This window comes from Chaetodon auriga, chromosome 20 (genome assembly GCF_051107435.1).
Source record: "Chaetodon auriga isolate fChaAug3 chromosome 20, fChaAug3.hap1, whole genome shotgun sequence".
NCBI classification, from domain to species: Eukaryota; Metazoa; Chordata; class Actinopteri; order Chaetodontiformes; family Chaetodontidae; genus Chaetodon; species Chaetodon auriga.
The window spans coordinates 9,553,771-9,662,116 of NC_135093.1; the positions used below are offsets into that span (position 1 = coordinate 9,553,771).

General features: G+C 41.7%; 2 protein-coding genes across 2 annotated transcripts; one reads left to right on the top strand and one right to left on the bottom strand.

Annotated features, from left to right (window-relative positions):
• Positions 1-1,474: 1,474 nt before the first annotated feature.
• On the top strand, positions 1,475-63,193 carry atrnl1b (attractin-like 1b). The gene is made up of 29 exons (XM_076759739.1): positions 1,475-2,634; positions 5,469-5,552; positions 6,905-7,018; positions 7,158-7,286; positions 7,755-7,963; positions 9,388-9,562; positions 10,205-10,292; positions 10,742-11,003; positions 11,604-11,787; positions 11,903-12,057; positions 12,246-12,330; positions 12,640-12,854; positions 13,228-13,346; positions 13,684-13,816; positions 15,551-15,738; positions 17,002-17,215; positions 17,332-17,523; positions 21,074-21,307; positions 22,393-22,530; positions 25,043-25,136; positions 31,662-31,714; positions 33,433-33,527; positions 33,865-33,943; positions 35,815-35,972; positions 39,202-39,263; positions 43,424-43,502; positions 52,485-52,592; positions 60,154-60,268; positions 61,102-63,193. Exons 1-29 carry the CDS (start codon positions 2,384-2,386, stop codon positions 61,224-61,226), a joined length of 4,137 nt encoding a protein of 1,378 aa, XP_076615854.1. The 5' UTR covers positions 1,475-2,383; the 3' UTR covers positions 61,227-63,193.
• An 11,114-nt stretch (positions 63,194-74,307) lies between these two features.
• gfra1b (gdnf family receptor alpha 1b) lies at positions 74,308-94,104 on the bottom strand. Its single transcript, XM_076760830.1, has 10 exons — positions 93,484-94,104; positions 92,831-93,139; positions 91,957-92,040; positions 82,843-83,021; positions 82,300-82,472; positions 81,195-81,304; positions 79,739-79,873; positions 78,596-78,795; positions 76,162-76,209; positions 74,308-75,847 (listed from the first exon to the last, which is right to left on the bottom strand). The coding sequence occupies exons 1-10, from the start codon at positions 93,521-93,523 to the stop codon at positions 75,695-75,697; spliced, it is 1,431 nt and encodes a 476-aa protein (XP_076616945.1). The 5' UTR covers positions 93,524-94,104; the 3' UTR covers positions 74,308-75,694.
• Between the last annotated feature and the right edge of the window lie 14,242 nt (positions 94,105-108,346).

A 108,346-nucleotide genomic window follows, 5' to 3' on the forward strand; every position in this document is an offset into this window, starting at 1 on the left:
AAGCATGCACCAGAATATTAAATTGGGATTGCTTGCAAGTATTTTTCACGATGAACATGTTGTCATTTCATAACCACTGCTGAACCTCTTCAGTTTGCCCGCACACTACAAAAGACAAAAATGTGGACTTTTACTATATTGCCATTCAATCACCATCTGTATGAAACAGAAGCACATCTCAGATTTCTCTCAGCTCTGCTGTGTCACATAACTGCATACTCCACCAAAGTCCTGATCTGTCAGACTCCTCAGCTTGGCAGCTGGCACCACCCTGACAAGCCTCATCTAAAACAAAGATAAGTGCTCTCTCAGAGAAACCTATTGCATCTGATGTTAGGGGAGAGCCAGAATAGAGTCTCTTCAAACACATGAATGATAAGAGATTTTATTAAAAAGTACCAGTCACTTCTTGCCCTTGTCACTGAATTTTCCCTCCAACCATTACTGACAGTTATCTGAAATTTCCTGAGATGTGTCAGGACCTTGAGTAGGATTAGAACATAATTTTCATAGCCACCCTCATCCAGCAGGTTCAGCCTCTCTGCTTTTGCTCAGTTCATCAGGGCAATTGGAGCTGTGAAAATTACCACTTTAGATCGCAAACAGGAGCTGCCCTGCAAAGAGCATCACTGACTATTACGTGACAATTTTGTTGACAGGTCTTACCGTCTACACTGTCACCTCACTGGTTACAGTGTTCAATTATGTGTCATTACGACCCAAGAATACAAAACGTATGAATATATGATAGAAACAAATTTCCACTGACGCATCATATCAACTTATTTCACTAAAAAGCACAATTTGTGCTATTCTTATTAAACTGCTCTGACACAGTGTTTGGCTGGATTGAACTTATGCAAAATAAATACTGCAGATTTGCAACATAGTGAGATCTAATATATACAGATACATACAGCACATACATACCGTTTATTTGCAATGTTAATATTTTGAATATTTGTAATATACCACCCACTGCTACTCTTCATACATTATTAAACCCTAAATTCCCATGCACTTGCCTTAAACAGTATGGTGACATAAGAAAAATATGACATAAGAAAAACATACAAAGGACAACATGTTTTATTTTTTCAATTTTCAGTTTTCTTTAGTTGCACCGGTTAAAATAGCCCAAAATTTACAATGGAAATCAATGTGCAAGGAGAGGAAGACGTAATGTTAATCAAATCAGAAAACGAGTTCCATGAGTTCCTACCCATGTGACCATTTGAAAATTGTGTTTTTACTTAAGAAATAATATGTATTTGAAGGTCAAAGGTCAATGCCAACAAGGACAAAATGTCATCAAATATGGCTCCGTGGTATTATGGGTGTATTTTTGGAAGTCTTTGACCTGAAAAACTTCAGACCCATGCGTTTTAAATGCCGCATAGGTTAGTTCGGTGGGTTTTTGACACTGTACCTTTAAATAGAAGCCGCTGCCAGTGCGCATGCGCAGCCTGTGTTTAGTTTTCTCCAACCTGAGGAGCTGTCTAGTGTCGCTGCGCTAGCAAATCCATCGCTGCCAGTTCTTGTCATGTTTTCAGAGCAACAGCGGCGCTTTTTTCCCCACTGGAACACCAGACGACATCGCCTCACAGTGCTGTCAACGAAGTCTACGTCTGAAGGTGCTCAAATTGCCGTGGGAACAGACCAGTAAGATCAACAACAGTTCAAAGTATTCGCTCAATGCCCCCCAGTCGGCAAGAATAGCTTTCCAGTTCCCACATCCCACCACATCCATGTTGACTGCGGCAGCCTTCGCATTGGGTCCAGGGCAACAACCACCACATCCCCTTTGTTCTTCTGTGGACAAGATCCGGCTAAATTGTCGCGGCTTGTGGAAGGACCATTGTATGTTCCTGTGTACATCCCCGTTTGAGTCTGAAGGATTGTTTACGCGTTAAAATGGCTGCTGAAATGGCAGTTGGAAGAGAGTGGTCTTGAATCAATGCAGTAACGTTACGTTACCCAGCAGAGGCCAAACTGTAAATAAGCTACACAGGCTAACGAGTTATGCGTTAGCTAGTTACAGTAGTCAACGAGTTTAGTGCTTAAATAGCTTTAAATCGATGGTCGGCTTTTTTGGCAGGTTCTTCCAACAAGAGGTAGGGTGAAGGGAATTCCTCCCACTCCAAGTCTATGCATGCGGTTAAACAAGCAGCTTTTAAAAACACTTAAACTGCTTCCTCTTAGCCATATTGTCCAAAGCTTCGTAAGCAGGCTAAGCTAAGCCTTAGTTTGAGTATGCACAACACTCAACGAATATGCAGGACTTCTTTGTTACGATAGAAACAGCTTGAGTAGCGGAAGCTTTCTCCCAAAGCAGACCTAAAGGCCCCGGTCTCTGCTCGGCTTGGTCGACCTGGGGGGAAAAATGGATCCTGGGGGGAAATGTAAGACCAAACTGTTTCTCTTTGGACCAAGCCCAGCCACCCACCGCGATCTGCGGGGCATCAGCAGATACTTGGTGGTCTATGTTTTGTTTTACTTTGTGCTGTTCACTCACGCCTCCCCGGCCAAACCGTGTGACAAGAACTGTCTCTCTGGAAAATGCATCAACGGATCCTGCATCTGCGATCGAGGATGGGTTGGAGACCAGTGCCAGCACTGCCAGGGGAGGTTCAGGTAGGTGGCCATGCACGACACCTCTTTGCCTTAGTATTTCATCAGGGGCCAACATCTGATTACTTGGAGTGTCATTTTTGTCAGAAATCTGGTGATATTCAGCTTTAAAATGGCCTGAGTCACACAAAGTAGGTTGATCTCGTAGTTACTTGCTGTTTTCCATCAAACGCCAGTGTCAAACAGACCTGTGTGCACCCAGCTTTTTGGGAAATGGATTGCAGTTGTGATGAAAGAAATGACTCGAATGATGAGGTCAGAACCCCTTTAAACATTTTGATTTCATGCTCGGTAAACAAGCTGAAAACTTGGTGATATTTTTGAATGAGCGGATTTGAAATATGAGAGCAGCATTCTGCATGAAAGTGCTTGAATGGAAATCGAGCATCAGGAACAGCTCTGGTAATAGGGAACAAAATGATAGGAAACCCAGTTATTTTCATCATCATTTAAGCTTCTGATTATTTCACTGATTCATCGTTTTGTCCATAATATGTCAGAAAAAGGCCCATCTGAAAACGTCAGAGGGGCTCATTCAAATTTCTTGTTGCGTTCAACTATCAGTCCGAAACTGAAAGAGATTCAGTTTAGTATTGCACAAGGCAAAGGAAAGCAGCAGATCTTTCAGCCAGGACACTGGAAATAAGTAATGTTTGCTATTTCTGTTTGAAAATTGACTTCAACAATGAATCCCCAAAAATTGCAGATCAAATTTTGGCCCTTTGAGTAATTGATTACCCCTCCAGGCCCTCAGTTAGCTGTTTGTAATTTATCTGTTTTCACTGGAGTGTTGAAATAATTTCATTTTACTTCATTTCATTTAGTGTGGGTCTCCGTGAGACAAGCAAATAAACAATAATGCCATCATCTTGCACAATCCCGTCTGCACAAATGTGCATGAACGACAAAACTGAGACTCCAACATGCGCTGTTCTATTGACTTGAATAAATTCCTTTTGCTTTTAAAAAAGAAAGGAGCGTACGGTGCCTTTAATTAATTAAACATCTGCAAGTAATTGATTTTGCATATGCCTTGCAGCTTATGTGGTGATATAATAAATGCCCATTGTTCCTAAATTGGAAGAATATGCCTGTTGATAAGCGCAGATACATTCCGTGACCTCCCAGTAGGTGCAATGAGTTAAGGATTGTGTGGAAATACTGCAAGTAGTAGTTATGAAAAGGCAGGGAAACAATGTTAAGTGACCAAAGAATAAACCCCAAACTATATAATAATAATGTTTGTATAATATAATAATAATGTTCATCTTGACAGGAACATCTAATGGCTTTTCAGTACACCTGAGGTGCACTCTGTGGTACAGAGGTGCTTTGATCACAGTAATTACCATCGCTCCTGATGTGTCTGAGGTTTTGTATGGGTTGTCATCAGACATGTTGTCAGGGAATAACCTCCCATCACCTAGATACAATCTACTGAAATGTGAGAATTGAACTCTGAGCGTCTCTCGTCAGTGGAAAAGAGACATGCAGCCTGCTTGATACAAGATCAGTTACCAGTAGCTTCCCTCATAACAAGTGTGAAATCATGTCTTGGTGGTTTAAAGCAGCATCACAGATTCATTTCTTGTTTATGATGTGTTTTAGTGTATGATTTTAAATCTAGAGGGACCGAACATGAGAGTGGCGTGGACAGCAGGTCTTGATGAGTTCAGGGACAAACTCTTGCACGGGATAGTATTTCCCTGGGAAGCCCAACGTACAGCATGAAAAATTCATCATTCTTGGATGTCTGCACGGCCCTAACTCATTTCTGGCTGCATGCTGCTGGGTGTTAAATGTGTCCACCTCGATCAATCAGCAAAGCATGAGTGTAACTGTAGTAGCTGTAAATAATGTGAGTAGTAAACAAAGAAAAAACAATGTTTGGGTAAGTGTTTTAAGGCGCATGTCAAGATGTAATCTCATCATGTGTATGCCATTGCGTTTTTGTGGAGATTATAACCCATGCTTGGTCCATTATCCTGTCAAAACTGCTTTATCGAAAGTAATTCTGTATCATGTCGTGCATCTAAAACAACTGTCAGGGAAGAAAATACAGTTCAGTTCCTGTGTTACTCAGACCACCCATGAGAGCCTAGTATGTGTTTGTGATGCTTCCAAAGCCAGAAATAAAAGAACCAGGGCTGCAGTGTTTGTGTGATGCCGTGAGAAAGTAAGGCCTGAACATTATCAATTGACAGACACTCATTTGTCAACTTTATTGTCTCAACTCTGACACCGAAATGAGCCTAATGAAAGCACAATCTGTCGCAAACCAGAAAATGTATCACTGTGTCAAGAAAATATTTTGAGGTGATCTGTCTCCACATCATTTTCAATTCGCTCTTGAGTGTGACCGCACAGTTTTGCGGGTGGGATGCGTACAGCTCTAATTTCTTGTGATCCGAGACAGTGATGGACGTCCGTTTAAAAGTCGTCGATCATTGTGACACACGACTGGGGTCTTTTCCTGGGAGGATTACTTTGTTGAAAATTGTTTCCACTATCAGGCTTGAGACAGGGGCAGCAAGGAGCAGAGGAGCCCTTTTAAGAGACAGCTGATTGAATCTTTTGCTTTGCAGGGATTGACCTTGGGCTGACTGCCAGCTTTTTGGCTTCTTATCTTGAATCTTGGGAAGTGAATGCAGTGTGTGACACTTTGATGTCGCAGAGAGGGCCCTCTGTCTTGTAGGCAAGGCAGAGAATTTGATTTCTTGTGACCAAAGATGCCCTTGTTTTCTAAATTTTTATGGTTTTAAATGCGAATAACACTTTCCTTGGTGCTTTTTTGTTTCTTTTTTTATTAAATGTAATGGTTTCTCTCTTCCTTTCAGGTTGACGGAGCCCTCAGGATACCTCACTGATGGTCCAATCAACTACAAGTACAAAACAAAGTGCACCTGGCTCATTGAGGGCTAGTAAGTACTTTGATAAATCAGTCTGTTCTACTGAGGCTGAGCACGCACGGCCAAATTTAATTATGCAGCATAAACTGATTAATGCAACCAGATCAAGCTGATCAGCACCCCCGCTGAAGGATGCGTACTTTTGTTGCTTGCACAGTATAATGCAAAGCGTGGTCAAGCATTTGGAGGGGTCAGACTCTTTTCAGCGGCGGCTTCAGCGCTACATTTTAATCAGCAATCATTTAGAGAGAGCAAGCAGCTTTTTACCTGTTGATGCTTTTAACTGCCAGGTAGGGCTGTACCGAATGTGTGTGTTTTCTTTTTTTTTTTTTTGTACATTAAAAGCTGCTGTTGACATTTTCAAATGAAGCCTGGAATGTCTGGTCATATGTCATGACATCATCATCCTAAAAGAATTATTAAATCAGCTTTTTTTGATGCGGGTAACTTAGCAGCAGGCTAATCTAATATAAGATTCTTCTTCATTTTGTCCCGACTTCACTAATTTACCATAATAGTGTTAAAGCCAAAGCAGATTTTTTTTTGCTATTCTGGTTATATAAATGTAATTTATGGTGCTGTTTGCATCTAGACCACCTTGTTAACACAGTTGCGTGCCTCCCTCCGTGTGTGGCAAGTGGAACAGCAAATAGCTTGTGACCGCAGTGAACATGTTGTTTTTGAAAGGCTAAATGCCAACAAATATGAACTGAAGCAGAATATTTCATTCGTTAAAAAACATGCTGTGATTTCTGGAAATGATTACATCTCTCTGTTTTTCAATGAATTTTGACTTTTGGACTTTGGACGCTCTGGAGTTAGTGGAAATTGGATCACATGAGTTGGAAACAATCCTATGCAGCCAATTCTGCAAATGGTAGCATACTAATAATATTAGTGTAGCCTAATTTTTATCCACAGCTGTGCAGAAACACCAGGTTTAAACAGAATGAATCGACATGCAAAGGAAAGAAAGCTGCACACATTCGAATGTTAATTTAGAATTCGGACCTCAACGTTATGAATGAAGCTTTGAATTTATTATGTGCTGCTTTGTTACCAGGATGAAAAGGAAAAGGATATTTATTTATCTCTTTGCCCATTTGCTGAGCAGCACACTTCAAAGTAAACTGATTTCTTTGTATCCTTGTCTTTTGGTTAATGTGCACCAAGTGTGGTTAATGCTGTGGTAACACATGATCAGTACATCTGAATACATATTGTTACTACCTATGAATGCTACTACAGTTAGAAATGAACCACGTTTGTCTGAATCCTGCAGGGAAAACAAAATGTGTACGTTGTTCAGATGTTCATTCAGGAAACCTAAACAGTAAAAAATGTTTTCATTGTTTCCCCTGCAGTCCAAATGCGGTTCTTCGGTTAAGATTTAACCACTTTGCCACAGAATGCAGTTGGGACCATATGTACATCTATGATGGAGACTCAATATACGCTCCTCTGGTTGCTGTTTTCAGGTGAGAATTACACTGATATCAAATATATATTGGTTGATTTCATTGTTTCATTTACTCTTTATTGGATAGCAGAGTTCTGGGTTTACTACAATTACTTGTGAGTAACAAATGATGCCGAATTTTCTGCATTTCTCTGCAGCGGCCTCATCGTGCCAGAGATTCGAGGAAATGAGACGGTTCCTGAGGTTGAGACAACTTCAGGCTATGCACTACTACACTTTTTCAGCGACGCTGCCTATAACTTGACAGGATTTGAAATATTCTACTCGTAAGTGTCCAGGCCCTCCATTTGAAACTCGAAGCGAGACATAATGCAAAGCCTTACATTGTTTTATGCTCGGGCTCCTCAGCAGGAATCAGTTCCATTGAGGCTGTGTTTTAGGCCTTCACCTGAAGGCATTTTTCAGGTTTTCAGGGACGTGTCTTAATTTATTACAAAGTACATTGGACTGGTTTCCAGGTCCATTAATTTCTCTTAGCTTTTGATGGATGGGAACATGTTTCTTCATCCCACATTTCAGCATCAAAAAGTGTTTTTCTGCTGGACTAAAACCCACAGCAACAATCACTGTTAATGGCCAGTAACCTGCTCAATTGTTTTTCATCTATTAGCAATCTTATTATTCCCCTCACCTTTGCCAAATGCTGATGATACTCATTAATCTTCCTCAGTCTCCAGCTGAAGACCCTAAATAGTGCATGCAGTGTTAGCTAAATGAAACACCTTTCTATCCAGGATCAACTCCTGTCCCAATAACTGCTCTGGCCATGGGAAGTGCACGCCTGGTAACTCGGCCGCCAGCAGAGTGTACTGTGAATGTGACAAGTACTGGAAAGGCGAGGCCTGTGACATCCCTTACTGCAGGAACAACTGCGGCAGCCCCGACCACGGCTACTGCGACCTCACGGGGGAGAAGCTGTGCGTCTGCAACGACAGCTGGCAAGGTAAGAATGAGCTAAACCCAGCAGGTGTTTGCAGACCAAAAGAACCAAAAGAATGGCTTAATGTGTCCAAACCGAGCAGAAATAGAGCATTGGCAGCAAGTAGTAACAACTTAGTGAAGTGTTTTTGTTTTTTGTTTTTTTTAATGTCACCACATTTAAAACGCTGAGCAATGAACATGTGTAACACACTTCGGCAATCAGGCCTTGTAAAATGCTGTCACCCCTCCCATGTCTGCTGTGGCGATTATGTAGGAAGATGTAATGAAGAATTTGCGAGCAGACAAGTGTGAACAGCTGTGTTGTGTTGTCATAATGCTCATCAGAAACACGTCGATAAGCCCCGTGACAGTGCGTTATTATGTGCCTCCAGCTGAAGGGAACCAAATGCTTCCACGTGATGAAACTTGACAGAATCATTAGCAGTGGCATGCGCTTTTTCAACATGGTCATCGTTCACACAGCTTAACATATTCACGCTTCCCTGTCTGTCACGTCCGTTTATGCTGTGGTCATGCTTTGCTTGAGGTTTGAGAGCAGCGCATCTGCTCCCTCGAAAGCATGTTATTTCTGTGTGTCTGTTGTCAGAAATTGTGGATAGCACCAATTTAACAACCCCATTCTGTCCTGTTATGTCATTACCCCTCTGCTGAGGTACCTGGCACACTGATCTGGTACTTAAAGGTGGACCTAAAAACACTGTCGTCTGTTGATTGGTCAGAGAGAATCAGAACAACCAGAGGCATCAGGCATCTGTGCCCTGATTTCCCAACTCCTGTTTTTTTTTTTTTTCAGCAGTCATTTCTTCTTGCTGCCTGCAGCCTTTTCTCAAACAAAGCTTGTCTCCTTGTTGTAATAAACAACCTCATACGGAGAAGAACATGAAACATGCAATGGCCTCCTTTGTGCTTTCGTTATCGTAAGAGTAGCGGGGCTCAGTGCTTGATGTGTGTGCATAGCGAGTATATGGTTATCCAATGATAGAGAGAGCGAGAGCAGAGCAGAGGAAATGGTTAGCAGTAATTTGACCGTCTGGCAGGAAATGTACAGTACAGGTACAGCGTGTCAGTTAATACAGGCTGCAGCTTTTCAAGGCCAACGAAAGTCTTGTCTATTGTTTGTTTCCCAACTGTTTGAACTGCATTTAAGAGTACTGTCCGCTTTGGAAACCCAAAACAGATCTAGGGCTAGGTACGGGTTTCAAGGATATTATACTGAAAGTGTTTGGAGGAAATGTGGCTGAAGCTTCACTGAGTAATTCTGAAAATACGTGTCAGATGCTGCTGACAAATTCTATCCTGGAGAGGTTCAGCATCAGATAAATGTCGTTCTTTGTCTTAAAGTCGTGCTGCTACGAAGAGAATTTTAATAATATTGTTGTTTGTTTTCAACATGAGCTGTCAGTTCTGTCTCATCCTCTCTTGTAGGCCCAGACTGCTCTCTAACTGTACCTTCAACGGAGTCCTTCTGGGTCCTGCCGAGCGTCAAGCCCTTCGGCACGTCACTCGCCAGAGCTTCCCATAAGGCCGTGGTGCAGGAGAAGGTCATGTGGGTGGTGGGCGGGCACACTTTTAACTACAGCTCCTTCCAGATGATCCTCAAGTAAGTCAAAGCGTAGCGTGCCCCAAAGTTCAGATTTTTCCATGAGCAAAATGTTTGCTCACGCGTTTGTTCATTCATTTCCATTTACATATACAATGCCTGAGTTGATTCTTCTTATCTCCATTACAAGCCCAGATTAAGTTAATTTGAATGCTCACCTACATATCTAAGCAGAAAAAGCGGAAGGAGAAAGTGTGGAAGTCACTTGAGAAAACCCACCCCAGTGCTCGACCAACCTGTTTCTCTGTCAAAACCGACAAACATTAGCATTTAGTGTACTCTGCAGATAAAATGCAGAACTGACCTCTGTGCCGAGTCATGTCCGGCCTCCGAGTTAACTGAGGGCCTCTCTCCATCAGCTCAGCATTTGAAGTCAGTTGGAAAATTGGATGCTGGGCTCCAAAAGTATTTAATCCTGTTTTATTGTGAAGGCCTACAAACATTCATTTTCTTGTGTTCATCAGTGTGCAAAAACCAAGCTAAACTCTTTGATTGGGAGAGTAAAATTGAGCCTTTGGCGTTTTCATGTGAGGTCACAGAAGCTGCACAAACTACGTGTGTGCAGCATTTTTAGCATGCAGGTAAAAGACACATTTTGCTCATGTGTACTTAAGTGTAATGTTCTTTTGCTTTGCTTTGCAGCTACAACCTGGAGAGTGGCATCTGGAACACAGTTCCCATCAACAGCGGCCCTGTGCCAAGATACGGCCACTCACTTGCTGCCTACCAGGTAAACACACACAGATATCCATCAGCCTCTCTGGGGTAGGGATTTTAGAAAACCACAGCTGTTAGCAGGAGGGAGGATTAGACGGGGTGAAGAAGCAATAAAAGTTTGCTCGCACAGAAAAGAAACCACAACCGGCACTTTCAGAGGGAAATCGCTCATTTTCAGTATTAACAAATGTCATCTTTAGATAACTGCATGCTGGCACTGCATCTTCAAACACAAAGTAGAGAGACATGCTTTCTCTCTCATGACCATATATGCTTGATTACTGGAAAAAGTAATGACAGAGAGTAACACTATAAACTGAGTATTAAGTGGATGAAGGAATTTCCACACAGGCCTGTTTGAAAAGGTGCGTTATATATTACTCTCTTCTGACACACTTTCACTTTTATTACAGCGCGCATCATCTTCTCTGCACGCTTGTTTAAACATCCTCCTCTTTTCAGGATGATATCTTTATGTTTGGTGGGAAACTCGAGGCCGGCTGGGGGAACGTGACGGACGAGCTGTGGGTGTTCAACATACCCAGTCGGACGTGGCAGCGGAGAAACCCCGTGGTTGGCCCGCCGGCCCAGGCTCAGATTTACGCCGTGGAGGGTCACTCGGCCCACTGCGTCCTGCAGGATGGGGGCGAGGCCATTATGCTGGTCATCTTTGGCTACTCCCCCATCTACAGCTACATCAGCAACGTTCAGGAGTACAACCTCAGTGAGTCACAGCTTTGAGAGCCAGCATTTTAGACTTAAGACTGTGCATCTGCTCAGGAATAGCAGCGTAAAAGTTAAAAAGGTGCATTTAAAAGTTGAGATTTTACTGATCAGTCAAAACCTTTGTGCTTCACTCGGATGTCACCCGATTACCCTTCTGGCTTCTGCCAGATGAAAACGAGGGATTTATTCATCCCCACTTGAATTTTGTCCAACAGTGGATCATAACACACTGGGTATGAGGTTCATCTGCAGCTCTCAGCTTCAAGATGAGACCATACCTTTCTATGGATGTCAGTTTTTGAGCTGCGACAACATCCAAATTAGACGCTAAAAGAGGAGGCTAAAAAGCATTGTGGCCTGTATTTCTGTTGTCAGTCAGATGCAACAATAAGACAAATTGAAACAGAACAAAGCAAAGCCAACCATTCCCGCCAGTCTGTTGTTGGTTTCTGCCAAAGAATATCAGGATGTTCATGGTGAAGAGACCAGCTGTCATTTGATCCTTATCATTTGTTAATAAAATATAGCTTTTTTTTTTTTATTTGAAGGACATTTTATCTTCTGTATTTAACGCTTCCTCCATATGTGTCCGTGTCAGGGTCCAACTCATGGTTGGTGCCTGAGACCAAAGGCGCCGTTCCTCAGGGAGGTTACGGCCACAGCAGCACGTACGACACTGCCAGCGGTAGTGTGTATGTCCATGGAGGCTATAAGGCACTGCCTGCCAATAAGTACGGCCTTGTTGATGACCTCTACCGCTATGACGTTAACACTCGGACATGGTAAGTCAACACATACACACGCGTACATATGCTGCTTTCTGTATTCATTATGTAAATGTCACTGGGTGTTACATGTTTTCTTGTCACACTCTCCCTTGTCTTGCATACGTTCCAGGTTCATTCTGAGAGAGAGCGGCTTCCCGCGGTACCTGCACTCAGCTGCGCTCCTCAGCGGCACCCTGCTCATATTTGGCGGCAACACACACAACGACACATCGCTCAGCAACGGGGCCAAGTGTTTCTCTGCAGACTTCCTTGCCTATGACATTGGTAGGACTCATATTATTCTTGACATCATTCCCCAGTTTGAATGGTGACCTCTCCAGGCTTGAATAATATTTGTTAAAAACCCTCTATTGTCACTACATCATCCCATTTATAATAGTGAAACTAAATAACATGCAAGCACACAGACAAACCAAATGCTGCCTTACATAATGGGCTCATGTTTTCCTCAGCCTGTGATGAGTGGAGGCTCCTGCCTAAACCAGACCTGCACAGGGACGTCAACCGCTTTGGTCACTCTGCTGTGGTCAGCAATGGGTGAGTCTCTCCGATGGGCTGAAACACACCAATAACTGACAAAATGTAGTCTGTTATTAGTTGCGACTAGTTGGTTTCCAACACAATATTTTGGCTCTGAATTTGAAATAGAAACTGTGAAGAAACAGCCATGATTATCAAAGCAATGATGATAGAATCAAAATCTGGTAAAAGATTCAGTATGTTTATCTACAACTCATTTTACTGCCTTTTAATTATTACTTTGTTGCCCTTTTGCTGAGAGATTTTTAGTTTGTCTTCATTCTGTCCCTTGCTGTTCACACTCTGTTCTCATGTTTTATTTGCCAGGTCCATGTATGTGTTTGGGGGCTTCTCCGGTGTGCTGCTCAACGATGTGCTTGTTTACCGACCCCCCAGCTGCCAGGCCTTCTTGGCAGAGGAGGGCTGTGTGAAGGCCGGGCCAGGGGTCCGCTGCATCTGGAGCAGAGGCCGTTGTCTCCCCTGGGAACCCCGCATGGCTAATGGAAGCCTCTTTCCTGCCCCATTCTGCCCCCCTAAAGCTGGTGAGAAAGACATCCAAACAAATTATTATCGTCCACACTTTTCTGCAGGCTGAGAGTTGCAAAGTTACTGACTTTCCTGTTCCTCAGGAGTTGTATCTACTTAGAAATGAATACCTCTGTAATACTTAATAGTAAGGTACACATGTTCACCAATAACTTGTTGCTTATTGGCATGCATATTAGTCGCATATTGGAACTTTATTAGTCATGATAAAGCACTTATTATTACCATTATGCAACTAATATGCATGCTAATAAGCAACTAGTAATATATGTACCTTAATACAAAGTGTGACCAATACTTTTTATACCCATAAATACACTCATCAGCTCATGCCTGTGCCCTGTTGTCCCTCTCCTGACATCTTTTTAGTCACAGTGGATGAGCGGTGCTTCCGGTTCTCAGACTGTGCCAGCTGTACGGCCAACACCAACGGGTGCCAGTGGTGTGATGACAAGAAATGCATCTCTGCAACCAGCAACTGCACCTCTGTGAGTGGTCCAACAGGGGGCACCAGAGCGCTTCTGGTCTTGTGTTCAGCTCACACTTTTCTCTGAGATTTTGAGCTGTTGATATTGGGGCATCACTGCTGATGAAATCAAGTAATAATTCAGGTTTTGCTCTGTGATTTTGGTGCCTCTGTTTAGGAGGAGTACAAACTGCTCCCCTAGTTTATTATCTCAGTACAAACAGGACCGTGTTTTAGAGGTGGAAGATATTTACTCACATGAGTTTTCTCAGCATTTCAGCACTCCCTGATCTGTCTTAGATTTAACGCTCATGTTAACCGCCGTCCTGTCTTCTCTATTCTCTCCTCTCTCCCCGCAGAGCGTGAAGAACTTCACTGAGTGTCCAGTGCGGAACGAGCAGGTGTGCAGCAAGCTTGCCAACTGCAAGAGCTGCTCGCTGAATCTCAACTGTCAGTGGGACCAGAATCAGTCAGAGTGCCACGCTTTGCCCGGTGAGATAGACGTTGGCAATGGAGCACGTTTCCATACACACACTCGCTTATTGAATGATTCAGTCGTCACACGTGCATGAGACAGACGGTCAGGTTTTCTGTATGTTGCAGTCAAGGACTTTTTTTTTTGTTGTTGTTCATTTTGTTTGTGCAAAATGCTGCACTGTAGCATTCATCAAATTTTATCCATGAGATCAAGAATAAGGCACAGGCATGAGAGTGAACACTTCATAACACAAAACAGCCATTTAGGTTTTTGTCAGGATAATGAATGACTCCACTGACATTCACACCTGAAGGGAATTTTTAAACATTCACAGATGTATTTTGATCAGGACATGTACACTCAACATTGCACTGCACATCTGATTGAAACACAGCATCTGGTATTTGCAGAGATGTACTTTCAAGATGTCATCCCGCTGTTGTTTATCAGGTGTGGCAGTATATTTAGTTTGCCTCTCACCCTCTACCCCTCTTTCCCATATGTTGACTGGCTGAATTTAAAGAATTGGTGCTGTCACTACATCCATAATTTTCAGTTTGTGATGTCTTGTCGCCCAAGGGCTTGGTGCAACAGTGAGAGCTGCAAATTGCGCGTGTGTGTGTGTGTGTGTGTGTGTGTGTGTGTGTGTGTGTGTGTGTGTGTGTGTGTGTGTCTGATGCCTGAAAGGGAGTCTCGCCCCACTTCACTCACAGAAAATAGACACACCTGTCTACATGCACTTGCACACATACATCTAAATAAGCACCCACCATTTTTTTTACGAGATGCAGCTATTAGGCAATTTGGACTCCAAAAATCACTCCATCTCTCTGAGGCAAATAAGCGCTGATCACACTCCCGCTGAATCTGTGGCATCCACACACACACACACAGCCCTAAATCTTTAGTCTCCTGTGGTTTGGAAGAGAGCAGACTTTCTACAATCTGTTCTCTACTTGCCATCTTTTTTTCATGGAGTATGGCGCCCCTTGTTGAGCAGTATTCAACTAATTTTCTGATTTTAAAGTGACTATATATATATGTATATGTGTGTGTGTGTGTGTGTGTGTGTGTGTGTGTGTGTGTGTGTGTATATATATATATATATATATATATATATATATATATATATATATATATATATATATATATATATATATATATATATATATATATATATATATATATATAGAGTTACAACAGTGTGTCAGATGATAGTGTCAAAACAGTGTGAAAGGCATTGCTTGGAGTGATGAAGCTTCAGAGAATCACCTGAACCTGAAGCTCTGCTCAGCTTTATGGAGTTTTATGAAGTTTCAGCTCAGCGGTTAGCTGTCCGGGACCAAACTTAACTCTTTTAGTTTACTTTAACCGCTCTCATGGTGTTGTTTTGGCCCACAGCGTGTAGCTGTTGTCAGCAAAAAAAGCTCTAAAACCCCACTGTATACTCCTGGCTCAGCACCAAACAGCAGACAGACACAGTTAGAGACTAGCTGGTGAACACAGTGGAGCACTTAGCTCCTAAAGAGCCAGATATTTCCCACAGGAGCTGCTAAAGACCACAACTTGAGTCTGCTGCCCTCAAGTGGTCCAAAAATCTATCTGTTACTGGTTAATATGTTTTCATTTCTGACTTTGGGGGAATAAATGTGTTGTCAAAGTAGTTTCACATGTTAGAGGAGAACATATTTATGATTTTACTGACATCTAACATGTCTTGGCCCACACATCTTCTCACCACACTCCAGCCCAGCAGTGCAGTGAGGGATGGAGCCAGGTGGGGGAGGCCTGCCTGAGGATCAACTCCAGCCGCGAGAGTTACGACAACGCCCAACACTACTGCAAGAACCTCAACGGAAACATCGCCTCACTCACCACCTCCAAACAAGTGGACTTTGTGCTTGAGGAGCTGAAGAAGCTCCAGCAACAAGACAAGGTAAACGGAATGAGAATAGAAATTCAACAAAAACTGTTGGAATTGCAAGGTTTTCAGAATGAAGTGTGGACTTGTTGTGGGTCATGCCTGCAGTAAATGCTACATACCAAGTATTTAACAGCATCCTCAGAGGCTGAGTGATCAGGTTTGCAGCTTGCAACCTGCTGTTTGACTAACAAAAGAGAGCAGGGAGCGGTAATATGTTCGCCAAGCCTGTCAGTAGCTGATGAGTTATGCATTCAGAGATGATTGTCTCCTGATCAGTTTTGTGTTTGTGTGCCGCTCTGTTTTCTGCCTGATTGCAGCCCTCCTTTTAGCTTCTGGAATTAGTGTCTCTCAACCATTTTTCATCAAATTGGTTTCCACTTGGCAGTGCCACAAACTGTACGGTTTGTTTTTGACTATGATGCAATTTCAAGTAGACAACAATGCCAGGCTTTGTGCAGACACTGCACCTGATGAATCAGACTGTGATAATCACACTTCACTTTTGTTTTGCCTTGTTTTGTCCTTTGTAGGACAGTCACACAGTTTATTCTCTCTGCTTTAACATAACAAACCAAGGCCACATGACTTGCTCTCAATAAAAAGCACTAGTAGTATCGAAGACATTGACTGCTGTTATTAAGGGAAAGTTGTGATGATGCAAATTCAAAATGTGTCATTTTAAGTTCAAGTTTTCAGAGCTGCTAGACTCCAAATTCTTCAGTTCAGTCTGCCCAGGAATACAGTTGAGAACAGCTCCTAAAATCTTTTTTGATTTGTTCATAGTCCGACCAGCATCGTAATTCAAGCCTCTTCATCTTTAATGGGAATGATGAAATGCGCTTTTGGGCAAACACTCACCTTCTCATCTTCGCCACAGCTACATATCCCCGACGTGCTGGAAGAAAATTGTGGAGCCTGCTGATGGATTCAGCGTAGTCATGCCTGTTGTATTCATTAGGATATCATTTGTTGCATGTGTTGTCTGTCTCCTGGGTTGAAACTCGCCTGTTTGTTCCAAACACAACCTTGACAATACTATTCCCCATCATTTTCCCCACTACATTAAAAGTTGAATCCTGAAGGCAAATAAGTAATTATATCTGTGAAATTATTTTCAGTCGACTTTTAATAGCATTCTTGGTTCCCAGGTGTAAATGCAGGAGCCATTCATTTCTTAAATAGCATGATGGAGCAGAAAAAGAAGCAGTTTTATCTTACATTTGAATACCCAGTGGCTCTCCAGGCCTTTGTAAGCCCTTTGCCTTGTCTCCACAGCGGCTGTCTCCCTGGGTGGGCCTGAGGAAAATCAATGTGTCATACTGGGGCTGGGAGGACATGTCCCCCTTCACCAACAGCAGCCTGCGCTGGCTTCCCGGAGAGCCCAGTGACTCTGGTTTCTGCGCCTACCTGGAGGAGCCTCAGGTGTCCGGTCTTCGGGCCAATCCATGCACTGCCACTGCCCATGGCCTCATCTGTGAAAAAGCTACAGGTGAGACACACACACAAGCATGCTATATACTTCACCTGTCTGGCAAAAATGTTAACATTACACAACAATTACAGTCTGATTTGAAAAACACTCGTTATCCTTCCCCTCCTGTCCAGGAAACCCCAATCAGAGTTCCCGTCCATCCTGTAAGAAGCCTTGCTCGCTGCACAGCAACTGTGCCAACTGCACCAGCCAAGCCATGGAGTGCATGTGGTGCGGCAGTGCGCAGCGCTGTGTGGACTCCACTGCCTATGTCATCTCTTTCCCCTACGGCCAGTGTCTGGAGTGGCAGACTGGAGATTGCGTGGGTAAGTGCCTTAATCTAGATGAGGCTTCTTTGGAGTGTATAGTCTGGCATTAAGGCGACCGGCAATAAGCTTTCCCAGATTGCCTTCTGTAAGCAGTCAATATTCATCACTGAGAGAAAGGAGGTAAAGGGAAGAAAACCGCTTAAAGTGGAAGGTGTTTGTGTCTGTGGGAAAATGGTATTAGTTTCCTGTGATTGGCTTTGGAAGCTGTTTTTAGGTTGTAATGGCCAATTACTCTTGCATATATTTGTCCCAACTGGGAGATTTCCCTGTTGACTGTGCTGCAGATGGACTCTTTACCATTAGCTGGCTTTAAGTGGTTCAAAGGCAGTCACACAGTATCAAGGAACAGTTTCAGAGATGCCTACCAATAACCTCACTCTGTGAATGAGAAGAGAGCATGATGGGAATGGCTGCACATACAGTAGGGGTTGGATAGATGGAGTAAAAGGCTAAGATTCAAACATGAAACAATATCTGACAACACCAAAACACAACTGCTTTCTTTGTTATTACTTTTTATTACCGTGTCCACAAGTAGATTAAAGAAATAGCAGACAGAGGTAAACCTGTTTGGTGTCAGAGCTCCTTCACCTGAAGGTCAGTGGAGTTGCTCAGGTTGGCGCCATTGTGCCGCGTGATGTATGGATTATACCCTCAGATGTGTCAGATCGTAAAAACATCTCAGATCAGTCTGGCAAGTAACAAATTTAGCAAGCTGAAGGGTACAGTCTCAAATTCATTTGTGTCAGCTGGTTTTAGGCAACCCAGAGACATTTCTGTGCTCTGTGGATATTTGTCTTGAGGAATTAGGCTCCTTTTCGACGTGAAGGACAGAGAAGGGCGTCTCATAAATTCTCCCCGAGTTTTCTTCTCTTTCTGTTTGTTCTGCTCCTTCACTCTCAAAAGTTCCAGTGACCACTTAAGTATCGAATTATCTCACCTACTTGGCTTCTTTCCTCCTCATTTTCAGTGCAGAGAGGAGCGTGCTTTATGCTGAGCACACTGCATAAATGCACTTAAAGCCATAGACCTAGGATAAAATATTCAGGAGTAGAGTGTCATTGCCTGCAGGGGGACTTTGAAAAGACAGACTGGGTTGTATTTGTTGCTCTCCATGGAGTAGTTACTCGATCTCGCAATGTTAACAGAAGTGAAGAATAATTTGTGTAACTCTTGATTTGGGTCCCACTCCAACTCTGAGTGGATACTTTCTTGGTCCATGCTACACCCTTCCACTAACTTTCATGAAAGTTGGACCAGCTGTTTTTCTGTAATCCTGCTGACAAACAAACAAACAACAAACCAGACCAAATATGAATGAATTGGGAGAAAAAATCAATTAATTGAGAATATAATCTGCAGATTAACTGATTATGAAAATATCAATTAGCTGCAACCCCCGACTAGAAGCAGCTGTTAAACGGAGAGCAGCTGCTTGTTATTAATCGATTAATTGTTTTTTATGGTGTTTTCATAGCAAATGAAGCCATTAACATGTACTGGAAAATAATCAATCTGCGTTTTTGCCCGTTTTGGTATTTAAAAACTAGATTCCGTCATATTTTGAGAGGTCCTGGCTGATTGCATCCTCTGCAGAAACATTAGTTATTAGTTATTATGACAGCAGTAAAGCAGCAAAGCTGCATCTGATATTAAGATGTTAAATTCTTTGCATACGTATCAACAAGTCCACATACTCGCAGGGACACTTTGTGATATTAAAGCAGCATGTGTCATCGGCTGATTGCAGGGGTGCACGAGAAGACATGTCAAGACACAGAAAAATCTGATTTTGCTGACATTTCTCACAGATATTGAAGTGGCGAGGTTGTTTGTAGTGTCTGTGAGCGAAACCACCTGCAGAAACAGATTTAAGCAAAGGGGATGCACACAACAAAGTGATTGTATAACATCTGATTGCTGGAGTGCAGGTTACGTTTGCTCAGCTGATGACAGCGCTGGATGAGTCAAGGCTTGTTTTGCTGTAGAGAACCGCTCATAATCACCATCCAATTCGTGCAACAGCTCCAGGCATCCGATTTAGTTGTTCATGTTCACACATATTGATTTATCTGTGAAAATCCAACACAAAATATGCAGATTTTGTATTTATGGTGGATTTTGTGTTTCAACGTGCTTTGTTGTGTTGCTGCAAGACAAAAGGCTTCATCCAGCTGCTTCAGAACGTGATGTTCCTGAGAAATGTGCCGTTTATGTCCTGTCGTCAAAACAGACTTAAATGGCCTTGCTTGCTGATTGCCCTTGCGTTGTCATGGTTTCACATCCATTAGCAGAATGGCTGGAGATTTGTTTGACATAAACTGAGGTAAAAGCACTCAGTGTTTGTCTCCTTAAAATAGTAGTGGCATTTCCCACCCTCCAAGTGTCTGCCTGGCAGACAAGTGGCGGCGCTGAGTCTTGTCAAGCAATTTAGTGGCCTGAAAGTTCGTCCCCCAGCTGACAAAACTGCATCGCTCCCTTGGGTTTCTGAGTTTAGAGCGAGCTGCCACTTCACACATCACATTAAAGCCTTTCATTGAACTTTGCTCAAATCACAAACTTTTCACTGGCCTTGGCTTGCAGACGCATTTTCTGTCTCATTCGATGGCTTTTTTCCCCTCTCAATCAACTGTTTAGTGCTCAACACTTTCCTCTCATCTGCTCTCACATCTGTTGCCCTCGCAACTCACCAGATAACCAGTTATGGCCACATTATTGCTCTTTAACCCTCTGAACTCCCAAGCAGCTTCTGGATGTTTTTGCCCCGGTCACATTTTGAGTCACTGTGAGCTCGTGTGTCATTGCAATATCTAAGTCCTGCACGTCTACGGAAACAGTACAATCACAGCTGGAACTCAAAAATATTTTTTTATGAAGTGTAACACAGTTATGATGGCATAAATCATAAGAAATGGTAAAAAAAAATTGCAAGTATATTTTTTTTCTAATTTATTTTGCAAAAAATGTAATAAAAAGGATATGTTCTTCCTGATAGAAGCGTTCGTCACGCATGATTGGTTCAATGACCGCCAGAAAAGTGAAAATCGTACAATCATTTCAATTTTTACAGTTCCTGGCTATGATAAATGGTGTGATTTTGGCAAGTTTCTTTTTAAGGAAAACATTCCTTTCAAACCTACAGCTGGCTCGTGGGGTGCTGAGGGTTAATCTGCAGGTCCTGTTAAAGGCTAACAAATGAAGTTGTCTGTTAAAGAGGCTGATTTCCTACAAGATGAAATCCTGAAAGCAGCATCCTTCAGGATCTTTGTTTGCCGCCACACTGGGCCTTGTTGTCTGTAATGTTTTGTGTTGATCACATTTTTGTTCCAAGGTGACAGTCTTGGTAAATACATGCTCAAATTAAAAGACATGGACAAATGTGGCTAACAAAGAAATATAAACAAAGTAGTAAAGGTAGTGTCTGAGTTTAAATCACTTTGAAATGGGACAGAGGAGTGCAGCAGCGTGGAAAGCTTCCGATATGGCACAGGTGAGAAATCCAACACAAGTCTCTCAACCTTCTTCTCTCCTTTTTTTTTTTTTTTAGCCCAGAACTGCTCAGGCCTGCGGACGTGTTCCCAGTGTTTGGAGCAGCCTGAGTGCGGCTGGTGTGGAGATCCCAGCAGCACAGGGAAGGGCCTGTGCATGGAAGGCTCTTACCGGGGGCCAATGAAGAGGCCGGCCAAGCAGGGCCAGCAGGGCCCGTCCCAGGACATGAGCCTGGAGCCGGGCAGCTGCCCCAAAGACAAAGGCTACGAGTGGGCCTTTGTGCACTGCCCTGGTAAGAGATCCACTTCCTGTCCGGCTTACTGAAATTACAAGCTTGTCCGTCAAAAGTGAGGTTGTTACTCCCGATCGACTGTCACGTTGTCTTAAGTTTAAAAGGATGTTCTTATCAAGGATTCCTGTTACAGCTTCCCTATGCAACCAATCCCTCCCTGCTGACTCTATGCAACCTTATTCTGCCGTTGAATGCTTTCACCAAGCCCGAGTCCATACAACCACATTATGTGAGGTGATGATATACTCAGTGCTACAGTAGAGGCTTGATCAGTGGTATCAGCATATCAGTATTATTACGGGTTTAAACCTTCATGTTTCACAGCTTCGGATACATCGTAGCACTGAATTGAAGCGGCGGTCTTACCATCATGCAAATTTCACTGATAGAAAGTAACCTCAAAGGTGGAATTAACTGTAGCAGTCCAACAAAACAAAATCAACACAAACAGGGTTAACTTGTGCATCTTATATGAAATAAACACTTCTTATTTTTAGTTCTGCTTGCATCTAATGCCTGATTTGTTTTTCTAATAAGACACTTAGACGTACAGTTGGCTCATTAAAAGTTGCAGCCTTTAAAAGTGTTTAAAAGGCGAGTCTGAGTAAATAATTAATTTGACATGGCAAACACAAGCTGCTGACAGCTCCAGTGGCTCTGTTTCTTTTCAAGGAAGCAATTATATAACAACCCAAGGTGTAACTATTGTTGGGCTGGTGTCAGAAAACCTTGTTGTTTACCGGCTACAGGCAGGATGATTGTGTGACTTAGATAGAAACTATTTAGAAATGACTCTGTAGAACTGACTTGCTGACAGATGGAAGTCGTGACTGTGAGCATGTTTGCAGAAATTCACCCTTCTTTTTCCAAGTCATTGAAAATATAAACCCATGTTAGTCCTCTCTTGTTTTAGCGTGCTCTGACCCCCCAAAGTGTAACTCGCGATAAGGATAAAGCACCTGTCATAGCCATGATTTGCTCAATGTGTCCAGATCTGAAATGTCTTTTTTGACTATATTTCGAGAGGCAGTCGCAGAGAGTGAGAAAAGCTGTATTTATCCATAACATCTCTCTGTTTCTCTCAGCATGCCAGTGCAACGGCCACAGCACTTGTGTGAACGGCAGCGTGTGCGAACAGTGCCGTAACCTCACCACCGGTCCCCACTGCCAAACCTGCATGCCTGGTTACCACGGAGACCCGACCAATGGCGGCAAATGCCAGGGTGAGTGCCACACCTCCTCAGAAATGAGTTCTTCTGCGCACATGAGACTTAACGGCTTTGCTTGTTATCATTGCGATGAAGCAGTCGGCTGATGTAAGTTAACCCTAACCCCCCTTTAATCTCCTCTAAATCATCTGTACACATTTCATTTCAGTTAACAACAGATCAACATGGAGTTTAAACAAATGCAACGCAAGTGACATTCTCTATTTATTTGGACTAGACTGTGTGTAAATGACAATTACAATTTTAGAGGAGTCCACGCTGCATCCTAATTAGTGTGTCGTGTGACAAACATTCAGTAATACAGCATCAGAACCAACAGAGGGCACTATTGTGCATTGATTAGAGTTGATGACAATTTGTCTGCCCTGTCTGATTAATGGAAATATTCCATATGTTGGTTTCATGACGTGTTGACAGAACAAAAACTAAAGGCAGAGCAGACGTCTGGTCTCTGCTGGTTTATTTTTGCTCCGGCAGCGCAGTGGAAATGCCACTCTCACTAAAGAGAGTGAAACGTCAAGATTAACTGTGTTTTCCTGACGCTGGAGTGAGTGTAGAGCAGAGGTGGTGCACGGTGGGAACTGCAGGCGAAGCTGAAGGTCAAATACTGACTTCTTATTACTGTGGTTTCTCCACACGTTAAAGCACGGCTTTGTTGAAAGCAGAAAGGCGTATACATCATGTATTTTGATGAGTGACGGGATGTATACACAGATGCATACATACAGGACTGTTTGGCCTTGTGAAACACTGATGTGCAATGATTGCATCATTTTACTAACTTTAAGGTGTGGTATCCAGGTCTTCCTCCCTGAATATAAAACAGCTTTGAGTCCTTTTGAACAGCACATGATGCAGATTTAATTTCTGTGTCTCCTGCTCAATACAGAATAAGTCTTCTTGACTGACTGCAACCCATAATTTATACAGCGTACTTGTTTTCAGAGGAAAAGCCCATAATGCTTGTTGAATTTAATGTTGAGAATGGCTGCAAACGTTAGATTGTTTGCATAGGAATGGGCATTTAACCAAAGACAAAGGGACTGTATGTGTGTTTGATAACTTATTGGCTGAAAGCTTACAGTACAGCTTCCTTGTCAAGAGGAGATTTACCCGAGCTCGTCCCTCATGAGACATCAATAGCATTCCTGAGAAACTACATGGAAGCTATTGTTTGAATACACACACTTACACACACACACACACACACACACACACACACACACACCTGGGAGCTTTACGGTCTCAGATACCATCTGTTAATGCATAGGCTATAACTGTAACCTGTAAAGTGAAACTACACAGGTGAGCATATGTGAAGGGAATAGTCTTCTTATTCTTTTGCTCCCTGAGGACCAAGTGGCTCAAAATCATTATCTGTTGTTACTACATGCAGATACATCCACGCTTTAATGTGAAGACAGGGGAGCCATTGCATATTCAGTGTTTGTTTTATGAGCAGTTAGGCACACCCCCAACCACAACCCACTATTCCAAAAAAAGAGCTGGAACGCTGTATGTAACAAAGATAAAATCAGAACAAAAATCAATGAAGCGGATGAGGTAAACATTAAATATATTGTCTTTGTGCTGTTTTCAATGGAGTGTATGTAAAAAAGGATCAGCAAATTATCATGTTCTGTTTTTTTTATGTTTTACTCAACAGTGTTGGGATCGGGGTTGTACAATTAAACGCCTGTGTCAGTGGCTGTCAATAACAAGAAGTGTAGGAGCTAAAGAGCTAAGTGTAGTGCTGAAAGCAGCCCTGTCTCCTGAAATATTCATGTGTGCCATCATGGGAAATGTGCTAAGAAGAAGGTTTAACACTGGAAGGGGAAACTGTGTCCACTGACCCCTCTGTTACACCCCTTCTCAGTGTTTTAAAGCTTAGTCAACTGAAAGGAATATATATGTATATTTTTGTCTAGCAAACGCAAACCAGAAAGACTGCCACACTAGAAGCACTTCAGCAGCCAATTCACTCATCTTTCACACTTCTGTTGCTGCACTGTTAGTATTCCACGCACACATGTCTAGCAGGTATTGTCATGTCCCATCTAAAGCTAAAGGGAGGGTGGGGTGGGCATATTTTTCTCCGTCGTGTATCAGATCTATGAAGTTCAGCCAATCTTTTGGGAAATACGCTTGTTTACCATCTTACCTGGATCGATAGCAATTTCATCTCTGAGTGTTCAGTACAGCAGGAGAGATGTTGGTAGCCTAGCTTAGCGCAAACACCGCGAGCAGTGGGGAACTGTTAGCCGAGCGCTTAAAAGTGGAGAAAAACAACTGTTATGGCGCAGAGATGTCAGCTTTATTGTGCCCTCAGGAGACCCCAAACTCCAAGATTTAAACCGAGTTTGGAAATCTCTAACTACACAAAGCACATACAAGCCAAACCTTGACTTTGTCCACATTTCCAGCTTTGTTTAATCAATAATGTCTCCTGTTACTCTCCCCCTCTGCCCCATCTTCTTCTCCATCTGTGTTTTGTTGCTCCTTCCAGCCTGTAAGTGTAATGGTCATGCGAGCGTGTGCCAGGTGTTAACTGGCAAGTGCTTCTGCACCACCAAGGGGATCAAAGGAGACCAGTGCCAGCTGTGAGTACTCCGACCACACGCTTACACACAAACACACACACGCCGACAATCATGAGAACACAGAACTACCCTGCAGGCTTGTAGTGTTTTTAAATTATTGCATTTTGCAGCATTTCCTGGTTTAGCTTTTCCTTAGGAAACATGAGGTTATAGTCCGTTCAGCATCTCTAGACCCTGTTTCCAAAAGTTCACATCTGTGACAGAGGTCAAATGAGAGGAACTCTCTCAATGCTTCCACCGAAATTCACTGACTTAAGGTAATGTCAATCAAAAGTGAGTCTGTGGGCTGCCTGTCACCAGGCCAGTAATCACTTGGGATGGAGCCCCGATGAAACGCTTGGGGCTATTTTAAGGGAAACCCATTTTGACAAGTGAGACAGATACATAAGGGAGGGTGTTATTTACTGTTTATGATATTTTGCCTGAAAAAAAAAAAAAGAATATTGGTTCTATGATTCCAGCAGATTTATGATCTGTCTTAAGGGACACAAAAACAGATCTTCTGTTATAAGTTAGAAACTCAACCCTGGAGAGCCCCCCTTGCTTTTGATTTAATATAATAAGACAAAAGTGATTGATAAGATGACGTTGAAACAAATGACAATACCTATCCTCATAATGGATGGTAGGAGACCCAGAGAAATGTAGTAACTTTCACAAAATGACCCTTGATATTGTACAAATATTGGATTATGTTTTTTTCCTCCAAGTGGATCAGCGCTGTTTTATTTCTGTCTGTCATGTTGGAGCAAATTCATTTCTTGGTATTGATTTTGAATCATGACTCAGTCTGACTTTCAGTAACCCTTTTTTAAAATTCTGTATGTCATCATCATATTCAAAGACTGTGAGGGCACAGTTCACTTAGCAGAGTGCAGCCCTGCTCCTTCTCGTGTGGAGGCTTGGATGTTGTAATGATTCGGTGGTGTGAAAGCAGAGAGCCATCAGTCGGCATTATACTGGCCAGAAACTCCACCTCCAGCACGATTTCTGCTGACGTGCTGGATTCCCCCGGTGTAGGAGGACCATCTCCACTTAACTGTCTGCTTTCACAGTTGTAAGCAGAAAGGACACTGGTGTTTTTAATACCGTAATGCAGCAAGAGTTATGGAAGGGTCACTGGCAAACATGAGCGCACACACACACACACACACACACACACACACACCCACACGCGTGTTTGCCGCCCCTCTCTAAAAATCACACGTCCTCCAAATATCTCTGACGCCGTGTGCTCGCATCAGAATCACGTAGCCACTCTCCCTGTGTTCAGGTTTTGTCACGTCGACACATTTCACACCGTGTTCGTCACGCTGATACAACTGAGACATCTTCTCACTGAATACAATGACAAGATTTTAGTCAGCAGAAGTCACACACAGTTATCATTACACCCTTAAAGGTGCCCTGTGGAGTTTTCTTACAAACAAACAGAAGTTCCCTGTGGTCATAAAAAATGCCTTGAATGCATTTGTCAAGGTGATTTTTTTTTTTTTTTTTAAATCATGGATCATTTACATCCAATGTCCTGAGATCCAATGTTAGGCTTTATTGTCCAAGGGGGATGTTTGTTTTCACCGCCTGCACGTCATACACGTCACATGTGAACAGACATGTCAGAGGCCCTGTGCCCCGTGTGTCAACCATGTGTTCGGATTAGCTGGCTGAAGAAAATTGTCTGCGATCAGAAAATGTTAAGTTGTCTTTAAATACATTTGACATAATCTGTGTCATTTTCATAGAATTAGATGAAGAATGATATAAGCTGTAGTCAGCCAGCTTCTGTCACTGTTATGTGTTAGGAGCAGTGGTTTCATAAAGGCTGGAAGAGCAAAAAGTGTGGTGTCGTGGGCACTGACAAATCACCATGTTGGAACAGGAAAAGAAAGTTTATGAAGTTCGTCTTGTGGAAATTACGAGGGAAATGACATCAATATGCAGGAAAAACGAGTGCGAGAACACATGAACGTGATGAGAGCACAAGAGAAAGTGAGTGAGGACGCGGAGAGAAAACGAAGGGAAGCGCTCAGAAGGAAGAGAGGCAGGAGGGGAGCGAGACCTGCCAACCCCTCCACGCTCTCTGTTGACTTTGACACTAAATAAATGACACTTTGCACAAATGACAAAATGTCACTTTAATTTGTGCTACCAGATGGAAAGCAGTGCAGTATAATGCAGAGCAACGCTGGGATAGCAGGTGGCTAACAGTTGCTACAAACGACTGTGTTTCTACCCCACAAAACCAGAGTGAAGTATCAGAACAGGCCAGGCAGCAGCAGGCCAATCATCATCAGCCATTTACAGGGAGGATGTGCCCATACAGGTTTGGAGCCAGCTATGGGGAAGGTTCCTGCAGCCCGTTACTGATTATCAGCTTAGAATTTAGCCAGCAACATAAACCACAGGAATATGTTGTTAATTCAGTCCCATTTACAGACTGTAATTAGATCAGCGTTGTCATTATCAACAACCGCTATTTCAGTGGTGACTTTAATCTCGAAATCAAAACGCGTTTTCACATTCAAACATGTTCGCATAATCAAGAAAGCAATCACTTTTTTTTTTTTTTTTTGTTTTTGAAGCATGATCTAATTAGCGTGTGTATGTACTGACTAGCGGTTGGGGTGGGGTGTTTGCTGTTCCCTTTTTGTAATGTAATTTCTGGTATCTCATTACATGTAATCAGTCTCCCCCCCAGCCCCGCTCGCTCGCACCGTCCCCAGCACCACCCTGAAACAAAGACCTCTACACAAGGGCGCCCTTGTCTTTTCAGCGATGTGCGCGAAAGTACACACGTGGATGCTTTCACAGATGCGTGCACCGCAACCACCGATGCCATTAGGACCTCCGAATACTAGCTGCAGTAATGAAGTGAAGGGCGCATCAGTGCAGAGTAGAATTGTTTTTGAGAACAAACTGCGTTACAGTGATGAGTCAAACAAGAGCTGTTAGGAGAAATATTTCTTATTATAGTGCTCATTTGGATGCATCCATTATTCAGGATTCTTCTTGTGCTGGAGGTAACCGGGGGTAGCTCTGAGTGTGTGTACATGTGGGCCTGCTCCAGCCCGAATATGTGTGAAGGGCATTGCATAGGTTCATGGCACATTTCCTGTTGGTGTTGGTGTGTGTGTGTGCGCGTGTATTTTTGTCCGTTAAATCACAGCGCGTGCACAGGCACAGACAAAGGTCCATGTGTAGATCAAATTAAGATACAGCGGAGGGGGATCGCCTCCAGTTCAGATGTGTGCACGCATGCATGCAGGTGTAGATTAAATTAAGATACAGCGTGGAGGAGTTGCATTATACACTTCACGATGAGTGGTGCATGTGTGTGTGTGTGTGTGTGTTTTGCCATCTGCAAATGCCAGACAACTGAAGCGCCTCAGGAGTGATGTTCTGGAAGGTTCAAAAGCCTGTGGCGGCATTTGTCCTCCGTTCTTTGTACCGTGGTGAAAGAGCACTCCACCCCGTCCTTGCTGGGGCTGGTTCCTCCCTGGCTCAGTGTCCTGCCCCCATTATATCATTCAGAGCACTGATGCTTGTCCTTCAGGACTTGCTGGTTAGATCCAGAGTCAGAATGTGTCTTGATCAGGTCAGGTATTATTGTTAAAGCACGCATGCACCTCTGAGTGTCTGGGACAGCATGAGAAATGTATAAGCATCATCAATGTGAACACTGTCTGCTTCACTTTCTCAAACAAAATCAGAGCTGAAATATAAGCTCAAGTTTTTTTTCCTCTATATTCTGGCCATTTGTCCCCGGTGATATTTAAGGTGTTAGAACACGTCAGACGTGTTACCTCCACCCGCATCGGACTGACATTTTTTTTTTTCATGTGGCACCTTTGATGGTGACACCGCCTGTCTCGTGAATCCAAAATGCTACCAAACAACCGATGTTGCATTATTTTTAGAGGCAGAGTCATCCCCATTCACTGTAACATCACCAACAGCCACCTCCTCCTCCTCCTCCTCAGTGACATTCGTGTGTCTCTCAGTGGGTCTGCTCCCTCTTTCTTCTCTCCAGCTGCCTATGATATCCACATCTCAACCACTTTAACTGTCTATAAGATAAAGTAACCACGGAACAAAATCGGTGCGATAACAGATATCTTGTACATGTCAATTTCACTTTATTAGTGCAGATCTTGTGCTCGTGTGCGCTCTTGCAGCGGAGGGGTGACGTAGTCGTTCACGGTGAATTGTAGACAGTTAAAGATTGAGAGTGGAGAGATTATTCAGGAGGGAAAGAACGCTGTAACCCAGTGAACACCGCCATATGTTCCTCCTCGCTGCATGCCTTTGGAAAGCCGTGAGCCATGATGAAACACGCTCATGCACACACCTAACAGTCGATGGCACTCCGCGGATGTTAGGAAATTATTTTGCTCGGCAGCACTTGATTTAAAAGTCAGAAAAGTCAGTTGCGTGAAAATTGTGTATAGTCCTAAACTGCACTGGTTCGAGCAAACTGCGTGACCTTACATAATCTAAGAAACACCCTCACATCCACCTATTTAAGAAATGCACAGAAAGAAGACCTGTGTGATCTCCAGAGTACCAAGTTCATGCAGTATGTGCAGAAGTGAGCGGCGGCGAGGTTTTAAGCTGTGCGTCTATTCGCTGTCCAGAATCAGTTAGTGTTTGTATTTGCCATTGACGAGGATAGTGGCCATGTCCGAGGCTTTAGAATTAGAGTGTTTGTCGAGTAACGACAATGGATTGGAGGCAAATGGAACCCAGTAATTGTCCAATTTTCACACCATGTTTCGCCCTGGGTCAGGACCCTCATTAGCTGGAGTTATGGATTTACTGGCCCTAGGCTTACAGTCATTTCACACTTGCAGCAAACACAGAACATGGGTTAACCACAGGGTAATTATAGCGTATATATATGTATTTATGTGGATCTTGTATTCAAATTACAGATTGGTTTTTATTTAAACTACATTTACAGCTTTCGTTTTCTGGAAATCACTACTTTTTGTTTACTTCTTATTTGTTATAGTTTTATCGTCATAAGAATTGAAAAAAATATGTTTGTTTCACCCCTTTTCTCCCCTCATAAAGACCTTTAGTCCCCTTTCTCACTGTGTGCTTCATGTATAAATGAACACATGTAACAGTGGAAAGCGCTTTTCAAAATGCGATTGAAGTACTTTCGTGTTTGAAAGAAGTGCATAACTCTCTAACACACTGAATAGCATGATTAAAAATGCAAGGGTACATACATTCGATGTGCTTACTGAAAGAAAGCCATGACCATAATTGTACTGAAAGTACTACAAAGTGGGCTTCCTCAAGCTGCTCTAGCTGCTGTGCAAGGTTTCTTTGAAGAGCTTTGGTTTTTCAAGAGGTTTTAAAGCAGCTCACATTCTTGCTTAAGTGGTTTCGCTTTTCTTCCTTTGCAACATAACACTGCCATTTTTATTTCAATAGCTTTAGGTTTTGTTTTCCTACTAATTGCTGTTTTGTAACTGGTTAATGGATACTCTGCGCTTTAGTCCAGTGGACACTAAACCCCACTCCAGATCAGGGTTATAACACTTATTAAGGCATGCATATTCACCATTAACTAGTTGCTTATTAGCATACATGATACTTACATATTGGCTCTTTATTAGTCATCATGAAGCACTTATTAATGCCTGTTTCTGCACGACCATATTCTGCAACTACGAGGCCACTAACTAAGAGTTCTATAACCTCCTAAGTGCTGCTTATTGATAGTAAGTAATGAAGTTGCTAACCCTAACTTTTAATAATCCTTTATAAGTGTTTTCTAATGACTAATAAAGAGCCAGTATGCTAATATCATTCATTAATGAATCATTAATATTAATATACTTAGCACAATTATCCTCCATCTTTTTGGATTTTCCCCAAAACACTGCAATGAATCAAGGGCAGAATCAGAGCTAATGGGGCAATCATCTTGCAGTCAAAGGTAAACGAGTCGTGCAAGGTGAGCTTTGAGCTCTGTTTTCGTGAAACAAAGATAAACTCGCCCTTTGTTTCGCCTGTTTTGAAGTTTACCTCCACACTAACTCGAACGAGCACGGTCTCATCGAATCCATTGGCTGAAAAGGCTTCACCTGCTCGGTGGTAGTCCTCGATTTGGCTGTCATATCTACATTTAGGATTATGGTTTTCAAATAATCAAGTCAGAATTCATTTACATAAATTGTGTCATTTGCTCCAGGGATTTTTTAAGGATTACACTGACTTATCCATTACTTCTAGATGCCGCACTCTGCGCTCTGTGATCAGGTGGTACATAAAATGTGTGGCGTGTCACTGTGTTGCTTTGATAAACAAAAGTTTGAAAAAATCTAATTAACTTTTGCAAACTATCAGATTCTTCCCTCGTTGTCAGAAGTAAGAGACTTGAGGAGGCGCCAACAGCAGGAGCTAATGCGCTGGCACTTGGCGTACACTGCTCCTGATAAGAGGCATTCTTGCTCTCAATCTGTTAGCGCTCTTCTTCATCTTGCTCTCTCCTCTGTGTTTTCTTCACTGCAGATGTGACTCAGAAAACCGTTACCTTGGCAATCCACTCAGAGGAACCTGTTACTGTGAGTAATTCTCCACTGGACAGCTACTTGCTGGAGAGACAGCTCATGCACTCACACACACACACACACACACACACACACACGCACCACTTTGATTATTCTTGGTTATTCTGTCTCTGCTTCTCTCTCTCTCTCTCTCTCTCTCTCTCTCTCTCTCTCTCTCTCTCTCTCTCTCTCTCTCTCTCTGCTTCTACACTTGCACTCTTCCGCTCGGGGCAGATGGAGCATTTTAGCACTTTGGCACCAGGGGCGCTTGTTCGGTGACAGAATGACTTGTCGTGAAAATGTCAAGTGCATCAGAAGGAGTGAGTGATTGAGCTAATCAAGGAGACGGAGGAGTAAAAATTCTCCACTTGTCTACTCACTCAATCAATCACCCACCTACTCATTCATTCATTTAGAAAGTTGGCTAAATGTTAGTTTGACTTGAGTGTGAAGTACAAGGAAAATACATCAAGGTGATTGATCCAAAAAAGCCGCATTATGAAAATAAAACCCAAAACGAAACATAAAGTTGACACCTGTGCCGACGAGCGATAGCAGCCGCGTGCCTGTGTATTCCTGTGTGTGCTACATGTTGGTGTTTGTGCTTTGTGTGTTTGTTTGCATGATGCGGTGTCCTTCACGGTGCAGCAGCATGTCTCTCTTTCAACACCGTGCTACCGACAACAGAGCCTTTGCCAAGGTTTTGTCCCTTTTTTTCAAATGCCATAGCCTGACATGGGGCTCAGTGAGGAGAAGGCAGGAGCTGAAAGCCCGGAGCTGGCTTTAACCTCTGCACACCACTGGGACTTTTTCTGGGACTCAGTATTGTAAACACGACACTCCTGACTGAAAAGCCATCGAGCATCAATTAACATGCCGCACTCATTGTTAGCCAGCTACTTCACTGCGTTTATCAGCTGACTTCTCAATGTAACCAGTAATTTGGAGCTCACTTCTCTTATCTCCCAAACCGTTTGTGCGATTAAAGCCCTTTGACTGTCACATGCATATATAACTACTCATGAAATCAAACAGAAAACCCTCAGGTGACAAGTTTGGTTTTGATACTGGAAAAATCACAGAAACACAGTTGATACATGACAGGCTTGTTTGGGGATGTTGCACCTGCCAACACAGAAAAATATCCATTGTAACATTGACCGTCTAGATCAGGGCTGTCCAATCTGGGGCTTGCGGGCCAAAGTTGATTGGCCCACCAGGTGTTTCTAGGGAAAAAAATTCTTTAAAAGATTACAATATAAGCTGCTGTTTGTGCGGTTTTATTTTCTGTGAGGGGAAAAATGCTCTTTAAATCTGTAAGATCCAGGACCGGGACCGACCCGGTGGTAGATGAAATAGCAATTCATATGTGACCGCTATTAATTAATCATTTGATACGTTATTCTCGCTGCAGGGGGATTTTCAGAGCTTGCTGTCAGGGTCAGGTATCCCTACTTCTCCGCTTGATGAGAAAATTGTGCCGCCTGATTGCAGTCATTGGAATTGATTGCAGATATTTTATTTCAGTTGTCTCCATCAGTCAGTCTGTTTCTTAGAAGTTTCTTTTGATCACATCACAAAGCACGCATGTCTGTATATTTATGCTGTCATCGTAGTCTCCACACCACAGCTGGAAGCTTAGACTGTGTGGATTCTGGAGGAAGTTGCCTTATTACACTGTCTTGTTAGGAAAGGATGTGACACCTCTCTTTCCTCTCTCATTGTCCACATAGACAATCTCCTCATCGACTACCAGTTCACCTTCAGCCTCATCCAAGAGGATGATAATCACTACACCGCCATCAACTTTATGGCCTCACCTGAGCAGGTAACAGTTTCAGAAAAACCGTCAGCAACAGGACGAGTGCAACCATAAATTGGTCCTTTTCTTCCCTGTCAAATGTCAAGTCACATGAAACTTTGATGAACATTGATTGGTGCTTTTTCTATGAAGACGCCAGAGAGTTGCACTAGGAGTCTTGAGTTGCTCACAAATTGTTCAAAGCTGCCCGAATCCTTGATGGATTTTAGAACCTATCTATAATATATCTGCTTGTATTCTGTGTTTTATTGTAATGAGAGTCTTGTGTGTTCTCTTGTGATGTCAGTTTATCTCATATTTAACTTCATTGATGTTGTGCTATATTTATTTTCTCCATCTGAAGGCGAACAAGAACTTGGACATGTCCATTAATGCTTCCAACAACTTCAACCTTAACATCACCTGGTCAGTGGGATCAACAGGTGCGTTCACACGATTATGCAGTGTTTTTATCGAGTAGTAAAAATGACCGATTGAACAATCAGTCCGTTCCTAGACAAGTTTGGTTTTGAATTTGTTTTTTTTATTATTTTATTTTCCTTTCCCATTGTGGTGTAAATCCACCCAGTAGTCTGTGGAAATACACATTCCCAGTTCAAACACTGTCTTCTGCATGAATTTGAGGAGCAGAGCAAAACAGCTCTGCTATAAACATGTTTTTTATTGCAGGTAACAAATGGCTGAGATCACAAAATGCTATTCTTAAAAGTGAAGTCATATTTGGATGGTCTAGAAATGTATACAAAAACATTAATTATTGTTTTTTAGCATTGGAACATCAGAATATGTCCAGAGCTGCCCAAATCTGCATAATTTGCCACTACTGCACAAAATAATACATCCTGAGCATCAGTAAGAATCCATTTTCATCCACACAGGGATTTATTTGAATAAGTAAAAGATATTCTCATGCTGATAAGATATGCTGTCTTTGTTTATTGTCATTTCAATGCCAAAAGAGGTCCTGTTACAAATTTAATCACCTGCCTCCTCATCAACACTGAAATGATGAAATACACTATTCAGATATAAATATTTCATTATCAAGGGGGCAACCCCCCCCCCCCCCATTTAATAATTTGCACTCATCTCACTCTTAAGCAGCAGATTTCTGAGGCTTTAGATTTTTCTAGTTTCAAACGTCGAGGATTTGTTTTAGCTTCAAAATCATTAAGTCAGTTGGTGCAACAGGAACAATAATGTCCCCTCTCTTGTTAGTGTGTACTGTGTCACTGTTGAGTGGATATTATAGGTCCCCTGAGGAAAGACACCCAAGGACACTGCAGTCGTCCAGTGTCACCGTTTATCTGCTGCCCTCCCCTCCTCTCAAGTCGTCTGCCACTTTCTCCCTCCCCACAACACTGACATTTTCCAACCACTAAAACACGTTAACCCCCTGCGCTCCCCTGCACCACCTCAACCTTTTCGGAGCGCCGTCATTAATATTTGAAGTTGGGTCCCCTTTCCCCCACAAAGATATTGTGTCTCAGAAGGAACGGGAGCCTCTTCACAATCGACAAGAGCGTGAAGCGCCTTTGGGTGGGAGGAGGAGGGTGATTTCAATTAAGATAAACATGCTCACGTAGCCACACTCAAGCTGTCATTTTCAGTTCTTTTGTTTCAGAGCTGTGGGTTGGAATGTCAATGTTGAGGACCCACTGACATGAGAAAGAATAAGAAATGACTTGAAACGTTTAGATAGATGGAAAATAGACTTATTTTTTTGGTTGGAAATGCATTAGTTTTTATATTACGATGAGCGTATATAAACAAGACTCTGCTCATCAATGCTGAACACAAATGGACACAAACAAGTTTTTATAGGAAACAGTGTACAGATTTTTGTTGTCCTCATCCAGACTGCATCCTCCCCAAAGGCAGAAAATGCTCGATTCTTTGTCTCAGGTGTAGTAAATGCATTAGCTGACATTACTGATGTGGACTCAAATGATACGTATGTGCCAATGTGCCTCAGTTATGAGCTATGGGCGGCATCATTTCAGCCCCTCTTTCAAGCTGCGCTTTTCTCCCACGTCCATTCAACAATAAAATATAGATGACGTGTAATTACACAATAAAGCTCTGTGTTAGGTCGGCCAAATGAAGTTTAATGCACCTAAGACAGAATAATAACTGCTCGTGAGAGCTTTGCTGTTGTCCCAAATGGCTTGATAAACTCATTAATGGATTCATAATCATATGTTTCAGCCAGTCCAGCTCTATCTCTGCATGTAGGTGAGCTGTCTTAGTGCCAAATGACAGTGTGCTGAACATGAACTCTTTGCCCCAACAGCTGGAACCATCTCTGGAGAGGAGGTGCCCATTGTGTCCAAAACGAACATCAAGGAATACAGAGACAGTTTCTCCTGTGAGAAGTTCACCTTCAGAAGCAACCCCAATATTACTTTTTACGTCTACGTCAGTAACTTCTCATGGCCCATCAAGATCCAGGTAAGGGCTGTGTCCGTGACCTTGGACTGACTCATATGAAGCAGATAACATCAGTGATCTAATCCTTATTGACAGTTCTTAATTGGGATTTGTGTTAGTGTTTCCTCATACTTCCACACAGTGTGTGATGTATGCAGCTCTGTATGCAGCTCAGTTCTCTTTCAGTATCTGTGTAGTCATGTAAAAACATGTAATTGGTGAACAATTGGTCCTAGTCCTACATACATAGGAAGAGCAGCCATCTTTGCTGATGCAGAGCTCCACTGTTGCTCAGGGTGATTTCAAGTGCACTTTATTCTAATTACCGATTTAATGAGCAATGGTTAGCGTGCATAGGTGCACAGCTGTTTTTCAAAGCAAAGCACCGTTTAACCTTTCCCAGCCCTCTTTCTAAATGGAGGAGATTGAGGCTTTCATGTGGTGAAAGGGGCGAAAATACAACACTGTGAAAAATAAATACCATTTGCCGTCAGTTATTTGGGGGTTTGGAGGAAAACAACAATTAAGCTTTTGTCAAAAATATTCACGGGTTAGTCTTACAGGCAATAAAATATAGATGGGCTAAAGGCCACGTGGCACTAATGTGAATGAAAATGAGAGACTGAGAGTGATGTGCAGTGACTCCATAGTACAGAAAACACTGAAATTAAGGGAGAGCACAAAGCCTCTATAGTAAAGAAATTTATTGGATATGCTCAAAAATAAATGTCAATACAATCAGTTCCTCTGTCTAGAAGCAGCCAGCAAAATTAAATCTCTATAATGTATATCTGGATGTTTTTCCACAACTACTAAGATTATGTCAAAATATGATTGTGCCTAGCTGAAGCTTCATCATGGCAGCTGTGCATTTATTATATACGTCTAATTTATTGCTTGTTCTTGCGAAGCATTAAGTTTGAACATTTTTCCTGAATATCCCTGGTGGTCTCCCATGAAACCAGTGTCCTCTGGTGCTCCATAATGACTGCTTTCTGTATGATAGTTGGAGCAACTACAATTTCTGCAATTTGATGGCTTCTTCTTTGGCCCATGCTGCACCTTTCCACCAAGTTTCATGAAAATCAGGCTAGCAGTTTGTCCGTAATTCCACTGACAAACAAAACAACAAATTGGACCAAAAACGACAATTTCCTCAGGACTGTTGGAAACCAAAGCAGAGCTAAAAGAGATTGAATACTGCTGTTACCTTCATCAGGTGACTAGAAACACAACTTCAATCAGTGTTAATGTTGCGCTGTGTCTGCTGGATGTGTAACTAAGCTTCTGTTTGCGAACAAGTTCACTATATCAACTTAAAAGGTGATAATATAGATGATAGTGTGCGTGCAAAAAAAAAAAAAGTAAGTTTATTGACTGTTGCATGTCTTCACATGGTTTTATTAGTGATAAAAGCCATTCAGTGTGCGACAATCATGTTGCTGAAATTGTATATTTAAGCAAGAAACAAAGACGTTTACTAAGAAATTTGATAGATACAATTATCGTTATTGACAATAGCACACGTTTTCTTTTGTGCTAATTAGCCCACTTCCAAGTATTGATTTTTAAATTTGTTCTGGACCTCCCTTTCATAGATGTGTGGACCACAGTGGGCTAATAACATCTTTGGGGTCAATCCATCTGTGGAGGTGGTCCAGTAATAGTTTTCTATTAGATTTCCTGGCGGACAGTAACTTATTTATTATGGACTGGCCTGAGCTGTTAAAGCAAATAGCTTCTGTAACAGGATAAGGTCTCTTTTCTTTGCTTGCCTTTATGATGCCGGGGTGAGAGCGTCAAGGTATAACAGAATTTGTGAATGCACTCATGAGCCATTTTGTTCAGGAGTCCATAAAACAGTCATTTAGATTTGGGTAAAGACAGCAAGGAGAGAACTTGAGCTAATGTTTCATTGTGACGTCATCATGTGTCGTTATAATTATTACCCAAGAGACTGTTCAATGTAATAAAAGCCCACTTATAATGGAAGTACATTCTCAAATGGTGCCATTGATCGGCTGAGATTTATGATGTGAAATCAGATTAACCCTAAACCTATTGCTTTGACCTCTTGTTGTATGAAATCAAGGTTGCGAGCACTAAATAGAAGCGTCCCGCTTACTAAAAGAGCCAGCAAAGCATCTGTGTAATGTGTGCTTTTCAGTCATGTCGGCCATGTCAGTGAGCATCTCATTTCAGATCAGTGATTTTCATTTTCTACTTCAAAAGGCTGAAAAAGTCAAAGGTGGGAGAAGTTTGTGAGGATGACGAAGCAGCCTTGTGAAGACTCCATCCTACAGAACCTTTAAAATGCACATAGTTCTCCCCTGATCACTGCTCTCTGTAGCTCGTCACTTATAGATAATTGAGGAATGAGGTAGAGAGATGCTTTTCTTCTCGCATCCACAATGTTAACCCAGTGCCTCCACCCTGTTGGAACAAACAATGGGTTTGAATTCTGCCCTACCTTTGCCTCGCCATTAGGTTTCGCATCATCTGTCAGTGATAGAATGAATCACCGAAATAAATACCTTTTGAATTTCTACCTCTCAGCACTCAGGGCGTCGAACATGACGCGAATAATCCACCTCTAACAGCGCAATTTTTGCCCTATTACCCAACCCTACAACCAGAAGGGGCTCAGTACCGCTGCAGACGGCATGTTTGTGTGTCTAAATGCTTTCAGGCAAAATGCCTTCAGAGCGTCTACAGCTAGCATTATGTGTACTTCAATGAAGGTACACCATGTTTCTGACCCATTATTACAAAGGCTTACGCAGTGATATAAGGGATACACTATACAGTATGTATACAGTATGTTACAGCAGATGAGTTGTTGTGGACATTATAGAAGGAGGATGAAAATGTAGAATTTATAGTGATAGCCCTGATTTCCCAAAAAAAGTTTGAAACAAAAATAGAAAAAGAACGCAGTCATTGGCAAACATACTGTTCTTACCAACAATAGTTTTCTGAAGTGCCCATTGAGTAATATCCTTCATACAATCGTCTTTCCAGGATGCCCCTTTCATACCCAATCATGATACTATCACCCGTTTACCTGTGGAATGATCCAAACAGGTGTTTTTGGAGCATTCAACAGCTTTCCCAGTCTTTCGTTGTTCCTGTCCCAACTGGTTTGAAACGTGTTGCTGCGTCAAATTCAAATTCATCAAATGTACATATCATGTTTGTCGGGTGTTTGTCAAATTTTAGTAATTTCTCACCCTCCTCTCTTCTGTAACAGATTGCCTTCTCCCAACACAACAGTATCATGGACCTTGTCCAGTTCTTCGTGACATTTTTTAGGTAAGTGAGTCAAATATTTACACGACTTATTCACACTTGGTCATTAGTTTTAGCTGTTGTAAGTGTTCAGCAGTTAAGAAGCATTACCCAGAAGCTGACCCACCACCTCTTCATTTTCCAGTCTTACCTCTTGGAGCTTATTGAGTCACTTGAGCCCGTTGGACCAGTCCTTTTTAGCAGAGTGCTTGTAAAAGCTTCTTGTGCCTTTGAAGACAGTTATTTTCCTTTTTCAAGTGGCAAATGAATGCCAGAAGCCATTTGAATAGGTGCATATCGCTCTGCAAGTGCCATCTAAAGAGAAGGCACGGGCGATCAAGATATGAGGGCTCTTAATGATTTTTCACCCAGAGAGCTGCAATGGAAATCTTTTCTCATTGAAATGTTTAAAATGAGTCAATTGAGTTGTCTGAAAAGCACAGCAGAGTCTGAATATATTAAGAGGTTGAGGTATAAGAGGAAAATTTATGCTTTAAGTTAGATGCCGTCACTTCTATAAAGCTTCAAAAGGTCAGCATTGACGCCCTCTCAAAGGATTCCCCTCACAAAGCTGTGCTAACCTGTGGTCATGTCTGTTGTGCTGTAAGCATGTCTAATCTGTAACACGGTGTCACAGGTTATTGGCTAAAGTTAGAGCGAAAACGATCTCCATTCAGACGAGCGTTTTGCACTTTATCAGGAATAATCTCCGTCCAGACTAACATGCCTTAGAACGCATATCACATGACTGTTCACGTACACTGGGCATGCACATGCTGGTGTTTGGTGTGTGTCTCCCTGCACATGTAGGCAGTAGTAGCATGATGAAATGCAGAATTTGGCAGAGATAACAAGCTCAGCAATGCCTGTTATTTGTTGTATATGTTGAATTAACTCATCTGGGCCCACAGATATATACAGACTGTCCTGGAAAAGGGTCATGTGATAGGGGCATGACAAATCAGGGAAGGACAAATCACACTTATAAGAGCCAATCAGGAAGCAGTCAGAATATTAAGAGAAAGTTAAGCTCTTTTTAATCATTGATTATTTTCATACCTAACTCTGATAGTCAGTGACAGAAGCCGTCATGGTGCAGCTTCTGCGTGTGTGCTCATTTTATTTCAAGGTGTGCTACCCAGAGTAGCTGGTGGAGTAACATATTATCTGTGTAGCTGTCAAGGTGGGAATAGAAGACAGCCTTTGCCCAAGGCACCTGCCCATCATTGCCCAGTCCACAATAACTTTCCCGAAAAGCTGTCACACAATCAGTTATCTTCTGCCTCCATCCGATCAAATTACAGTTGTGTAGCCAAATTCAGGAGTTCTTGGAAGGAAAGGAGAGAAGGACATAGCTTATTTTATCTAAAATGTGTCTCACAGCTACTTGCATCATTTTCACAGCACACCATTTTAAATAGAGTCACAGCACGGGCAGAGGAATAGAAAAGTTTGGCACAGCTTTTTTAAATTACAAATGAGGGAGCAATTTCCATGTTCCAACAGGATTCCACTTGTTTCTTTTTAAATTGCTGTTTGAATAGTATTTACAAAACACTGCTTCCTTTAGTAAACCATTTTCCTCAGAGTTATTGAAATCTGGTGCCGGTTTGAGCTTTCTGAATCCAATGAATGAAATCAACCTCAACATTCACACGACACGATCGCCTGTTTGCTGCCCAAGTTTGTGCATCTCTGCAAGTATGCGTCATATTTTCCCGTTCCTTTGTTTTTTCCATTGCCGTGCAGGTTATACTAATTCTCTCGAGTCTTTTCTGCATCCTTGGTGTCCAGCTCTCGCTGACCCATAAACTCAGCGAAAAGGGAAAGGGCCCTGATGCGGTCGCAAGCCGTCGTGTGCGTGTGTGGGAGGTTTGAAGGGGGTGAACCTGCGGGAAACATAATCAGCCTGATGACAAAATGTCAAATCACCCCACAGGGTTTCCAGACCTCCTTGTATGAGAGATAGAGGGTGGAGAAATGACGGCATGACTGAGAATGAGCTCTGTTTTCTGCTCTGAGTTTATTCAGATTGCCTTCCCACCTTTTCCACCACAAGCCAGTCAGACAACAAGTATTCTTCCTCATTTCCATGTTACTTTTTCATCTTAGTGACTTCATAAACAATATTTACTTGCACACTACTGCCTAAGTTGTAATCTAATTAGAGTCTGATTGTTTTATGCGTTCTGATTAGATGCTGTAGAAACTCTCTAATAGGATGCTGCGCCGTACTTGTACTGGAACCCCAGGGTCTGATTTATACTTATTAACAAAATCAGCTTCAACCAGTGTGTTTGTGTGTGCGTGTGTGTCTATGTGTACAGTACATGTTAGTGTGTACACATGCACATTAGTGTAGCTGGACCCAATCTTACACCTGCTCTAAAGCGGTGCATCGTGTCGTTGCTAGTTTCCGACTGACGCAGTCCACGCCCAGCGCCCACGTTGTGTAAGCTTCCTGGATTGTGTTGTTTTCATGGCCTAAAAAGCCTGGAGAAAGGAGGTATAGATATTATTGATTGGTTTCCCTTGTGGTAACTGTATCCTTGTGGTTACAGAAATGAGCATGTCATTATTAGACAGCAGTGTCGAGTTCAGTTTCTTCTCTGCCAAAGGCCTTTTTTTTTAATGCTACACATTTTGTGACATTTTGTTATCACCATCTTGATGAAATGAAGAACAGTGGGAGATCAGTAAGCTCAGGAAAATGAATTATAATGTGTGACAGCTTCCCGTCATGCTTTCCTCATGAGTACATTTGGGTGAGTGAAAGTTCACATCTGCTCTTACGAGAGCTACAAATCAGCCTATAGCATGTCCATAAGTACATGGGAGCATCTTTGTGTAAAAAATTTTGCATTTGTCCTTCACCACCTGAAGGAGTTAGAACATAAAAGATTGCAGAACTCCTTTTAATAACAGCAGAAGGAACAGCAAAGTGGATTTAAGCTTCTTTCGTGTCAAAAATAGTGACTATGAAAGCCAAACATCTGTCTAGGGATTTTTGTCACTTCTGCCACATGAAAATGTCAGTGAAGCCCACACAACACTCCCCCCATTCACTGTTATCTTCAAAGGTGTCTAAGATGGTGCAAATACTTCTAAAAGAATGAAAAGGTTCCCAGCTTGTGCACCTCCAAAATAAATTCCATGTGCGATGACAAGACGTTTGAAGCACAGAGTTTCCCATCACTCAACACTTTAATCCCACTTCCCTTCGTTTTCTTTGCTCGGGAGCCTTCTTTTTGGTTTAACTGTGTTTGAAAAGCTGTATTTTCCAAGTGTTATCACCTTCCTCACAGGCGTCATCAACTTCTTCAGAGATCCTGGCCAGTGGATCTAGCAGGTGTGGCAGGCAAATTGAAAGCCTATTCAAGACTGAATATCTAACAAATGGGCGCATGAAATCAGAGCTAGCCATGCGTCTCTGGCAAAATGTGGCATGTCCCTGAAGACCAGGGCTCGTTGGTCATATTACAGTATGTGTTTCAAATCCAAATAGGATTGTCTTTGTTCCTGGACATTGGGAACGGCGTCATGTTCCCTGCTAATTCAGTGACTGGAGAATAATTAGATGAAAGTGATAAAACGTGTTAGCGACTGAGCAATCTACAATTTACATCAGTGCTTGATGTTTTATATATTTTTACCTACCCACAATGTATGCAAATCAAACCAGCATTCTGTAGCCATCGAAAACATGAGGATATTCCTCTGTGATACTTGACACCCCACACAGACAGATGTAACGCACACTAGTACTCTTTAAATTCTCATCTGCCACCAGGATAATGAAGTGGAAGCTCTCAATCAGTCATATTTTTCTATCCGAGCAGCGCCCGCTCCTTGCTGAATTTCCCTTGACTAATGATCTTACTGTTGGGTTATTAATTGAAGTAATCGGCCAAAATATCCCGCCTGCTCCGTAATGAACGTGCCACCTCTTCATATCAACTCTCCTGTTTGGTCTTCCGACACGAGACATTGTGATGCTATAGAGAAGCATTTTCCTGGTGCTTCTTTCTTACCATTGAATAGCTGGTGAAGGACACAGTTTAAAGATTCTTGCAACATAGTAACATGAAACTCAGCTCAAAGAAAGCATGCAGGCGCTCTTTCCAGTGACGGCTGCGGTTACTTAAAGTCACCTTGTTGATATTGTTTCCTCTCTTCCATTCCAGTTGCTTCCTGTCACTACTCCTCGTGGCAGCAGTGGTGTGGAAGATCAAACAGACCTGCTGGGCTTCACGGCGGAGAGAAGTAAGTCCATGAAACGGTGTTTACAAATGTGCAAATGCCACTGCTCAGCATGACGGCACCCCGAAAATAATTAGGAGGAGAAACAAATCTTGATAAATGAATCTAAAATACGGTGAATATGTATGAGTCGAGTTAGGAGTTAGAAGTAAATATTTGCTCTTTCCGTGTTTTGGTTTGGATTCCAAACCATCCTCAGCAGCAGGTAGAGCTGATAAATAGCTGATTGGTCACTTGCATCAGTTGAGGTGATGATGTCACAGGCCTAAACTGTAGGATAGAAAATGAGTATGTCTCAGCACCCACGGTTCTTAACAGCCATTTTTCTGTCTCTGTTAACATCACATGCTTCTTTTAGAAGCTTTGTTCAGTTTGTCAGAAATGAATATGATTCAAAGTAAAGATAATTCTGATAAACTGCGGATTTGAGTTAAGTGAACTTGTGTAAAAAGTATTAAGGAAGTGGGTAGAGACGCTCTGAGTGAGTTAAGGAAAAAGGGATAGAATGAAACATTAATATTCAGTGTTGCTGTGAAAGATAGGGTTGAGAAAGGATGGGGATGAAAGGAGTGAAAGATTGGATGATTGGCAGTCGAAATTTAAAAGAGGGTAAGAAAGATACTGTGCAGGGAAGAGGAAGAGAGCAAATGTATGGAAATTCAGCCCCACTGCCCTTAACCCAAACTGCGCGGGGTGCTTGCTGGTTTCTGTAAGAGCAACCATCATCTCCATCTGAATCCTAAATTCTCTGAGATGCTGTCTGATACTCAATAGCAGGAAGTTTAATTTAGTTCGCACCCAGCCTTATGACCTGAAGTCTACGAATAAAGCTCCTGCAATTTATTTCCCCTTTGGGGATGACATTGATAATCATAGGATGTGAATTTTATATCCCCTAATTGATATATGAAAATAAACAAGAATGATAGCTGCCGTGACAGCGAATCATGCCTATCCAAAGAATTAAAGCCAATAAAAATTAATGCAGGCAGATGCGCTCACGTCATTGAAATTCTGCTCACTTTTCCTCTCTGCTCTTGGCGTTCCCATCATCTGTTTGTCGCTGCCCTTCAGCTGCCAGATGAAAATAGATAAATAGTTAAATAAAAATCTGCATCTCTTGATTTCAGGTGATTGAAAAGTTAAGTCACCGGAAGAACAAAATCCTTGCACTTTTGTGAGGTGTAGTGAAATATTTGTTTGCAGAAGACGCGCCAGTTCGGCTCAGTGTTTTAAGTACACACTCACTGGAGTCTTTCCAGTGTAAAGTCCAGGCAAAGTGGCCACCATGCGGTTTGTAGATCTGACCAGTTTAAGATGGAATATTTTGATTAAATATTGCGCGACACAAATGGGGGCAACAGGGTTTGATTTGGTTACATCAATCAAAGTCTGTTTCTCAGCAGGATTATGGGATTCTACTGAACCTCTTTTAATGAAAATAGGTGGAAATGTGTTGCAGGAGGAAGGAAGAGTGGATCCACATTTCTGGTGCGTGGCTTTATAAACCTGAGAAAAAGGATGCCTTCAGGTTCCTGTTGTGGCCTTTCCTCATGGCCTACTTTTCAAGTTGTAAAGAGAAGCTGTGAGTTGGTCACCTTTTCCTGAAAGCTGTAACAGCCTAGAGGGTATTCTTCAGTGCTGTTATGGGTGCTTCATCTTTACAAGTACTCGTTAGCTGCTTCTTACGTGGGGGATCTCTTCACCGTGTTTCCATAATACCCGAATCAGTGATTGTTGTTGAACTACTTAAGGTCTGCTTTACATCCTGTCAGAGTAAATGCCTTGTCTGTATATAAATGGAGCATCACTTACGTAAATACTTGTGTCTGAAAATACTTTTTGTGGCTTAAAGGTCAAACAACCACACATACTTTTAAGCCTGCACACCTCAATCTAAGCTTTCCACGTTGCTCCTATTGCCTCCATTTGTACTGATAAAAAATTGCCCAGGTAGGATCACAACAAAACCTTTGTATGGAATTTGATTTCTCATAACTGTAGCTACAACACAAAAGGTTCAGCAGCCACTGGACCTTTTTCTCACTTTTGTCTAATAAGCTCTATTATCAGTGTCTGACAGGTGCAGACATAATCAATCGTTCTTAAAAAAAACTGCCCAGAAAACAAGATCTTCTGTCAGTAGAACTGGCTGCTCAATGGACAATTATACACAAATCCCTATGTGTCTGAGATTGGGCTGTCTTTGTTTTAGTGGTTATGCTTTGTTTGTTCTTCTCAAGTGATGCCAGACATTAAAAATAGTAGTCTCCAAATTAAAGCAGGAACAATTAAGTGCTTGAAGAGAGACTCCAGTGTGTTATTTGATCAATTTCTGGTGTGCGTCTGTTCAGCCAACCATGGATTTGATCACTTGCAAACTAACGCTGTAATTGTTACTGTAGGTCCATGTTCAGTGTTAAAGAGAATCTCAGCTGATTTTACACATCACAGGTCTTGGGGAGTAACATGTGGAAAAAAGCTGTGTAAAGTATCCATGGCTCCAGAAATCTGTGTAAAATCTGATGAAGTGCCTCCGGTGATGTCTCCTGAAACAGCACCGGTTGGCTAAAGTTTGAAAATGAAGAAACCGTGGGGGTGTGGGCTTACGAGGAAGTGATCTAACCCCTGCAGTTCTCTGCTGAGAAGTTCTAATCACAAGAGTTTCAGTACCAAGACAGTACCAAGTCTTTCATTATATTAGATGAACTAATTCTCTTCCGCCAATCTTGTCCATTGGCGAACTGATCGGCTCCTCTCGGAGCATTGTGTCCGCTTAATTTGAAAGGGCTCGTGAACAGCCCGTGCACTTCCACGGCTTGTCCAAACATGGAATGGAAGGATTTGAGCTGAAAGCCATCTAATACTCGCAAGCCACCATCTGACATAAGGACATGGAATAAACGGTTCTTAATGAGGCTTCTCGAGATAGCAGGGACAATAATGAGACACTGATCCAGCCAAGTGGCATATGGGTGTCTGGTACTGATTGAACTTTTCAATGTTTTTTATTGGCTTTCTGGTGTGAAATCTGTGTTAGTGCTTATGGGTCGTGCTAGATGGAAATAGCAGTGTGCTTATGTGAACCAGTTCCTCTGCATAATTTAGCATTTTTTTGAGTGTTTGTACATAACACAGCTCATTGTCATTGTGTAATTTTGAAAATTAGCTGTGGATGGCGGATGGAATAATAACCACTGACAGCCTCTCAGAAACCTAAAGCCATAAGGTGGTAAATGTGTAATTCCCGGTATTGACTTAATCCTACAAAGCTGATCTTTTCACCACACTAATGCACTAATTGGATAAAGGCTTTCCTTTTTGTCAGGAGTTGAAAGGATTCGGTAGCAAAGGTGCAGCTGTTGTATTTGAATAATTTTAGTTGAGGATAGGTGATAACACTCGGATCCTGAGTGGGGACAAAGGGATGAAAAGACAACAGCTGTAAATGCCATGGAGGAGGACGAGGGCTGACCTCTTTGAAGCTACCTGTGGGGGGAACAGATGGGAGGGGGCTCTGACATTTCACGAGACTGCAGCACGAAGGTGTTTTACACACAAACATGTGCATGCCTCTAATGCGACTCCTCTCTTTATCTTTTTCACACACTCATCCAAACTCACCTCACACACACTTCAAACATATGGGCTGACCGTGGTGTACAGCGGAGATGTTTTACTGACAGCCTGAAAGCACTCAACACTATTATTTAGCAGCCGTAAAACAGACCATTCCTTTTTCAGTATGTTTGAGCATACCATTTATTAAGTCCACCAGCAGCTAATTAGCATCTGTTCATTGAAAGCTATCATCAGCCCAGAGAATTTGTCCTGGCTGTGACATTGATAACGGCTGTGGCCAGTTTGGAACTGATGGTTTAAACCCGCCTGTTGTGTCAGCTGAGGACAAGATAGTGATGGATTTAAAGCTTAAGAGCAAAGGCTACGTTGTGTTGTCTATAATGACACGTCAAGTAGTTCTATATGTACGCATGACTTCTGCAGTTTATTTAGCATCGTTAGCGGTTATATGCTATATAATCTGCTATATTGGCTGCCAAGAAATTTTGTACATTCATGGTTCATCCTCATGAATAACATGTTAAACTAAGGTAGCAACATGGTAAACATTTGACTAGCTCCATGTTAGCATGTTAGCATTTTCATTATGAGCATAAACACTGCTGAGCCTGAGTACTCCCAGCGCTGTTGCTGCGTTGCCGGACTGGCCTGATCCAAATGAAAGGGCTGCTCTCCATGCAGAGCTAAAGTCAGCCTGAATGCAGCATTCATCTTGTTTTCTGTGAGAGACACCATTTTTATATGCTGGCAGCATGAGCCTTTGTGGAAAAGGTCAGTGTCAATCACTTAAAAATGATCATAAACAAACCAGTTTTGATGAAGACAGCTGGGGTTTTGCTGTCATTCTTGCATTGACAAAACTAAAACACATTACATGTAAGTGTCACATGTCCTTCTGCAGAGTCGGCATAGTCTTCCATTCTGCTCTTCCCTTGAAGACCTCAATCAGCAGTCATCGATTGCTATAATAAGATTATCCTACTCTTAAGCCTCTGGTCACCTTGATTGTTCCATGTTCGCTTTAAAGTTTGCTCTAATAATTTCCTCTAAAGTTACGGATGATGGAGCGTAACTGTGAGTTCAGCTTAGGTTACAGCTTACTCTTGAAAGCTTAGAAGCAGTCCCACAAATGAGTAAAACAATGATAGGAAAAGAGCAAGGTAACATTTAATTAATGTTTGATATCCATTTTATGTGAGAATTTAACCTTTATTGGACAGGAAACAGTGGAGAGAGGTATGACATGCAACAAAGGTCACCGGCTGGAACTGAACCGGTGATGGCTGCGACCGTGTAGCCATGTGACATGTGCTGTGACCATTCGGCTGCCAAGGCGCTCCGTATTACTCATATTTTCTAATGAGTTCCGGATACTTCAGCCTACACAGAACCACTCAGCCACACCAGCATCACGTCAGTGCGCTACTCAGTGGCTGTCTCCTAGACTGGATATCTTCATTTAGTGATCTTCAGTCCATTAATCACAGTGTGTGAAGACTGTGAAAGCATGCATCAACATGCAGACCAAAAAGGGAAACATGTAGTCATTTTTCGCTTTTGCGTACACTAGACGAGTCCACAATTAATTATTTTGTTTTATCTCATTCTTCTTCTTCTTCTGTTTTTATTTAAATGTTTTGATCCTGCAGGACAGCGCCCGTGCGTGCAGCCAGTCATCTTTGAAAAGGACAAAGTGACCTGCTTAGGTGTAGACTGTGCTCAGAGGCGGGATGACACTTACCTTTTTATAGAATCCATTGACGGGAACAAAACGCTGTATTCACAAGACAGATAATTCACGCACTCACTTGCCAAATTAATCAAGCTGCATTGCAGCGCGCTGCATGTCCGCCCTTATCACAACCATGAATGGCTCCAGCTTGCATTCTTGACAAAAGTCAGTCTGCCATTGAGCAAACGTTACTGCAGAGTTCACTCCTGCCTTTTGTCATTAGCTTAGTATTCATTTCAAGGAGCTCTCCGGTAGCGCGCTGACCCTTTTAATGATTGTATTCCCAGCACATTTTTGACGCCCGTGCCGGACACAGAGCGAAGCGTGAGCATTCCCTGACTTTGCTTCTGCTCACCTCTTCTGCTTTGTTGCTTTAAATGAATTCTGCAGCAATGATAAACAACATTACTGCTATCTGACATTTAGGATGAATGTTGTTGGATTTGAAGCGTTTGTGTTGGAAACCATAATAAGCCGTGAGCTGTTTTCTTGTTTTGCAACCACCCCGCCGGGCCCTCCATCCTGCTTTTTATCTTCTCGAAAAGGGCAGAATTTCTCATTCTGACCTGCGGTGGCCCAGCAGCTCAAATCTGTAGTTTTGGCGTTGCTGGTTTGATGTTTAATAGTAGAGATGTACAACAATCTAACTTTGGCCCTCAAAAAGAAAAAAAAATCAATCAGGTGATCAATCTCAATTTCATATGGCTGTTGTTTTTTTCTCAGCTCGACCTCCCCGAGGGAATGTTTTCAGAGTGATTCAACAAAACAGTGCGTACATAGAACTGACCCCAACTTTCCTCTCATTCGCTCCCCGTGAGTGAGCGTGTGTGACACTGAGGGCTAGTCTGGAAAGGGTTAAGCCTTCAAAGGGCTGCAACAAGGGCTTCATCAACACAAATGATTATTTATGATGCACAATTAAAACACACGGACCATATTTGTCATTTTTAACCTTTTTGTGTGTCTTTGCTTGTGTTCGCTAGATGCATTAGAGAGGGCAAAGACAACCAGGCAGGTATACAAGCAATGCATGTGTCTCGTGACCTACAGTGAACACTCATCTTTGAACGTTACATAAAAATCAGCAGTCAGCAGCGATAACGCTGTCGTGATGTTAAATACGGCTGTTGAATCTACAAATTCAATTCAATACACAATGAATTGTTTAAAGTGAATGTCATCTCTAACTATTAAAATAAGTATTATATATTAAGGAGAAAATGAAAATTAATCACCTTGTTTGCCACATCAGGTGTTTCTAGACTGAGTTTATTCAAAAGGTTTGTTAAATGTCAGCGTCATTCGGGAACGTGATGTTCTGAGCCGCTGTTTTGTCAGCCCGTGTGAGGTCTTTTTTAATTGAATCTCCATAAAAAGCCACAGGTGATTGAGGCTGCGGTTGAAGAACTGTCTGTGCAAGTCTCAGTAATGAGTCCCTCTTTGCTCCCAAATATCTGATCAAGGTTCTTGACATATTAATTGAACGCCGCTGTTTCATCACTTAATGTTTTCCTATGTACACCCTTGGCAGAACTCTGACAATGTGAAAAAATGAAAGCAGTGTTCTGACATACTCTTTTTGTAAACCTTTCATACAGGTGGAGGTTTTTTTTTTTTTCCAGTTGTTCATTTGTACAATGCTATCAACCTTTCCAGACCTCATCCGAATTTTGCCAATTAATAGCCAGACTAATGAATGCTTAATTACATTCAGAGTGAGTGAGGGCGGGGGTCTGGACACAAGAATCTCAGGGTTCATTTCTGCACCAAGGACACATTTCTATTCAGGACTGAGACCACCAGAGAACTCTACATACAGCTGACCCAAACAGGGACGCAGTTTCATGAAAGGGATAGTTTGAGATAATTTTGTGCTTGAAAAATCTTTGATTCTCTTCTTCTTTTGTACCATGAGCTGAAATGTCGTATCATTATGCAGTGAAATGAATACTGAGATTTTGTTTTCCATTTTAAATCTTATTTTGCCATTTCTTGCTGACAAGCCACTGATTTATCTGCAGAAATCACCACTGTCCGGCAGATTTTATCAGCTGTCGCCAGCTAGCTTCTTAAGCTAGCGTTAGCTCCATGAGATGCTGTCTCTGGCTGACTTTTGAATGTTTCCAGCTGACAGATTTTAAAACAGGAGCCCTGTAAAAGGGGTCTTGAACGTCCCTTTGATGGCTAAACATTTGCTCTTGTGTTTTCCTGTTTGAAAAGGCTTAAAAAAAACACAGCAGCCTTCAGAGTTAAAAATGTGAATATGATTGTTACCACAGCTGCATGCACACCGCTTTGGCACACGCGTGTTTAGTTACAGTTGCTTTGGGGAGAGCTTTAGTACTCCGTATAGTACCATGTGTACAATACAGTGTACAGAGTGTTCGGGTCTTACTCGTATATCAAATCGCTTGTATGTGTGTGCACACGTGGCAGAGCCGTATTTATTGAACTTCAGAGAGGTGCAAAGAAAGGGCAGGTTATGAGGCCCATCATCACAACCGCTTGATGTGCTTAGTAACGTGAAGTACAATTAGGTCTTAATGCAGCACACTTAAGCTCATCACAAATCCAATACCAATCAGTGATGTCCTTGGCACTAAAATGGTGGCCTGTTTAGATATTGATCAGACACCGCGTTGCTGATGAAAGTGTGACGCTAGTTGTTTTACTATATTGATTAGAGGGGAACAAGAGAGGCTATTTTCTGTTCAGGCTAAGCAACAGAAGTGGTGTCAGTCTCGGGCAGGAACATAAACAGAGCACTGCTGTGTGGAAGCTTTGAGAGGATCGTTTTGTATTCCTCTGTGGTGGTGGATCGTATGTAGAAAAGCATTATAGTAAACGTCCTGCTGCAGGTTTTCAGTTCTGAGTGTTAATATAAAAATAAAATGTCTAGTTTCAGGTGTGTTCCTGTGCCTGTATTTGTCATGGTGATGGTTTATAACGCTGTGGTATTACTGTAGTTTGCATCATATTATATATGTTTGCAATATTGTGACGGTTTAGCTCTTTATGTACAGTATCTGTCTATAGTGAATAGTCGAAATGTTTAGTTATTTCTGAGTTATTGCATTGTTATTGTTGCTTATTTTTATACTACATTACCCTGCTAGAAGTTTATAGCCAGGTACACGGTCATTTACATTCAGAATCATCATTAAAATACTGATTACTGTTGGATCAATGACTGCATAATTCCCTGTGAGTCACATAATGGTGAGAGACTTTTTTTTTTTTTCACGCTGATTTTTGATTAGCGTAGACACACAGGACACATAGCACACCGTAACCTCTGCTGATTTCGTTAATTACAGCTATTTTCCCAGTGTGTTGACAAAATCTACATATTTTCGAACGGTAATGAGCTTATTTTAAAGAGTTGGATTACATTTGATCAGCCATCTGTCAATTTTTTGTTGTGTTTTTGTACATTCGTGGGATAGCGCTGAATGATAGTGGCCTCCCTCACAATGCGTCTTTTCAACAACAAATGCAACATGTCCTCAGGGTTTTCATGTTTATCATCTATATCACATGGAAATAATGTGTCCTGTGTATGTGGTCATGTATTATTATTCCAGTAGAGCATATTTCTCAGTCCTTTCCATACTAATCTAATGTTTCCGTTCTCTGTTTTGCTCATCTGTCATCTGTGTTTGACATTACAGCAACTGATGAGAGAGCGTCAGCAGATGGCCAGCCGTCCATTTGCTTCAGTTGCTGTTGCGCTGGATGCCAGGGGAGAACAAACAGAGCTGTTGCAGCCCGTGGTTGACGTGAGTCCTGTTCACTTGCTTAAACACACACACAGATAATTATCAAATTTATGCCAGTGCAATTAAAGGGAGCCGCAGCGTCACAAAAACTGCATTCCTGTCGAAAACAAACTGGATTCCTGACGAATGCCGGCAAAGTTCGACCATGTAAACCCTGATTTGTCATCTTTGAGATGTAGAGATTACATAATGTTTTTAGTGCGACATAATAAGTGCTCAACCAGCTCATGCCCTCTATCCACAATATATCAGCCTTTTATCCACTCCCCACATCAATAAGAAACCTGCCCGTGAGGCTCCTTCATCCCGTGTCCCTCCTCTGCAGTCCAGGCTGCAGACTTGCTGACAATTTACAATCGATCTTTAAAACATCTCTTATGAGAAGCGATGCCATGATGCCAAGACTTTGAAAGATTTATATCGTTTTTTCAAAATCGATATAAATATTTTTTTTTATGGTGGCTTTAATTGTGGCTGTTTTGGAATCAGGGTTGTGTGTTTTCATTTCGCCTAATTTGTCCTGAATTTGTACTATAATTAGGAATAATTTGTCCTTACATGCTCACATGCTTCTGCACATCTGGAAATATTCTTCACTGCCAAGTCGCTGCTGCACCTCTTTATTCCTATCATGTGATTACCTCGCATAAAAACAGAAAGTAGAGAAGAGGTCTGGCGCCAAGCACAGCCTAAGGTTCGATGCCACATGGGATAAAAGCGTAGCTTAAAGCAATATGGGGAGCTACATCGTCAAATTGACATTGGAGCACCAGCAGTGTATCCTCAGCCAGGGCCAGCTCTGTGTCACCTACCGCTGAGAGAAATAAAATCACTGTGGCAACCAGCAAAGAGGCACTACATTAGCTATTAGTGCAGTGCTGAGTGGTACTCACTGTGCATTATGGTATTGTGAAGGGCAATGTAAAGAACAAAAGAGGAGAAAAACAATGCTTCTTTGCTTTCTGAGTGCACTTTATTGTTGCACTTTTAAAGCAGTGAGATGCAATCTGATTAGTGTTGGAAACCACTGCTTTACCTTGATTCAAGTAAAATGTTAATTACACACTTGTCAGTGGGACCGTCCCTTATTTATTCATTTATTCCAGCCCTCCCTCTCCTGCACTGAGTCTCTGTTCTTGTTAAGGTTGAGACGTCGCAGCCACTGGAGGGTATTGCTGTAAACAATGTCCCAAGCTGTTTTGGAAATGATAACTGTTAAAAAAAAAAACACAGCACATCCTCGGTCTTCTGCTTCTCGACCCTTTCAAGATGCAGAGTGAACCTGGGAATGCTCGACTTTCAGTTTCTCTTGGACGTCCACACGGCTTTTAAGGAAGTTGCTATTAAAGTGCTGTTGTGGAAAACACCTGAGAACTTTGTAGTTGTTGAAATGATTTACGTGCCTGTTGTCCCACTTTCATCTAACAGAAATTTGGATCACTAGCTTATGTGCAAACAAGCAACAAAAATAGATTGCCTAAATGCATTTTAAAAATACATTACCATGAATTTAATTAAGTGCTGCTATGTAAATCATTCCAGATTGTCCTGTAGTACCTGAATGGTCTCAAATCAGAGTTAATATGCGAGAGCATCGTAGCCTTAGTGTCTAATGAGATGTTAATTCCACATGTGCAGCAGCCAAATCCAACATTACCATCTTATATCCTGCCTGAAAGGTCATGAAATGCACCTCGCGGGGAAACAAAAGAAGAAGAACTATGCTAATAATATATAATCCACATTTCTCTGTTGAAAATGCACATATTTTTCAGAGCTCTTGATGTAGCAGCTGTGATCGATGGCAGCTTCTGTGCTGTTTATACAAACACTGGCTTTTGTTCATCTTGTCTGTCCAACATGCAAGTTCTCAGGTCTTTCTCACTGTAACATATCAAGAATTTTATTGTATTTGAATATTTCAGGGGTTAAAATGATTTTCATTTCACGAGCTGTCTATATCTGATGTGTTTGTATATATGGAAGCATACATGCAACACATCCAATAATGCCAGCTTTCTAAAGGTATCAGTGTATTTTGGACTCTTTTTTGAGAGGAATCTAATCTACATGGTTTCAAATGTGCAGATTCATGCGTTGGATCATATACAGCTCCGTCACATGGCTTGGGCAGCAGCTGAAGGTGAACCATATGAAACGAGCCTAATTCTCCTTTATAAATGTTAATTGGTCAGCATCTGGCACCACTTAGCTATCAGAAATATTTGTTGATGTCAAAGAGGACACTGATGCCGCGCTTGCATCACTGCTTTCCTATTTGTTTCACCAGCTCTGTTTGCACTTTTAATTCAGACCCACTCACTCACTCAATTAAAAATTTTAAGCATATATACAAGAAGTGCAGTACACGAACAGTTTCGGGAACAAAGTTTCGAGTCCGGTCTTCAATATCACAGCCTCACTAAAAGCCGAGGCTTGTATAGGAAACAAGACAGACGGGCTGCAGCACCAAAATGACCCCTCACACCCGTTCCAACACATGAAAACATTTAAGGCCTCATTCAGTGATTGTACTGTCAGCACTGATCTCACTGCATTAGTTAGTACCCGCTCTCTGTCATGAAATCTTTGCAAACCCTCCAGCTGGTCCGAGAGAAAATGAAAACAGCCGTTGTGCCCATTTACTCAGTTTTTGGTTGGTTTAAACCCCCAAGAGATGGACGTTGCTTTTAGTGACCAAGATGTCAGCAGCTGTTGGACAGAGAGCCAATGGGGCCCAAAACATGCAGGCCTAGGCCTCGATGTCACAGATGTCTCCATTCACTATGGCTGGCATTCAACATATGGAACCACTAACAGACAGCTAGTGTGATGGATGACACCTGTCAGCAGGCAAAGGAAAGAAAGATACACTGTGTATGTGTGTGTATGAGCCCGGATGGTTATGAATGACCGTAATACAGTCCCCGCACCTGATTGATGCACAGCAGAAATGCAGACTGTGTAAACCGTCTTAGGAGGATATGAAAATGGACACGGCAATTTTCAACACCTTGATAGAAAATGCAAGCCAATGATTGAAATGGAATGAAATGATATGTTAATGCTTTTATCTTCCGCCGCGTTGTTGGCATGCGCCCCGTATCGCAGGTTAATATACAGTAAGCGTTTCACAGAGAAAATGAGAAAGAGAACTTTAACTTTCCCATTATTTGCAACCTCTCGCATAAACCGAAAATGTGTTGTTGTTTGTTGTTTGTTTGTTTTGTTTTGGGCTTTAATGGCAAAAATCAGCGCGCTGGTGTGACAGCGCTTCAGTGCACAGCAAACAATGTAATAGGGAAGTGTGAATAGTCATCATGATTTAATGATGGTGATTTAATTGAAGGACACCAGTGAAATAAAACATTGTTTGCCTCTAACTTAGTAGTAATGATGCCCCTACTAAAAAGACTCCCAACATGTATATTGATACTAATACTAATATATTATCAAATTTATGTATAATGTGTAAATGAGGAAATGTGTTCGGATTAATGGTGCAGTAAGGCGGTGTGAACAGAACAGTCTGAAGATCATACTGAATATTTAATATGTACAGTCAATGGTGGAAGAGTTATGCTTGGAGTGGCACTGTAGACAGGATGTGTAAGCTAAGGAGCCTTTAATGTAAGTTTTCATTGCACCAATCACTGCATATGTACAGGGTTACAAGTGTAAGAAGTTTATACAGAGTCCATAGCAAGTGTGGTGACTGGTAGAATAAAAGCAAACAGCTGTCTGCAGAGTGACATACAAACAAAGAGGGTACACAAATGAGTCAAATAGCAGAAGTCTGATCTGAATATGAACTAAAATCTCAGTGTTAGTCAGCTCTAAACCCGAGCTACAGCTGAGCTTGATGGGAATGTCTTTGGTATTGCACCAGTTAAAGGTTTGACCTGATGGTGGCGCTAGATAAAAAGTCAGGATCACTCAAGTCAGTAAATTTCACTCTTAAGGGATCATGAACGTCTGTACCAAAGTTCACTTCAATCCATGTAATGGCTGCTTCACTCAGAACCAGAAATGTCAGCCTCGTTGTATTGCTAGAGAAGTTCAGGGATGACCAAAGTCATTCGGAGTTAATTAACTGCTGTTATGTTCATCACTTCCAGTCCAGCTTTTCCCACAGTACATGAATAGTATTTATTCATCCTGTGGGCACCGTGAATGTTCGGCGGTTTCAAGGCAATCCACCCAATAGTTGTTGTGATAGTTCGGTTAAAGCCTGGTGTTAACTAGCATGTGGTGCGAGAGGAAAACTCAGGGGATGGGATTAATCCTTTGGGGACCATGAATATCTGTATGAAATCTCATCTCAAGATATTCAGTAGCTGATGAGATACGTCAGTCAAGTGGTGGGCTGAGAAGCCGACATTACCAACCCTAGAGTCCTGCTGCTAGCATGGCTAAAAATAGCACTTGCCCTGTATGTAAATCAAAGCGCATTGGTTAAATTCCCTCCCTTGCATGAATGTCTCTTATATAGCTATTCATTAGCAGAATCACTTGAGTGGTCATGAAATGGCTGGCAATTAAATTGCCCTTGTATGTCAGCGGTGTGCCGCTCGATCATGAATGTACCTGAAAAGATGCATGAGATTATCGTGTTCCGATCGTGTGGCCTAGTTGGGTCAAGTGACAGTCCTCATAAACAATCTGCCGGTCTCCAGCCCGCCCACAGCACGGAAACACGTCTCCTGTGCCTCTTGTGTTTGAAATTGAATTCTAGCCTCATTGTGTTTGCTTTCACACGGTGCCTATGAAGGATTGAAGTCATTCAGAGCATTAAATATACAGTGTAACAATTGTAGGTTAGAGGGAGCGAGCCTTGCTGTGAAGCCTTGAAGATACTTGAGCCCCTGGTGGACTAATGAGTGTACCCAGGTTGTCCTTACAGCTGATCCAGGGCTGCATGCAAATTAGTTTTAAAGCTAAGTGTACACTGTATTTAACTGAAACACACAGTGAAAGGGTTTGAAATCTGGCCTTGTAATATATATTTAAATAATACGGCTCCAGGAAAAACTGGATGAATGTTGGGCTTTTTTAGAAGAGTTTAACAGCTGATTAGCAATTTGAGTTTGTGTCTGTCACATTTAATGTCCTTTCTATTTCCACTCTGTCCCACCGTCTCTTTTTTCTTCTTCTTTCCTCACCTTTGTCCTGCTCTCCGTTCCCCTCATCTCTCTGTCCCTCTCCGTTAGTTCCAGCTGATTAACAGTACAGGCAAATGGAAAACAATCTGGGTCATTGCTGACAGCATTCATAACCTCTGCAAATGATCTGAATTCTTTTTGATGAAGGACAAATCTAGTCCCTCTCGGAATAAATATTTAGTAGCATGTTTCTGAAAATTCACCGTGTTTGTACGGCTTCAAGAAATGGATTAAAACATTTACACCTTTTTCTTTTTTTTTCCACTGCAGAACGAGTTTGTTGTTAAGCTAGCTAATCATTAGCTTCACCTTCAATTAGCTCTTGTATGTGGACAAAATTTGCAGCCATTAAAGATCCTTCAATCATACTTAACTTTCTCCTTACTTTCCTCCCATAGGCTAAAATCCCCATCAAAGGAAGAATAAAACCTAGTCTGCTTGCACAACAAACATGCTAAGACAATCGCCGATGCCTGCATGAGAATATCAATCACTGGCTAGGTCCAGTAAACCAAAAAAACACACATTCCTGCCACCAGGTGTGTCTTAAAATGATCAGGTGCTGATTAGCGACCTGATGCAGCAGCAGCTATGATTCTACCATCCAAAACTTGATATAAAAAGTACATTTCCTTTTCCATACCAGAGTACAAAATCTGGCTATTCTGTCTCTAATACCACAGAGGATGAGTTGATACAGAATGCATGCATTTCCATAAGATACCATAAAGATAATGGAGTATAAGGTACATGAATTTCCCCATAAGATGTATATGAAACACTCATATAAATCCATAAGAAGAAGAAAAAGAAGACTATTCGTTATGATACGTTTAGGATTTGGCTGAGCAGTGCTGTGCTAACTAGCTACCATTAGCAGCTATGCTATTAATGTGCAGAAGTCTTAGGCCAGCAACTGATTTGTTACTTCACTTCTGGCCTTACTGGTTTCTTTGGGTGTTTCTTTTTCAACTTTTCAAGATAGTTGACATTTCTTATTTGCTGACAGTGTTATCTGCTGTGAAGGTTCATCCACACGGTCTGTATTATGAGGCTCACTGTTAGAATTATTAATATATTATGTGGCCTTCAGTGTTACTGAGTAACTAAGACACATGCTGAAGTTGTGAACTGTGGCATTTGAAATGGCGAACTTAATTGGAAGTTGCATGGGGGATTATACTGCACGCTTCACAGGAAACAAGATCGCGCTTGCTTTTAATTAAACGACTCCAGATTGCAAAGAGTGGGTGAAACTGCACTTTCACATTAATTCACATTAAAGTGTCGTCTTCATGTGTCATTTATACTTAACATAGCACGTATAGCCCAGATTCTAAAGGAGTTCGGACTGTTGACCAAGCCCATGTAGCAATGTCCTTTATCCAATCACGTGTTCACAAAGTGGTGAACCTTGCTCCATCCTCGCTTGTGAATAACTGAGCCTTTCCAGGATGCCTTTTTCATACCCAATCATGATGCTACCACCTGTTACCAATGAGTGTATGGAGGCTTTTAAAGTCACTGCTCATTCAAAATATACAAATTAGCGTCAGTGGTTTTTTTTGGCTGTTTTCATAGGTCGAAATATCCACTAAATTCAAGTGGAACATGCTAATACACATTAGTGCACCACACCACATTCTCTCGTGTTTTTAGCCTCATTCATCCCCGTTTTTCCACGTTTTTGCCCGTGCTCACTCTCTCATCTCCATTTTAAATTCAGCCAGACACAGAGAAAAAAGTCAATTCTGTTCAGACATGTTATTATTCCCCAATTTCTGTCCCTTCATCCAAAACATGCTGTGAAACCCTTGACATTCATTATCAGGATGACATGTTTTTCACGCTTGAGACAAGCAGTTTTGGCCATTAACTCGGAGGGTAGGTCATTGCCTCGACACGTGGGCCGTCTGACAGGGACACACACAAGTGTTTTTGTTGTGTGACCAATCGAACCATTTGTCTCAGGAGGAGGGTGTGTCGGCTTAAATGCAGCAGCTCCAGCAGCCTGATATCGCTGACTGCTAGTTCCCAAAAAAAAAAAAGAGAAGGCTTCAGCAGCACATGTGCCTTTGCAGAAAACAACTATCAAGACTTTCTAAGTGTGGCTGTCACATCACTTTGATTTCAGCTCGGTCGGTAAAGCAGAGATACGCCAAGCGGGAGAACCAGGGCGTCAATTAAGTCCTTTCATCATGCGTTATGTCTGTCACGCCTTTTCTCAAGTTGCTGTTGTCGGTGTCGTCCGTGCAGGACAGAGGACACATTTATAGTCCAGTATTTTCACTGTAAGATCCAAATAAACCAGTCAACCTTTTTTCTATTTTTGGAAAGTTAACTTTCATCCTGAAACGGTGTTAACAATGTGTGGTTTTTTTTCCGGCACCTCTTCACAGGGTGCACCTAAACCCGTCGCGATGGAGCCGTGTTCAGGAGGGAAAGCTGCTGTGTTGACCGTCCTCATGCGTCTCCCCTCTGGGCCCTCGGGCTTACCTCCACCAGGACAGTCAGGTAACATGCACGCAAAATGCAGCAACTGTCATCAGCTTCTCTTATTTTCTATCATCTTGGCTGAACGCAAGACTATGTTTATCAGCCAGGCTGCACATCAGAATTTGTTCCTTATGTTGGGTGAACGATCCTTAAGTCCATAAGCACCATGAGAAAAAAGGTCATTTTTGTGAAAAACATTGTACCCCACATCAGAACTTTGATTGGAATAATGAAAATTGAAGTGATTTCTGTTTTCAGGCTTGGGTCGCACCTGCTCGGCTGACGATGCCAACGGCACCTAAATTAATTACTTCAGTAAACACAATTACGATGGTCAGTCGATGACATTTCACCGCGTACCAACAATTAGCACAACCTTCCAACTCTACAAACATTTCACATCCTCACGAGCAGCGGTTCCCCAAACAGAACCTTTCGCTCAGGCCAGTGTGTGTTTGAGCTGTATGTATTTTACCAGACACATGCTTAGCATAATCCAGTGGGCCGCAAGTCTGTCTGTGTTTTTGTTTTGTTCGAGCGAGCGGGACGCAATGACGCTCGTTGAATTAAATTACACTGCTTTTCAGAAAGCAGGTCCTTATTTAACGAGGTGGATTTTCAAACATGAAAAACAGCCGTCAGAAATACACTGAAAAACAAATCGCACATCACACCAGAACCATCACAATTAAATACAGTCTTCATTCCTGAGGATGCCACTGAAAAGCTGGAAGCTGCAAAATACTGAAATATGACAGAAACACATGGAATATCCATCGTTTTTGTGACTGAACTAAAGATTTTGTGGACATTGCTCACATGTCTTTCCTGCTTTTTTTTTCCATCTTTAGGACTCATCGTCGCCAGCGCTCTCATAGACATTTCACAGCAGAAACCAACAGATTTTAAGGATAAGTCCCAGGCTTTAAAGAACCGAAAAGCCCTTCCTCCAGCACACCAAGGCACCTGCGTCTGAGTCTCAACCCGTCACTCCGCCGGGTCCCTCTTTATACCATCTGAGGTCATTGTTCCAACAAGCCGCAGGTCCCAGTTGGAGGCCTTTCCAGAGACGCCACATGGCTACACGTAGAAGATTCCATTCAGCTGCTGCCGCTCAAGTTCCCACTGAAACTCCCAAGAGCACAACGCCTCTCTGACCTGTCCTCCCCTTCCCTTTTGCTCCTCTCTGCATCAATCCACCTCTGGTCAAATGATCAGAAATCCTTCTCCAGTCTTTGGAACAGCTTTTTCTCCACCTGCTGGGCCCCAAATCTCCCCCCTTCAGAATGGGTAGACCACCGCTGCAGAGCTTGTGCTCAGAGGGAACCTGCCTGATCATCAGTGACGTCAGATTCGTGAGGAGGATCTGTCTGTTGAAGCTTCAGTCACCAATATTTTGACACCTCATCATCCATTTGCTGAGCGGGAGAGAAACGTTAAGGTGTCTGTGCATTGTGGGTTATATCAAAGATAAACTGATTTCCCTCGCGCCTTGTTGGAAGAACACCAGAGGGTTTAAAAAATGGCTGGTAGAGATCCAGTCCATGCTGCCTGTGGGGTTTTTGTTCATCTTTTTGCTTGCCAACAAGTGGTATTCTATGGTGCTAAAGCATTTAGTTTCTACGACCAGCCTGACTCTAACTCAGCCTTCGCTGTGTGGACTGAACGCATTCTGCCTTTTTGTGGGGGAAGCCAATCCAGGACAGGAGTATTACGTCACACCACTTTTGCCAACTGGCATCAATGATCTGTTTTAGCGTTCGCTGTACATATGTCTCATCATCCACCCAGCTGAAGCTAAAGTCTGTATTTTCTGCAGAGACATGAGACTGCAGTCACTACCAGCAGCATGTGGGTGAAGACTGCAAACCGGAGGAGGCACGAACAAGTCATCAGTCACCAAACCCGAGCATGGAAAAGTCCCAAACTTAACAAAGAGTTTCGATGCGTCTTAATAGCAAACTGGAGGTTTAATTTGTTACAAAAACCCTGATTTTTTTTTTTTTTTTTTTGCTGTTTAAGAAGTTACAAACCGCAGAGAAACACTGAAGTTCTGCTCAGTTCTTTACTGTAGTTTATCATTTTGCTGTGCAACTTGAGGATTTTGAACTTGGATTGGTGTGGTGGGTGGATGCCACGTAGGAGAACTGCTTCTGCATAAGAAAATTAGACCAGGAACATCGTGCTCCTCTGGCTGTTTACCAGTTTGTTTTGTATGTTTTTTTTTTTTAAGAGTCCTCTGAAGCTACGACTTTATTCCCCTCTTTGAGTACAAGGAGTTACGTTACCTTTTTATAATGCCTTGCTTTCCATGAACTCTGGAGGAGGGGGCATGTTGATCTGCGGAATTTTAAAAGCTGTCGACCATTTTTAGCCCCGACTCCGCCCTGAGCTGTACAGTGTCTTGTTGGAACAAATGTGAGTCTTTGTTACTCTGATCTCTTGAGATTTCACGTGTTTGTCAGGTTTTTATGACAGAATGGCAAGAGATTCTCATTTATTTTAGGCCTTGTCACCTGTTACTATTATATCTATGATAAATTGTCTTTTGCTACACTTGTGAAAAGAGCATTTCTGTTGATATTTTTGTTTTGATATTTAACAGATTCCTGTGTAATAGCGCATTTAACTTGATTTATTGCTGACTTGAGTCAGTCGATTTAATGTCAACTCTTTTTGAATTGTGCATCTTTTAAGGACTGTATGGGCATTGTCTTTTTGTTGCAACGTGGTCATTATGATGCATTTCATAAGGATAGTATGCCAGCTATTGTGTTTTTACGTTGTGTTTGTAGAGAAATCCTATAACAGTGTCATTACACAGGAATCAGGGTCTCACTGTACCGTGAAAAAAAAAGATGATAAACTGCATATCGGTAACCTTCAGTGTATTTTAAAGATGGACAACATGCCAGAAAATAAAAAGAAAACCAGACCTGAGAATCTTTTGTGCGATGAAGTCTTTTCACATACAGTTCTTAAAACCCTGATGCTGCAGACATTTGACAGGTTAAGCTGAAGCCAGTTTTGCCTTTTAATAGTGAGCCGGCATGCGGTCAGAACAAGCAAACAAATGCGAGGAGGCTGAATCAAAAAGGAAAAGAGAGGTTAATTACACAAATACATTATAAAACCAAATTTCCCTGTAAAACAGTTTAAACCACAAATAAGAGGTCAAATGAAAATAAAGGAAATTTCCAACAACATTGCAAAACAAAGGCTGATGACTAACATTATTTACATTTAGTTGAATTCCACCTGCGAAATGCACCTCAGGCTGAACACCTGACAACAAGAATATGCAGTATTATCCTTTTTTAAAGATCAGCCTGCTGTTCAGAGGTTTGTCCTTCAATGCACAGGCACTTTCCAGAGTGCTTGTGCTCCCTCTTCAACATAAGTAGTTTGCATTTGAACAAGGATGTAAAGAAAATGGATGCAGCCTGCCAAAGTGCTACTCTGGATAATCCTCATTTATACTGAACAGTATACTTATTAGCTGCAGGCGCTCTTGGAGAAAAGCCACTCCAGTACCCTAAATGAGTGTGCGCCATGTGGGTATATTATAATGCTGTTGATGGCAAGAAAGCTAACAAGATAAACCTCTTTACTGTGACTGTATATATGAAGGGCGCATATATAAAGTATGTGTTCTTTACAAAGGTTTTCTGTTCGCAGTTCAGATTTTACAGACTGTCCTATTTAAACAATCTATGGTATGAAGTGCATTTAGTCTCTTAATCATAGGTGAATGAATGAATTAAAACTGTGTCATCTCCATTCCCTTTAAAAGCCAGGTGCACCAGCATATAACTCACTGCTTTCAATGATATGAAGTCTTAACCTTGTGCACAATTATGGGCATGGCCGCTTTGAGTGACAGCTAGCCACGAGCCGGGATTTGGTGGAGTCAGGCACTGCCAGGATGGAGCCAGTGCCACAATGAGCTTCACAATGGCTCTTCAGAAACCTATGGGTGACGTCACAGAGGCAATGCACATGTTTTAAACAGTCTATGGGCATTTTGATGCCAGGAAATTGGTGCACCATTGGCACCATTTTAGACCAGGCCCTCAAGTAGGCCACATTTGCTACTTACAGAACGTGGGCGCTGGGTGTGAAAATGACAACTGCATCAGTCAGAAACTAGAAAGGACACTGTGGCTTGTGCCAGGTGAGAGATATATGTGGCCAAATGTCCCTTTCAGACCACAGCACGGTCAAGAAAGAATGTAGCTTTAAACTCAGTCACGTCCCAAGCATGCACTTTGAGCAGAGGGCGTTTTGACCCGAACTCTCAGTCTGTCCGCTCAAAGAGAATCCACACGCCCTGTGTGCACTTGTAGCATGTTAAAAAGAGGTGACAGCTCTGGAGGTGACAGGTGGTCTTAAGGCTTCACTGTGCTTTGCAATTTCGGAGCCCTCTGAGCTGCCAGTCGTACATTTGTGAAGCCCTGTGCCTCCCCTGCTGTTTCAGTGATGTTGACAATAGACATGGTGAAACATCCTCAAAATAGGTACATTAGTGCAATTTTTTGCCATTAGTGCAGCAGCCAGTAGAGTCACATAACGACTAATGAACGATGAATAAATGAAACCTCGTGGAAGCAAAACTGCAGGGAAAAATTCAGGAGACGGGCGTGAATGCCAAACTGTGATTTCATGTAGATGGATTCAAGATCTTCAGAACATGACTGAGGCTTCATGCCAGGCTGACATACCTTTCAAGTATGAGGGACTACCAGAAGAAACTGGCAGTGAATATTAAAGCCAGCATTGGTTTAATGCTGTTTATCTCAGTGCCAAATGGACGAGGCACGAGGATGGACCGCCATCCGTTCTGTTAAGAAGGTATTTCCCAATATTTTTTTCCTGTGTTGTCTTCTGTGCATTCGCTTAACCATCAGCTTCAATTCTCCTTCCAGCTAAAGATACTTCATTGGATTACTGTTAACTTGTTTTTTGAATTAAACATAACAGTGTGCAGAGTGTAGACAGCCTGAAACACGAAGAGCAGGGGGGCGATGAAGTGTAAAAGAGAATTTGTGAACACTTATTATTGATTCATGAATGTGAGCAATGTTGAGCAGTCCCCACATGACAAACATGCTATTTTTGGCCCTTTTCAATTACTGCCGGGAGTCAGTGCTGTTGTTCCATTTCAGACTGTGTGACAGTAAACTCAAAGCATGAAAGGAAAGGTGTCCGTTATGATGGTTCCCAGTTGTTGGGACCAGCGCTGATGAAGAGCAGAGGAGGTCTGCTTACAGAGCAGGTCCTGGTGAATATGATCACGCTGTAAACTGCTAATAGTTGCATGGGATCACCAGTGTCAGCTAATGGGCCCTGTGTCTGAAAACGATCCAGGAAGCCACTAAAATCTGGGGTCTTTTGACCAGACAGGCTGGGGGCTGTTCCAAGGTGTGACTGGCTGTTATTTTTCAAGATGACAGTTAAGTGAACAGAGGTCACTGCTAAGTAGAGGAGGGAGATGTGCTGAAAATATTCAGAGTGACTGCAGCGCTGAACCTGAGTCACTGCTGGCAAACGGGCGACTCGTCTGCTCCAGCCCTGATGGTCGCATCGTCTGGCTTTTACAAATGAGAGATGGTATTCCACCGAGCCTGCTGCTCCATGATGGCTCGGATATTTTGATCATAATGTGGACATGTACGAGTGTGTCATGCCTGGTGTCAGCTGCCCGTGTTTTGGAGTGGGATGCTATGATGCCCACGGCGATGCTGAGCTGCACGACTGGAGGGGGAATTTTGAGCAATGTTTTTGGAAGAATGGACATTGACACTTTGGTTTAAATCATGCCAATACTGAATGCTACTTTAGGCTTTGCTCGCTTTTTTTTAAACCTTCATTTATAGCCACATAACCACACTTGGTGCTTTTGTACCAATGATTTCGGGATGTTTGAATGTTTCCTTTTTTTTAAGGTTGAATAGCTTAATTACTTGAAAACTAAATGTAGATATTCTCCTTCCCAGCCAACAGCTCTTGAACAGGCTCCAGCCTCCAGAGCTGAAAAATGAAGCCAACACGAAGTTCCTCCAATGGGCACTTAAGGCTGGTTCCAAAAGTGAGCCAATCCCCATAGACCCCCATATTAAAAAGCCTAACTTTACAGCAGGAATAAACATGTTTATAGCCTAGTCTGGGGGCAGATTTTTATATAACTCGCTCGTTTAATATATTAAATATCCGGCCCACCTCCGCCTCTTTGCCCATTTTTGGATTTGTCGGTGACCTCTCAGATCAGAGACTACGTCCATGTTTTCAGTCTATGCTCCTGAATGAACTACAGAAATTATTTGAACTCATTGAGAGCTAGAATCTAAATTCTGATTTTTAACTTGATCTCCCAACATGACTGCAGTATGTCATGAAAAGCAGTTGCTCAGTTAAAAATATCATCTTATGTTTTCTTTTCCAGTGACAAAGTCAAAGACAAAGTGTGTCAGTGTCACTGCGTGTTCCCTCCCTCTTAGAAGTATGACCTATAATTCAGTTTCCCTTCTTGTTGTCCTGATAGCATTACAAAATGTTCCCGAGATGAATTGGATAAAGTAGGGGAGACCTTGACATTGTCTTTTGTGCAAGTTTGTCACAATGCAAGACAAATTCCTGAACAGTTTGATTGCCATACATGACATAATCCAAGTGTGCGGTTTGGTGCACTGACTACATCAGACATCACAAGTGCATGTGAATGGGCGGATTGCCTCAAATGGGTCAGTGCGGAAATTAAATCTCTTGAGTTCCCTGATTCACTTTAAATGGAAGAGTATGGATTTTTATTCCTGTTTGTCTTGGTTCGTCTCCAGCATTAGCAAGAGATGGTGATTAATCTGTCACTTTTAGCAATATAATTCATGGGCGTGTGTCAGAAGATGAATCTGCCAAACCATCCGATATAATCCTGTTTGATTTTTTCTTTCCCGCTGTTGGAAGAATTTGGATGTGGTTGCACACTGTAAATCAAGCTGTCCAGACCTTAACGTCAGGCGATACTAAAATCAGTGAGCTTTACATATAATGGCGAGGAGGAAAGCAATGAACAAATGAGTATCTGTGATATAAATTGTTGCTTTTTGACAGAAAATTTTTATATGATATGAACTGTTTTGAACATAGGCTGTGTGCCCTGGCTAAAAGTAATTCCTGTCAGTTTGGGAAAAAACCCTCATTTACTAATTTACAGAGAGCATTGCACAGGAAAGGAAATATTACAGCAGTCAAACATGGGGATTCATTTCTGCTGCAAACAGTGCCAAAACTTTAAATAAAGTTTTTTCGGCGCTACGTTCACGTAACGTCCGCAGAATAGGAAAAACGGTGAATAAGCCGTTGCAAAGTCATACCCAATTTAAATGAATATACAGTAAATATATATATTTTTTCTGTGATATAAATATGTAGCAGTTTGTTAGCAGGGTAAACTAGATATAAAGATAGCTGCATTGATTATATTAGCTAGTGTTTTTGCCCAAATTATGCATTGAATATCCGCGCAACGGCAGCGGCCATATTGGCGCTGATAGTGGACACCTGAGTTGAACTTGTCGCGAAGTGGACGTTATCGTAGATAGCTTAAAGCGGATATTTTTTCCCCCAACTTTCTGGTCATATCAACGGTGTCTTATTTCCATTATTACCTGAACAACACAATTCCAGCAAGGCGGACTATTTGAACTGCGCACTCTTTATCGGCGGTTAACATTATGCTAGCCACTGCTGCGCCGCTTCTGTAGGCTTGCTGTGAATACGTAACTACCGCTAGCTAACCACTGGACATGTAACATTATAAGCTACGTTTGCTTGCAAACAATGATGTAATGTCGCTTCTGGACGGCTTTTTGAATTGCTTTTCCTGTTAGCTCTTAGTCACAAACTTTAAAACTTCCACTTTTAAAGCCGGAATCCGCATGTTTTGCTGGGACTGCGGAAAAACTTTGGATTTGGCTGCTGAGATTTTGACGGCTGCTGCTCTTCACTGAGGTAAGACTTGTGTGTAACGTTACAATTGATGTGTGTCTCTGTTCAGTCTGTGTTTGTGTGCCTGTTAGGCCACGTGGCTTCACTTCATGTTTGTCACAGGTGCTTTGGCAGCTGCTGGTTGCTAATTTCTTTTTATCCCGCTGCCTACATACAGTATGTGCAGCATTTGCTTGCTGTTCTTTTAAAGTCTGAGCTCATTTTTCTCGGGGAGTTGCATTATGGTATTTTGATTTACATAATAGTGAAATATGAGTACTCATGTTTGTGCCGCTTGTGTGTTGTGTGCTGAATCGCAGCATATTTCTTCCCTTGCTGTTTGTGGGGTCCGTGGATAGTATTGTATATTGGCTTCAGGGATGCATAATAATTTCTCTTCCACACCCACAACTGTTTCTCTGTAGTATTGGCTTCATGGCAAACTTAACATGGCTGTTGTCACATAATGTAGGTCGTTACCTTCACAGTTTCTCTACAGGCTTCATATCATTACTAAAACAACTTAAATCAACGGTTTCACGTGTCAGCTTGCTTTGCTGTTTTTCATATGATAATTGCATCTAAAGTGCTGAGCTCCTGTTCTGTGGATTACACTGCTGCTGCACTCAGCTGCACTCACTGCCAACCTGAAGCTTCATGAGTGCACTGCTGGTCATCTGCTGCTTATTAATACTGCATAATGTTTCAGAGATTGCTCTAAACAATCATTTTTGAATATGTTAGTTAATCATTATTGTCTGCTCCATATCTGACATGTTTTGCAGCTGCATAGACAGATTGCTGGATTTGGATTTGTCCATCTCGGTTCACTAAACAGTAGCTTACATTCTGCTTGTAGCCTGGTTTGCTTAGGCAGGAGAGCAGTCACATGGCTGGTGTCTGGCTCCGGATCTAATTTGCCTTTGAGGAGGACCTTCACTATTGCTACTCACCAATTTCTGTGGTGTTGAGCTGAGTGTATCCGTGTGGGAAGTGACAGGGTCAGAGCCTATTTGCCAAATATCAACTCTGTCCACATTTTGTTTTGACAAAATTAGGGTTTCAACAAACAATTACTTTCTTTATTGGTTAATCTTCAGACTATCTTCATGATTGTTAAGTGTATACCATGCCTAATGAAGTCCAACCAACAGTCCAAACCTAAAGTCTTGTCATTGACTGTCATGAATAGTAAAGAAAAGCAGCAAATCCTTGTAATTAAGATACTGGGCCAGAAAATGTTTGACATTTTTGCTTGAAAATTGCTAATTGATAATGGAAACTTTTCTTTTGCTCGACTAATTGCTGCATCTCTAGACATAATGAATCACTTCTATGTGAGCTGCCCCCTTGCTGATATCAAATGGCCAGACAACACAAGGCTTACTCAATCAGAGTCATTTAAGGTATCATGTTTGTGCAATGATTAGCCACCAGCTGGGTGTGCAGCCCTTTCCGTGAAGGACATACACTCTGTCAAGGTCTCAGATGTAACTGCTGTAAGCAATACCGCCTTCAATATAAAATATGTTGTTGAGCTTGACAGAACACATTTGCAGTAGCTGTAAACACACAGACAGACAGGTTAGCTGCTAGCTGAAAGGAGCGAGTGCAGACTTCCACCCTCTTGTGGAAAATGAATGGCCATCAGTAATTTAAAAGGAAGCTGGGCAAATTCTCTTGTGGGGGAGTCATTACTTCGATTGAGAACAGCTGGTGGCACATTCTCCAGTTTCACCCCAGGTTGCCCTTTGTGGAAATGGTGCTCTCCATGGTGCTGAAACACTGGCTGAGTCAGCCCACAGTTTAGCCCTCAGCATTACTCATAGGAATGATTGGCGTTCTTCAATAAGGTCTTTATGTTTTTGAAATGTTTAGACGTCCTTTTTCCATCCCAGACGTAGCACAACGTGGAGCGATAGGCAACTCTTAGCATGGAGTTTGTCCATTTGATCTCGACAGAAGATGAAACATTATAGGTTTTTTTCCAGGGTAAATAAGTGATATTTCTAAGCATCAGAAGTTGGCAAATGAAGAAAGTAATAGGAAATTAGTTGACCTACTTTGAGTTCCCATTACAGTAAATAACCTGAACCACTGATGAGGTTATTGTGTTTCCAGATGGTCTCAGCAGGTTACATTAATCCTACGTAATGCCATGAATTACTCATCACTGCAACTGAAATCCTTTGCCATTCTAGTTGTTTATGCAGGTTTACAGTGCTAGACAGCTCAATCATCAACTGCTTTCATAATTGGTTAAGTATTTGTCATTTATTAAGCAGAAATACCAATAATTTGCAACTCTCCAGTGTGAGTATATACTGACTTTTCTCTGTTTTATATTATTGTGAATGGAATATGTTTGGGTTTTGGACTGTTAGTTGGACAAAACAAGACATTTGGAGATGCCACCTTAGACCTTGGGTAATTGTAATGGGCATTTTTCACCTTTTTTCTGACCTTTTTTAATGGACTAAAACGTTGAAAAAGAACAACTAACAGGTTAATCAGTAATGGAGAAAATTATTAGTTGCAGCTGTGCTGTATAGCCTACAGTTTAGTGGCCCCCTTCGATTCACATTTGTTAGATAAGAACAAGTCATCAAATCCTATCAAGGTCAGCAGAGGTTAATGTGTCGTTGTCCAGCCTGTACATTAAAAGGTCATCTCCAGTCATATTTACTCTGGTCTATTTTCTTAATCCTCCCAGGAATTTAAAAAGGTTTCAGTCCCATCCATCTTTTCATTCAGCAGCTTATGGTTTTGGCTTCACTGTGCAATCAACAAATAGCATTATTGTCTCTTGTCTTTGCCCCTGCACTGTCCTGGAAAAGATGTGAAGGGAAGCTCCTCAAAATAACAGATGCCATGGAGTGCTTACTGTGAAAAGTCAGGCGCACCTTGACATTTGAGCACAACAACAAAAAAAAAAAAGTAATAAAGTGAAATTGCTGCTCTTCTCCTGGCTAATGGAAAAGGTGAAATCCACAGAGTTGTTTCGTGGTGCTGAAACACTGTTACTGGTGAGGTCAAAGTTGCAGTAATTAGATGTGATCCCTACCAGGCAGTGCTGCTATGATTGAACTGTTTTATCAGTATCCTCTTTAATCTATGCCAAGGGTGAACATTTGGATTGAGTAGACCTGCAGTGGGTTTATAGATGTGTGTGTGTGTGTGTGTGTGTGTGGGGGGGGGGGGGGGGGGGGCTCTCAAAACACTATCTCCCAGTCCTCAGGGCTTTATGGCAAGGGAACAGTAAACTGGGAGAGCAGTAATATTTATCATAGGTTTAATGACAACCATTGTCTAGAGGCAACTATTATGTGCGATGCATTCCTAAAACTTCAGCAGATGAAGTGTAATGTCATTCACATCTGTGAATGTAATAGTGCTAAAATCAAATCCTGTGAAGAGTTACAAGAGTTTGGAAATTTGAGTACACATTGCTGTGGTTTTTCATGACAGTCTCTAAACAAAATGCCTTGTATACACTTTTAGAAAGTGGAATAGTATCCAACATTGTATTTTGTGACTTCCTCATGCCGTCTCAAGCCCATTTGCTCCTAATGAATATGCACATTTTAAAAAATCTGTCACAAATATGTACTTTCATTGCTAAGAAGACTGCTTAAACTGCCAGGCACTGTATTTTTTTTTCATCTAACATTACTAAGGAATAAGTACCACATTTGTTCGGCGCTGTTTTCACCAGTGGATTAATCAGACGGCTCTCATTTCCAGGATGTCAAATACTGACGTTTTGTCCCGCCCCTCGGCGACTCATACAGATGTACCCGTCAGCATCAGTATGAGACACACCGGGCTTTCAGCTAGCTCCATCCACTGCAATCTTAGACTCTCAGAGCAAGGTGACGTAGTAAACAGAGTGGAAAAAGTACGTACGGGGAGCAGATTGGTGTGACACATAGGTAAAACACAGGACCCAGCAGACCAGAACTGCAACTGTCAGCGGCATGTTAGGAAGGTTTCCTTCCTGTCAGATGTCTCATACAGACGCATCTGTGTGAGACGCCGAGGGGAGCGATAAAACGTCTTTGTTTAACGATCTGAGAATGAGAACGGGTTTGATTAATACACATTTGGTGTTCTAGTAAGTGTTTATGGCAGCTGAAGGAACATGTCAGCTGTTGCGACAGTTTACATTTTGGGGTTTTAATCTTTTTTTTTTTAAACAACATTAAAGGTCTGGCACAGAGGAATAGACTATATCAATCTTTGGCTGCACAGGCAACACTAGCAGGATCAATTTATTGTTGATTTTGGTTTTTTGATGAGATTTGTTGGCAAGATAAGTATAGAAGATTCCCAAACTACTTCTTTAAAATGAATCTAAACAAAGGTCGTGATGTTCTCTTTGTAACTTTTGTGTAGGGATATCAAGGTTTTACATCTACTGTAGTTCTTACTTTAATTACCCATTCAGAAATGTTTTGATAAATGCTCCTTTCAACAGTACATGCACACAGTCGCAGGTAAAATGTTGAAGAATAGTTTGACAGAGAGTTAAATGAGAGGACTGATACTGTTAAATGTAAAGCTACAGCCAACAGCCTGTTAGTTTAGCTTAGCACAAAGACTAGAAACAGAGGGAAACGGCTATCCTGGCTCTGTGCAAAGGTAACAAAATCAGCCTACCAGCACCTCCAAAGCTCACTGAATGGACCAGTAACATCCTGGAGTCTCCACTGTTTGCATGGCAACTGGTCCCAGCCAGGAAGGGTCATTGTAGCTGGTAAAGTTAATAATCGTGCAACACCATATACAGTGAAACCGTGATACTCTCTGAGACGCAAAGTCTTTTCTAAACAGATGTTTTGTATACTCCCAAATTTTCATGAGGACTTGTTAGAAGTAAAATGTATTAGAACCTGTCCAGTCACCGTATTCCCTCCTAGATTAGTCAGAATGGACAGTTGTCATTTCCATCTCATGCATAACATGAGGATGATATTTTAGCTGTTTGGGTTCTATGACAAGTCTAATAAATCTTAGGCTCTCTCTCTAGGTCAAGTATTCCATCACTGTGCCAAAACAGGTGGGCCATATTCTTGGCGAGATGTGTCCCCCTCCTGTCCACTGAGCAGTCTGTCCTCTGTGGGCTGCGTCCTTGTCCGCCTGTGTCACTCCACGCCAGGGCTGATGTGATCTGACTGACAATAGCGGTCTCTCTGCCAGGTGCTATCTCATAATCCTGTTTTACAGGAGCCCCACCTCGTTGCTAAAAGAACAGATGAACTAGCGCTGAGGGGATAGAAATGATATGAGCCAAAGACAGGACGTATCATTTGCTGTTAATTGTAGAAACCAGCTTGAGTCACTGTTCACTGTTTTTATTTCAGCTGTTTGGCAAACACCGAACAGATAACCAAATTTTAAAATGTTTTTCGTGTTTACTTGTACACAAAGATGCCCTCCTAACTGGGTGCTGGTAATATCTGAAGGTCAAATTCGATACACCAAAACCTTCTGATCCACAATCCTTGCTTGGGTCCAGACCTTTGAATTTCACCCACTCCACCATGTTGACTGAATCATCCTGCGTCATGACATCGACCAGCGCGTTGTCGTCTGAAAGAGCAGACGATCCGCTGAGAACCGTGTGGGACTAGCGATTAACCAATCAGCACCATGGGTGGGACTGTCGCAGGTGTCAAAGGTCAAAGGCAAACCACAATGGCATCCACTACAGACAAGACAGACGCCGCTATGGAGGCTGTTCTTCGTTTGACATTGTAGTTTGTTTTTTGTTTTGCCGCACTCACCTCCTAAAACCCCCATCGCGTCAATGTCGACTTAAAAAATGATGTTATATTCAGACGGATACGTTGCTCTCTAGTGACTGGTTTGGGAAGATCTAATTGGTTAGGGCGGATGCAGTGTCAGACTGAAGATAGAAACAGTGTAATGAGCTGACAGTTCTGTCTGATATCAGGCAAACACAATCTATGAAGAAGTGCATCATCACAGGCTTTAGTTTAGATGTCTACAGGGATCATACACAGAAATGATTTGAACAAACACATTTTACACGTTTTTTTTTTTTCTTTTTTAAATGGCAAGGATGTTTAAAAACAAGTGTTGCGTTGTACATTCTTTTAATGTCTTTGATAATTAGGGCGTCATTAAGTATATAATAACAATGTTAGTGTTTTCTTCTTTTCCTCCATTTGCAAAAGCGGTAATTGCTAGCAATTAACGTCCACAGGCTTTTTTTTTTCTTTTGGCATTTGCTCTGCTTGTGGATATGTACACATTGTTTGCCCATGAAACCCCCGTCCTTTTGCTCCCTTCCAAGACAAAATAATTAGAAAAGAAATGATCTCAGATAGGGGCAGCCGTCAAAACATATTCACCGTCAGTAGAAGAGAAGAATAACATTGCTTCGTTTTAGCCATCAAAGACACTTTTGTAAATTCTTTATGTTCTTGTTGCTGTTACAGATAGCTTGATATTCCTCAAGAAAAATACTGTTTAAGATAACATTATGCACTTTGCCATCAAAATATAATCACACATTAAAGTCATATCTGCTGCCACATGAGTAAAGAACCATACCCAATCACATTTGAGAAATCATAGCTACAGTAGATAAAGGTGAGAGGCCTCCAGATACTAACATAGACTCTCAAAAACATTACAGACAATATGTTACAAGCTAACAGCAGCATACTGGAGTAGAGTATACACTTTATGTATCATATGTACAAAATGTTCTTTAGAGGCAATGTGATAAAACCACAAACCACCATAACAATCAAATAAATCTACAAAACTGATCTACACCTAGTACCGAACATGTAGAGGAGAAAATTGTTCGTGTATTCTGGCTGATATCCTTTTGTCCTTTGTGGATACGCTAACAAAATGGTATGGGCTTTTAAATGAGATAAAATGTTTTGTGAATCACATTCCATACAGTGTCTATGAAATATGTTTGTCCATTGAGACGTAGTGTAGATCAACAGTTTCAGATCAGCGCTCGGGTTTTCCTTTGTTGAACTAAAGCGGGTTTATTGGCAGGGCAAATCAAAGCACACTTATACAGAGAATGATCTTTATCCCCATGACGCGTCCAGCTCACTGGCAGTCCATTCAGTCAAATGTGCACTGATTGTACACACTCCAAAGAAGTGAATTCATTCACATGGTTATCAGATCACAGGGTTTAACTCCACAACATGAGCGTTCCCAAGTGTGGATCTGATTCTTGAAGTCACCAAATTGCCCCCACGAGGCATGGAAGGCAAACGAGCTGATGTTACAGCCACAGCTTCAGCAGGTCTGGCTTCGACACGGAATCAGATACGATCCGCTGTTTGTCTGATTTCTCAAGGCGCTGTTTTGAGAAAAATGCAGGTGTCACACTTTGGTCAATGTTTAAATTAAAATGAGTTGAATCAGTTCTTGAGTTGAGTGTCGATCCATTGTCCGTAGATCCTACAAAAGCTGGAAATCTCCCAGCGGTGGTAGTATTGGTGTTAAAGCAAAGGCTAGAGCGAGGAGCATACTGGAGGGGTGCAAGCAGGCGAGTTCAGCTGCTGAGCTTCTAGCAATGGCATTTGAGTCACTGGACTCGTCCAGTTGATGGTTCTGAGGGAAAAGATCACAGTGTTAGTATTGCGTTGTGTGCCAGTAGGCTTCAGAAATAGAAATAATTCAGAAATAATCTTCATTTAATTTACGGCCATGCTTGATCCAATAAGAACTACCTAGCCTTATACAATGGCAGGGCCCATAATATCATGATGTACTGCATTTGTTAGTGCATTTTCAGCTTAAGTGTAGTAGTGATTCATTTAAGGGCTCCATTTCGTATTATGTCTTTATAATATCTCATTATCCTCACAAATCCACTATTGTTCCCGGCTCTGATAGGAACCATGAGTGAATGCACAGATTCTTACCACACACAGTGCCGTATCCACTGTTTGATTTGACACCAGTTTTTGGGCCTGGAGGGAAGAAAACCGGAAAGAAGGCAGAGAAGCATTAACTTTCATTGATTGTGTTTGCCTGTCTGTCAACATGACAGACTTTATGATGGTGCAGCAAAAATGCTATAAAATATATAGCAGGCTTTTTCTTTGACGCTATAGTGCATTTAGCCAGCCTCCGTTCAGTCAAAAGCAGTCTTGGCCTGGAAGTAGAATTTTTAAGGAGGAGGAGACCGGGCTTACAGTAAAACAAGGTCGAGCAAAATCATTACTGCATCAAGCCAAACTCCCACTACAACAGCTATACTGCAAAATACACACAACAAGAAGATTTATGATAATACTTTTAATGGCCACCAATTCCCATAGTTTAGACCTACACAGACCTCTTTGTATAATCATCCTCCTCAAGCAAAAATGTGTGCGATTCAAGTGTGAGTGCACGTGTGTGTCAGCTCAAGGTTATGACAGTTTAATACATTAAAACTTTTCGCAGACTGCTCCAAACCTTTTTCAGCCACACATAAAAACACCCCTGCGCATACTGAACACACACAGCCACACAAACACAAACAGCCCTACACTCACAGATACAGAGATGGAGTACAGAAAATGATAAAGTGACTCTACAGTGGTTTGGGAACATAATAAACACCCCACGCGTTGGTTCTTAAGTAGAAGAAATACTACGAACCTGGGTTCTGGAGAAGAATGATTAATTGCTCTATAGGAGGTCCCTCCTCTTGGAGGATGTTTTTACTGGTGATAAATCATTTTATCGCTATTAAAAGCCAATATGATAGATTGTCTCGCTTAAGGTATATGTGATATCATCTCATTTAAAAATATAGCCCCATAGTATTTATCTAAGGAGAATAGCAGAGGTCTGAAGTGTGTTTGTGAAGCCAAAAAGTTCCAATGGAGCTTAACCAAAGCACACAGTTTATGATGTTAAATGTCAAAATCTGCTCTTTGAATAGATTTTCCTACAATTGCATTTGATATTTGAAAACTCATTTGCATGTCGTCATCACATTGGAAACGAGGTCCCTGTGCTCATGTTTATGATGGTTTGATTGAAGAGGAAAATACGAAAAATGACGACCAGAGCTTCGATCTAGCAGTTACTGGTTTTGGAGCTTTCAGACATATCACATCGTCTTTCTCAGCAGATGCAGTTCGCTCAGGAATTGAGGATGTTAAAATTGAAAGACTTCTCATCTGCGTCGGCTTAACATTTTAGATTATGAGTTTCCAGTAATCAGCATTGACATTTTTATAATTAACCATGAGCTGCTATGGTTTTTACAAAGCTAACAGGGATTTAAATAAACATATACCTCAATATGAGGAACAAAAAATGTGGCACTTCCTTGCAATGATACTGTGTCCCTGTGCGCACACACACACACACACACGTAGACACACTACCCCTGTGGGCCCTTTCTGATGTTACTGTGGCAACCAATTAGCTTTGACATGACAGCTTTGGAAAGTCTGACTCCACACTGACGTCTCATCTTTCTGCCCAGGAGGGGGGATTGTGAGCATGCCATCATAAAACTATCCCTGATCCATCAAGGTGACAGAGGCAGACGCTTGACACTCAGACAGAAGCTCTGAATGGATCTCGAACCTGATGTTCAGGTCTCAGTTTGGATCCAAGAACTTTCTTTCAGAAGTTTTGAGTGCGACATAAAGCCTCGAAATTTAGCAAAACATTTGTCATTGTGTTAAAGGATTTCACGTTTGTCCTTTTATTTTCCCCTGGGAACAGCTTGGTTTAAGCAGCAGAGGACCAGCTGCTAACTGCAAACAAACTACTGCAATGAGATAATTAGTTATTAAGAAAATTGAAGCTAATTACCTTGCAATTCAGTGGTGTTTTTTTTTGTTTTTTTTTTTTGCTTCAGAGAGGAATTCAAATCGAGAATCAATAAAGTTTCTCCCTTAATGAGATCAGTGGAGGCATAAGCAGTCAGAATCACATTAGGCAGCTCCATTATTTTGGAGATTGATAACACTGAAAAGTTTCTGTTGTCTGTTAGCATACATAAGCTATTCAGCCAAATCAAATGTACTACTGAGTGGACTAGATTGTGGCACCATAATGTTGCTTGTTTCTTTACATTCGTTTGTGTTTTTTCTTGAAGTATTTTCAGCTGCAGTGCAGTAAAATTCACAAAACCTTAATTAATTCTGATAAATGCAACTGGATAAATACTTTTTTTCAACCCTGCTCTCAGATCTTACAACATTTATATTTTCAAAAAATCCGGAGTGATTTAATCTGTACTTCTCTGTCTAGATTTTTAATCTTTTATGACATGCAGTTTTTTTGTTCTATATTGCATGTCATAAAAAAAAAAAGATGCAGCCCATATCCAGACACAGACAACTTCACCTGTAAGGTCCCGCAGATGTGATAAAATGAGTCGCCATCAAGATCCAGTTTGGTCATGTCTGTCAGTGCATCAAGCGCATTAGTGGTTCGGTCTTTACCCCTCCGAGTGATGCTGGGCTGTAGCACAGTAGGCTGAATCGGGGGTTGGGGTTGCCAAACTCCAACATCAGTACCATTGCCAAATGCCTGGATTGCATTACCTGCAAGAGCATAGTGCATTATTATTGTGCATTCTTGATCGTGTACTTATGCAATCAATATTTTACTGGACACCATCCACTTAAATGTAATGTAACAGGAAAACTTGGCACAATGTGAGAAAATATGCATCCAACGTCATGATTCATTATAATTACATGTAATAAGCATTATCCACCAGAGTGCCCTCTGTGTCCCTTTTTTAAAATAATAGTCTGCACATCTAACAAGTTAGCAGACGTCTTCTGTCCTTGCCTTAAAATAAGTGCAAGTGGCATGGCCCAAAACATTTTGTTCATGTCCAACTAAAAGCTGCTTATAATTGATACTTTAGATAATTGGGTAGGAGAAGAAATGACTTGACCTTAGTCAAGAGCCTTTTCAAAAGCAGTGCCTGCCTGTAATAGCCATGATTCACAAAGTGATAGGAAAATGAACTTCACAGCTGCCTGAAATAAGAAAACTTCAAAAATAGTTTATATGATGTAATTTTCCCATCACAAATTTGACATTTAAACTAAGATACTTTTCATAAGCAGAACTGAATGTTGGCAAAAAAAATCTTTTTGTAGTTATCTAGTCTTAATTATAGTAAAACCCTAGCAATTTAAGACACTGCCATTCAATTAAAATTGCTCTGTTTTTAAGATTGAAAGTGGAAATGCCACTGAGTGCCACTCTTTCTCACATCTGAGTAAAAAACAAACAAGAAATGTTCAAGACGTTGTTGCTTTTATAACAGTCAATGCAGCAGAAATTGTACTTGAAGAGAGAACATGTCAAACACAAGACAGACCAACATATACAAGGCTCACTTCCTGTTTCAAGTCATTATCTCCCAAGTCCAGACAATACAACTGGTCAGTCTGACCTTATGCAGTGAAAAACAGTGCAAAGCTGGCAGCGAATTACATATCTGCAGGGTGGCTAAGTACGGGAACTCACGTAGGCATCGATTGTTGGTGAAAAACTCAGCAAATCTATCACAGTCTGGCTTGTTGTTCCCGCTGCTGCTGCAGTCACACCACGGTGACAGACTAATGCCAAGTGATCGCACATAATTAGGTGTCATCACCGTACCTGCAGCATAAAAGAGAAGAAAAGCATTGTTAGCCAGTGTAAGTGTAATCTCCATTATCGTAATTGGACCCTTTTTAGCTTAGCCACACCATTTTGAGGCTCTTCACACTGAAATTTGTATGTTGTGGTCAGTCAGCGAGGATGAGCCTATTCAACTTTATACTGAGTCTTCACCGAGGAATTTTCCTGAACTTTCATTGAATCGCATTACATTGTAACCTCCTGCATCGTGACGATAAGCCTCACTGACTTGTGAGAGATTATGTAGCATAGCCAGTCGCCTGTTCGACAACTCTCATCATTCAAAGAATTACCGATGTCAACAGAGGTGGCAAACAGCAGCTCTGGAGAGTGTTGTTAAAAGTTTTCTCTTAATGTTTTCTGTTGCTTAATGCCTACTGGGAGTCAACAGTGGTGACCAAGCTAGGGCACATCATGGGCAGAACCTCAGAGGAAACCATTTTTTGGCTATTTTGTCATCTTGATGTAAGTGAATAAAGCGGTTTCTTTTTCCGAGGGAGCCATCAAGTTGAGGCTCATACTTATTAGCTGTGCAAGTGCATGCAAATTTTTGTGAGCGTGGACAGAGATGAGTGGTTAAGCCAGGGGGGCCCCATTAGAGGGGTGTAACCTGTGTGAATGGTGTAGATTAAAATGTCTGCCTGTTGAGTTTGCAATTGGTCACTGTTGCCCTGCGTTCAAATCTCATTACTAAAACTCAGTGGGCCATTATTTTTTCTTTCTACATAATGAAGCCTGGTGACAGAACAGAGACTGAACAAAAGGGAAAACTATTTCTGCGCAGGGCTATGATGTATGAACTGTGATGTCATGCACACCCTACAGCTTTTCAATTTATCGACCGTGATCGCAGCTGTCTGGCTGTCTAGTTGATCTGTGCCTTAATCTCCGCTCTGCAGAATACATTAAGATCAAGTTACTTGCTGGTTAAAATGTACAACTCCTTTTCCAAAACAAGTTGGGATACTGTGGAAAAGATAAATAAAAACAGAATGCAGTCATTTGCATTAGCGCACTGCAAAGACGCAATGCTTCTGCAACAACCTAATTTATAGTAAAATGCAATAGTATGTGTAGTTTGTGTTGTAATGTGGCAATTTTGTGTTTCTAATTCAAGTTCCATTTTCAGATTTATTGCATAATTTCATATTTTAGGCAGTATTTAACAAAAAACTGATATGATTTAGAAAGATGAAATCATTCATTAACAAGGGTTTATTCTTATTTGCTTTCCTTTATACATATCTAGTGATATAATTAATCTGGCAAATTCTGAAGCCCATGCTTCGGAATAACTTACCAATAAGACCTGAGTAAGACAGCAGACAGTCAGCGTAGTTCTCCCTCAGACAGCCGGATATGGAGCGAGCCTCAGGCTGACAGTTGCTGATGAAGTCTGCCAGCCTTGACCTAAAAACAGCAGAGATACAAATTAGAGATGCTAATTTCCTAATGCTCTTATTACAACCCTGATTCCAAAAACGTTGGGATGATATGTAAAAGGTAAATAAAAACAGAACGCAATCATTTGCAAATGAACTTTTTCACCATCAATGGTTTTACGAAGTGTTCCTGAGCCCATGTAGTAATATCCTTTATAGTGTTTCACAAAGTGGTGAACCTCGCTCCATCCTTGCTTGGTCACGGCTGAGCCTTTCATGGATGCCCCCTTCATACCCAATCATGATACGATCACCTGTTACCAATGAACCTGTTTCCATAGAGTATGTGTCAATGTTTCTGTTTTATTTATGTTAAACACAGCGCACCAACTGTTTCGGAATTGGGGTTGTGGATATTAAGTGTATAGCAGGCTAATTGCTTTGTCGCATTTCTAAGCAATGGTTCAGTAATGTAAAGCCACACATTAACTACCATAAAAAAAAATCAGTGTTTCCTGTTCTTTGCCAGTTTGCAGAAAAGAAAGTAAAGAACAGGTAATATAAAGTTGAGAACTGTCATTAGCTTGAACGAACGAAATTCTACTCAGTATACCATAACCTACTGTGCACACTATATCTTGAAGTAATTATTATTAGTCCCTCTTTAAAGTGACTCAACCTCAGACTGGCAATTTTCTCTCAAACGGCATTATGAATGTTCAGTTTGTACTTTCCATTAGAACAGTGGTTATCGTGTCTTAAAATAGACCGTCTGAATTACTGCTGAAGGTCTCTCTGCAGGTTATATGTGCCTCCTACAATTGTTTTTTGAAATGTATCGACATAAGAGGAGGCCAAGTTATTGCTAGGTGCAGATCTGAAGGCAGATGTGAAATGTCTTGGTTGTGGAACTATGTTTTCTATAGCAGTAAAGACAAATGCTAGTAGACTACATATTTGGAAAAAAACAATTAAATGTGAAATAAGATGAAGTGTGTGAAGGGTCCCCCTGTGCTTTCTTACCTGCAGATGTAGTTGGTCTTACATGTGTTCTGAAGAGACAGACAGTTCGGCGTGTCTTTATCCTCATAGGAGCAGATGGGTACAATTGTTTGTCGTCTGCGCTCTGCACATGCTGTCTGATCACCCGCTGGACAGGAGCAGAACAGCATCCCATAGCTGTATTTAGCTGGCACCTTTATTTTTTGGAAAGAAATTGAAAAAGAACACATGTTGACGCAGGTGGTGTTATAGCCTGGACTGCAAAAATCTCCCACTTCCTCTCAGGGGTCCACTGATATCTGTCCTCTTCCTTGCCATCTGAAAAAAACAACTTCTTCAACTTCCAATGCAGCTTCCACCTGTACTAGGGTAGCAGCTTTTAGTGGAGTTAAATGATTTTACCGAGTCTTTTACCAAGACACTGGATTCAAACTGCACTCAAAAATGGCATTTTTCCTTTGACATTTCACACTTGGTTTGCACATTGGTTTGAGCAGCAACTACAAAATCAAAGGTGCAAAAAAAGTGCTGCAAAGAGCTCCCAAAATTAACATGTTTAATTACCTTGTCAAAGAACTGGCGTAGCGCCTTGTGGCATTTGCGCTTGTTGCAGACCTCCGAGGCCGAAACCCTGCTGGTACACGGGTTGATGTAAGCCGAGCGGTATTTCTTACATGTGTCATTCAGGTTACAGGCCTTGGCAGCGTTCAGACAGTTGTTCTCCTTTGTGGATGCAGGCTCAGCTAAGAGAGAGGAGGGACACACAATGTCACATTTCCTTATGTAAGAATTATTGCTTTTTTTTTTTTTTTTTTGCACAGGCCACATTGTTTATGCATCATAAATGCATCAGTACTTCAAAGCAGTGAGTGAATGAGCTGAGAGGATTTTTCTTCACTTGGCATGCATTTCAAAAACATCGTAATTACATCGTTCTTTAGAAATTGCACATCTTCGCTTCTGTTCAAGGTCCTAAGGAAGTTTCTATGTGTGTCTTAGGTGTGTTGGAAGTACTATCTTATGTAATTAAGATGAAATAAAAGCTAGCGTATCACTATTTACATGAATTATCAAAATGATGGAAAGTGAGTATTGATCCCTCATAGCTACAACAAAGCTTTGCATGATATACTAGAATTGCATCATTTACCATATGCCTGTTTTAAACTGAAAAAGAACAACTGCATGAGAGCTTTGAGCCTTGTTGAACTCAATTATGCTTGTATTTGCTAACACAACATTATACAATTTTGTGGATTTAGACTTTTTTTTTTTTTTTTTTACAGGGGATTCATTATGAATTATTGCGCCAATTTTTTGCTCTAGTTAATCCATTTGTTGCAATTGCTTTGTTGCATGGTTTAAATGTTCTGTCCAAATGCTGTACTTGAGGTTGTTAGGTCTGCCATTTATGATCAAACCCCTGTATGTGCCACAGTTAGACCACACTGACCATTAATCTCTCTGAATACAACTCATGTTGGATACATCCCACTCTGTGTTTGTGTGACTTGTCACCTCTTATCCATGTAATTCAAGGGTGAATTTGTTGTCTTCAGCCTTGCAGGAAACAGAAATATACACCTTGAAAAACAAACACCTGCTCAGACAGTGCATTTTTCCCGCTTTGAGACGCAAACCAAGTCACCCAACTTTGGTTCCATCCCAGTATGCCTCTCCTGCCATCATAGCAAAAGCACTGTATGGCCAACTCAATGACTCTCACATCTCATTTTTCTCATTTGTTGTCGTTAAAGTCCTTTCTGCTTGATTGACTTCTGCACAGTAACACAAAGTGTATCCTCAGCCTCGGCATGGAAGAATGAATTCTGTAATTCTGCCTTTTGAGGTGGAATTGAAGCTCACTGCACTCTTTCATGCACCACAGAATGAGCCATGATTAAATCTGAATACATTCTTGAACCTTAGGTTAATCACATATTACAAAAACCCATTACTTACATCTGACAAGTGCCTCGAGATGTGGGCTGTGATCCTTCAGTGTTTTTTTTTTTTTTTTGGTAGCTCTTGGGCCATAGGTGTGACAGTTCTACCTCAATTACTGTTACCCTGAGTGAAATGCTTACCTTCTTTTTTTAAAATACTTTTTAAAAAAGTTCTTACGTTGAGGACTTGGATTAAAACATGTTTGCACACTTGTAGGGTCGTGCATGCATGCATGTGTAAATGGGTGCATGCCTGCGTGTGTGTGTGTGTGTGTGTGTGTGTGTGTGTGTGTGTGTGTGTGTGTGTGTGTGTGTGTGTGTGTGCATGGAGCAGACAGCCCAAGCTAAGTGTGAGTAAGAAGGCTGAAGCTGTAGGTCACAGTGTGACTCCATACAGACACAACACCCCACGGCAGGAAAAAACCTTTTCTATCAGGAGCATTTGTGTATGTCATAAGCTAATTTTGGGGTCCTATTTTCTCTGTTTCAGGAGCAATTTAAGTGCAAACCGCGTTTCACTGTCTCCAAGACCACATTCACTTTCATAGGAGGATCATGACATTGATGAACTTCGCTGTTTTTACTCAAAACTCCCACAAGAGTACAGTGGGTTATGTAAACAGGGCTGTGCTGAAGATTATTAGTAATGTTGCTTTCTGTGCTGCTTGGACCATTTAAATTAGTGTGTTGCACTATGATTATAATAGAAAACAATTTGCACTTGTCTCTGTAATCCTCTTACTGTCTTAATGTCTCTATTGTCATTTTTCTCTATTAAATGCCAGACATGTTTAAATTGACCTCACAGAGAAAGCCCCATCGGCTACAAAAACACTGATTTGTGAACAAGTGTTCTTACAATACAGTTCCAACACATCATTTAAACTTAGAGCATACGTCAGTTAATTTAATTCAACGTTATTCTGCTTTATTGTATCATTAGTCTATTGCCCTTGCAGTGCATAACAAGAACTGCAATCCTATATGCTCGCCTGCAATATAACACATCTTGTTAAAAGACCTACAGGCATAAGAAAACTCAAATCTCCTTCAGCCTTCTTAAGTTGCAACCCCAGAGCAAGGCCACCATGTTGCCATTGATGTAGACTGAATAACAAGCCAGTGTAGCAAGCACTGGAATCTGACCCTTTGACCTCTAAGAGGTTGATACAAAAGACCTTTTGAAAGGCCGCCAGCCAGGTAGGGTTGAATCTGAATCTCAAAGAAGGGGTTAATTATAGTGTCCCGGGGGTTACTTCATTCACTAATGCAGCGATTGTAAGAATATGAGAGTCACACGTCTTTATTGTGCAGCTGCGGGGACGTCCAGTGTTTGGAATGCTTAAACTTATGAGATGCCAGTGAAAGTCTGTCCACACACACGTGCAGTTTTAGGGTCACAGAAATCAGACCTTTTGCACGCCTTCACGCCTTCATGGTGACGTGTAAACTGTGTCCGTTATCTCCTTTGTTTATGTGATGCCGTTGTGCCGTTGTGCTGTTGTGCTGTTGTAATCTGGCTAATCCAACACTCAAATGACACAGACCCCGCCGCCAACGTTGGCCCGGTCAGACCTGTAGACGCGGTCGGACCTCTAGTTGGAGGTAACAGCTATTTTTTCAGGCTTCTGTTCTATATTTTTCCATATTTTTTAAAACCGTTCTTGTGTGCACATTTTCAAAAAGCCTGTGTGAGTGTGGACTACACCTTAGTTTAGTAAATATTAATAACAATGTTGATCTTTTTTGGATTACAGTCTCCTTTCACAGTTCCGTTTGTCAATTAATAATTTAGTCTCACATTCCCTGTCTGTAGCACTGCCTCCACATATCAGTGAGCCACCTTTTTACACACACAATGCCTAATTTTATGTAGCACACTGTTTACTTTCTTAGACGTCAAAGCTGAGTGACTTTTTTCACTGAGTACATTAGCGCAGCCACAGCTGTCATACTGCTTGATACACAACAGTAGAGCACACGTTTAGCTAAGAGTTATAAAGCACTACCTCGCTTGTGTAAATCAAGGGATTACAGTGGATGTCACACCAAAGCGCCCGTGTAACTCAAATCACACCCATATTACATAAAAGACTCTAACTGTTGACACATCCAAGGGTGCATCCGTCATCATTATAACCTTTATTTAACCAGTCATCTCAACAACTTGATTGCATCCATATGGTTACTAATATCCATTTAGCTCCTTTAACATGCTAACATTAGCATGTTAAACTTGTTCTTGCTTTCTTATCATCACGGCATGGACCACTGGCCAGTCAGGGAAGGCACTTATGCTATGCTACTTACGGCTGTAATGAACCCAACCTGGCACTATGGAAACAGAGCTGAATTGGGTGGGGCTGCACTCAGATGACAGGACTCAGCTACGACGTCATCAGACAGGGAGCCTTTCGCACAGTGTGTATTATGTATATTTGACACGTTTGTCAATTTTTCCCTCAAAATTCACTTACCCGAACCCTGAAAACCACAAAATGACTCCATTGCAGAGTCTCTGTACACTGTCTAGATAATGGTGCAGAATCGTCCTTTGCGATGTATCACTGCCTTACTTAAATCCTTCTAAACCTATTGCTCCACTTACTGCCCTCCTTGCTATCTCCCATAATGGAAAGAAAACAGCAGTGGTCAGAGCCCACTCCGTGATGGCACCCTGCCTTCTATACGGCTCCCTGCCAGCATCACTAAATCTATGTCTCAGTGTCTCAGTATTTATGACCAGACCCAGGACCCATTTATTAAGTGCACCCATGTAATTAGCAAAATCTCACTCAGTTCCTATTGCACCACCCATTCCTTTCCTTAATTTAATCTTTCAGTCAGTCATTCGTCCTGTAGTCAAAGGGTTAATATTCTGCTTGGCCAATTAAAATTTTAACTACGTACTGTCTCACCATCAGCAGTTGCCAAGTAATACTACTTTAGGGGACTTTGTTCTTTTATTCTTGCTTCTTGCCCTCTACCTCCTTTAAGTTAAAACCATGAGCCCGTACGTATATATTTATGTACCTGCATATCAATCTGAGATGTAAGGAGAACCTGAGGCGCTGAGATATTTTTGAATTTTGGAAATGTGACTGTCATTGTATGGGAATGGGCACAGGGTGATTTGCATGTAGATGAGGGTCTCTATGAAGCAGTGATACATACAGTATGAATGATTATGTGTTTGTGCACGTATGTGTATGGGTGCAGGGTGTGGTTAGCTCACATCAAATACTTCCATGCCTGAGTTACGTTATCCTGTGTCACCTGCAGCCTCCAGCGTTTTATTTTCTTATCGTAAAGCCATGATTAGCCATTGCCTGCATCAGTCATGGTTGCATATCCACTAGGCTCCTCACACACAGCTTGTCATAGCTAAGCCATCAGGTACACTCATTTTGGTGAGGAATTTCTGCTCTCCAAGCAGCTTTACTGAGCCTTCATCTTCCAGTAAGATTCATATGTGTCAGAGTGGCAGGGAATGCTGGGAGTGGGTTAGTCAGCATGTCAATGACTCTCTGTGTGTGTGTGTGTGTGTGTGTGTGTGTGTGTGTGTGTGTGGTCATGACTAACAATGTGTCTGATAGTATTTAATTTGCTTGATGCAGCCAAATCGAAGCATCAAAACACAGTGGAAAAGTAAATGATACTCAGGTATTTTGCACGTCAACATTTCAAGGCTTGTCTGCTTAATAGAAGAATACTTACAGTGTGTCTGCTCAGAGTGGGCTAGTCTCTGTCTGCACAGGTTGAAACTCAGTCTGGATTTGATATTAATCATTAATCGTTTTAATTATATTGGGCTTGGTTTGGCACTTTGGTTTCATTACTTTTATGAAGCGCTTTACAATTTGCCTCTTGTACAAAAACATTCACAAGCACAAGTGGGGCCAGCTACCATCCAAGGTGCTGACCTGATGCCTCTGGCCCAAGGACACTTGGACATGTGGACAGGAGGAGCTGACCCGCTCTACCTACTGAGCCACTGCCTCCCCTTGACTCCCAACTTATTTGTTTTTCATGTTGCCTTCTAAAGTCAGTTAATGCATCATCTCTGCAGTACTGTAAATGTGGGGGAGGTGGTCATTCTACATCTTGGATTACATTTTATCCAGTTTTGGTGTTATTGTGTCCACTCTAATTTCCCCTCTCTAAGTGCTGCATGCAGTGTTCTGTGAAATACAGTAAGCTTGCTAATATGCAGGATAAAGTTTGTTTGTTTAACTTCATGCCACTGAATGCTTAAGTTTTAATATTTGATTACGCAGCATCTAAGTGAATTACAAACTCCCAATCTACCACTTGGGTCTTTCATTGGGTTTTGAGCTCCCTCTGGTTAACTCAGTTGGAATAAATCGTGTTATTCTGCGGTTACAGAGGGGCAGAGCAAAAACAAAGGAGAAGCGCGTGAAGGGAAATGCCTTCAGATGATTCGCTGATATGGCTGAAAGCAGTCTTGTGTAAAAAGAATCAGCAGATTAAAAGTGTTTCTTCTACTGATGGCCACTCTGATGTTCAGCTGGAGCAGCCTGCTCATACATGCACAGTTCACAGGCAGGCCGGGCCAGTGGCAGAGGACAAAGACTACAGAGGATTAATCTGTTGCTTCAGGCAGCTAGACCCAATGAATTATTCTTGAGGTCTTGAAATGGAAAAATCATCATGCCAAGCTTCATCTCTTGTTCACCGACTCGATTCTCTGTAAGACTACTGATGAGCCATGAGGATAGACTGGGAGAAGGGAAATATACTGGGCTCAGTGGTAGGGCCAGTAATGGTGAGATTTCCTCTGTGAGAGTGGCTGCTTATATGTAAATTGAGGAAGTGGCTGGAGGGCTTTTTGAAAACTCCAGAAGTTTGTCACTGTGAAAATTAAAACATTATGCAGTTAAGATGTGCTCCAGTTTATAGTGCTTATAGAAGAATGGGAACATGAGTGGCAGGAATTTATTGATAGAAACTGAGTACAAGAAATGTGTCTGCATAGGGACATGGTTATATTTATTAAGGCTCCAACACTGATTCACACTGAAATATTCCTAACTTTCCTGCTGGTTATGTTGGGATATTGCAGTTTTGGATGCATATGGTCCAAGCCTGTGGTGAACTTGGCATGAAATTTATGAACAACTTGTGCTCTCTAATGATTGCCGCAATGAGCTGGTCCATTTGGGAGAGTTCAGGTGCCAGGCCCCCCCTTCCCGTAACCTTAATGCTGCAGTTATGAATGGCTATTCTTTATTTTGCCTTGTAGTTTAAGGTCAGACCATTTCTTTTTAATATCAGCCACAGTTCTGTCTCTCTGCCCCACCTTGTTCGCTGTGGAGGCTACACAGTTCCAAGCTGCGTGTTTGGCTTTATTTGTCAAAGCACTATTTAGTCCGCAGAGTAATATGTGTTGCCTGGCTTCAATAACCTCAACCATTGCTTTCATATTCCAAGAAGTTTGCCTTTCACTTTTGGCTGTTCCTGTATAAATCCTCATTTGTGCTGGCATTATACAGGAGGAAATGTGTTCCCTTGCTCTCTCAACTACAGTATGCGCTACTCTGAGGATGTAATCTCATACCACTGGTGTCAGACTTGCAGAATCTGCTCATCTCGTCTCTGAAAAGCATCATACTTATAATGAGTTAGGAATGTGATTGTACAAGATATGCCCTACAGGGATCCTTGCCCTGGGATTGCAAAGCTGCAGGTACATCTGGAGTCACCTGAGTTATCTTTAACTCAGTGTTATTTAGTAAAGACTCTGAGTTCTCTGCCCGAGTAAATAATTGTTAAAGATGTGTTGTACAGAGGCTCCGTTCTTCTGTTGTTAAGGGTAGCTCTGTGTGCCAGACATTTGTGTTTAGTCAACTCATTTATATTCTAAACTTGGCAAAGCGTGCACATGTGAAACTGTTACATAAAATCAAATTAAATCAAAGGCAGGATGGGAGGAAGCGTTGATGGAAGTCAGTAGGTGAGAGCACCTGCTCGTTTCACAGCCGTCATGTTTTAGAAAATGTAATTTCCTGAAACTTATTTGAAATAAAAATAGCTTAAATTTATATCATAACAAGCATTGATTTTTTTTTCTTTTTTTTTTTTTTCCAGTCACTCAGAATAGTGGTCATCATGTCTTCGCAGTTCACCCATGGGATATGGTATGGATTATTGTATGCTGGCTCACATATCCATTATTTTACACTGCGACTGCCTGAGGCCAGGCTTAGTTGCAGACAGGAATGAGGTCACTTATCGCAAATGGATTCCTGATATCTAACCCATTAAGTGATTTATTTTTTTCTTAGAGCCCCCTTTGGCTGTTTATGCATTGCTATACATTACACAGGCTACTCAGCTCCAGCTCCATCTCTGCATCCAGATTTATGTCGCTCACACACACGATGGTGATTTCTTAACAGTACCTAATAATAAGTTAAACTGCCATGTCTTCCGTACTGTAGGTCACTGACTTTGATAGAAGAGCACATTAGCAGCAGATCAGGTTTTTGAATACATCTTAATCAAGATTAAAACATTTGTTCAGCTGGATCTGCCGTCTTATCTCTGCTCCATCAAAGAAATGATCGTGTTGTTGAATAATGACCTGTACATTTGAAGCTGATTTTTCTACTTGGCATTTAATAATTCCTGTTTTGTTTTACTAGTAGACCCCATTATCTGAAAGCCTCATAAATCCTTAACCACTTTGCCAATTTCATTTTTCTTCCAATTCTTCTTAGTCTCGCATTGCTAGACCTATCTCGACATTACATTTCTACTATTCCGACACGGTAGACAGACCTGAATCCCAATAAATTTTTCCTTTGCTCTGCTTTTGGAATACAGTTAACCATTATGTCATCGCATGTGGAGCAAAGCCACTGTGATACGCTAAGTGGATTCAATCACAGCGAGAGCCAGAGAGAGAGAGAGAAGCCGAGCCAGAGAGAGAATCAAATGACCATTTTTTCACTGAAATGGTAGCTGGCCAGTGCAGCAGACGCCCTCCTCCAGCCCAGAAAGCCCAACACTGAAGAGCGCCAGGGAGCGCAGCACTTGTCACACACACAGCTCTTGTTCTATCAGTGCCATTGGAAGCAGACAGATGGTTAATTACTCCTCTGTGTGTGTGTATGTGTGTGATCTCAGTAGATCTAAATATGGGCCTGCCTAGGTGTATGCTCCTGGTCCAAGTCCTGGCATCTGACAACATACATGGCATTTAGAGTCACAATAACAAGCAGCGAGCAATGTTTCTGTCTGGATTTTCTTTTTCTCTCTTTTTTTTTTTTTTAAATCCAGGCATTCGGCCCTGCAAGCTCCCGGAGCTCAAACAACACAAGCTCCACTCTAAAAGGATGATTAATTCAAAACTAGTGCATAAATGCTACTTCCAGCACTAGTAATGTGATAGTGGGAAAAAACATGCAGACCTCTCATCATTGCTTTGAGAGCTGAAAGTGAAATATACTAAATTACTCTGCTTTGTGTACGACGGGTCACAGTGGCAGATAAAAGCTTTTGTGATGGATAATGGGCGCTGAAAGCTGCAGCCTCAAACCAGACAGCAATAGAAAAGAGTGGTTGTCAAATAGTGACAGATTTCTAGCAGTGATTTGGTGACTTCAACTGGGTTTAAAGCACAACTGAGGAATAATGTCTCCATGTATGGAGTGACTTAAGTTCACACAATGCCCAAACTTAAACCTGAAGAATGTCAACAGCATCTTACCAGCTATGATGGGGGCCAGGCGGAAGATATCTGAGAGCCGGCTGTTCACTGGTTCATACGGAGAGTACTCCAGCAAGTCGTTACCTGCATGGGAAACAAATGATCGTCAGCCAAATGCGCTTCAAGTTGGAGGTGTATGTGCTTGTAAACATGTGTATGTGGCGTAGGTGGGTGCTATCTGATACTCTTCAACATTATGATATCAATTATACTGCATTTATAGGGTTAATCCCTGTTAATTGCATGTGTAATGTTTCTTTTGTGGATAACAGAGCTTATGAAGAAGGTTGACCTCAGGTTCACTTTGTTACAAATGCAATTAGCTCTGTCTCACGCAGGTTTAACACCGTTTAACAGGAAAACTATAAACTGCTGAGCTGAAATACACATTTAAGGTACCTGTACCATCCTTGAATATTTTCATTTTAAGCTACTTTAGACTGCTATTTCACTACTGCACATTTTAGATGCCAATTTTGTACTTTTCACTCCACCGTATTTATCTATATCTTTGCAGTTTCAGGTTTCACACACAAAGCACACAGTGTGACGGGCTCATGCGTTATTACAGGTTAAACTACCAACCAGGAGTAAAATATCTCCACATTAACCAGCTATGACATTGAAATACTGCTTAGTACACATTAATGCATCCAGCAGAATGAGATGTGACATTCTGCCTGCAGAATATGTTCTGTCTGTTCTCTTTCTATCCTTAAAGTGCATTTCTCTGATGATACTTCTGGCTTTGACTTGGATTGGAATATTTACACAAAGTAATCTGAATCCTTGTCCCATCACCATAAACGCATACTTTCATATTGAGCTTGTTAATCAGTCAGCTATGAATAGTTAACTCGGGGTCAGTGCATACCCTGTAAACTCTGAAATATGCTCCAAAAGATCCGGAGGCAGTTCTTCTCCTTCTTCATGCCTCTTCTACACCTGCAGTTGTACAGGGGGCTCTGCTTCATGGCTTCTATGGCGCTGCGGCACTCGCCCTGCGCCTCGGGACCGGTGACCGCACTGAAGTTGCTCTCCCTCCCCGCCACGCACTGCCTCATCGTCCGGTACTTGGTGCTGCAGCTGTACTCCTTTAGACATTGCTCGCTGGCCTTTACGCAGTCCAGGCGGACGGCCCGGGGGGGTGAGCTGCCGTCACCCCTCAAGGTGAACACCGAGTCTGGGAGTTAGAGGAGGGAAGTCAAAGATTTGTGTTTTAACGGTGGAAACTCATTTGTCACTCACCAATCAGCCAGTTAACATGATTCAACTGGAGGGTACATTATCGTATTGCGGCCAAATAATACATAAAGATGCACTTAGGTGAACTTCCCAAACCCTGAATGTTCGCGTGCAACAACCAGAACAAATCTAAGAAATGAACATCTGTTTGCCTCATTCCTCGCTGCCGCTGTCTGCTGCGTGTGTTTAGTTGAACTAAAGGAACAGGCGCAGTTTTAAAATATATTTCTGCACATGTTACAGGCTAAACATGGAAATTCAACAGATGCATGCGTCACTTACCCGGGAAGGACAATATAATGACAAAAGTTGTGAAAATCATTGCGCTTAAGAAGATTTCGTTTGCAAGTTTCGAAGAGGAGTTTCGGGGATTAAAAGAAAATGTGAAGCGGAGTTGTCACACGGATCCGCTTTTCTTCAGGTTGCACATTATGGGAGCTCAAGTGATGATGCATCCTGTAGATCCAACAGTGAGAATCCCAACTCCCGACCCGAGTCCAGCAGCTAAAACCGCATCGTGCAGACCTGCCGGAGTTTAGGACAAACAAGTGAGACGCAGAGAGACGCGCCGACGGTGGACCATGTCCATTTCACTCTGCTCCCACCAACTCCTCTGTTAGTCCGCCGCCCCGACACACAGACGGCGCGGGCGTGTCAGGTCCGACACGGGAGCTGCCAGCGGCTCTGAGGACAAAACTTTACAGCCGCAATAAAACTCTGAACCAATCAGTTCAACTTAACACACAAAGTCATTTAACTTTAATCGGCCAGCACATCCCTGAGCGCACCGGAAGCGTGTTAAAAATCCCAACAGCTAGAAAAAAAAAAATAATCCCGTTCAGCAGGTGGAAAGACAACACAACAGCGTTTGATCCGGACTGATCTCCGCTCCGATGGATAACTGAGAAGCTCGAGGTGCAGCGCGTGAGGGCGTGACGTCACGCGCCCGCGCGCACAATATCCTTAATAGACCCATTAACAGCCACGATTTACATCAAACTGTTATGACAGTCTAAACAAATTGACGGCCAGCGGCGAGCAGGTAGCACGTGCAGTTCTGTAGTTCAGTTCACTCATTAACATCTACATTTATAATGGCTCATTATGTATTTATAACCTGCAGGCCTGCCCAGCACGAGAGCCTAACATTTTAAATATATCTCCAATCGATCAGCTAAATTGCAACGATTCTTAAGTGTCGGAGTGTCTCAGTTTAAGTGTTTGTCCTCTCAGCTCAGCTCGTCAGTAGCAGCTATTAATAGCCTGCAGCACTCTAATTTGAGGAAGTGTTTACTTTTTTTTTTTTTTTTTTGCAGGATGATCCGAAGTTTGAAGGTATTTCAATTCCTCAAATTGAAGGGCGAAAAAAATCATATTTCTTCTTTATCTGAAATTGCAGTTACCTTATAAATTGTGATAACTGTTGACAGAACTTTTCTCATCAAAGTTTGTTTTTCTGCACCGAGAAAAGTGAAAAATGAGATGGTAGCACTCAATAATTTACCTGGTTATTGCATTTTGGGAGGTAGCGGCTTGCTTTACAGTCCAGAAATTCTGCAAAGTTAAAACTATTTAACTACCAGTGGGAAAAAAAAAAAAAAAAAAAAAAGGCTGTGAAATTGTCAGCATTCATTATGTTTGATTGCGACATGGTGTTGGGATTACATATGTTTTAGTTCTAACATTGAGCTCAATGAAAACCCATTACTGCAATGGAAACCACATCAATGCAAACATTTCACTTTTCACTGTAGCTTGATTTTGTTTGATTCCATCGATTTGGGACCAAATGTAGCTTATTACAGATAACACATGACATTTGGCACATTCAGACACACACACTGCTCAGCGTGCAGGGCATCTGACATAGATAGTGCTTAAAGGAACCTCTGCACTGTATTTCAACAAATGCCATACGCTGCATTTCATGTGTGGGCTAACGCGAAGGCTGCCGTCTACAAACTGAACTGATAACATATGAGATGAGTCAGGATCTGGGTGTCTCTCTCATTAAAAATTGTTGATCCAACTATGTCGTGCTATGCTTCAAAGTTCTTTCAGTACCAACCCACCTTTCAATTATTTATCATCCTCTTTCGTTTGCCTCAGGCCACTGTGCTGCCCCCGAGCAGTGCCGACATCGACTTACTCATGTGGAAAACCTAGCCAAAGAGTAAAGGGCAGCTATATCAAGTTGAAGTAAAGGTTCATTTATTTATATTCTAGAAAAAGAAGGAGCAGGAGCAGCATCTTGGAAATTGATATAACTGTCTCCGAATACAAAAGAAGAAAACTCAAAGACTACCTGATTGGTGAAAAGAGTCGGTCCAGAGGAGGATCCCAACGGTCCCGCAGAGGCGAAAGTGCCGGAAATTGAATCGATTGGCGCATGACTGATTAAGCGTGAGTGCCCAGTGGATAAATTAGTATCATAATAAAAACTCATCCAGCTAGACGTAAGTCATGTCACATTTCCCATCCTAAGTAAAAGGCAGGCTTAAAGACATTGATTTGTCTGTTTACGGTGTCGAGGCCGATGCAGAGATGAGAAGGCTTTTGTAGCGTCGTACAGAAACGTCAACGCTGTGACATCCACCAGCTCTCATACTGTCCCACTGGAGTGTTTTCCTTGCTCAATTTGTATTCAGTTGTTCTGTTAACCACATGGCAATGAAGTGTTTAGAGATTATTGGATGGGCCTTTGTAAACACATTGTGCTATTAGGCCAATAAGTCAATATCTCTCTGCAGAGCCTGCGCAAGTGCGTAAACCCATAGACAGCGCTAATCATGAAATATTTATTTGCTACATACCGGGTGGATATCAGAAGTCAATGAAATATTTGCTCACACTTACAAAGTCAAAGGATTTTTGGCTGACTTGGCAAAGCAAATATAATTACATGCTACAAATTATGTTTCCGTGCAGTAAATGTGAAGTCGCTATATCATCGCCTCATGGTGCTTTCACTCAGCTGAAGCGTGTTTGTTACACAACATCTAAATAACCATACAGTGATAAAGTATTATAGCTTTAGGATGTGATTGATTACAGCTCATTAAAGCCCCAAGTGAAGGTGAGGAAGCCATCAGTTGTCAAGTTTCCATTGACGGTAGCGAATGCTGCATTTCCTGCATATGATATGTCCCACTTAAACAAATGAAAAATCTATACGGAATCAGCAACAGGAAGAGGCGCGAGCTCCCAGGCCCCTCGCTCATTCATGCCAGGGCTCTTTATTACCTCGCAAAAGCTCTCGCTCAGCATTATCCATCTCCGACCCTTTATGGTGATCATTCATTTGATGTGTCCCCCAAGAATACTGAAGCCTTCACTGCACAAGAACACTTGCAGGATGAGATTTATTAGCGGATAATCGATATCATTGTATATCACAAGATCAACTCTAACCAGTTACTGGGTCCCTAGGCCGGTCTCTTCTTACAGGATGCTATAACTCACTTCATGTTAAAAGGATTAATTTCCTGTTAAAGGCCCGGTCAGTCATTTTGTTGATCGTATAATTTACAGGTATGTTCATATGATTAAAGAATGTTTTAGTGTTGATCGGAGTTGAAGTTGTTTTGTTAACGAACATTACTAATTCAAACACACCTTTTACAACATCAGACATTAGTAAAGTAATGATGATATCAAATAATCACCCCCGTATGCTTGAAATGTGGCTGTTAAAAGCGTATCAAGTTCTTCCTAAAATGTAATCTATAATCAGCTTGGTTTATTTTGGACTCTTTGGATTTCAGTGGTGGTAAGATTTCCTGATAGTGACAAGTACGAAAACATCTATAGAAACTTCTCAAACCCGTCCTTCAGCACAGTCCACTCCACTTTCCATCTGCATGCTCACCATGCTCTAAACGCCCACGGTCGTGCCAAAATACGGCTGACTACTGTACACAGTCTACATTCATGCCAAAAAGTGGATGGCATCCATGTGCATGAGGAGCATGAAAATAGAAGGATGGAAGCTGTGTATTTAGCCATGTATTGGCTCAATATGGTCCAAACTCTATTTATGCCAAAGCCCCAGACTAGTGTGTCTGGAGCATATTGAGCATATGGATGGACAATATGTGTGTTCATTCATTTTTGCCAAAATATGGAAAATCACAAATGAGGTTAAAAAACAGGACAGTGGATGAGCTGGTTCCAGTGCAGGGGTGTCTGCATCCATATAAAGCGAGAACTTTGTATTCATATGGATGTCTGCGTTCACAGGGATGTTTTGATACGTTTTTCCTCCCATTGTGAAATGTGGTCACCTTCAGAAACTGTTCAGCAAGAATTTTACGTGAGCACAACTGCTGTCCTCTGCACAGAGGCGAAGCATAAAGTTTTGGTGTTGAGTACTGAATGTATCGGTAGACTTAACAGGTAATGACAGCAGATTTTTACAAACTTTGTTTTGTGTGTTGCTGTGAGTTGCTAGCAGTTGAAGCAGAGTCATGTTACCCTCTCAGACAGAGTCATTTCAGTAGTTAGTAGAAGCCTGAAAAAGGAAAAACGGTCCCATATTTTAACAAAAAGTCTCAAATAACTCAAACTCCACTCAAATAACAGGATAGTGCTTTTGATCACGTTAGTTGTTATTTACAGAATATGTCCAGTGGATAATCCCTGTCCCTGTCCCTGTCTGTGGGACGAATAGGAGGACTAATGCATCTTACAGCCTGTGGTGAAATGAAGAGAGACTGCAGTACCATCTAGTGGAAAGATATAACCGTGTACCTGCTTCTCTGAGCTGCTGAATCATCATGGTCTGCTTGACATGACTTCTAATTCAACTTGATCTCATAATGTTGACTTTTGTTTGCGCACATGCTTCAGAGAAATTGCATATGTTTTCTTTGTTTGGTTTATAGTTTTGGGTCAAGTGCTGTAATTGTGCATGGGCAGATGTTCTTTATTTGAATCACTACTTTGGGCCAAAAATAAAACCACTAAATTAACTTCTTTTTCACATCCAGGATGGGACAAATAAACAACTGCAGCTTATTTGCTGTTTCAGCCATCTTCTTCTTTACTCTTTCCTTCTTTGTTTCCTGTTGTCTGTGTCACTGATTATTTCTGTTACCCACCACTCTCTGTGCTGGATCTCTTGCTCTGCAGTGAACCTACAGCACCCACCAACCCTTCCCACCGTCCTGTCTTCCTACGGGTCAGTGAACACATCACATTACCTTGCCCGAAACTGGAGTATTTTCAGCGCAGCAGAAGTCGAAGAATTGGAGGAAAACATACTGAGAATAAAACTGATCTAATGTTGGAAGTTTTTGACATTGCATTACATTTACTGTCTCTCTCTCTCTATTTTCTGTCTGTCTGTAGAAATATTCTTTCCAACACAATAACTCTAGAACAATTCAGAATACAAATCCCATACTTTCACCACAGATTTCCCCCTGAGACCTGATGTTCTGATTAGATTTTGGGAGCACCTTGCTGCATTAATTTGCATATCAGAGATTCACACGGACAAAAAAAAAAAAGGCAGGTCATTAAGCAGCTCAAATGCCTCATGGTTAACTCAGAGCTTCCCTCAGGCCAGAACAAGGTCAGTTTGGTTGCGATTAGCATCAGGGAAAGGTTACTTTGATTAGACTAAAGTGATGGGAACAACGGACTCGCTGTGGGGTTGGGATTTGGCAACGGCGAACGCATCTGTCTGGACTGAACAGGACTAGACGTGTGTCCTCGAGCTCTACAACTCATCTCTCGTTTCCTCTGTGACCCAGAAAAAAAGGATGTTTGCGCTGCCATGTTTCTCGCTGTGCCGGTAATAGAGGACAGTACAAGTTTCACTTGTCTTGCTTATCTATGACTAAAGAGATGATATGACATCAATGAGAAAACATGAAAAAAACACAGCATGGGAACTGCCAGCTCGTGACTGTGAAAACGTTTAATTACAGTCAGCAGTTTCAGGTTAATGTGTGTTTATTCTGAGCTTATTCTGAAGGCACGGTAAAATCTACACGTGTAAGGCATATTGTGAGCCGGTACACGTCCATCTCCTCAGTAGCAGACATCCATTTTTGATGAAGTTGTAAATAAACCGTCCAAAACAGCCTTCACTTTCCATGGCCGCCGTCCTCTCCACCTGCATCCCTCCGCTGCAGGTGATTTTCTGGTGGGAGGTTAGTGGCTGTTCAGGAAAGAAGCCAAAGAGGAGCGGTGAAAAACCTTTATTATTATTTAAGTTCATTGTCATCATCAAGTGTGCATGAAGACGTGCCGCTTAAGTCAGTTTAATCACGGTGTCACTGTGACCGTGTTGACTCAACTCGCTGGAGATTTTGTGGTGGGTTATGTGGAGTTGGGGGTTGTGTGGCACAGTTTTATCAGCTTACTATAAAATCAGAGATAAAAAGTTGATCAATTCTTTATATTTCTTTATATTTCAGACTTACATGCAGCCCACAATGTCAGCAGTATTTCATTAGCCTAAAATAAAATGGGGGAAAAAATAAATAAATAAATAAATAAAAAGTGAGCATTAAACAAGCACATTTTAATACATGCAAATGTGCGGCATCTGGTTAGGCTGTTGGCCTGTTTTGACTTTTATTTGAAAAGTGTTGTCTATGATTTACTGCAAACTGCCATACAACCAGTCGACATATGGGTGCGCACACACAGACACGCCCAAAAGCGTGCACACAGCCAGCTGGCATTTAGGAAAGCAAACAGGCAAACATGATGAGTAAATTGCTTTATGGCACGGCTATGCTCATTTGGCAATTACTCTTGTGTCAGCTGTTAGTAAAGAGCATTCTATCATTTAATGCTCTCATATGGCAAAGAAACTGTTCCCTTAGTGAGCTCAGCATGCATGTATGCATGCACACTGTGTGGACGGCATGTGTCATCTGCTGCGCATGATGAGGCCAGCAGGGGGCAGTGTTGTTCCACCAGTAGGAGCAGCACAAAGACTTAAGGTGAAGACTGCACTGCATTTCGTAACAGCACTGTGGAGATAATCTTAAAAATAGTGCTGAGTGTTGCACTGCCATTGTCTCATCACCTCAAATGCTCCCGTAGAATTAAGCCATCATGCAACCATCTTGCAAGCTGGATTCTTTTTTTTTCATTCTTTATTTCCTGCTGCGTTTTCTCTCCCCCAGTTACGCTGAACTGCATTGACAGTCGAGATGTCAGAGCCAGTCATGTGAAACAGTTACATTTTTTTTTTTTTTCCCGAACCGTAAGCCTGGTATTTATGGTTTCCTTTCAACTCTACACATATGCACGTAGACGGTGTGTGGGCAGAGTCACAGTCCCGGAGGAACACCACAACCAGGCTTCATGATCACAGAAACAGGGCTTCACTAGCACTTGACAGTTTTGTCATACTGTATGTGTTAATTTTAGATGGTCCACTTCCAGGTGGCTCTTGCGCCATAGCAATGCTATTTTTTTTTTTTTAACACTCCACAAATATCCTGCAGTGTTATCCTGGTGAGGTGAGAGTCTCTATCTACAATGCAAGTCTTGGACAGGGGCCCTCCAACATTGCTTTACCTCCCTTTTCTGATGCCTGGGTTGTTTTGGCCTCCAGTAGGATTTAAGTGAGCGAGACATATTTAGGCTTGTTATAAGCGAGCTCCGTTCTTGTAGAGCAATTATAACAAGCTGCTAGCGGTTGCTCCCATTTGGGATGCTTCCAAAGTGGTTATATAAGATGGTATTTTCTGGGGATTGCATACAATTTCACAGGGATAGTGCAATATTTAAAGATTCTATTCACGTCATTTAATTGATAATTTATGTATAACTGTGCTGTATGGCTACCTAAAGCATAAATAGGGTATAGTAATTACATGCAGGACTAAACTAATTACATTCATGGGTATTAAGTAAACACACAGCAGTGGAAAGTTTTGATTATCAACCTTGCTGTCAGCTCTTTTGTAAGTTCATCCTGACAATAATATGAGACCAGAAACACATTGTCCTTTCATGCCGACATTCAGTTGTCCCAATTTATTCAAAGCTTTCTTCCAGTATTTCCTTATCTTGGTGAGAATGTTACTGCGGTAAATATGAAAATACCAAGAATAATGTGATGCTAAATAACTGATCCATTATCTATCTAACAGTTGGGTTTCAGTACATAAAAATGAGTAAAAGCACGTCGGAACACAATCTAACTTTCATTAAACAGTCATTAGTAAAAAAAAAGTTGTGTGTTTGATACTTAATTTGAATGTAGATTAGCTTAATTCCAAAACCCCAAAATATTTACAGGCTATGGACACACTATTTTCCCTAATATACCTTGTCATGACTGATTCATTCGATCTTAACACACCTTCCAGCATCCATGAAGGCTACACATCTGATCACACGGTGGGATTATGATGCTCCTGGAATTGTGGCCATGAAACATATTGTGTCACTTGTGGGCAGGCAGCTTGAATATTGTTCTTGGCTTTCACTGTTTTCCTTCACCGTCTTTTTGCCCTCACTATCCCCGCTTGGTATTCCCTCCCACACTTCCAATTATCCTTGACGTGATAACACACTATAATGTGACACACAAGGGCAAGCGGCTACTCTGTCTAGAAACAGATCTGCCCCGGACAAACCCTCCCCTCAGCATATTGGTAAAAAAAAAAAAGTGTCTCGAAAGTCCCACCGAGTCGTCATGAACGGACAGATCTTCCGATATTTGAATTTTCATTATTGGCAGACGACGCACTCCAGTCCTGAAATACCATTCATTAAGTGTTTTGCAAGGCAGCGAGAAACTGGCTACTTCTGCAGTTCTGATAATAACCTATCACAGACTATCTCATGCCATTTAAAGGCAGAAAAGTGAAGTGAGCCACACCACCTGCATACAAACTAAACCCAAGAAACTCGCAAATCACCATACGGCCAAGGCAAAATCAGCTCTAGCAGTTATACCACCACAATACTAATGGCAGCTTTTACATGCAACCTATCCACTTAAAAACAATATGCCAGCAAATGTGCCAGTTAATGTACAAATTACAACATCTAGCAGGTCAGTGACATACTGTACCTGCATCGGCCAGCTGGCTGCAAGCAACAGCAGGCACTCAATGCTCTAACTGCTACCTTAGACAAACCTTTACTGCTTGCTTTAAGCTCTGTCCACAAATGAACAAACACATTGATTTACTTGGTAGTGTTAAAGTTGGCTTTGCTACCCTATTCAGCATCCACTTTCCCCAACACGCTCGGTCTTTTGCAGCTCCACTGTACCTCTGCTGCCTCAGACTCGGTTGGAGGCTTTTTAGGAACCGTTTTCAGATGTGGAACACTTTTAGTTCCACGGCGATTCCATAAAAGCAACTCCCATGAAACGATTTGGTTAAGTTTAGCTAAAAATTGAATTCATTTAGTCTTTGGAGGCAGAACAGTAACAATACTGGACCTTGATTAGACAGCAGTAGCAGCCTCTCTAAATTAAATGAGGCAAACCTGCCCAGACAAGGCTGTCTGGTGGGAATGTCAGTTTAAATCCTGCAAAATGGCCTTCCCTGAAACTGACTGTAGGGCTCTTGATTAAGTTTCACCTTTCTATCTTGTGGTTTTTTTTAATCTTATTTTGAGCAATTGAGTGGTAACGCGTAGCCCATTTAAAGCTGACATCAGTCAGATCTTATTATTGTTGTTAGAGTTGACAGATGATGTGAAACAACTTCGCATACCTTGGTCGTCTCTGCTGTCATTTCAGAAAGCCTGAAAGCGTTAAGTTCTTCATTTGAGATACTTCTACTGCTTCTGTAAAAGTGTTTACACAAGGCATTGTTCAGTAACCCTTAAACAATGAATATTGGCAAGAACAATGTATATTGTTTCCAGTTTTTCTGGTTTTACGCCACGTAATGGACTTTAATGAGATATTTAACTTACTAACACATTGTAGGCAGTGAACTCTGAACCTTAATGGGGATAATGCTGCGCTCTTGCCAGCTGAGCTGAAAAGACTCCCTACTATATGCTTATGTAGTGTTTTCAGCTGTGCAGCTTCAGCAAGTATAAAGAGCAGCTCATACTGTAAGCCATAAGCGGTTCCTGAAATAGGATCCTTACATTTCACTAGTCTTATATATTAATCTTAATATCCAGCAGAGAGGGGGGACTGATGATGGCTTCAGACTGCAGCTCATTATTACAATGTGACAGAGTTTTAAAGTTGTAATACACATCAGACGCCTATTAAAACGACAGACATTAGCAGGTGGATCACAGCAGCTCGTATGCGACTCCAAGCTGTGACTCACGACACTTTAAAGGTGCTTGATTCATTTCACTACCTGCCCGTCTGATGAAGCACAGCATGTAAAACGCAGCATTCTCATCATCACATCACTTTCACCACCAAATAAAATGTCATCACGTCCACCAGAGAATGTCACAAATCGGGGGCACATTTTGATCACCAAGACGCTGCAGACCGAAGCCGGATCAGCAACGGAAAAGGAGAAATTTAATGAAACCAAAAGAACGTGGTCAGACAGGGTTCTGTGAGTCCAGCAGCAGCCCTGTCGGCTCTTCCACTGAGGTGTTTTCAGGAGCGTTGACTCTGCTGTGTTCCCACCTTGCAGTATAAAGCGCTCATCCTGTTATCACTCAAGGTAAGGCCTTTTACAAGGTGTGTTTAAAAGAAAAATTCTAACTGAGAGTTTCGGCTCATTTCCTGCGTCCCCGTACGGCTTTTATCACTTTGTGAGGCGCAGTGTTTGTTTTGTTCGTCCTGGCTTTTTGAGAGTAAACGTGAGTGAACGAATATCGTTTTGTTCTTTATTTCCATTTCATTTTCACACTCGGGTGTGATGGCGGAAGGAGAGTCGTAGCATAGCCGCATTTCAGAAGGGAAAACCCAGCATTATGAGATTAGAAATCAAGAATTAATTCATGAAGAGGAAAATACAGGAGCAGAAATCTCGAACTACGGCGCTCCTTTCCTATCTCAGTTCCATTATCGTGGCGTTCCCGCGTATTAATATGAAACTCTGAGTGGAGCTGAAGTTTATGTCCTATTATTATTCTGATGCACCTTTTGAGAGGTGTGATTTGTGGCCTCCCGTTCACTGTGATGGATTGCTTTGACTGCCTGAATTAGATGTGTCTGGAGTTGTTTTCTTCAGGTTTAGGAATTGAATGAGGCGCAGAGGTATGACAAAAAGCGATTTTTCCAGTGCTCTCGCTACGTGCATGCAATTATGTCACAATTGACTTTAGCAAGAGAAAGTGAAAAATCAGCAAAAAGTCATCTCACACTGTAGCTTACCTCATAATGTAGACCTGAATCTGGGTGTGAAGCCATGAACAGTTTTATTTCTGAATTTTTTCAGTGCGCAGTCTGACTCGCCGGATGTGTGTGGACTCCATTGTGCCGCTTGTGTTGCTGCTTCAGCTGTTCTCCTGCTTATTCATGGAGTGAAACTTCCAAAAAGGCCTCTTTCTCTCCGTCCTCAGGGTCACTCCAGCGTCTTTACAACTGCTCGCTGCGTTCATAAACAACTGCTTCACATTATTTGTTATTTCTACAAACGTGTTGTAAAATTGAAATGAGCAAACCAATAAAGGTGCCCTGTTGTGAGCCTTATGCCATCCTTTCCAACTGTTTCTCTTTAGCTGCACAGGAAAATATTACTCCCAGATCGTCTAGTCTTCAGCATTATCTTTAACCTGCGTTTGACTTTCGCAAAACGGACAGGGCACGCAATCGTGGACGGGCATTTCGGGCACGAACGGCGTTCAAATTACTGGTGAATGTGAGATAATCAGCGCATTACTAATAAATAATGTCCCCTATCGAGCACAAAAGGTCACGTTGACGCTGCACCTCCTTGGGTCCTCAGCGATGCACCCGCCAAGCGTGAAGTCGATCGGGTCAACGGTTGTCATTAAAATCAAAGGACAGCCAGACAGACGAACAGATGGAGACTCCTTCCGTTTTACTTTGATGTTTTCTCCGAGTAGCTTCTTCTTGGATCAGTGTTCATCAAGTACACAGTCAAAATTCCAACAAATTAAATGCATAAACTGCCATTTTTTTTTTGAGTGTCACCACTTTTCTGGTGTGAACACCCAGTTGGAATTAGCATATAGTATGAAATTGGGACACAGCTTGTGGGCCGCAATCTCTCCCACGCAAAGACATACTAAAAGAGAATAAATGCGGGACTCCGAGCCTTTTCCCAGGAGTTAACCGTTTTGTTATGCAGTGCATAGCTCATACAATCAAGTGCTGAATTAATCAAGGCAACGGACCAAATCACAGGTGCTTCAACTCTGACTTGCCTGCAAGGCCTAACCTCTCTGTCTTCAGTGCCTTTAAGCAGGGACATGCAGAGTTTAGCGGGTATTGTGGCTCAAGCCGCTGTCCTTTGCCCCGTGTGGGTGAAATGCCCCCCCCCCGGACCAAATTAGGAAATATTAATTGCTATCATTACAGTGTTGTTGCTGCTTGAGGAACCTTTTTCCTTTTCCCTTTCTTTACTTCTTTGTGTGTGCATGACATAAGCTTTAGTCCTCATTATAATGCAGGTAGTTTATTTTTCACTCATGCTTGGTTTGCATGGCTGCCTAAAATTAAGGTTATATGATGTCTCATTGTTAATTAGTCGATAAGTGGCATGGAAAACACCACAAAGCAGCTGTATTTTGGTTGCATTTGTGGTCAGCGTGCTGCGGCCGTTAGCTTTGAACCTTTGTGACGCCTGTTAGGGCGCGGGGATATTTCTGCTTTCAGTTTGAATCAGGTTTTATTAGACACCCTGGAGTTCAGTTTCTTAACACTGTGTTTTAGACATATATGTAGGTCATCATTTGGTTTATTCTGTAGTAGTACAGTTGTTAAATTATTCATACTGTCCTCAAATGGTAGCAGTAGGGGTGAAGCGCAGCTCTCCCTGAAGCCTTCCCCCACCTATCCAGACCCTTTGATGCCCTGTGATAAGCTCCCTTGCCATAGTGAAGGTCAAAGGGGAAACTGCGCTCGCAGCCATGACGGTTATTTTTGTATTATGCTGTAGTGTAGTTGTAAAGGCACCTGTCAGTATCTTACAAATATGCAGATGTTTGTGCGTGATGTTTGGAGCCCTGGATTTTACATCGTCATGTCTTATCACACTTGTCCACACGGTCTCCCTTTTCAGGCTTAGTGTACATTATATATTACAGCCGGCTTATATACTGAATATATACTCAGCACTATCTTTTATTAAACACTGTGTCACGGACTATGTTCAACTTTCTTTGTATTAGAATAAGGGGGCACAGGCATGTGCGTAATTTAAGATAACTCTATTGAAGGACATGTATCAAAATCTGTAGCATCAGCTGGTATTAGTCACTATTCTCCTGCCTCCTTTGACTCTATACTTGCTTTAAACACAGATTTGGCTGATGGAGCTGCGTTTGGAGTATGTATCACAGATTTAAGATGGATTGATTTTCTTTGGCGAAATAGTGATTTTCATACATTTTGTCCTCGTTTATGCTTCCTTAGAGAGGCACAGAGCAGCAATTACAGAAACAATTTGGCAGTAAATGGTTTGAAGGCCAAACTCTGACAGATATATGGGGTAAAACATTAATTGTATGCTTTTTTAGGTAGATTACATAAAGTCGAAAACATTTAGATACTGCACTCCATGTCAGTGTCTACAAACAGAAGATGTTCTTAGCCAGTTTGAGCTAATGAGATGATTTCTTAAATCTGTAATTAAATGCGTATGAATATGTGATTAAGGCACGTTAACTGCATCAAGTTTTGTGAGTTGAGTCAGAGGTTGCAGGGACAATAGCTGTTGTTGCTCCTCTAAGCTAGATAAGCTTTTGCCCTTTTAGCAGGGCTGTCTTATCTGATCCACCCCCCCTTATGATTAGATAACTAAGATGGTGGACCATCAAAATGTAATTTTGAATTACCGGAAACAAACCCAAATTACACATTCCTATGGCATGAAGTGATTTATATGGTAAAAACAGATGTCAAAAAACGGGTCTAATCTCAGGTTTTTACCCACCGTGAGCAGCCACTATAGGTTTAAAGCCAACAGGAAATCGACTGAATTCATTTGGTGAGTGTTGATTTCAATAGAGATACCAGACTGTGACAGGGACTGACAGACAAGGTGTCAGTCACAAACAACTTCCACACGGACACGAGACGCCGTCTGACTAAACCGATATCTTTTCACAAACAATACAATACTCATCAATCAAGCTCCCACCGCACAATAGCTGAACCCATTTCATTCCAAGTGTTACAATGCATCTTGTGATCTCTGATTATACAGGGAAAATGCTCAGGGCGACTCCACAGATTCATCACTGAACATTCAAGCACCATCTCTCTTACTATAATCTCATCTCTTAAAAGCTGCCGTCTGCATGAATCCGCAATTGCAGAAAATGCCCCAATGATTCCCTATATAGGGATAATATAATATGCAACAATTGATGCTTATTGTCTTAATCTATCCTCATCTTATTCTAATCTAAGTTTGAACTCAGTGTGCTTCTGTGTTATCTGAAGAGATTAGTGCTTTATATTTTGTATAAAGTATATTTACTGTGTAGACGTCGCATACTTATGTGAATGTCTCCATAATTAGGCATCAATTAAAGCATCTCCAGTAACATGTTTGCCATACGTTGTCATGCCCATTATCTGCATCTATATAGTAGGTGTCAAAGGGAGTTTAGCTGCACAGCAGAAGCAGAGAATAGCAGGGGTGGGTGCTTTATTCTTTCCCTCCACATTTTCTCATTTCTATTTTACAGAATGTTGTAAAAATGGTCTGTTTGCCAATTATCGAATTGTGTACGCAGATCTTGCTATTCAGTACATTTTATGGCTCTACATTGGCAGGTGTTGAAATAAATAACACTTCAGATGCTATCACAGCTTGTGTTTAAGAAAATAAAATTCTAAAAACCCAGCACCCTTCATTAAGAATAGCTTTAAATCTGCTGGTCTTAATCTTTCAGTAATTCAGAGTGGATGATTATTAGAGTACTGCATAATAGCCTTAAATTATTGAGGTGGCCACTAAGCTTGCCGTGGTAGTGGGTGTTAATATTACTTGCCCACTGCTCCCACCGTTGTTTTTTTACTTTTTTTTAAATATGCACA

Excerpts from the sequence above, each read along its gene's own strand:
- gfra1b (XM_076760830.1), bottom strand. The coding sequence starts at position 93,523 with ATGATTTTCACAACTTTTGTCATTATATTGTCCTTCCCGG. Across the intron at positions 82,473-82,842 it reads TACGCCAGTTCTTTGACAAG|GTGCCAGCTAAATACAGCTA; the intron begins GTAATTAAACAT and ends CAAAAAATAAAG. Across the intron at positions 79,874-81,194 it reads GTCTTACTCAGGTCTTATTG|GTACGGTGATGACACCTAAT; the intron begins GTAAGTTATTCC and ends TTTATGCTGCAG.
- atrnl1b (XM_076759739.1), top strand. The coding sequence starts at position 2,384 with ATGGATCCTGGGGGGAAATGTAAGACCAAACTGTTTCTCTTTGGACCA. Across the intron at positions 5,553-6,904 it reads ACCTGGCTCATTGAGGGCTA|TCCAAATGCGGTTCTTCGGT; the intron begins GTAAGTACTTTG and ends TTTCCCCTGCAG. Across the intron at positions 11,004-11,603 it reads CGTTCAGGAGTACAACCTCA|GGTCCAACTCATGGTTGGTG; the intron begins GTGAGTCACAGC and ends TGTCCGTGTCAG.